The 101110-nt window shown below is 45.4% G+C and overlaps 1 protein-coding gene across 1 annotated transcript; it reads left to right on the top strand.

Moving 5' to 3' along the window:
* Positions 1 to 18444: 18444 nt before the first annotated feature.
* Positions 18445 to 85835, top strand: LOC103549464 (cilia- and flagella-associated protein 337-like). The gene is given in 22 exon segments (XM_070579456.1): positions 18445 to 18552; positions 38231 to 38300; positions 45436 to 45468; positions 46349 to 46442; positions 48590 to 48695; positions 56788 to 56939; positions 60307 to 60415; positions 64531 to 64534; positions 65329 to 65429; positions 65494 to 65587; positions 66434 to 66488; positions 67176 to 67221; positions 68944 to 69003; positions 71949 to 72114; positions 79371 to 79414; positions 79417 to 79471; positions 80917 to 80975; positions 81440 to 81581; positions 83157 to 83196; positions 83810 to 83898; positions 84908 to 85098; positions 85724 to 85835. Coding segments are annotated over 22 exon segments (1845 nt in total). The 3' UTR covers positions 85751 to 85835.
* The last annotated feature ends 15275 nt before the right edge of the window (positions 85836 to 101110 follow it).

Here is a 101110-nt window from a genome sequence, read left to right on the forward strand (position 1 = left end):
CTACTCAGTACCCACTTCTGACTGCTAGAATCCTGTCAGTCCCCAAGATCCAACTCAGATATTACTCTTCACAAAGCCTTTGCCAATCTTCTCAACCAAAATTAATTTCTTCCTCTTTTGGATTTGCATAGTACTTTATTTATACCTCTATTCTAGGCATTAGCATCCTCTGTCTTGTTTATAGACAGCTGTGTTCACTATACCATAAAGAGACCACTGTGGGCCAGACAATGTTCTGAGTACAAGAAATCCCTCAATGTACAAAATAAATAAGATTTTATGACCTCAGGGAGTGTTCATTCGAGTAGGGGGAGATTGACAACAAATAATCACTATTATAAATGTACAAATGATATAGTGTGTTAGAAGGTGATAAGTGCTATGAACGAGAAGAAAAGGTAATGCTGAGGATGTATGTGTGTGTGTGCTGGTGGGAATGGGGGAAGGGCTGTCAGGTGCAGTATTAAGTCAGGTGGTTAGGGTAGGCCTCAAGGAGAAGGTGATGTTCAAACCAAGACCCGAAGAAAGCAAGGGAGTGAGCCAAGGAGGCCAAGGGAGTACCTGGGAGAGAGCACCCAGACAGAAGAACAGCTGGAGCAAGGGCCTGAAGTGGGACATGCCCCCTTGCCACACACATTCAGGGACTCACAGCATCCTGTCCCTGGTCCTCTGCCACGTGCCTATGACACCATGACTATCAGGCCTTACAACCTCACCATCTCTCACTGGACCTAATGCAATGATCCCCTAAGAGGCAAAACTACTTCCCTCCTTTGAGTCTTCATTAAACCAAACTGGGTGACGTGTACCACTTCTCTTTCGCTGACTTCTGCAGTAATGCCTCTCTCCCTCTTTAACTGCTCCTCCCTCCTTTTTCCTCTCTCCTCTCTCACATGCTAAGAGCCCCTCAGGGGCTACCCTTGGCCTTCTCCTTGTACTACAGCCTCTCCTTAAGTCTTATCTTTCCTTTTTATGGTTTTGGCCATGATTTAAAGTCTACTTCTTGACCCCTATCCTCTAAATGCTAGATTCATCTCCATGTGGGCATCTTACAGGCCTTTCAAACTTGAAGAGTCAAAATACAGCTGCACTCCCCCCCAATTCTGCATTGTCTCCTGTGTTTTCTGTCTTAATTACAGCCTCTATTTCATCACTCAAATTGAGAACCTTGGAATTCTCTGTTCCTCTCTTCCTCACCTTCCATCTCCAATCACTGACCAATTCTCCTCTCTTTTCTCCTCTCTTCTCTGTAATCACTGTCCCAGTGTGGGTCTCCATAATTTCTTACATGTTCTAGATGATTGGCTCACTGCCTCCAGTCTCTCCTCTTTACCACTTACCCCACACACTCTGGGCAGATTTGACCGTGCTCTGCTCACAGCCTGCAAATCCCAGTAGTATCCCAGTGGCTCAAGACCTTTCCGGATGCTTTCTCTCCCAGCTTCCTCAAGGTACAAAGGTGATCAGCATTACCATTGTTTTCTGGTTTTCATCTAAACTGATGTTTAGACATTGGCTGGCTCTCTCAAGATATGGTTCATCCGTGACAGCAATCTCCACGACACCACACATGAGCCTCCTCACGTAAGTGACAGAATCCCAGCTACCCTTCAATGTCTTAGTACAATCAATCTTGTTCAGGTCAAGCATTCTTTCCTTAGCTGGGTTACAAGGTTAAGAATTACAATGATCTGTTTATTTCTGGAAAGCTGATGTCCAGAGGAGAAGAATTTAAAACCAATAACTAGGGACACCTTCAGTATGATCAATTATCTGACTAGTCTTTCTCTCTTTTGCCACCTAAAAAATGGTACTGATTGGTCCCCTGTGGACAGTTGTCATTGGTCTCAATCTCCCCTCTGACCTTTCATAACTGAGAGTCGATGATTCTCTCCATTTTGGAGGGGAAAACCAGGAGATTTGTTCTATGCTTCATCCTACTGCGTTGCAGAGGAAAAAAAGGATATGGAGACAGTAAGATCATCAGGACTTAGAATACCAAGACTTGTCAGAAATTGACTCACTTATAATGCTTCTCAATTTAGAGAAGTTCAAAGAAACCAAAATCTGGAGACAATCCTAACACTGCCAGGTACTTCCAGCTCCCTGCTGGCCTGTTCTCTCCAGTGGGTGAGTTGGCCCCGGGTCTGGGGCCCCGTCCTAAGCACTGTGTGAAAGCTGCATGTTGGTAGATGTGACACCATGCTCTCAGGAATCCCTCTGCTGCAGATCATTGGCTAAAATTCCTCTTTTTACCCCTAACTCCCAAACACGATGACAGCATTTGCTTCCTTATTGAGATTAAAATATACAGATTAGCTAGAAAAATTTCTGAAGAAGGAAGGAAATTATCAGTCCTAAATTGGGCCTCTTTGCTTCTTAAAAGGAAGCCCAAGATAGCTTCTGTGGAAAGCTCAGTCTTTCTCGACGGTTCTCGCCCATGTCTCTTGCCATTACTGCTGCACAGTGACGTGCTTCAGATGCCTCGAATTCCAGGGATCTGGTCTCTTGCCAGAGCTGCAGTGATATGAATAGTTTCTGGGCTCTGGTACGCAGGATGGACATGTTTCTGGGATTTTTGGCAGAAACACCACTGGAGTCTCTCCCTCGGAGAGTCAGTGATTTCACGGCTGGGCAGGCTCGGGGGCTCCTTTCAGGGTGGGCGGCAGCAGAGCGGAGAGCTCCACTTAAGGCGACTCTTTCCCTCTTTTCAGCAGTCTTGTTGGAAGAAAAACATGCCAACATCCAAGGGCAAAGATTTGTGGAAGCTAAACCAGGGATGCAACCACGATGTAGTCCCCCGCTTTAATGATCTCAGAATGGTGTAACAAGTGTGGATCTCAGCCTGTAACTTCAATGCGCAAGAAATACAACTTACTTTATTTTCCAGAACTCGAGTTCAGTTCTATTTTGAGCTCTTACCACCTACCATAATATCCGTCACTTTGGGGGTTCCCCCACGGTTCGGGGGCTCGTTGGTGGGAAGCCACCCCATCTCATGCCTGCCTCATATACAAGACTCTACACAGGCTGCTGGTGGCACCGTCTGCCTGGAGCTCCACCCAGCCCCTTCTCTCACAGTCGTGGGGACCCTGTGCCCCTGGCAGCCCTGGTGGGAAGCTGGGCCTGGGGACCCACTGCTAGGACCCTCAGTCCTCTCTTCCTGCCCCTCCTCTTCTGACTCTCCTCAGCCTAGTGAGGCTCTCTCTCATTTCTGGGGGAAATCCTCCTCCCTTTATGCTTTCTCCACCCGTCCTGGGACCTCCTGCTCACTACGCTGCTTCAGGCCACGGGCTCCTTGCTGTTCTCTGAAACCCCAACACACTTGCACCTCAGGGCCTTTGCATTCACCATCATCGTCTCTGGGAGCGTCCCTTCTGAAATCCTTGTTGCTCAGACCAGGGTCACCCACTCAGAGAGACCTCTCTGACCCCCCTGCATGAAAATACTGTCCACCACGCCCAAACCCCAAACCCAGAATTCCTTATTGCCTTCACCCCACTTTATTTATCTCCATAGCAATTATTATCATCATCTCCTGACATATGATACATTTATTTGGTTATTTATTTATGATCTGCCTCCCTCACATAAAGTGCCCTGATGGCAAGAACTTTATCTATTATAATCCAAGGGCCTAGAAGAGTGCTGGGCATGTGGTATATATGCAATAAATATTTGAAGAATGAAGGGATAAATGGGTTTGGGGAGAGCCTAGACTGGGACAGACATTGTGCCAGACACCAACATTAATTCAACTGCAAGACAAGGCCAGGCTTGGGTGAGGTGGGCACCCTCAGTTTGGCTGGGTGGTGACTGAGGCTCAGAAATCAAGGAGGCCATAGCAGCGGGGAGTGTCTTGTGGGAGCACTGGGGACTGAGAGGGGAGCCCTGTGGCCTCCAGGACAGGCTGTGTTATTGGCTGAGGCTGGCCACAGCATGAGGCGTGGAGGCCGAGCAGCCAAGGTGAATGAGGGCCACCCTGAAGAATCGAGTGCAGCCTGCAGGCCAGACACAGTGTGTCCAGCGGTGCTGGACTGTCCTCAGTCCACACTCACGACGATGAAGCACTGTCCTGCAAGCTGATTACAGAGAACTTTATAGAAGGTGCTCTCTAAGCAAGTTCCTTCCACAAATAAGTGCTGAGGATGCAGCAGTGAAAGAAACAGACAAAAGCTACGTTCTCAGGGAACTTCCATTCTGGCGGAAGGAGACAGGCAACATGCAAACCAACAAGTGGTGGGTTAGGGAGGAAGGCTAAGCAGAACAATTATAGCACAGAAGGGACTAGAAAGCTTGTGGGTCGGGGGACAAGGCAGAGCTCACTAGGCACCACTGGGTAGGGCTTGAAGGGAGAGCAACAACGAGCCACAAAGTTTCCAGGCAAGGCCGGAGGCTGTGCGGCAGGGCACACCTGGTGGGTGGAAGGAGTTCAGTGTGGCCAGCCTGGAGTGTACAGATGCATCAGCAACAATGGGCAGTGTAACTTCTTGTGGGCCCCACCACTGCTCTGGGCACTTGAGATATGTTAGTAAATAAAATAGGCAAGAACCCTGCCCTAGTGGGGCCTGGCTTCTAGACAATAAGCCATTAACACAATATGTGATTGTGTGGGATGTTAGAAAGTGATATGTGCTAGGAAGGAAGAATGACCAGGTGAGGGCATCAGAACCTGGAGGGGGCAGAGCGTTGGGGGGAGTCAGAGTCATTAGCACAAAGAGATGGAGTTGAAGCCAGGAGGCTGAGGGATGCACTCGCCATTGGCACATGTAGGAAGGAAGGGCCAAGTCCTGGGCCCTCAGACCTGGGGTGACCAGTGTCCAGTGCAGCTGCCAGCAAGGTGAGGACCCGGCGTTTCCACTGGCTGTAGCGGCATGGCAGTCACTGCAGTTTTGTGCAAGGTGGGGCAAAAGCATTCAGTGGGAGTAGAAAGAGAGAAATGGAGACAGCAGAATGAACCCCTCTCTCAAGTAACTTTTCCGTAAATGGAAGGAGAAATGGGGTGACAGTTGGAGGGGCAAGGGGATCAAGACAAGTCTTTTTTATTTTCCCCAATGAGAGAAATAAGAGCATGTTTGTCTGCTGATGGGAATGATCTGGAATATCGATGACGCAGGAGAGAAAGGGGAGAAACGCAAACAATAGCCTTGGGTAGACAAGAGGGGATGGGATCCAGTGCAGAGTGAGGGACTGACCTTAAGGAGGGGCCTGAGAGGGACCCAGGGGCAGGCCGAGTGGGTGGGTCCGTGTGCAGGTGAGTGTGTGCACATATGGTGGGATCTGGTGGAGGGTCTGTTGTGAGGGCTTCCGTTTTCTCAGTGATTTCGGAAGCACGATCTTCATCTGAGAAGGGGAATTGGGAGGAGGTGGAGAGTTTCAGATAAAGGAGGAAGTGTGACATGGTCTCGGAGACTGGGAACTGAGGGACGGCTGACAGGAAGCACTAAGAACTTAACTTGTGGTTTGTGGGCACGAATGTGAAGTCAGACCACTCAGCACAGTGTGTGGTTTGTCTCCAGCCACATTTTCACATGATGCACGCGTGGGGAATGTGGAACGTCAGATTGAAACAGGGGTGTGCTTTTCTCAAGAAGGAACAATGACGACAACAAAAGAGAGAGTTGAGGGTATTTTTGAGGAAGTGGTTATAATTGACCATGGAATTTTAACCATGTAAGGAAGGAAAATGAGGCATGAAAGGGTCAGGGACAGCGAAAATGTGTTAGGATCGATGGATTGAAAGTCCCAAATTTAGAGCTGGAGTATAAAGTGGAAAAACGGGAAAGTCTGGAGGTAGAATGTTTGAAATTGAGATTCTGGAGGGGTTCGAGTGATTACCAATGACAAATTCTAGGGTGTGTAGACTGGACAGATTATTTATGATTGATATCAGAATCCCAAGAATTATGAAAAGTAGTGTTGGGGAGAATGACAGTGTGCAAGGGGCTAAATTCCCATATTTTAAATCTTCTATAAAAATATGGGGTATAGCGAAAACTTTTTGGTGCAAACAGGTCTTTTTGATAACTTAGCAGAGAGTCTCAGATCTTTGTCTTCTTCAGGGATAAGTATGATTTTCTTCTTCTTTTTTGTGATTTACTCAACTGGCCAACCATTATTTGCCAATATTTCCAACATCATCTGTGAACTGATCTTTGCTGGGAAAAGGTATGTCAAGTCTTTGCAGGTGAATATGGCTGCATGACAGGCACATGTGGGGAACTTGACTCATTCTTTTTCTGTCTGAGGAAGAAATTGACAGGTAGATAATTGGCTATTCCCAGAAATAACCTTAACAAGAAATGTGTGGGATATATCTAGAAAGATAACAACCTTTCCAAAAACATAAAAGAAAACCCAAATAAATAGGAAGCAATTATGTTCCTGGATGGGAAAAGTTAAATATTGTGAAGATGTCATCTCTTCCCAAATTAAATGTTAGATTCCATGGAATTTCGATCAAAATCTCTATGAGATTGTTTTGGAGCTCAACAAGTTGACTCTAAAGTACACCTGGAAAAGGAAATATGTGAAAATGGCCAAGAAAATGTTGAAAAAGAATAATGAGGAAAGACTTGAACTGCCAGATATCAAAGCGTGCTATTAAATTATGGTAATTGAAAGCAATCAGATACTGGTACAAAGAAGACACAGACAGATTGATGACAGACCCATGTCTATATGGAAAGGGTATTTGATAAGACAAGCATTTCAAATTAGTGGGAGAACAGTCTAACCAATAACTGTTGGCTATTTATTTAGGGAAAAAATAAGTTCTTATATCACAATATAAATAAAAATAAATCCCAGATAAAGATCTAAATATTTTTAAAGTAGATCCTAGAAGAAAATAGAAGAGAACCTCTCACTAGTGATGAGAGGGTAAAAAAGCCTTGCAAAGCAGGAGTCTAAATATAGAAGTTAAGAACAGATTAATGAACAGATTTGACAACAACACTGAAGGAATATTCCTGTGCTGTAGAAGATTAAAGTGTGAGAATTTCCAGGATAGACAAAAATGTATTCATTTGTGTTTTTTGTTTATTAATAACCACATTATCTAAAAGAAGATTTGGAGACACTTACAGCAGTGAATATTGACTAGAGTAAAAGATCATACACACACACACAAATGAGAGTGAGACAAAAAATAAATATACATAGGAAGATAAAGTCAATGAACAAAATATAGTCCATAAAACCGTAAACGATTTTTAGAAATGAACAACATATTCCTCTCTGAGCTTCCTAGGAGCCAGAAAGAAGAAGGAAACAACACCCATTGGCAGCTCCATAGTGTCTATAAGAACAAGGTGTTTAAGGGACATACACATTTCTGAGACCTACACAAGAAAGAAACGTCTCTAGTAGGTCCCTTCTGTCTCTGAAAATAAAAGAGCAATAAATAAATCTGGTGCAAACTGATGAATTATTTGCCAAATTTAACATGGCCATATAATGTCCAACGAGCCCTGTAGTCGTAACGGTGACATTTCCCAGATAGTGGCAGGGACTCCACTTCTCACATCCACTCAGCCCTTTCACTGGTTTTGCCAAGAAATCCAACACACAAGCATTTTGTGATTTTTGTAGCCATTACAGAATGTTTGAGGGGGTCACTGGAAGAGGTCACACACTCAGGGTCTTGCCACTTTGCTGCTCACTCTCCCACCCCCTCCTCCTACCCTTTCTGGCCCCTTCATCCCTCCTCCCTGCCCCCTTGCCCCCCCTGCCAGCTCCACCCAGGCTCAAGTCTTCCTCAATCCGGGTAGTTGTTTCCTCCGCTCCTGGCACCAGCCAGTGGGCACCCCCACCCTCGGAGCCAACCATCGACCCAAAGCAGGCAGTGGCAGCACTTCTCCATTAAATTCCTGCCTCTCTCTAGAAAGAATATCCTCCCTCTCCATCTCAGACACTAGGATCGGGGAGCCAGTCCCCCTTCCCCCACTCCCTCCAACTCCCATGTGATGGGAGATATCCTGGCCATGTCAGGGGAGTCCTTGCCACTCCTTCCAACGTGGTTTAGAGTCGACTTCACAGAGGATCCATCAGCCGAAGCATCTCCTTATGGTTACCTCTCGGCTCCAGCACTCGCTTTAAAATAAGGTTCTTATTTTAATTATGAGCCTGCACTGTGGAAATAGATGATTAAATGAAGAGAATCTGAAATCGTTTCTGATCTCGGCGAAGTAAACAAGTGCCTATTTCCAAGACTGTTCCACAAATAGCACACGGGCATGCCACGAAGGACGCTTGTCAGATTTCCCCCCGAGCCTGTTGTTCTTGATGTCTGAAGATGTTTCCTTTTTACCTTCTTTGCCTTAGTTATGAGGATCCTGACAAGTGCCTGATTCTCTACGGTGATGATCAGGTAGGTGTGCGGGTGGAAGGACAGCAGGAGACACTGAGTCAGGGGCCAGGGACCATCTGCCATCCTTTCAAGGAGAAGCGAGGGGGAGGGGGGGTGCATCTGTGTCTCAAAGCTGAGACAAAATGAACAGGAAAACAGAAGAGGAAATACAGTGTTATGTCAAATAAATAAAATACCAAGAGAGGAAGCATGTACGGAGTGTCGCTCAGGTGCCTGGGGCTGTGCTCGGGGCTTTCCATCCAATCGTCACACCACCATCACAAGGCGAGATTATTATTGCCATTTGTGAGAATGGGGAAACTGAGGCGCAGTGCTGTCACACAATGTGCCCACGGTTACATCCTGCCGGGAGATGGCAGAGCTGGATTTGAACCCAAGCAGTTCCATCTGTCCGTGCATTTAACCATTGTACTGTACTGCCTTTCCAGTAAAACCAAAGAGACGGTCCAGGTAAACGTGTGAAGAAGCGGGGCTGGGAGCAGAGGAATCTCTCTGAAAGCACTGAAGCCACAAGCACTGGGGGAAATGGCGCATCCATACGCCTCGCCTTAGGCAGCGGAGGTTCTTGGTAAAGGGGCCAGGAGGGAGGAATCCTTTCTCTGTATTTTGTTTCACAATTAGAAATAAGGCTGAAATGCAAATTCCCGTGGGAGAGGAGACTGATGTAAACACGTCTAGAGCTGAATGGTTTGATAGCCTAGAATCCTTCTGAAGAGCGCGTTTGAACAGGGCAAAGACAGAGTGTCAGGAGGGCGCCAGATTCTTGAACCAAGGAGCAGGACAGAGGAAGAAGGCAGGCCCTGCGGCAGACCTCAGATCCATCCGGGCCCAATTCCTGAACTCGCCAGGGTGCTGCCTTTCTCTTTATTTTCCCTAAAGTCTCCTAATGCAGATTTTCTAAAAACGAGGAGCCATGAGAGAGCAGATGGGCACTTGTACAGAGACCTACAGACCAGGGGTCCCCACGTGGTGGGAGCGGGGAATGATCTGAGCACTGCCCAACTTGGCGGGGTGGGGGGGTGGAGGGGGGCACCATTCACACAGACTATGACAGGAAGGGCGCCCCTGGATTTGTGCTGCGCGGCTTCCAGGCCTGGAATTCCTCACGTGGACGCTGGCACGGGGATGGATGGAGGGAAGACGGAGGCCCGCCCTGCCCACGGTCGGTCGTGCCCCGATGGTCACCAGCCCTGAGCGACTGGTGAATGGGGCCCCCCCGGCTCTGCCTCTCTACCTGGCCGCGATCCTGGGCGCGGTCCAACCTGGGGACTGTGGCGGCGGCCGTCCAGGAGAAGCCAGGGAGACGAAGCCAGGCCCATCCGGACGACACTGCCTGTTCATTATAATGCAAGTTCATTGGTAAAAATGCAAATGATTCGTTTCACTTCGTCCTTCTGACAGACTGTGCTGGTAGCAGTAGCTGGCTGCTCCCTAAACCTGTCATCGCTGCGGCACTGCTCACTTTGTGTAAAAGGCCTGCCACACTTCAGGTGTATATATAGCAACCGTCATTAAAGGCCGCCTGGTGGAAACCCGATCGTTCACTGCCCCCTAGTGGAGGAGATGTGAATGAGCCAGTATGCTGTGCTCCTCTGATTTCAGGTTCAGAGCTGCGTTTTCTTTCAGGGAATGATTCTCCGGGTCTCCTGCTTCAATGGTTGCCGTTACTGGCTGTAGTTCTTCATTAACAGCACTGTAATAAAGCAAAATGTCAATCATGGCTGACTCTTTCTGGGGCTATACTTGAATGCTAAAAAGTCCCGACATTTTCCGTGTTTGAGCCTTTGTTTGATACTCATTTTAAAAGTCAAATTTTCTTTAGGCTGGAAAAAGGCACAAAGTGGATGTAGCATTAAGGAGCTCATGTTGCTGTCTAGCAAAGCCGTGATTGTGCCTGAGAGAGAAAGAAGTTTATTTATAAGGCAGAAGCACTGGCTCTGCCTGTCTTTTCACGGAACGAACGTCACCTAATCATCCTTTGGTGACTTTGAAGGTCTTCACAATTTGCATACTCCTTGATGACCACGCAGCCCTGGAGTCACAGAGTGGTGTAGAGGGGTGGGCCCAGTCACACTCAGCATAGGGGAAGCCACATTTGTGATAAGCTGCCAAAGGCAAGGGAACCTGGTGCATCGTCGGCATACCACAAAGGCTGCCTTGGTGAGTGACTACCCTTGGGCTTCCTTAGACTGTTGCATCTGGCTCAGGATCCTGCAGTTAAAGATCATCTGATAATATCAGTCCATGTTGCATTCATCATACCAAGAAACCTGTTTCTTGAGAAGGTTAATAATCTACTTTCTGAGCTATTTTCTCATTGCCAGGACTTGAGCAGATTTGTAACTATCTCAGAGTTCAGCGACTTCATTGCTCTGCGCTTTCAGCATATCTACTACTAGAATATTCTAGATGCTAGAATAACTCCCTTTCCACAGCCTAGACTCTTGCCATAAAGACGTCCATTGATAAAGTCTAAGGCATCCCTTGTACGGATGGGTTAGCTTCTCACCTCTGCATCTGGAATGGTGCTAGTTATGTACCATCCTTGGGAGCGTTGGAAAAATAGCCCCTGGAGTCATTTTCTGTGCATTGAGGTACAGATGAGGAACCTGGGCTCAGATGGTCCCAGCAGGAGCGGAATCTGGGTGAGACTGGTAGGGGTGGTGCTATATCCCTCTAGGTCAGCCCTGTTCATTGGCTTCGCTTATTTCGGGCTGTCTGTTAGGGTAGGCATGGTCCTGATGATGGGAAACGTCCAAGAGAGAAAAATGTTGGTGAGAGAGCTTTTGGTGCACAGGGCAGAACTCAGATTTTTCTACCTCGTGTAGATCAGAAACCATAGTAAGAGAAGTACTCCGGGGTTCTTGAGAAGCAAACTGTAGTTTTCCCCCAGAAAGGCACAGGAAGTGCTGCTGGTGATTCATCAGGTTAAACTTTTCCTCCTGAGTCAGAAAGAAACAGAAGCTGCGGTCCAGTGTGGAGGCCCAGAGGGTTCTGGGGGTGGGGTGGAGCAGCTTGTTTACCAACTGGTCAGCACGTTCCAGCCACAAAACTCATGGCTGCTGAAGAACACAGCGAAACCCTCACCCAGAGAAACTTTTGAGTACAATAATAAAATTAAATAGGCTTGGGTATAACTGACTACAGAGAAATAGGTCAGCACAGCTGCTTCCTGCAAGTCTCCGTTACAGCCCCACGACGTCCTGTGGCTGCCTATTTTATTAAAGTTGGGCAAGATGCCCATCGAGTGGCTCCATTTTGCCTGACCTAGTTTAAAGCAGTCAGTCAACACGTCTCATTGACTCAGAGGCCCCAGAACTGAGTGGTCACTGCTCTACCCTCTGGCAGCCTCAGCCAGTGTCTTTGAGATATCATCTCTAAAGAGGTACGCTAGGCGGGACTGAATTAAGTGTTAGAGGCAGGGAGGAGGGAAAGCAGAGCAGGGTTGCAGGTAAAAGCTAAGAATATTGTTTCATCTACCTTGGGAATTTTATAACCCAATCGTAAAAATCAAAACGAAACACACGTGAAGTGATTTAAAAGTGCACTTAAAGACAACTCATGGAACGCAACCAATATTCCTGCATTCTGACCTTGTACTGGTGCTTCATCCTGTTCAGATCACCTGCCTCCATGCACCTGGTAGGTGGGTAAGTGATACAGTAGGCGGGCATGCCCAGGGAGAGCCCCTCTTCCAAGCTGGCCCTTGTTCAGCTGAGAAGCCGGCTTTCCTCGCTGCCTCCAGCACTCCACGCCGCTGCGTCCTCTCCAGCTGATGTCCGGCCAAGCTGCCTCATGGGCAATACTTGAGCATGTTTTATGTGAGGCTTTCAAAGCCTCCGCCGCTGCTGCTGTTGCTGTCGCAGTGGCTATAACCTGGCCTTTCATGTCTCAGTCTAGACAGATGCATGATTGCATAAAGGACTCATCCGAGCCCTGTGTCACATTGGCCATCTGGAACGTGGCCAACCACTCATTTAGCAAATTGCTCTGTTTAAATGCAGCTGCTGGGTCTCAGCGTTTATGCTACCAAGACAGATCGCACGATTCCTCTTCCTTCATTTATCTAAGCCGTTCCTCTCCATCTGCCTAGGAATTTTAAAAGGCTGTTAATGCATGACAAGGCACTTGACCCACATGATTTCCACGCTGAGGAGGAGCATCCGTCTTGTGCTGGGTCGTCCTTTCCTCAAAAGCAAGGGCACCTTGCCTGTGCTCCCTGTCTTAATGAAAGCTGCCTTTATTAAGAATCCCATTAAGCTCCACAGTGCCCCGCGCTGTAAATATTTCTCTTTAGAAATGCGTCCAGGGGCCTGGCACAGGCAGCTGGGCAGGTAGCAAGTGCTTGCCCTGACAGTTGGGAGGTGACCTCAGATGTCACATCTTTGTGGACAGAAGGGTGTTGATTGACAGCCTCATGCCTCTCTCCATTTGGAAGGATGGATGACAGTCGTCAGCAGATAATGTCAACAAAGCCCCTGAGATGATTTGAATAAGGGTTGGAAGCAAAATGATTTCAGACTAACAATGAGCTCTCGGGTTTTTTACCTTGGTTTTTTTTTCCCCAAAGAAATGCAAGAAAAGGGACCACGGAGGCTAAGTAGTTTATTGTCAGGATGTCACTGATCACTTTGGCCTGGCACTGCTTATTATCTGTTATTTATCCTGGTGTGGCCACTGGTTTCATCAACTGTTTAACTCCACTGGGGTCGCAGTATCATTAAGTCTGGAAGCCAGAAGCCAAAGTAAGTGGGTGTTTATTAAATAAATATCATGTGCTCTGCCCTCTGGAAAAGACACAAAATAGTACAATAAATGATCTTTACCATTAAATCCTTTGGGAGGCAAAAAGAAACCAATATGGGAGTGTTAGCACAGTGCAGTTGTGGGACATGTGGGCTTTGGAGCCAGGCTTCCTGGGTTCAAATCCCAGATGCAATTTTGGGCAAATTCACCCTCTAAACCTCAGTTTTCTCATCGGCAAAATTGAGTGGATGTTTATCTCTTGGAGTTATTTTCAGGAGAGATTGAATCAATCCTTTATGTTGTAAGAACTCAACAAATCCTACTATCTGTGGTTAAAGGGTGCACAACCTTGACTATAAATACTAGAGGAATCCAGAGGAAATAAAGAACATTTTGGACTGGGGAAAGTGAGGCAATCTCTAAGGATTAGCTAGATCCTGAAGGAAATGTAAACTGGGAAGAGGATCTGATGAAGCAAATGATGTGAGCGAAAACGCAGAGATGGGGGCAGAGTCAGAGGTGGGGCAGTGGGGCGGATGGGAGAGATGAGCGCCCATTTTGTGATGCAGGTGTGAAATGTTGAATGAATGAGGGATCCCATTGATAGAGCACCTTAAAACTCAAGCTAAAGGGTTTTAACCTAATTTAATTGGAAATAGGAAACCCTTGTGATTTTTTAGCAGGAAAATGGCAGACTAAGAGCCATGGGTTAGAAAGACTTATCTGGTGCCAGGGAATGGGGCAGTTAACTGGAGAAACTCCAGCCCAGGAGATGGGATCCAAGGCCAGGCACTATTTCAGGCTTGATTGAAGAAGGGTTAAGTGGAGGTGGCCACAGGATGGATGGGATGGAATAAAGCTGGTGTTCCCATCCCCACTAGACAGACCCAATGCCAGCTATGAATACCGGGCAGGAGGGAGAAAGGAAAACACAAGGGAAACTGGCTTTATGGAGCACCCTTTCCGTGCCAGACATTAGGCTAGATGCTTTCTCAACCGTGCTCGTTTTATCTAGCTCCAAGCGTAGGTCCCTAGGACACTGAGAGAATGGCAGGCCCTGGAAGCTGATGGAGCTACTCAGAGGGGGGAGCTGTGCTCTGGCCAGATGGGCTAATAGGTGTGGTATCACGTATGTTGAGAGTGAAGTGACGTTAGAACAGTCAGCATCCTCCAAGTGCAAGGGTCCTGTGGGTACGAAGCTGCAGGTCCCAGTTTGGGATTCGAGGTAGAGTTGTAGACATGAATGCCATTGGCTTCCGGAAGACAGCTGAGCTGTAAGACTCAACGAGCAGAGAGAGAGAGTATATTGGAAGAGAAGAGTGGAGGGCTGAGACCCCAACCTTAGGAGCACAGGGAAGGAGCTGTGAGGGGAGGAGGATGCCCAGGAGGACGAGCTGATTAGGAGCTGCACATCCGGGGAACTCGAGGAAGATGAGAGACTGAGAAAATTCCATTCGATTTATTAGAAATGGAACCAGTGGTGAGAAAAATGTCAGTGGAGGAACAGGGAGACAAGCCAGATTGCAGGGAGCGTGGAGTGAGAAAATGACATGCTAAGTAGGAGGAGAGACGTGGAGAGCGAGGAACAGAATACGGTGATTTCTTGAAATAAGATGAGTTTCTAAATGGTACTATAATCACATGAAAAAGTGACAGGACCCAATGACCCTAATGTAATTTTCGTTAATAGATTATGCACTGGAAAAATCTTACATAAAACACATGACAGAATTTTTGGCATATGTCATACTGAGGTTAAAAAACCAGCCCAGTGAGATTCTATTTGTATCCAGACTGAGCTAGAAAAAGACATTACCTGATGTGAACTCCACGTACTATGAGTACCAAGACCACAGCTCCATCCAGTGAGGATCCACCTGAGCTCAGAGACCACGTGAAATTTAGCAAGTCTAGTGCTTCTGTCACTTACAACTTCTGTTACTTTGGGCACGTCATTCAACCTCTTTCTGCCTCAGTCTCCCCATCTGTAAAATGGAAATAATAAAATTGCCCTCCCATGGGGTTATTGTGAAGATTTAATGGGATAATGATGGAAAGCGGTTAGTTAGTGCAGTGCCTGGCACTTATTCAAGGAGATATTCTCTGGTCACGCTGATACCAGAAAATGCTGTTGCTCCCACTAACAGGCGAGAAGCATTTATTTCATACGAGGGACAGCAAGCTTTGCTGTTGTACACACTTGCTATGATGCCAGTGTTTTCTCTGTATCACATGCCGTTCCAAGAGAGGTCACGGTGAGAAATGTCCCAGAGTGGTCAAGGTCCTCCAAGTGCATAGTCACATGCCGGGGGCAGCTCCCCCCGTGAACTCTGTCCCAGCTTTTGGGCAGTGCAGTCTGGCTAAGCTCATGTCCCACTCAAGGTTATGGCAGGTCCCCGTGCTGACTATGAAAGCCCATCTGTTTGGAGAGAAACAGAGAAGCCTGAAAAACTATTCACTCCCTTTTAAATGGAAAAATATTGCTGCTTGTTTCTGCCGAGAGAGCACAAGCTTTTAGTGTGTGGGAAATAAGTGGAATGTGTTGGCTTTTTTCTTCTGAAGGGGGTTTATTTTTCTCTTCTTTTTTAAACTGTGTTGCAGGGATGTGTGAACATTCTGTTTTTGGCTTCTGTAGGTGAACTACTAAGGTAAATATGAAAGTTTAAATCTAATTTCAAATAACACATATTTTAAGCAAGGACATAATCTCTTTATGTAACTATTGCCATGGGGTAAAAAAATAACCCAGAAAAGGCTCTGGTGGCAGCTTAGCATTTAGATTTGCTTTTCCTTCTCCTTCCTAATTCTCTCAGATTGTATCTTCAGGTTCCCACCCCCGATGTACTTAGTCGTTTCCCTGCTCTGCTCTGATAGTCCCCTGTCATGGCTACAATGCCACAACAGACCTCCAAAGTTGGTGCATTCATTCATTCATTCATTCAAGAAGTCTTTTCTGGGGATCTATTAAATCACTCTGCTTGGTTCAGGTGGTAGAGCGATGAAATCAAACCAGCCAGAGAAAAAGTCAGGATGGACGTTTCAACTAAACGTAACGTATTAGAGGATCAGATAGCACATAATCAGCCTGCGTTAGCCAGGGAAGGCAAGCTGCTGTAACAAACATCCCCCCAAATTCAGGGGCTTCTCACCATAGGAGTGTGATTCCTGCTCATGTGACAGTTCACTGCATGCCTTTGGTGAGTGGCCTGCATGTGGTGATTTGGGGACCCAGGCTCCCCTAGGGCCTTGGGTCTTCTGCATCAGGCAGCATCTTGAGAATGAGATCTGAGCAAGGGGTTGTGCTGGAGGACCTTGTGGGCTATGCCTGGAAGTGCTGTTGGTCACTTCTGCCCATATTCCAGGAGTCAGTCACATGGCCACCCTAAATGCAGGGGAAGCTCAGAGAGGTGAACGAGCACAGAGAGGGAAGTGCTTCTAGTGAATGACCAGCCAGATTTTGCCACAAAGCCTGAAATGTTTGGTACCAAGGAAGCAACACACATGTGTCCCCGGTTGTATTTCTGCTGATGGCATGGCACCCCCCCCCCCCCCACCCCACTGCCACGAGGGAAGTCTCTCTTCTTGGCCCCTTCTTTCCCTTCCTCTTTGCCACTGCCTGGCCTGCTGAATCCATCCCCTCACAAGCTCTGGGAATGGGCCTCCTTCAGAACCTTGTGCTTGCCTTCCTTGGTGTCTTGGCTTACAAACTTCACACCTGGAATGTGTCCTTCCCTCCGTTCCGGCTTTTCAGATTCCACTTCCACCTTCAGTGCTCGGATCATCTGCTGTCTCTTCCGTACAGTCTCCCTGGTCACCACGCACGGCCCTCCCTCCGCCGGCTCATTGTCTGCACCGCACCGAGGGTCTTTCTCATCCCGCACCTTGTTCTGAGGTTTCACAGATGCCTCGTCTTTCAGTAGAATGAACCGCTTAGAGAAGACGGCACCTATCATCTAGCAGGCCCTGGAGACCTGATTGCTAGGGGAGAGACTGAGATAATGTGACTTGCCAGCTCAGAGCCGTGGTCCCTGTCGTGTGTTCCCTACAGCTTGGCTACAGCCAGATCCCTACCTGAGATCGTGCCTGAGGCCAGTACTACTGCATCGCCTCTCATCCCAGGGGGGTTGAGATTTGAATGAGGTAACTCAGGCGCATCCAGAAGGAGGCTAAGGAAGGCTGGTCACCAGGCTCATCTGACAGAGAGGGTGTCCTGGGGATGGGCTCAGGTGGCACCCCACACCTGCCAGGGGGCACACAGGACCGTCCGCTGTGTCGGCCGGACACAGCGGTGAAGGAGCCGTCACCTGTACTGCTTCTTGGAAACTGAAGTTTTCTCTGAAGTGAGTAGGAAGGGGTAAGCCAGTGATGAACATCCCTGGGTTTTGGCTTTGAAGTTAGCAAAAGAGTACCTTTTTCAAACAACGGAAATAGCAGGCTAAACTCACTCTGTGGCAGCAATTCAGAGCTGTATTTAAAATAGCATTTAACGCCCCTGCAGACAAACACAGGTGCACCGCTCAGGACCTCTGTGTAATTAAAGCCATTCACCTGCCCCCTCGCAGCTTTTGCTTTTGCTTGGGACCTCTGGGGTCGCTCCTGGAATGTTACTCATCTTAACAGGGAGCGACCACAGAAGGGTGTTGGGAGGCTCCCTGAGGACGGGTCTGGGGAGGCCCCGTGCCTACGGTGCATCTTTGGGTTCCGGGGCTGTGCAGGCGCTTGGGCAGGAGCGTGACCTCCTTCTGCTTCACTTGCCCTGTTTGTAAACCTGGGAGCAAATACAAACCGCATCCTGGAGCTAGAAGGACTTAATTGTTAATACTGACCACCAACGCTACATGTTACATGCAAGTACTGCCTTGCCCACAGTGGCCTCTTGATGGGGAGACCCGGATCCCTCTGAATGGACGTATCATTGGTTGATTTCGAGCTGGCTGGATAAAGCGAAAAGTGCAATCTGTAGAACACCTCATTTCCGCTTAGGCCAAAGCAATGATTCCCTTTGGGGCAAAGTGGGTTGAAATCCAAGTGTCTCTTGCTCTTTTCCATTGTTTTCGGAAGCTGGCCGGAAGGAAGGGTCCTGGGCATGCCCCTTCTTCAGTCTGCTTCAGTTAGTCCTGGAGATGACAAGTCTGTGCTTGTACCGCCTGAGGAAGCCATAGGAATGTCAGGAGGTGCCCTGGGAATGGGGGTGAGAACCACTGGAGAACCTTTGTCCCCCATGCACAAAGGAGGTGACGCCCACGTCAAGCCGTGCCATCAATGGCCGTTCATTGCAGCAGAGGCTTCAGCAAATCACTGTTGGTGACTGGGCTCCTTGAGGAGAGATGGCCAGGGAACTGGGCCTGTCTCAGCCACACTCTGCGCACAGCAAACCACCAAGGCGAGCTGTGCTCCTGCTGGAATGTTCAGAGGTCGCCTCACCTTCGTGTACGGTAAGTCCAAGGACACACACACTCAGAGAGAGACACACAGAGTGATCTGAAGACACCCCCAGACACCCAGCGACACCTTCACAGACACCCCACGACACCCACCCACCCCCACAAATATTCCCAAAGGCAAATGCACAGACACTCCACGTGCCCCATGGATAACCCTACATACTCCAGAGACACCCTCCCGTTCATCCCCATGGACACCCTACAGATACTCTACAGTCACACTCACACCCCCTACCCCACACATAGCCCACTGACACCACACAGACACTTTTACAGACACTCCCAAACATCCTCCACAAACACCTCAAAATATACCCCCCAAATCTTCACAGACACCCTTCAGCATGTCTTCTACAGATTTCCCTTGCAACACTTGTGCAGACACGTCTAATTTCACCTCACAACTCCCAACACAGACAGTCACAGATACCCCCTATAAAACACCCCATCATACCCTCTGACATGCACAGGAACACCACACAGTCACCTCCAAATACCACTCACACGCCTAGATGTAGAGCACACACAGTCATTACCTTAAACTGATGCCCTGTGCACAGTCACACACAGATCTTGTGCACACAGACACAGTCAGTCACACACATACATCCCTGTGTACACACAGATATGGTCAGTCACACATGCAGATCCCTGTGCACATACACACAGTCACATACACACATGCCTGTGCACACAGAGACACAGTCAGTCATACACACAAATCCTTGTGCATACACGAGGACAGACACAACTCAGACATACATACATAGGGAGGGAGACAACTCCCTCCCTACACAGGTAACACCACCCACACAGATAGACTCTTAGAAACTTGTCACTTGCAGTGGCCTCCACCAAGCCCTCACAGAAGCACCCTCAGACACATGTGAGCACAGACAGACACTCACAGGCCTAACAAACACAGAGGAAGACACACACAGACACCTTAGCTTCATTTCTTCCATTTATCGTCTCAGGCAATCTTCTAGCTCTAACCTTGAAAATCAGTAAAAGTCCTTTATTGCAAACAACTGAAAATATGGTGCAACGCTCTCTGGTCGTGGGGGGAACAAAAAAGAGATCCAATGAGATCAAATGGTGGCTTCTCACATCGCCCTGGCCGGCCCATGAGAAAGCCAGGAATGGGGAAGAGACATCTCTTGACCCCACCCTTGAAGAACCGTGAGTGCAGCTCCAAGACTGAGGTCTGGCTTCTGGAACACAGCGGGCCCACTTGTCCACCCCCACCCCCCGCCCCATGTGGGCTTGTCGGGAAGCAAAGTCTGTCTGACCTCTTTCCCACAGGAGGTCCTGGTTCTCCCCTCAGAGATGCTTTTCCTCCCACGCATGCCTGCAACTGGTTTTCCTTACTGTACAAAAATGAAAAAAAAAAAAAAGAGGTAAAGCTCCAAAAAAAATCCTCAAATTCTCTTAGAAAATATGTGCTTCCAAAGAGGGCTGGAGTATGGAGGCTGTTAGGAGGAGGAGGGGAGAGGTACAGAGATCAGAAAGAAAACCAAGAGGACGCATAAAGGGATTAGAATGCAAGAAATAGCCCAGGCCAGCTGGCGGCCATCTGGGAGCTGAGAAGAAAGGGAAGAACGAAGTTGCTGAGTTTTGAGCAAGTGGGTTCAGTTTATCATGAGAGGAGCTTACTGCTTTGAGGAACTGGAGAGAAGCCAGAGCCTTGCCAGCTATTAAAAAAAAATCTGGTGGTTTCCCTAAGGCCTGGATTGAGTGAGTTAGGTCCTAGCGTAGTGATTAGACACCTAATCTCTGGATGTCAATGTAAAAATGGACAGTGGAGGAATGGAAAGATGTTTGGTTGTGCCTTATAGGGAGGTTTTTTAAAGCCTCAAATAAGACCATAAGGAAAGCCAGTGACTCTAGGATAAGCAGTAAATTATTGCAATCAGTTATTTCTATCTTGGTAAAAAATGTAAGGTAAATTGTATGTGTTTGCACAGAGGCTGTCTATGGAAGTGAAAGAAAGAAATTGTAAAATCAATACTCACTCTGTAATATATAGAGACATTATATATCCACAGTTGTCCCACAGTGAGCTGAAGGATAGCATGTCTGAAACTAAGCTCATTATGACTTTGCCATCCACCAAAAATCAGCTTCTCGTCTCTCTTCCTCCTGAATCCATGAAGGGTACCACAGTCCCCTGGTTGTCCCCTGACCCCCAGGTCAGTGATCCTAGCCACGTAGCTCCCACATCCAAATAATCGGTCTCCTAGTCCTGACAATTCTATCTCCTTAACAACCCTGACTTGTGCCCTCCTTTCTCTCACCACAGCCACTTCCCTCATGCAACCTGTCATCATCATCATCATCATCACAGCAACACACTCCCAACTGGCCTCCCAGCCACAATATCATATTTCTGCATGTCATTCTCCATATTTTTATTTAGTGGTTTTTGCAAAAAAGCAAATCTAATCTCCTATTCATTCAACAAGCATTTAACAAGCAGCTCCTATGTGCCAGTCTGTGCCCCAGGTGTTTGGGATACATCAGTGAACAGAACAAAGATATCCACGTCCATAGAGTTAGAGTTTCATGGGAGGAGAAAGACAATAAACATAATAATTATGTGATATCTTTGAAGGTGATAATGCTGTGGAGAGAGGAAAACACAGAGCAGAGTACAAGGGATTGAGAGTGCCAAGTGTGCATGTGTGCGTGTGTATGTGTGTGTGTGTGTGTATGGTTTTAAATAGGGTGGCCAGGATAGACCTTATTGAGAGGTTGGCATTTTCTCAAAGGAGGTGAGGGAGTGAGCCATATGGATATCTGGGGAAGAACATTCCTTGCAGACAAAACAACCAGAGAAGTGCTCTAGGATGGGGTGTGCCTGGTAGGTTCAAGGAATAGCAAGCAGGCCAGTGTGGTTGGAGCAGAATAGGTGCAGGGGGAGAGTGGGAGGTGTGAGGTCAGAGAGCTAAGGGAGTCAGGTCACGTGGGGCTTTCTAGCGAGGTGGAGTCATTACAGGGTTTTAAGTAGCAGGTGACATGCTCTGACTTCTGTATTAAATAATCGCTCTGGTGATGATGATGATTCATACCTGGGGGTAGCAGAAGAGATTGTGAGAGGTGGTGATATCTCTGTCCTGCTCAAAATCCTTCAGTGACTTCCCTTAGCTTTCAGATAAAATCTAAACTCTTCAATGTGACCCACAAAACATTTCAGGATTGGGATCCTGCTTCTTTTTCCAGATTCATCTTTTCCTGAAACTTTCACACCCCAATGGCTCACATATTCTGAAGCAGGTGGGCTTCTAACAAGCATCCTCTTCTTGCATGGTCCTACACATCTGTGTAGGTGTCTTCCCCTGCCTGAACAGAAAGCCCTTTCTCTCCTCTTTGAACCACACATCCCCAAAGCAGTCCACACATACTTCAGTGATTGGGATTACAGTCCTGAGGCGGAATATTCTGTCCACAGTCTGTCTCTCTCCCTGGGCTGGGAAATCCTAGAGGACAGGAACTAGAGCTTTTATTTCTGAGTCCCTAGTGGACATTGGATGGATGGATAGATGCTGGCTCTTTCATCAGATCTTGAATTTAGGAGAATTTACTTTTAGTTTAAAATCAGTTAAGCATTACAAAATGCTTAAAAACTAACCACAAGACATTAACTCCTCCATTATTCAGGAGATGGCTCAAAGAGTATACTCAAATAACTACCTGTGAGCATATGTACACATCAATTTCCATGATGGTTGTGTTGCTGGTGTTGGGGAGGGGGAAATTTCCCTTTCTACCCTTATTGGGTGCTTATGGCTGGATGAATAATTAAATTGACACAAGACCAGATTAACTGGAGAAAAAAAGAACAATTTAATATGTACATACAGGAGATCATAAAAATGATGCTCAGGGAGTGAACAAAACAAGCAGTTTATATATCTTTTTACACAAAGAAACCATAAATTTGTGAGGATTTGATAGTATAAAGGTTTGGGGAACATAATTAGTGAGGAAGTTAAACAGAGTTTAGGCTCAAGGTAGTAAATTAGTAAGAGTAACAAGGTTTGGCCTAAATTTCCTACCTCTCTTGATAAGGATGTTTTTGTCTCCTGGTGCCAAGAGGGTATCTTTCTCATGGAAGATTTATTTCCTGCTTTCAGGGAGAACAGAGAGAGAAGGGTCAAAACTTTAAGTCGAACAAGTAACTTTAGTTCAAAATAATCAATATGCCCTTGTGGGATATTTTGGGGCAGCCTGCCCTGGGCTCCAACAGTTCCCTCCTCTGAAACTTCTCTGGAAGTTTCACATATTAAAAGTTGAGCTGGTAGATTGTTCCATTATTTCATTGAATTTTTTAGTCTTAAAAGTAGGTCAATTCAGGGGCCAGCCCCATGGCTGAATGGTTAAGTTTGCACACTCTGCTTTGGTGGCCCAGGGTTTCGCTGGTTTGGATCCTGGGAGTGGACATGGCACTGCCCATTAGGCCATGATGAGGCAGTGTCCCACATGCCACAACTAGAAGGACCCATGACTAAAATATACAACTATGTACTGGGGGCATTTGGGGGGAAAAAGCAGAAAAAAAAAAAAAGATTGGCAACAGTTGTTAGCTCAGGTGACTATCTCTCTATAAAAAAAAATAAGTCAGTTCAATTAAATAGTTGTTTCTCATTTCAGGAGGCATGTCTTGTAGGTGAATTCCAAAAGTTAGATGTATGGCACAAGCAATAAGGTATTTAATAAGAGGCATTTCTATGGAAACAAAGAAAAACAAAGGTTAATGGATGAAGCAAATTATAAACCCATTTCTGAGCTTAGGGTGCAGCCAGTCAAGATTTCTGGATGCCAAGGTTGAAGAATCTTTTGCAGTTTTAAATGTCTCTGGTGATGTCATCAGGTGTTCAGGAAAACTTTCTGAGTGGCTTACACAGCAATAGGCATAAAGATTGTCTAAACATGGGCTATTGTGGTGCTCTCTCTTAAGTTTATATCAAGTCCTTCAGCTTCAGTTTGCAGGGCTTCAGGGAAAAGGGCAGCTTTAGTTCTCAATGGTTCCAAGTCAAAATTGGGAGAAAAATTGGAAATGTTAGTTTGGATATTTGTAGCCAAATATTGGAGGATACTAGAAGAATTTAGGATCCAGTCCAGTATTTAGGTAAGTAACAAAACTTTGAGGAAAATTAACAGCACTAGAATCTAATATCCACAAGTGTGTATTCTAGTTTACTGAAACATAATCTTTCTCTCTAAAATTACCCTCAATTTTTACTAAAGATAGTCAAATTAAGACTAATTTGTTTGCAAAATAAGTCTAATTTCAATAAACTTGGCTTAGTTATTTATATAAGTACAGCAATAATAGCAATTGATCATATAGGCCTTTTAAATTTGCTCTGCTGGAACTTTTCATAATGAATCTCCAGATTGAGCTTTTAATAGCCTCTCAAGGCTAAGAGACCAAGCCAAATACTTGCCATCAGGGTCTACCTGCAATACCTATAGATTTGGGTGAATTGCTCTCTTCTTGAAGTTCCCAACACATCTTGAGATTTCCGCATCTTCCAGAAAGTGAACTTCTTTACTCACCAGGTTAGGCTGTTGGGAACCCTGTGAGTAAGGTACCAGGCTATTTTTCCAAGGGGCTTTATTGGCTTCATAGAGTCAAACGTTGTTCCTTAAAGCTATTTGATCATATCAGAGTTTACATATGTCTCTCTCAAACATAGCATTCCAGTCAGAGTCTTAGTACTATGACCAAAATTTCCAATAGTGTCCTGTTACAAGGAGAACATAAGTCTTATTAAACTTATGCAAATAAATATATTGTCATGAAAATAAGAATACTGACAGAGTTTCAGAATTCTGGAGAGATCAGGAAGGGAGAAAAAGTTATTGTTTCAATTCCACTTACAAAGGTATAATTCAGCAATTGCTCTAAGTCATAGATAGCTTAAGAGAAAAGAAAAAAAAATATTTCCTTAAATCTGGAAGAACAAAAGACTTCAAAAATAATATTTCAGACAAAATATTTCAGACAAAAAGGGTTGTAAAAATTATAATCATTCTCATAAGTTCTTTAGTCTCATGTAATTAATTCTTGTTCTGCTTGAATCTAGTTTTTTTTTTCACTAGTTCTCTTGACCTTGCCTGATGATTAAGGGTGATAGGGACAATAATAATTCCAAGAAGTTTGCAAGGTTTTCTTTAAGTTTCATATGATTTGCCCAGTGAAGTGGGTACGTTGATCACCAGAGTTTATAGAAAGTATACCCCAACTTGGAGACATATTTTTTAACAGTTTCTTTGCCACTAGTGAGAGCATCAGCTTTGTGGCAAGGGAAGACTTCAACACATCTGGAAAACATACATACAATGACAAGAACATATTGATAACGCATACTAAGTGGTAGTTGAATGAAGTCCAGCTACAGGTGCTCAAAAGACCTAGAGGCAGGAGTTATGAGGCCTCTGGAGACAAAAATAATTTTTCCTATAGTGGATAAGGAAATGCAAAAACCAGGAAGAGCCAAGCAGCCATTTTGGGTTTCCTATATCCCCAACTTAAACTTTGCTTAATTTACAGCCATTGTTTACCAATCTTAATTTCTATGATTGAGGAGCAGACTGTTGCCATGTTACAAGGACATCAGGATGGCAAAATCTTGGCTATGAGGGGTCATTTTTTTGCAGAAGGAGAATAGACTTCATCAACATGTGCCACAATCTTTATAGATTTTGTTGTTGCTGCCTTTGCATGAAAGTAAGCTAGGATGTTTTCCTGATGTTCAGATTCAGTTCTTTTAGTGTGAGCTTCAGTTTTGATGACAGAGACTCAGTTCAGTTTTATGAGTTTTCTTTTTATGAAGCATTTTGCAAAAGTATCAGAGTAACTATAAATGACAAAAGACTAAAAATGGTTCATTATAATGCAACTGACAAAGAAATTTGGTTATATCTGTGACATGCAACATTTTAAGATAATAGCTAGAATTATGACTGATAACATTATACTAAGATATAATCAGATTTTTAAGAATTTCATATAATTTCTAGAAAACCTATGCAAATATAACGTAAGGCTTAATGTTACTTTTTGTTTGACAATGGTTCCCATATAATTTACCATGTCAAATAGGCCTAATTAGTTTAATATCTCCATTTTTATAAGGAGAAAGAACACATCCTTTGAAATGTTCCAGGGGCCCTCTAAAAAACTTCAAACTTAATGAAGTTCAAAAGATTTCATTTAGAATTTCATTTTGAGAAGTTTGTTGAAAATATCAAAAAGATTTTGAAACACTGGTCAAATAGGATCAAATAGGATAGGTCACTGTGAAACAATACTTAGTTATCTATTCAACCAAAGTGATAATAAAAGATTTTAAAGGCAAATACAGAAGGTTACAGAGCTGTTAGCAAAACTTAGCTGTTACTATTGAGAAGATTCCGCTTTCTTAAGTAATCAAAGATCTAATAAAGCCTAGAAAATTATTTTGATAAAACAAAATCTTTGCTCATTCTTCATAATCTCTGATCAGGAACAGACCAATATTCCAAGAAAACTTTGTTCTTTTAAGAGATGAAAAGAAAATTAAGTTCCAGTTTTACATAAGTACAATATTGATAGTAAAGATTATTTTTAAAACTCTTAACAATGTAATTTTAGTGAACTTGACCACACAAGGTAAGATTTTCTTTCTTTTTTCTTTCTTCCCCACTTTTTATTTAATTTGTCCTTTTAACAGAGAGAAAAAACAAATATTAATTGTGTAGCAGCTTACTTTTATTTTTAAAACTTATTCACTTAATCAAGTGCATTCCAGCCTTAGCTGGCCCTAACCATGCATAAAATCTCTTTCTAAAGATTTTTTTTGGTAAACCTTCTATAACTTTCTACATCCATATCAGTTTGTCCCCTGTTCTCTTTTTCATTCATAAATAACCAGCTTTATTTTGGGACAAAATTATTTTTCTATCTCTCAACAAAAATGCATCTCCATCCCTTATACATTTTCTTACAAAAAACATGCACCTTATTTTTCTTGTGTACAGAGATATTTTCCTTATTATTTTTCATAGCTTTAATTATATATATTAATTAGAATTCTTAACCCTTAGAAACCTTAATTTCTAGTAAAAACTAAGTAGTAAGCAATTGTGAACTGTAGAACCATATTCTTTAGACTGGCAAATTTATGTACACATTTTACAATTCCTTGAAACATATGTTTCTTCATATTGTAATCTTCCAGTGTGGCACAGAACATGTTTATGAACAGACTCAAATTTGTCTTTAGTTTCTCTTCAATAGAAAGCCAAAAGTAGGTAAACTTCTGTTCAGTAATTAGCATTTTACCATTTTATCTTACCTGGAAATGATCTAAATATTCAATGAATTTCCCATCATTTAATTTAACTTAACAAGACTCTAAAGTTTGAAGTTATTGAAAAGATTTGGGGAAGCTATGTTTTTACGTATACATAGCATAAAACATAATTATTACACCTGAAATTTTTTATTTTATTTACATCCATATAATTCACTTCTTCTTAATAATCATACTTACATTATTCATAAAAATTTCATGAGACATTAAAGCAGTTAGCTGTCATCTTAAGTTATTTTTTTCTTGCTGATAAATTTTGTTAACAGAGATAGCAAGAGCTTGTTTGATTAATAATCCAGGTAGAATAAAAATTGAGTGTCTGCATTATATACAATGCTGATAACTCTGAAGAGGTGCCCATATTGATTAAGCCAACACATTTATACAAGCTTTTTTTGTCAAAGATTATTTTATATCATGTTAACTTGAAAAACATTTGGGTTAGTTTCTATGACATTGAGAAATAATTTATATAAGCATTTACTTTAAGCCAATCAAATAGAGGTCTTTTAGAAACTAAATTTGCCAGTATCATCTGGAACTAGAAAAATACCATGTCTATAATGTACATATAGAGACAGACACAAACAGAGATCTTATAACTTTTATTTTAAAATTTCAACCACGAATCTGGTACAATATAAAACTCACTAGTTTATAAATCATTGTCTGTCTAGCAGATGAAACAAGTTAAAGTTACCTGCTTAAAACCTTTTAAAAACATTATCTATGGAGAAGATTTTTAAGATTTGTATTTGCCCCAGACAGGTAATTCTTAAGGATGCTGTGAATTAGATTTTGGGCAAGAAAGACTTTCTAGCAGCTTGCGCTTTAAAAAGGGCCATTTTTCCCTTAACCTCAGGCTTTACTTACTGAGCTAGCCAGGCTCAGTCTCAGGTGATTTTTGACTGTTATCTCCTGGAGTGTTTACATTCCAAAGAAATGGCAAAATGTACAATTTCAAAGGACAGAGAAGAAAATAGAATTTTTTTTTAGGAGTTTTGGGGTAATTGCTATTTGCTTAAGTGCAGAACAATTGTACTTCCAATATCTTGATTTTTATAATATCTGCAAATGTCTGAAGGCAACTAGGAAGAGGTCTGAGTGGACTTTAATTTATGTTCTAATTTCTATTTTTCTGTGAAATATGGACTTAACCATGGATGCAAGAGACATCCCCAAAGGAAGGTGCAAAGGATGCAGCCCTCACAAGATCCAAAAACTTCGTTCCCAGAATTAGCCTAAGAAAATAAAGGTAGTAACTATGAAGTCCATGTTTTTAAATAGCCATTCCAAACATAGGGAAGCATGTGTTTCCCCCACTTTTGAGTAGAATAGCATGACTTACCAAGCAAAAATTCACCCAATATTTTTTAGATTCCCTAAGCTTCGATCTGCAGTCCACTCAGCTGCCTGCCAGTTGCATATGCATATTCTGGCTGGAAGAAACAAAAAAAAAGCAATGACCATCTCTGGGAGAAATGGGACTAACAGAAAACAATAATATTCTTTTCAAATCTTTACAAGAGTTGTTTTTTCCCATGAAACTAATTTTGCAAATACTTTTGCCTGCTAATCTAAATTTAGAAAGAAAGGAAAAAAAGATTTCCACCATATTTGTTCCCAGTGGATTTTGCAGACAGAGATCTGGGAGGCTGACATGTAAGAAATACTTTTTTGCCACCTTCTTTCAGACGTCCCAGGATCTTCATCTGCAGTAGTCCCGGGGAGGAAACAGTTTTCCAGCTGGTGAGTTCTCCTGGCTGGCTCACCAAACCTATTGGGAAGGCAGGAATGACCCCCTCTACCTTTCTTATGGCTTGACTAATAATAAAATTGACAAAAGACCAAATCAACAAGAGGGAAAAAAAAATTTAATATTTATGTACAGGAGATCATAAAATGATGCTCAGAAAGTGAACAAAGAATGCAGTTTGCATATCTTTGTACTCAAAGAAACCATAAATTTGTGAGGATTTGGTAGGACAAAGAAACTTAGGTTTGGAGTATGTAATTAGTGATGAATCTGAGTAGAGTTTATGCTTGAGGTAGTAAATTAGTAAGAGTAACAAGGTTTGCTTATACAGGCTTCTTGGCCCTGAATTCCCCAGCCCTTGTGATAAGGATGTCTCTATCTCCTGGTATAGAGAGGGTACCTTTCATGTGGGAAATTTATTTCCTGCTTTCAGAGGGAATAGAGAGAAGAGGGTCAAAACTTTAAGTCAAACAAGTAACTTTAATTCAAAATAATCAATATGCCATTGTGGGATATTTGGGAGCAGCCTGCCCTGAGCCCCAACACTAGAAAGTTGAGTATAAGAGGAATTTTGGCAAATGCTACCTTATTTTCCCATTGACCAAATGTAATTTCAGATGTGCTTTATTTTCTTGACATACTATACAATTAGCAATAGCTCCTGCCATAACTTTAAGTTACTTAATATTCATCATTCCCTACCAGTCTCTGTCAGATACATCATTCAGCTGAAAATGGTTAATTTCTGTGTGGTAAAATACTGAGGAGTATCCTTTCAGAACTTGAGGAGTCTTTTCTCACTGCATAAAGATCTCCTAGTTCATCCTTTTTTTAGTCTTCTTGTTACCACTAAAAGGGGTCTTCTACTTGCCACAAAGACAAGCCAACAGTCAAGAGGCAAGGTGGTAGGAGATAAAGGGTCTTTTTATTACAACTTGCTAGCAAGGGGGAAGATGGCAGACTAGTGTCCTAAAGAACCATCTTAAAACTACAAATTTTGAAGCACTTCTATACGGCAAACAGGCTGAAAAAGGGGGGAGGGATCTCAGAATGTTGAAGATCTGGTCTTGTAGTCCCTGAGATGCTAAATCATCCATTTCTCTTGTCACTGGTGATGAATACCAGTGCAGGACTCTTTTCCAGAGGTCATTACAACCCTGGGAAAACTTAAAGAACAAAATTATCACCTTATTGCAATAGGGAGGTCTACATATAAGCTAAGGCTATGAAAATATCAGAGCCTGCATATTTCTCACAAGAAGCAGGTGCGTACTTATCTAGACTACATGTAAACTAAAGCATTGCTAACAAGGAAAGGGGGTGTCTTGTGGGTCAGGGTCATTTATAGTTCCAACACGGTTCTTCTCTATAAGATAAGATGGCTCCCCTTATGCTAACCTATGTTAACCACTGGCTGTATTTATCTTAGCTATTTAGGCAATACTAACATTGTTGTTGTTCAGTTGGGTTTCAGGGTCTCCTTTTCTTACCTTGTGGAACATGTTGACCATGTGTGTTAGACTAGAAGGGGATTTCTCCCCCACCTCCTGTTGTTTCAGAGAGGCATAGGAAGCAGCTCCTTGACAATGACTAGAGACGGACTTCTCATCACCTGTAATCTTTTGATGACAGGACAAGAAGAAGCAAACTCTCCCCAAAAGTGTCACTTCTCCACCAAGGCCATTCCTCCCCAAAAGTATGTAGTAGGCTACATGGGAAATGAAACAAAAACAAAAGCACATTTTCTCAGGGATACGATTTGAACATTACTTGAAGCCTGGAACAAGCATAATATAGTCAGAGGTTTAAATGATAGATTCAGAGAATTCTGAGTGGGCAGGTCCTGGGTACTCATCTTGTCTAACTTATGACCAACCCAGTAGAACTTGAAACCTCTTTACCACATCCCTGAGAAGTAGACATTCCAAATTGGCTAAACTTCTCCAGGAAAAGAGAGTCCCTGTCTTACAAGGCAGCCCCTAAACATGTGGATTATTTTCAAATATCAGAAAGAAGCCCCTAATGTGACTGGAAATAAGCTTTCCGTATTTCCAGGAAACAGAGTAGGTTGAACACATGCATCTATTTTTACTCCCTCCTAAATAAAACTCATCTATACAACAGGAAAGGGAGTGTTTTTCCCTGAAGACACAACCCCACAAGGATGGGGTGAATGACAGGAAATGGCAGCAGTAAAATTTGGAAGTTGAAAAGCAGATAAACAAATGATAAGTGACTTAGGAAATCCAAAAACTCTAAATGCTTAGGTCAGCTGTAGGAAAAGCTGAGAGCCAATTCATTTTACAAAGTAGACCCCCAGCCTGCCCCCCGCCCCAGGCCCATGAATTGGCAGCACCTCCTAGATGGACAACAGCCATACTTTCCCATTCTAGGCAAGAAATAACAATAAAATGCTGCTATTATCTTTGGAGAGACAAGATGAAATCCATTAAGTAAGAAGATGCCATTACAGAGGAAAATTTGGAGAATAAAAAGAATTCTTGGAAATTAAAATTGTGATAAAAATGTTTTCACTCAATAGAATGGTTGGAAGATATTCTCCCAGAAAGTCAAACAAAAAGACAAAAAGTATGAAATAAAAGAGAAAAGATAAGAAAACCATAGGACCCATCTGGGAGGTACAATATCCAAATACTAGACATATGAAAAAGAGAAAAGAAAGGAAGGAAAATAATCAAATAAATAGTTTGAGAACTTTTCCTAAAATATTGAAAGTAAAGAGATTCCAGAAGTATCCAGAGGGAGGAAAAATCAAGTCACCGTGCATAGGATCAGAAATCATAATGGATGTGGACTTCACCACAGTAGCAGTAGAAGCTAGAAGGCAATGGAGCAATCCCTTCACACATCTGAAGGGAATTTATCTCCAATGTTGAATTCTGTACCCAGGTAAATGATTTTTGAAATTTGGGGGGTAAAGTCATTTTCAAACATATGAGGTTTCAAAAATGCTCGTCTCATATACATATCCTCTCAGGAAACCAGTGAAGGATTTTCTTTATAAAATGAGAGAGAAAACATACATACATAGAGCCTCCACACCACCTTTCAGGTGGTCCTGGGCAGGGGCAGGGGATTTGAGGTCCCAGTTGCCTTGATGGCCATGTAGGGAAGACATTTCCTCTACCCACTCTGGGTTCTTCTGGCCGGACAATGAATTAAATTCACAAGAGACAGAATAACAGGAGAAAATTAAAAAAAGCTTTATAACATGTACACATGGGAGAGGCTCAGGCAAACTGAGCAACTTGCCAACATGGCTGAAGCCACCACCTTAAATGTCATCTTCAGCTAAAGGCAAAGGAGGATGTTGGGGGAGGTTACCAGACAAGTGCAGTAAACAAGAGTAAGATTATTATGCAGATTTAAGTCCTTGCCTTCTGCATTGATTAAGAGTTTCTAGAGATGAGGTCAAGACACATTTACAGATGGAGATTTCCTTTACAAATGTAAATGTCTCTTACAAAGGGTAAGTAAATTCTACTTTTCAGAGTTTCTTTGCTGTCTGCAGTTTTTTAAAAGTAACCAGTCCAAAATAATCCTCATGCCAAAGAGACCTATTGTGGGGTGGCCAATTCCAGTCCCCTACACCAGCAAGGGTCATAACCAACCCAGAAAGCATGCTGAGTGAATGTCAGTTAGAGTGTCTTCCATGGGTTAGATAGGACCAGTATTCACAGAATATTCTCGAGAAATAACTTTTGAGTGGATTGAAACATACACTTTATTACTTGAAAAGTAGCCAAAAGTAATGAACAATTTAAATGAAAAAATATACTGCCATGCTAGCAATTAAAAAGTGCAGAGTAAGAGACCTTTATTATGATATAACTGATAAAATGAAAAAATTATTACTAGGGGAAAAATCCTATACTGGACTGCTTTGGGAAAGCCAATATACTTCTATGATTTCTGGCAGTATATATGAAAACATCCTGCCTACAGGCTTCAGTGATACATAGATCACCATTCCAAGTTACATCAACTCTAATATTTTCAAGGTCATCTCAAAGGATCCCTCTAAAACAGTCCCACAATTCTGTGATGGGTTGAACTATGAGAACATCAGTTGTAGACTGTTGTGTACAACTCATTAATTTATCCATTAAGAATGCTTCAAGCTGCAATCCTGGTTTCCTGGGTTTGAATTCTCTCTCTGTTACTTGCTAACTTTGGCAAGTCATTTAATCTTTCTGTGCCTCAGCTTTCTTATTCTTAAAAAGAGAAGAATAATATTGCCCATCTCACAAGGTTATGTTGAGGAGTGAAAAGTGCTTAGAACAGTGCTTGACACATAGTAAGAAGTTAATAAATGTTTGCTATTATTAAGTAATAGAAAAAATGACTAACAGGATAGGAGTTTATCTTTCCTTCTTTAACAAAAATGTCAGGATATAGGTGGTTGTGATACTGGCTCAACACAAGGTTGACATAAGGGAAGCCATATTGTAAAAAGAAACCGTATTGTGTCTTTGAACGACCTCTGATGAACAAACCCAGACATGCTCTGTAGATTTCATGGCCCCTCCAGCTGCTACAAGTTGATAACTTTGTTCTTTTCAGTTCCTGAGGAACATGATGACCCCTAGGCAGAGAGTCTATGCTGATAACCATCATCAATGACAACTGAAAGATCGGGGTATAGGGCTTTGTTCCATTCTCTGATGCATATCCAGTAAAACAAAAGACTATCAGGAACTGGGACCAGATGTTGCCCCCACCTAGAGATCAGCTGCCTCCTCCACCCGGAGACCAGTCCCCTATATAACTAGCCTGTAGTCTTTGTTCTGTGAGATGGTTCTTTTGGGCGCTGGCCCAGTGGCCGAGGAGTTAAGTTTACACACTCCGCTTCAGTGGCCCAGGGTTTCGCCAGTTCAGATCCTGGGTGTGTTCATGGTATTGCTCATCAGCCATGCTGAGGTGGCGTCCCACACAGCACAACCAGAAGGACCTACAACTAGAATATACAACTATGTACTGGGGGGCTTTGGGGAGAAGAAGAAGAAAAAAAAAAAGATTGGCAACAGATGTTAGCTCAGGTGCCGATCTTTAAAAAAAAAGATGATTCTTTTGGACAATGGTAGACCATCCTCCCTCTTGCTAGCAATCTGTAATAAAGAAACCCTTTCTCTCCTACCACCTTGCCTCCCGACTATTGGCATGTCTTGCGGCGGGCAGATGACCCCCCTTGGACGGTAATAGCTGCTACATCAGTTTAGCTTATCAATGGTGTCACCCAGAGGTTTCAGTCTCCATCATGTCACCTCACCATCTTTAGTATGTTGGCTTTTTGTCCTTCAGCCTATGGCCTCATGGTCTCCCAATGGCTGCGATAGCTCCAGATATTTCACATCTCAACAGTGTTTAAAATTAGAAGGAAAAACACCATCCAAGGGAGAGGAAAAATGAGAAAGAAAAATGAGAGAGAGAAAAAAGGAGACTCTCTCATACTATTTTCACATTTTATGAAAGAGCAAAATATTTTCCCAGAGCTCCTCTGCTGATTTCACTTGATCTCATTGGCCAGAACTGGGTCACATGACACCCCTGAGATCAAGGGATCTCTGCCTCGGTTTCATTGGCAGGGAGGAAGGGGGAGAATGGTGGGTAGACGACCACGGGTCCTCCGCAGTCAATCACTCCCCTGTTATACCAGCTGCTTTGTTCCTGCTTTGCCTGTGGGAAGGACAGTCTGTCTCTCAGAGAGTTCATATGGATTAATTGATAATTAAAGAGCTTTTGGAACGTGTCAGGTCACTGATGCCGCCTCTAAGTTCTTCCTGTCTGCCTTCACACGTGACACATATGAGCAAGGTCCACTTTGTGAGACTGACTTTGAAAGCCCAGTACCTTCTTCTAAAAGGCTCAAACCCCAACTGGAACACACAAGGGGACTCGTCGGAGTCTTCAGCGGGTCAGAATTGGTGGAGTCCTTGCTCTCTACCAGGGCTGGTGGGGCTCTAAAGGAAGCACCCTTGCCTTCAGGTTGTACACGTCTGCATGAGAGAACAAGATCAGCACACATCAGGCTTGTCGGTTACACGCCCAACTTTCCTGGAGTCCAGAAAAGGGAGCAATCAAATGGTCTGGCATATTCAAAGAGGTTCCGGTGGAGGATTTATCAAGGCCTCAGAGAATGGGAAGAATTTATACGAGCAAAAGAGAGAAGTGAGGAATTCCTGATCAGAGGGACTACCTGACACAAGGCTCCTGTTAGAGATGAGCAGGGTGTGGGAGGGATGTTCATTCTTATTCTTTTGAAATTTTTATGTTTTTTCTCCTTAGAACTTGGAAGAAGCTGCCCAAAGTCGAGAACATGTCAAACATCAGCGTTAATAACGCATGACCTCTCCAAATGTAAACTACATCCACTGGAAAGCGCATGGAGATTGGGTTACTCAGGTGAAAAAAAAAAGACAGAAAGAAAGAAAAAATAAATGTTTAAGTAAAAGTAAATTGGAATTTGCCAGTCTGCCCTTTCTCTCCAGGGGTTTCACCCAAGCAATCAAATAAATAACAGTTTATATTCTTTAATGAGTCACCAGTGGTCCTGAGATAATTTTACTAACCTAGCTGAAAACAAATAAAAATAAACGTCACATGAGAGCCCTAGAATGCCACAAGGAAGGATAACTATCTGGTTTCCAGAAGCTAGTGAAATTCATCAATTTTAACTTCCTGGCATGCTTGTTTTGGGGGTCTCCACCCCAGGTCTCCTTTGGACTTGAAGATAATAGGAGGGAGAGCCAACTCACATGACACCAGTGTCCTGGGACCAATAATGTGACTGTGGGGGTGAGAGTTGCTTCCCTGAGATTTCTTCTGGCTCTGAGAAGCTAAATCACTTTTCAAGTTATAGAAAAGCAAGACATGGTCCTTCATGTTAAGACAGCTCAGAAACCAAATGCAGGGTGGACTTGCTGTCCAGAGGAGCAGGAGTGATGAGAATCCTCCGCTGGGGGAGCAGAGATGTCTCTTATCGTCCCAACATCTCTTATCTCTTTCTAAACACATCAGGCTTACCCTAGGTAGAGAAGATTTTTCATAAAGAAGACTTATGCAGGAAAAGAAAAGTAGGCAATATTATTGGGTGAAAGGAAAACGACCAAATTTATTTGTTAAGTGAAAAGGAAAATTAAAGGGGAAGAAAATTGGACCAAGAAAATAGCATTTATCTAAAAAATTAAGACCAACAAAGTTTCAAACATGAAGAGAAGAAAATAACATACCAGTCCTGCAGTAGAAAGGAAATGTGAATTAAGAAAGCTAGATACAAAATGAAAACAACGATCTGACCGAACTCTCACGTGTAACATTGCTGTGGAATATGTTGTGTTTCTCAAAGGTGACTGGAGCACGGTTCTTTCTTGTTTCAACTTTTTTGAGGTACAACTTACATAGCATAAAATTCACCCATTTAAGTATACAATTAATGATTGTTGATAAATTTGCTGAGTCGTGTGATTATCACCATAATCCAGTTTAAGAACAACCCCATCACCCCGGCAAGATCCCTCTTAACCATAGACAGTTAATGCCCCTTCCCACCTCCGGCCCCAGGCAACCACGCATCTACCTTCTGTCTCTATAGATTTACCTTTTCTGGCCATTTCTTGTAAATGGAATCATACAATATGTCGCCTTTTGTGCCTGGCTTCTTCCACTTAGCAAAATGGAGCCGTGCTTTTTGTAGAGCGTGGACATTTGAATTGCCAGCCCCCAAACTCCACTCTCCTGTACAACCCACCTTCTCCAACTTGCCCTCTTCCATCCTGTCTGCCTTGAGAGGTAGAAGGAACAATACCGAGATCCAGAGCCAGCGCTGCCCAAGGGGTGACCGCTAGTGGAGGGGTCAAACAAAGCCATTGCTGGCATCGGTGGTGCAGAAATGGAGCCTACAGAGAGGAATCGGACTGTAGGAGAATTCCCCGGCGTCTGGTGTCCTTCTGTTCTCTACTCTCTCGGGGGCAGTGTTCATGACCTTCCTCCCTAAGAGGTCAGCCACACGCACAGCCTCGGGGGAGCTTACTCCAGCAGAGAAAAGGCAGGGGACAGTTCTGAGCTCTGTAGGTTGCTCTGGCCACTGAGTCCTATTGTCCTGGGCCATGACCCAACCATTGGAAACTCTCTCTTCCCTTCAAACTTACTTTTCCTCTTCCTGTGACTTTGGGTCTTTGGTTTCTGTACTCCTTGTGGGTTAGAACCAAGGATTATCTTCTCTGCATCCTCCTCTGAACCTAGTGTAGAGGAGAAAGAAATTTCCCTCTACCCTTCTAGGTTTTTCTGGCTGGTCTAAGAATTGAATTGACGTGAGACAGATCAACAGGAGCTAAAGGTTAATAACATGTATACACGGGCAAAACCCAGGAAAACTGAGTAACTTGCCCAAATAGCCAAAGCTACCACTTTAAATATCATCTTTAGCTGAAAAAAAAGAAGATGTTGAGGGTGGTGGTTTGGGACTTCAGTGGAGAGGAAGACAATTCACATGGAGATGGAAAAGCAAATGTTTGGTAAACAAATGTTTGCCATGCCGTGCAGAGACAAAGGGACATGGAGAGGACTTTGATCAAAGGGACCTTGCTAGGCTCCTCCCTGTCTGCCACATCTAGATTCTATTATGCTATAGTCATCTATGCTGATAGCTCCGTCCTGGAACAGGCTTTCTATCTTTTAGGTGGTTGGGGGAAAGGTCAAAGTTTCTTCCCAAGGCTTTCATTCTTAAAAATAATCAAGCAAAAGAGACACATTTGGGGGCAGCAAATTCTGCCCCCCTAGACTTGCATAGTGCCTGGAGGCTCTAAATGATAAGTGAATTGTCCTCTGTGACTACTGTGTTGCTCTTTCTATGCTACGATGGCTTTATCCGAGTGACATGCTCATGTTCTTAACAAGGACTTCTGCTGGGGAAGAAGGTGACCTGAGAGGAGAGGAACGCCTCAAATCCCACCAAATATGGTCCTCTCCACCCAAGACTGGCCCCGGCCCTGGGTCAGGGTCCTGCCTAAAAGCCCTGATTCCCCACTCCCAGCACATCAGTTTCAGAGTCTGGCTCCTGATTTTCAAAGACAGGGGAAGGCATCTCTCACCCTTCCCAGGATGACATTCAGCATACCTTTCAACTGAAATAAGACTTATAGTGAAGGACACACTGTTTTCCCCGTGAAAGCCCTGTGGCTATGCAGACTACATTGTGATTTTCTCAGAAATATCCAAAATAGGTAGCAGAAACTTCAGCACATTCTGTCAGACAGAATAACCAGGAATTGCTGGTTCTGGTGTTAGCCTTGAACGAGTGTGAAGGGAAGAGAACCCCCACACACTCCAAACTCCGCCGGGCCACCTACACACCTCTGCCCAAATGCAAATATGGTTTTTTGTTCAATGTGCCTATCCTCTGAGCAAATGGTTTCTTTCTCCCTCTTGAAGCATGTGTTGAAAGAATGCGTTAGATATCGTTAAATTCTCACTTGACCTGGTGTGTGATCTTCATATTAATTAGCATTTTCTCTTTTTGTGTCATTTCCAGCTGAACTACTACGATTCCATCAAAGCCGTCATTTCAAGCTCCAACCATGAGCCCAGTACTCTAGTAATAGGTACCGCTTCCACTCCTCTCACGTTGGTGATGCTCTCATTCTGTGTGTCAGAGCCTTGGATGTCTCCCACCTTTATCATTTCTGCACTGCAACAGGCATCCCACACTCTGCTAATAATGCCTGGTGCAGCTCAAAATGTGACATACTCCACTGTGTAATTTGCCTTTAGTTTTGGAAGCCTCACCCTGGGCTGCTGCAGAGGCGTAGTGAGGGGGGCGGGCAGTCCTATCGCAGGGCTTTGCACAGACTGAGAGCTCGATCAATATTTGTTGAGTTGAAATACGAACAAAATCCACTGCAAGCAATCTCAGGCTACACTGTTTGAGCACTCCTAATGTGCTACATGATAATAAATACACAGCAATATGGACATAGGACAGTGGTCTTGGTGCATTTGTAGAAGTGGGATTTGGGAATTTTTAAGAATTCAAAAGGTATATTGGGTATAACAGCTTTCAGTGATGGCGCTGGGAAGACCCAGAACCTGAGAACAATTGGATTTTCTGGAATCTGATCTTTGGCAAAGTGAATTCAGAGACAAGCCAAAGGAGAACCCAGGTCCCAATCCATCCCTCACTCTTACAGAGCCCAATGCACAGTTAGTCTGGGCATGGACTTCACCAGGCTAATCTTGGGTCTATGGAGTAAGGAGTGTGGCAGGGCGAGTCTATGCTACTCATGTGGGAGTCATTTTGTCTGGACAGGACTGAGGACATTCATCTTGGCACTGAGTAAACTTCAAGAGATTGGTTGGTCCAGATTTGAACCAGGAATCCGACTGATTACAACGGACCACTCCTTGGATAGCAGCTCTTGGTCTGAAATAGATGCAACCTCTGGCTGGCCCTGGAGCGTTCTAACTGGAACATTTACATAGTGTCAGGCACTAGACTAAGCTCCTTCTGTGTATTATTTTATTTAATCTCCATGACAGCCTTATGATTCGATCCCACTATTAGCCCCATCTTACAGATGAGTAAACTAAACTAAAGCACTAAACTAAAACTCGGGCTCCCCTCAGAACTACTGAATCAGAGTCTGCATTGAAAAAGAGCTGCGCTGACTTGTGTACATGTCAAGTCTGAGAAGCTTTAATCAAAATTTATATAGTTTAATCTTAATAAACCTTTAATCAAAATGATATAATTTTCCTATCTTTTCTATATGATTCTACTAATTTTTATGATTTTTTTCTAATAGCTTGCCCCTCAAAGACCTTCTTCCTAATTCTTCACAGTTACGTTATTGTGCTTCTTACTTATTTTATGAAGCTCTTGAGAGTATGTTGGAAAGCCCCACCCAATTATTCAACGTCACTCTTGTTGTATTTCATTTTCAAGCTGACACTGACGAGGATTCCTTACATGTGTTTGGCACTTACTAATTTATAAAGAACGCTCACATTCGTCAGTGGTTCTCAGTCTTGGCTGCCCATTGAAATCATCTGGGAGACTTGATGAAATCTGATTAGCTGGGTCTTACCATTGGAGATTGTGACTTAATCGATCTGGGATAAAGCCTGGGCACTGAGACTTTTAAAAACTCCCAAGATTAGAAGCCACTGTTCAAGGGGGTGAGGCCCAGGCATCTATATTTTTTAGACACTTTCCAGTGACTTTAATTTACAGCCAAGGCTGAGAACCACTCACATGCGTTATATTTGTTATTTGATCCTCACAGTAGCCAGGTGAGGTATGAATTGCGTCTAGTCCCATTTTATAGGTGAGGACACATAAGCTTAGAAAAGTATGCCCATCAGGTCACTTAGCTGGAAGAGGTAGAAAAGGGACTTGAGTACTATTTTGCTGACCCCAACACCAGTATTCCACCTGCTATCTCCTAGACTTGGGTTGGTTAAGCCCTATCTCTCAGGCCCTGGGACTTTCATAGAGATTCTGACCCCAGGGCAGCATAATTCTCTGACTGCAGAGAAAACAAATATTATCATTCACCCTAGGGTAGTGGGAAAATCGTAGCCAGTAAAAGCTCCCTTTGATGGTCTTTGTGATCTCTGGGGGTGCTCCCTGCATGCCTGGGCTGCAGCAGCAGCCTGAGAAATGAATCAGTGAAGAGCTTGTCCACAGACATTCATATCTCCTGCCCAACCAGGGCCACTGGACAGGGAGGAGGGGAATGCTGGGGAAGGCAGGAGTTGTGTGTTTATCACCAAGAGGATGGTCATAACTTGAGTCTCTTTCTATACCAGATCTTCTCCAGGTATTTCATTTGCTGGGATTACCTCCACCTTTTCTCTTGGCCCTCTCAACTGTCCCCCACCTTCTTTCCCTCCTCCTCCCAACTCGATCCCTAGCCCCACCCTTGGATTTTAAGGACCTGGTTTGAACTCACCAAGCAGTGCACTTGTGAGGAATACAATCTTTAACACCATTTTAAGCGACTCAGAAGTCAGCCACCCACGAAATGACGACAGCCATTTCTTTTATGATGCCTTCAGCCTAGCTATGCCTGAGCACTTCTGAGCTTTGGAAAAGCTGAAATTCTAGGGTTTTTTCCTCTTTTTTAATCCTTTAGAGTCCTGTTCCAGTTGCCATTGAACAGCATGGAAAACCAGTGATCAGTCAAGTGTGCGGTCTCAGCCTCCCAGGAAATACTTGCTTCCTTCTTGAGGAGATCTGCCCTGAGGCCCCTTCCACTTCTGATTCATAGCCTTCACGCTTACATTGTCTTTCAAGGAAAGCTTCCCTTAGAAATTTCTGATTCACTGACATTTAAATCACCAAAATGTTAGAAAGAGATGTGCAGTGGTTAAGAAGTTTCTTGGGAATTTTCATTAGACTTTCTTGGAACTAGGAAATTGTGATTTTCTCAAATGATAATGGATATGAATCCTAAGAAACTGAAATTCAGCTTTCAGAGACTGGACCAGCTCAAAATTCAGTGTCTGGGTGGAACAAAAACAATGAAGCCGCAATGAGGAGCTCTGAGTTCTAGCTCCGGCTCTGCTGCTAACGGAGCTGTGACCTCAGGCCTCAGTTTCCTCTCCAGTCCAGTAAAAAAGTTGGACAGGAGCTCTAAGGATCTATCCAACGCAAATTCACAGATCCCTCATTCTACTGTAAGTGTCCTGTCCATGCCATCGTCCTTCTCCCATTACAGACAGCAGGGCCCACTGAAATTGCTTACAGCTCTAAACCACTATTAAGTATCTATAGAGATCTAGATAATTCTATTATAGAAAGAGTCAGCCCTCCACCCCCACCTCCACACTCCCTGGTGAACATTATTGTAATTTCTCTGTGATGGGTATTTATGATGTTCCAGGCATGATGCAAAGATGAGAATATAGTCATGCGCCACATAACGACTTTTTGGTCAATGACAGACCGCATATTTGACGGTGGTCCCATAAGATTAGTACCACACAGCCTACATGTACCATCTAGGTTTGTGTAAGTACACTTTATGATGTTCACACAACAACAAAATTGCCTAATGACACATTTCCCAGAACTTATCCCAGTTGTTAAGCGACACACAACTGTATTGAGGCTCAGAGCCTTCGGGGCAAAACTCCTGGAAAGAGTTGCCTATACTCACCCTTTCCAAAGCCTCTCCCCCCAGCCTGCCTAAAACCACTCCAACCTGACCTTTGTCCCTGCCGTGCCACCGAAAACACTCTTGTAAGGGTCGTCCGTGCCCCGATGTTGCTACATCCAGTGACGGATCCTCATCCCACTTGCTCTCTCAGCACTTGAAGCAGCAGATCACTCCGGCTTCCTCCCCGTGCTTCTCTCACTCGGCTTCAGGCTACAGCCTCTCTTGGTTTTCTTTCCATCTCACGTGTTGTCCTCCCGTCTCCCTTATTTATTCCTCCACATCTCTGTGACTTAACGTTGGAGCCCGCAGAGTTCAGTCCTCGGTCTTCTCCTCATCCATACCTGCATCACTCCCTTGATGATCCCCTCCAGGACCACTGCTGCCAATTCCCAAATTTATCTCTCTAACCTGGCCCCTTCCTGAACTTCAGTCCGGTATTTCCAACTGCCTAGGATCTCTAAAGGACATCTCCACTTGAATACCACATAGTTGTCAAAATTAAGTCCAAACCTGAATCCAGTTCTCCCTCACACCATCTTCCCAATCTTAATTGGCTGTAAATCCATCTTTCCAGTTGCTCTAGCCAAAATCTAACAGTCACCCTCGACTCCTCTTTCTCACAACCCATGTCCAAGCTGTTGACCCTGCCTATTCCTGGAATCTGGCCTCTTCTCCCCAGCCCCACTGCTTCCATCTAGCGAGAATCACCATATTCTCTTCCCTGGGTCACGGCAGGAGCCTAACTCCTCCCCCTACTTCCACTCTGCCCCTATAGTCTGTTCTCCACACAGCAGCCAGAGAGATCCTGTGAATTAGAAGTCAGAGCTGTCCAAGTCCTCCCGTGGGCCCCTATCTCACTCAGAGCAAAAGTTGAAGTCCTCCAGGCCCTGTGTGTCAGCCCCATCCTTACGTCTCTGGGCTGGTCTCCCACTTCTCTCCCTCTCTGTCTCTGTTCCTGTCGTGCCAATCTCCTTGTATATATGAGGATATCTTCACTGGTTCGTCCCTCTGCCTGGAAAGTTCTCCCCACAAATGTCTACATCGCTCACTCCCTCTCCTCCTTGAAGTCTTTGCTCAAATGTCACTTCTCAACGAGGCCCTTCTGTCCACTTTGTTATGTCCTGGAGCAGCCCAGCCCCTGCTCCTGGCATTCGCAGTCCTCCTTACCTGTCCTAACTCGGTTTAAATCCGTCCATCTAAGCACCTTCTAGAGTACTATCTAGTTTGTCTGTGATGTTTGTTGCTTCTGGTCTGTCTTCCCACATCAAAAGGCCAGCCCCACAAAGGTAGGGAGTTTGTCTGTTTTGTCCACTGTTTTGTCCCAAGTGCTTAGAATACATGGCACATAACAGGTGCTCCATAAATAGTTGTTGAGTGAATTTATTTGTGAAGTCAACATTCAAACCACATCCCTCTCGCTCCCAAAGCTGTGCTCAGAAGCACTCTAGGAAGACTGGGATGCTGTAGTGACGAGCTCTTCAAGTGTTTTTCTCCTGTGCCCTTCTCCTTCCATCTCCATATCCACCCCCCACATGTCCCCATAGCATCCTATGCCCACATGACTGCTTTGTGTCGGGTATGTACGTGTCTATACACACACACACACACTCCTCCACTATGTGTTATAGCACCAGCACCCCCATCCCTAAATGGCTGCTAGAGTTATAACCCTGTCAGGAAACAAGTGAGCTGGTTCACCCCATTCCGCAACTCCCTTTTAGTTAGTTTAGTCTCCGTTTCTGGTAAGAGTCCTTTCACAGCCCCTTAAGGTTCCCCCTTTACATACTTCTGGACTTCAGAATTCAGCTTAAGGTCAGCCATCTATTCCCAAATAGGCTCACCTCAGATGAGAGGGAAAATCCATAACAGAAGAAACCAACAATTGCATAGAGGGCTCTGCAGTGTGGGAAGCACCTTCAAGTGCATTTGTTTACTTAAGGTGATAGAAGGCAGGAATCTCTGGCTTTATTTTGGTTGTTAATGAACATGGAGAGGGACATATTGGTCAAGGCCATAGAGAAACCATTTTGTGGTTTTGTGTCCATTTTGTGACAGCAGATCCATGGGCTCGACCATACTGAGGAAATTGATGGAAGGGAGGAATAAGATATAGGGAAGGGTGGGCAGGAGAGGCCGCAGGATCCACCTTGAAACAGAAAGAGTAAAAGTCGGAGTTTGGGGAGAATACACCCACACTGCTGCTGACCCCATGGGATCCTCTGAGCTCCTGACTGTGGACGTGGCCTCTGAGTCAGCCCTGATGATAGACGCCTCAGTGGACAGGCAGAATTCCCCTTCCACCAGGACCCCAGCACCTAAGACTTATCTGCTAGTTAGTGTGCTGGGGATCTGAACCTGCCTTGAATCTGTGCTAGGTTTCCATGGTGATTGCTTAAACTTTTCATCATCCTTCCTTCAGACCTTGGGGGAGAGCTGTGCTCTCTGGTTTCCATGACAACCATTTAAACATGTATCTCTGTCTGGCTCTCTTGGAAAAGAACTGCTAGAGATCATGCAAATGAACTGGCTGTGCTCCCTTCACTAGAAAAAAAAAATAAAAATAAAGTGACACACCTGCTTAGAAGTTTCAGATCTCTGCTCATAACAAGAAGGGTGAAAGTGTCAAACTGGCATCTGAGGAGAGTTTGCTTGCTGCTTTGACCCTTCAAGTGCTTGCTCAGATACGCAGGCTCACTCTGCCGTCTTAAGTGCTTATCTACACTCAGCACTTCCCCTCCCCTCCCTTCTGCCTGGCAGATGAAAGAGCTGCAAATTCAAGGCTGTTTACCTTTCTGCTGCATATTAAAGGAGGAAGAAAAGGACCTGGCCAGAGTGACTGGCTAGCCAGCTACCGGACGCAGCCCTTCCCCACTGTGGGAAGAAGCCATGGGGAGCAGAGCTGTCACCTCGACTCACTGTCAATAAACTAGCCAGGGGTGGCCCAGGCCTCGGATTACAGCCCCCAATTATGTGGAAATCACATAGCCCAGTCGTTCAGAAATGACTCCACTTTCTCTATTGGAATTCGTGGACTGGAGAGCAGTCACGTGACTCTGAGGAAGAAGAGCTCAGGAGAAGCAGGACGATGAGGGCCCCTTTCCCCCTCCCTGGACACTTGCCCATTCTCCACCGCAGCAATGCGCCCTAAACCGGAGTCCCCAGAGGCAGCAGTGGGCCAAGCAGCCACAGATTTAAAACATGTTTTGAAACTGAGTACCAGCATTTAAAATTCTGGATGTTTCCAATGAAAATAGAGATTTCCCACTTCTCTTGAAAAATCAACAGACCTGCGCCAGAATCCTACTTCACAAGGGTCTGTTGGATTGCAGAAGCCCCGCTCTCGCAAAGATGAAGCATGCATTGGCTTTGGTTGAACTTTTCTGAATAGCAAATTCTTCTGGAAAATAGTTGAACTCATAACTTGTGATAGCAGACACAGCACCCAGACAAAACCAATTATCCCTCACCTAATTGCTGACGTCACAAATGATGAAAGAGAATTCTTCTTTGGTGGTGGGGGAACGAGGAGGCTGCAGATTAAATGGTCTTCCACCTTCTTTCTCCAACACCCTTTCAGCTACCTTGGATGAGGCTGAGGTCGGAGGTCAGGGTAAGCCAGCCAGGGTGGATGTGAGATGCCCTGGTGAGTGTATTGGGGATTTTCTTCATCACCCTCTGGTGAGACTAACGTCTGAATCCTTCAGGAAGGCCCTTGACTGCGTCTGCACGATGCTACCATTTTGATTCTATTGTTCAGGAGGTTCATAAACCAATAAGTCATTTGACTGAACATAATTGTGGGACAAAATTGGTTGGTTGGTTGATAAAATTGATAGGTCGACTCAATGAGCCCCGGTTTAGGAGTCAGACAGCCCTGGGTCTGAGGCTTAGCTCCACAGTTTTCTTGATGACATGTTTCTTAACCTCTCCAGGTGTAAGTTTTCTTACCTGCAAGGTGGAGGGAAAGGTGCTTGCCTCTGAGTTTCTGTGAGACTCAGCCAAGATCGTGTGTGGAGAGGCCCTGGCACAATGCCTGGCACTGGTAGAGATTTAGTAAGTTTGTTTCCCCAGAATGAGATGGCCTCTTCATGTTTCCTCTTGCTCCCAGATGACCCTTCTTGCCTCTTTCTAGAGAGGGAAGGGAATAAAGGTCTTGCCTTTCCTACACACATCATTTTCATTCTTCAGACTCTCTATGGTTGAACACCTGGGGAGAAAGAAGAAGAAAACACTAGTCATTGCTGAAAGCGAACCGGGGACATTTACAAATCAGCAACTTGTCCGCACATTAACTGACCATATTAAGAAACTGTGTTTTGCTTTTCTATGAATATTTTTAGGGTACGGTATGGGAACAACAAATGTCAAGCAAAAGATGAAAGAGATAAGGGATGTTAGAAAAGATGTCAAGGCGAGAAAAGGCCAAGCATCCCTTGGTTTGCCCCAAAGGCGAGCCGAATGTGATCAAACAGTTTTTCGCATCTATACAGGAGTCAAGACGTTTTCATTCTGTAAGAGAAGGAACTTGCTGCTGACAGGTGGACTGGATCGAATAATTAGAGTGTGGAATCCTTATCTGCCAAGGTAAGTTTTCTTTCTCTCTCCAAGAGTGCCATTGATCTCGTAAGGTGCAAGGGAGCAGGACTGGGGATGCTAATGCCCTTTTGGAATAATTTAAGAACCCCTGTCCAAAACTGATCTTCCACACACACAGCCCAGGAAACTTCTGTTGTGGCCATTAAAGATTCGTTTTCTGACATTAATAAGCAACTCACTTAAGAAGTAAATATTTTGCAAGAACAAAGAGACTGTGTGGAGCCATGATTCACTCTCCTTTCAGAATGATTTCCTGTAATCAGATTGCTGTCCTCCCTACAATGAACCATGATCAGTTGCAGAGAGCGATTAGGGATTTCGCTGTGCAATTGATGTACTTTCGGTGCACCTCGCTCACATGGCCCTAAATTGACATTGCATCTCCACTGGAGTTGTTTAGCCTCAGCTGATAATGACTCTACCACCCCTAAGGCATAAGAATTGACGTAAGAAAACAGAGACTGTTCTGGAAAGTCTGGGATTGAGGTAGCAAGGTAGCAAACAGTTCGATCATTGAAAGTAGGTTGCCATCATACCCTCAATGTGTAAACACTGTGCACCTTAGAATAGGGCTCAAACCTTTCATGGTGAGCCCCCCAGAGCAAGTGCTGGGAAGCACTTCCTTGTAATAACAACAGCTATCATTTTATTGAGCACCTACTTTGTCTGAGGCACCGTGCATCATACACATTATCTCTAATCCTCACATCAGCTCCATTTACTGATGAAGAAACTGAAGCTCAGCAGAGTTAAATAACTTTTTGGAGTAATGGCAGAATCAGGGTTCAAATGCAGTTTGGCCTCTTCTGAAAGTCATTTCCATTGATAAGTGTTGAAGATGGAAGGAGAGTGGGAAACGGGGAGTTGTCTTCCCATGCGTTGATAGTGGGGGTTGGGGATAAGAACATGTCACCTAGGATGTGCCATGGTTCCTTGCTGAGCCCCTGATGCAGGCATCAGTGGAGGACCTGCATGACCCCTCTCAGCAGAGCAGGCAGCAGCGGGGTCAGTACTCCAGGTCTGGAAGCGCACCGGCTCTTATCTCGCCCCTGTCACTTTCTAGCAGGGAGATCCTGAGCAAGGCTGCAGCCTCAGTTTCCTTATTATAATAATGATAACAAGAGAACCCACACCTAGAGTAGAAACAGAGATTACAAATGAGATCATCCATGTATCAAGCTTAGCATGATGTCAGATGTACTGGTGTACATTGTTATATTGCGCTTCACTTTAATGTGCTTCATAGATACTGCATTTTTCACAAGACTTCCACCCCGGCAAAATGATTACGATTTGCTGAAGGCTCAGAGAATGGGTTAGCATTTTTTTTTTTTTTAGCAAAAATAGAGTGTTGTTTAGTTAATGTATGTACATTATTTATTTCATACTTAATAGACTGCGATTTAGTGTAAGCATAACTTTTATATACTCTGAGAAGCCAAAAGATTCATGTGACTTGCTTAATTGCGACATTCACTTTATTGCGGCAGTCTGGAACTGAGTCTGCAATATCTCCGAGGTGTGCCTGTAAGTAAGAAAGAGATGTGATTTTCTCCCCTCTGCTATTACCTTAGATTCCCATCTGCCTGCTGATGGAGAACAATTTCCCACAGTCACTTACTTTCCAGAGACGTGGTTATAAAAAAAAGATGTTGTGCTCCCTGCTTCAACCTCAGCCCTGCCTCCCTCCTTCCTACCTGCCCCCCTCCCACTACACTCCCTGCCCTGAGACCCTGAGGGCACTGTGAGCCCTCCAGGCTCCTTAAAATAAACTTATATTCACAGACGTTCCTCCCAGATCTGAATACTGCGTAAAGCAGCAACCTGCCATGGAATCTGTTCCAACCCCAGCCTGAGCTCTTCCTTGCCTATTCCTTTTATAGGGACATTGTCAGCAGTTGGAGAAACAAAGCCCAGGGCTTCATCGCACACTGAGTTGTGTTGCTATAAGTGGGTATTATTTGCCACAGTGCTTTGATCGCACAAGATATATACTTGTGTAATTTCAGAGGGAGACATAACCCTCCTCCAGGCTGAATAGAACTGCCAGATCCGGGCCAAGTTTAGTCTTGCATTTTTATTTAGAAATAACAGATAGACCTGCTGGGTGTTCATCTGTTCTTTTTCCATTCTAGAAAACCAACAGGTATGCTGAAAAGCCACACGGCTCCAGTGAGCTACATCCAGGTGTCTGCTGAGGATAACAAAATATTTTCCACGTCCACTGACAACGCAGTCAAGGTCTCTGCCCTTTGGTGTTCTGATGCGTTACCCAGTGTGGTTTCAGACAGAGAAGGGGTTCCTTTCATGTTTTCTTTTCCCCTCTCTGCAGCTTTGGGGGCCTCTGCATCAGCAGATACCGTATGGCATTTTCATTTGTGAGTTTGCTTTGGAAAGGAGGATATGTAAGCAATTGAAGGGTAGCCTCTGAGAAGCCTTTCAATACCTGGTGTTTTTGATTGAGATGAGTAAACCTTACAGTATTCAGGCCACTGCTCGCATTCTGTCCAAAGAGTCTCTGTGAGAGTGTGTGGTGGAGGATGGAGAAGGAGAATGGGGGACGGAATGGGGACATAGGGGAGGCAGCAGCCCCTTGCCGCTAGTGGCTATCATCTTATTTTGCAGTACACACAGGACAGGTGGGCCCTTTCTGATGTTGCCTGTAAGGCTTAGAACCTAAACCTTTCTGGCCCTGCTGGAGGTAGTCATATCACCATCTTCTTTGTGTTTGCCTTCACACCCATCTTTATAACTAAAATCCTGTCCACCTCAAACTTCGGTTACCCTGTGGTCTTCATAATGCACTATTTTTATACAAAAAAAGAAATCTCACTGATTTTCTTCACCCATCACTTCGTATGCATGTCCAATGAATATGACAAATTTTCATGATTCATCCACCTTCTTTCCTGGACTGTCACAGGCCAGAGGGTAGGAGTTTAGCACACTCTGAATCGGAGGAATGCTGAAACCTCAGGAGGAGATCAGCACCACTGTGTTGCAGAGATGCATTAACCAGCTCTGACCACTCACATCGTAAATGACCAATAGACGTTATGGTCTGAATTGTATCCCCTCAAAATTCATAACCTCCAGTACTTTAAAATATGACTGTATTTGGAGTTAGGGCCTTTAAAGAAGTAATTAAGGTTAAATGAGGTCATATTGCTGGGCCCTAATCCAATATGATTGGTGTCCTTATAAGAAGAGATCAGGACACATAGATTGAGGGGTGACCATGTGAGGACACAGCAAGAAGTGGTCATCTGCAAGCAAAGGAGAGAAGCCTAAGAAGAAACTAAACCTATCCACACCTTGATCTTGGACTTCAATCCTCTACCTCACACCATACACAAAACTTAACTCAGAACGAATCATAGACCTAAATGTAAGAAGAGCTATGACTTCAAAACTCTTAGGAGAAATCATAGAGTAAATCTTCATGACCTTGGACTAGGCAATGATTTCTTAGATAAGACATCAAAAGCACAAGAGAAAAAAGGAAAAAATAGAAAGGACTTCATCAAAATTAAAAACTTGTGCTTCAAAGGACACCATTAAGAAAGTGATTAGACAACCTACTGAATGGAAGAAAATGATTGCAAATCATATCTATAACAAGGAAGTGCATCTAGAATATAAAGAACTTTTAATGCAGAGTTCTAAAAGCACAAATAGCCCAATTTAAAAATAGGCAAAGGACTGGAACAGAAATTTCTTCAAAGAAAATATTCAAATGGCCAATAAACACATGACAAGATACTCAACATGATTAGTCATTAGGGGAATCCAAACCAAAACCACAATGAGATACCACTTCACACCCATTAGGATGGCCAAAATCAAAAGATAGACAATGACAAGCATTGGCAAGGATGTGGGGAAACTGGAACCCTCATCCATTGCTGGTGGGAGTGTAAAATGTTGCAGCCACTTTAGAAAACATTTTGGCAGTTCTTCAAATGTTAACCACAGAGTTACCATACGATCTAGCAATTCCACTCCTAAGTTTATACCCAAGAGAATTGAAAACACGTGTTCACACAAACACTTGCATATGAATATTTGCAGCAGCATTATTCATAGTAGCCAAAAAGTGGAAACAACCAAAATGTCCACGAACTGGTAAATGGATAAACAAAATGTAGTATATCCAGGCAATGAAATATGACTCAGCAACAAAAAAGAAATGAAGTACCAATAAATGTTACATCATGGATGAACCATGAAAACCTTATGTGAAGTGAAAGCCAGTGACAGAAAGCCATGTGTTGTGTAATTCCATTCATATGAAACGTCCTGAATAGGCAAATCTACAGAGTTAGAAAGTTTAGCGGTGGCCAAGGAGTGGGGTGAGGTGGGGACAGGGGGTGGCTACTAACGGACAGGGATTTCTTTTTAGTGTAATGAAAATGTTTTGAAATTAGATAGTGGTGACAGTTGCACAACTCTGTGAATACGCTGAAAACCACTGAATTGTACACTTTAAAAATTCAAATTTTGTGATATGTGAATTATATCCCAACAAAGCTGTTATTTTTTGTTTAAAGTTCGGCGGAGAGAAGTCAAAGATGACACCAAGGTTTTGGCCTGAGCCAGAAACTGAGAGAAGGAAGATGGGGGTGAAAAGAAGGGAGGTCAGGAGCGCGGTTGTGGATGTGTTGGGCAGAGTCATCCCGAGTTGAGGGGCAATGTCAGGGCTGACGATATACGCTTGGCAATCATTAGCATTTAGATGGAATTTTAAGCCCTGGAGTGAGTGGATGAGATCTGAAAGGGAGTGAGAGCAGGCAAAGGAGAGAAAATCTTCAAAGACTGAGCACAGGGGCACTATGATGTGCTGGCATCTCACCATTTGAGGGAGCCAACATGGCTCCTGTGTAGTGAGCTTAGAGTCCATCCCATGGCAATGAGGAGGGTACTTTCTATAAAAGTAGGTGCTGAGATCACAGTCAGTGATGCAGCCAGGACCCAACTCAATTCAGTCCTCTGAGAAAATTTGATTAAAATGGTAAGATTTATGGACTTCAGTTTTGATTTATTTTGAAAATCAAATTCATCCAAACGCATCCTCCAAAGCCACAAAGTTGGCGACTTCATATTTTTAATGAGCTTTTTTTTCCCAAAACTTGGCACCATCAGATAATCATAATTCTGTATGTGAGGACACGTCTTCTATCCTATTTTCTTTTCCTAGTGCCTCTCCATTTTCTTCCAATCTAAACTCATGATTACAAGATTAGCATCTTGCCTGTGATGATTCAGGCATATTGAATCACTTCCCAAAGTGTGTTTAAAATATATTGAAATCCTATCTTGGAAATATGGTATGTAATTTATTTCAGAATATATTATTCCTATCAAATAAAAACTAATCAACTAGGAACCACACAGCTAAATTTCTAGCATGCCTGATCAGATAGACTTCGTTCTTTGAATTGATTTCTCACCCCAAATATTTCACTTCTCTAAATCATGGGGACACACGAAACGTTTCAGGAGTCTGCTGGTTTCTGGCATTCTCTAAAGGAAAGTAAAGTGACAGATGTAGATTTCCGTTTTCTCTTGTTATTTTCTGTGAGTTTAATATTTCACACCACACCGAGGGCTGTTTCATGTCAACAGGAATTAGGATGCAAAGAAAATTATTTCTTGGAAGGAAGATGGCATGGTGCATTAGTTAAGGTAAGGCTTGCCACTGTAACAAATAAACCCCGTATTTTCCATAGGTTGAAACAACAGAGTTTATTTCTGTCTACTGTAACAACGCAACAGCAGTGCTCCTGGTAAGAGACACTTTTTCTCCCATCCAAGAATGAGGCTGTCTCCATCTGGGGGCCCCACGCAGCCTGAGTTCTCAGAACCCTCTTCATCCAGGTGCTATAGGCATAAGAATATCTGCCTCCTAAAAATCCAAGCCGTAAATGACACATCACTTTCACTCACATTCTGCTGCTGAGTTCACACCCTGGGTGAAAGAGAACGTGGGAAATGCCTTAGTCTGGTAGCTATGTCTCAGCGACAACTTTACGCTGTGGGCAGGGATGTGTGGATTTTGGGGGGACAGAAGGCTTTGGAGACATACAGACTTGAGCTGAGACACTGAAACTACCACGAATGAGCTGACCTTGGGTGAAGTATTCAGTCCTTCGGAACTAAGTTACTTAATTCTTTTGGACATCTGTTTACCCTTCTGCAAAAAATGGGAGAAAGACCCATCTTGCAGGTTGTTGTGCTCATTAAAGATAACGTGTGAAGTGTGCTCACCACAGAGTAGTTTTACTAGGTAAGACTCTTTTGAGCCTAAGAGACAAAAATCTAACTCAAACAGTTTAAGCTGAAAAGGGAGGATTTACTGGTAATTGAAACCAGCTCAGCAGACAGATGGCCTCATGGGCAGCTGGGTCAGAGATGGCACTGTTGTTTGTGTGCTCCTCCCCCTGCACTTCTTCTTTCTGCTCCTTGGTGCACATCGGTCTCATCCACTCCTACTGTACAAAGGCTTTCTCCTTCCGAATGGCAGGGACCATGGATGCCCACAGCCTTGAACTCACATCCCAATTCCAGTTTCACTACCAGCTCCAGCCAGAAAAGTCCAAGGGAAGGACACAGATTGACCAGGCTTGGGTCCTGTGTCCATTGCTTGTGGTCAGTGAGGCAAATCTCTTGACAGAAGACAAGAGGGTGCTGGACAGACAAGATAAGGCAGCGATGCTTAATTTGTTGTAGTTATTTATATTTGGGTGATTTAATGCCAACTTGTCGAGTCAACCTCAACATCAGTATGAAGAGCTCCTCTCTACCTTTCCCTTTCTCAGACCTCACAGGGTCCCTCTATAGCATCCCACCTGAGATCTCTCTTCCTGGATTCCAGAATCACCTCTGTCCTCCCTCTCACCAAAACTCCCTTTCTCTCAGTAACATTATGTCATGAAGTGAGAAGAAATTAACAGATAAATGGATTCCCACTGTAGTATAAGTGACAGATGATAACTGTGCCTGTTACCTATCCAGGAAAATGAACATCTTCAAACAAATCAACACTCCTGAAGGGAGGAGGTGCCTCTTGAACAAGCAGCCCTTAGGGTCACCTTTTCCATAGTATTATTTTACCTTGATCACCATTGCCACCTCCATTCTTTGCTCCCCCTTTCTATGCCACGACCTAAACCACAGATGAAAAGGCAGATTGGTGACATCAAAGCCAGAGAAAGGTAATATAAAGAAGGAAAATTACAGGCCAATATCGTTGATGAACAAGGATGCAAAAATCCTCAACAAAAAATATTGGCAAACCGAATACAGCAATACATTAAAAGGATCATACACCATGATCAAGTGGGATTTATACCAGGGACACGGAGATGGTTCAACATCAGCAAATCAATCAATGTGATACACCACATTAACAAAATGAGGAAGAAAAACCACATGATCATCTCAATAGATGCAGAAAAAGCATTTGACAAGATCCAACAGCCATTTATGATTAAAAGTCTCAATCAAAATGAGTATAGAAGGAAAGTAGCTCAACATAGTAAAAGGCCACATATGACAAACCCACAGCCAAGATCATACTCAATGGGGAAAACTGAAAGCCATCCCTCTGAGAACAGAAACAAGACAAGGGTGCCCACTCTCACCACTCCTATTCAAAATAGTACTGGAGGTTTTAGCCAGAGCAATTAAGCAAGAAAAAGAAGGAAAAGGAATCCTAAGAGGCAGTGAAGAAGTGAAACTCTCTGTGTTTGCAGATGACATGATTTTATATACAGAAAACCCTAAAGAATCCAAATCAGGGGCCAGCCCCATGGCCGAGTGATTAAGTTCATATGCTCTGCTTCAGCGGCCCAGGGTTTCTCCAGTTCGGATCCTGGGTGCAGACATGGCACTGCTCATCAGGCCATGCTGAGCCAGCATCCCACATGCCACAACTAGAAGGACCCACAACTAAAAATACACAACTACATACCAGGGGTCTTTGGGAGAAAAAGGAAAAATAAAATCTTTAAAAAAAAAAAGAATCCAAGTCAGAAAACTATTAGAAATAATCAATAATTATAGCAAAGTGGCAAGGTACAAAATCAACTTACAGAAATCATTTGTGTTTCCATACTCTAATAATGAACTAACAGAAAGACAACTCAAGAATATAATCCCATTTATAGTCGCAACAAAAAGTATAAATTGTCTTGGAATAAATTTAACCAAGGAGGTGAAGGACTTATACAATGAAAACTACATGACATTACTGAAAGAAATTGATGATGACACAAAGAGATGGGAAGATATTCCATGCCCAGGGATTGGAAGATTAAACAGAATTAAAATGTCCATACTACGTAAAGCAATCTACAGATTCAATGCAGTTCCACTCAGAATCCCAGTGACAGGGCCGACCTTGTGGCTGAGTGGTTAAGTTCGAGTGCTCTTCTTCTGTAGCTCAGTGTTCACTGGTTCCAATCCTGGGCATGGACCTATGCACTGCTTATTAAGCCATACTTTGGCGACATGCCATATAGAAGGGCTACAATGACTTGCAACTAGGATATACAACTATGAGCTGGGGCTTTGGGGAGAAAATTAAAGAAAAAGGAAGATTGGCAACAGATGTTAGCTCAGGGCCATCTTCCTCACACAGACACACACAAAAAGAGTCCCAATGACATTCTTCACAGAAATAGAACAAAGAATCCTAAAATTCATACGGAGCAACAAAAGACCCTGAACAGCTAAAGCAATCCTGAGAAACAAGAACAAAGTTGAAGGCATCACAATACCTGACTTCAAAATGTACTACAAAGCTATAGTAATCAAAACAGCATGGTACTGGTACAAAAACAGACACACAGATCAATGGAACAGAATTGAAAGCCCAGAAATAAAACCACACATCTCTGGACAGCTAATCTTTGACAAAGGAGCTAAGAACATACAATGGAGAAAAGAAAGTCTCTTCAGTAAATGGTACTGGGAAAACTGGAAGGCCACATGTAAAAGAATGAAAGTAGACCATTATCCTTCACCACACACAAAATTTAGCTCAAAGAGGATCAAACACTTGAAGGTAAGACCTGAAACCATAAAACTTCTAGAAGAAAATATAGGCAGTACACTCTTTGATATTAGTCTTAAAAGGATCTTTTCGAATACCATGTCTACTTGGACAAGAGAAACAAAAGAAAAAATAAACAAGTGGGATGTCATCAGACTAAAAAGCTTCTACAAAGCAAAGGAAACCATCAACAAAATGGAAATACAACACACCAACTGGGAGAAAATATTTGCAAATCACTTCTCAGACAAGGAGTTGATATCCAAAGTATATAAAAAACTCACACAACTCAACAAAAGAAGAAACAAACAACCTGACCAAAACATGGGCAGAAGATCTGAACAGGCATTTTTCAAAGGAAGACATACAGATGGCCAACAGGCACATTAAAAGATGCTCAGCATCACTAATCATTAGGGAAATGCAAATTAAAACTACAATGAGATATCATTTTACACCTGTCAGAATGGCTGTAATTACCAAGACCAAAAACAACAAATGTTGGAGATGATGTGGCAAAAAGGGAACTCTCATACACTGCTGGCGGGAATGCAAACTGGTGCAGCCTCTATGGAAAACAGTATGGAGACTCCTCACAAAACTAAAAATAGAAATACCATATGACCCAGCTATCCCACTACTGGGTATCCTCCCAAAAAACTTGAAATCAACAATCCAAAGTAACATATGCACCCCTATGTTCATTGCAGCACTATTCACAATAGCCAAGATATGGAAGCAACCCAAGCGCCCATTGACCAACGATTGGATAAAGGAGATGTGGTATATATATACAATGGAATACTGCTCAGCCAGAAAAAAGACAAAATCATCCCATTTGCAACAACATGGATGGACATGGAGGGTATTATGGTAAATGAAATAAGCCAGACTGAGAAAGACAAACACCATATGATTTCGCTCATATGTGGAATATGAACAAACACATGGACTAAGAAAATAGTTCGGTGGTTACCAGGGAAAGGGGGGTGGAGGGTGGGCACAGGGGGTCAAGGGGAGCACTTGTGTGGCGACAGACATGAAATAACATACAACTGAAATTTCACAATGATGTAAACTTTTATGAATCTCAAGTGAAAAAAAAAAAAAGAAGGAACCCCTTTTAACAACGGAACCCCTTTCAGTGAGATGGGAGTGGGGCAATGTTTAAACTTTAGTCAAGCCCAGCTGGACCCCCACGACAGGTGACAGCTTTGGAAGCATGGCAAAGCAGTCTGCTCGAGACCTCTGAGTCCTCTTTCCTCATTTCCTCCTCAGATCTGGGATCTGGAGACAGACAGCTCCTTATTTACCGTGTCCTCCAAAGCCAGCGGTCTTAAGGGGGAGCTGGCAGCCTGCCTCTATCTGCCCGGCCCCAGAGCACTGTGGGTGGCCTCTGACACTGCTGCGCTCCTGCACCTGAGACTGAGGTAGGAGGTGATCCACTTGGTCCCAGCAGTCAGCTCTCTGGAAGGTCCTGCAGAGCCCAGAGCAGCTGCTCCAACTTCCTACTTAGTGCTCCACCATTCAGGTCTCTGTGTGAGCTCCCCAACTGAATACCCGTGTCCCTAGCTCACGGTGTACATTTGGTGAGCTCTTGTTAACATTTCTCATTAGTTGTTCCAGCACCACCTCTCTATATTGTCCAAAGATCTGGAATCTACCTCTTGAGCCCTATTCCACCCACCAGCCCTACCCCTAGAGTAAACCGTCCAAGAGGCCCTGGGGGCTGCTCATTCAGTCCAAAGGCAGCGACCCCACATGAGTCCCACTGCCCCATGTCTGAGACCCTGTCCTAAGCAGGGCAGCCTTTCCGGGATGGCACATGTCTAGATGATGAGACAGGTCCTTATGGAGGGTCCTCCAGTGGGCTTCTCCTGCCTCTGTGTCAGGGAGCTCGAATGCCTTGAAGACCCCATCCCCTGATTCCTTTGCAAATGAGCCCACCTTGGCTGCCTCGACACACCTTTGCTACATGACCGTGCCTCCTCAGCAAGGAAAATTGGGTGCTAGACTGCCTTTCCTTTCACACCCAGAGAGGCCACTTAGATGCTCCTCCCCTCGGCGCTAAGCGTCCGCTCCAGGTGCCTGTCTCTGTCCTGCCTCTGCTGAGACTGTCCTGTCTTACTGACGAGTTTTGAGTCCTGCCTCCCAGGTACCCAGAAGGCATCTAGGACAACCCTGGAGTTTTACAGAAGAGCAAACAGAGGCCCAGAGAAGAGAAAGAATTGCCCAAGGTCACAGGGAGTTAGGAGCAGACGGTCCGCCGCCTTCTCCCTGGACTGTGCTACTCCCGCCGAAAGAGAATAACTCTCTCTGAGACTTCAAAGTGGACGGGAGATTTATGCTCAAAAAAAATCAGGCCATAGGATGCACCTTGGCTAGTCTTCCTTCTCCAGAGCCTGCAGAGAGGGCTCCTTTCAGATCATCCTGAGAGACACCTGTGGGCAGCGAGGGACCTGGCTCTGCCTCCCTGGGCCCAGGGACCTTAGGGTAAGTCATGCCCTGTCTCTGCCTTGGCAGGGGAGGAGCTCTACCCAGCCCACCTGGCAGGGCTGGGGGGGCACACCACCTATGCTTTGAGAACTGACAGGCCCTCTATGTTCTACAAGTATGACCATCCTTATAGTCTGCTCATGGTTCAAACATGGCCCACTATTAATGTTCAAACATCCCCCACCCTATTACCCGCCCTGGCTGTACTGCCACAAATATGTTCCTCCCTCCCTCTGCGGCTTTTCCCCTCATGTTCAGCAGTGTTACGAATCCCAAGTCAGCAGTCGGTGAGAATGAGGGAAAGGATGCAGGAAAGCTCGTAGAATGAATATGTAGTTTGCGGGTTTCAAATCCTATCTATATGATAATTGTGACTGGATTTCCTGAGCCAAAAATGATGGCATACAGTCTCGAAATTTTTTAATTAACATCTGCATAGGGAGAATCTTAAATACAGTGCATTGTACCCTGCGATTACATCATGCGTTAAGAATTAACTTTATGGAAATGGGATCAGATTTCACAGCATCAGAACTACATGGAGGAGTCCAGAATGTGTGGCTGCTGCCAGTGTCTGTATCCTCCCTTCCCAGTTTGCCCACTGAGGCCCAAGTGGAAAAGGCCTGTGTGGACAAGGAGAACCCTGGCAGAAGAACTGCCCAACCATCATGACAGCCAGGCCTGGAAGCCCGGGCTCTTCACTCAAGATGCCAAGGCAACCAGCCGAAAAACGGGAAGTTCAGTCAATCAAACTGCTGTTCGTTCTACATGATATCGCTTCAGAGAACAAACAGCCTGTCTGATTGATTTTATTTTATTTTTTTTGGAGCAAAGTGACTGAAATTTCACCTTTTTGCAAAACAGCCTCAATCTCTAGTGCCAGCATTGAGATGACAGATAATGTCTGCCAGTCCCTGCGCTGTCACTCCGGAGCTTTGTGATCTTGACCAAGTTACCAGGCCCTGCTCAGCCTTCTGGTGGTTTCCTCATTTGTGAAGCAGGGAGACTCAGCTCCTTCCTCCTGGGGCTGAGAAAGGGAGAGGGGGGAAAGGAGGGCCTGGTTGCAAGGCCCAGCACTTTCTCTTTGAGACTGGGCTCCATGCCCTTCCCTCCTCCTCTCCCGTGGGCCAGACTCCACCCCCACATCCTGAAGCCCAGGGACCAACATGGGAAAGTTCTGATCATCCTTATTCCAAATACTGTTCTGCTTTGAAGAGAATTCTACCCACGCCAAGAATAGCCTGGACACTAAGTCTGAGGCCCCGGATCCACCAAATCTCTATTAGCAGCTCAGCCTGGGGGCCGAGCGTCAGAGGGACCATAGAGAGAGAAGGCAGGGCAGCTGTGCAGGGGACCAACGTTCGTGCATTATGTGTCCACGGCAGCTGAGCTCCTCCAGATGTCTTACATCCTTGTTCTCACTTCTCACAAAATCTCTACAAAGAATTCCATTTTACAGATGAGGAAATTAGAGCAAAGGGGTGGGTTGCTTAGCTCCGAGGGCTGTCCGTTCTGCGTGCTGACCTCTCAGAGACGGCTCACGGGCCCGCAGGCACAGGTGAGCCCTTTGCACCTGGCTGCCCGGGAGAGGTGTGCTGCAGGGCCTCCCAGCATCTGGCCTGGCCTCATCCAGTGAGCGAGAAGTGCTGCCTTTCAGACTTGAGGATTCAGAATGGAATAACACATTTGCATTTTTTAGGGGTAAGATGCAAATTAATAGGGAAGGTCCAGTCTGTAGTCTCAGGAAGTCACACTCCTCTTGCCCTGAGGAGGAGAGGCGTGGTCTCAGGGTTCACAGTTAGCGGCCACAGCTCACTGCATGCCGGGTATAGATGCAAAGGTCTGTGCTAAGGACAGTCTATGTTTTCTCCTCCAATCCTCAAAACAGCCCTTTACAGTAGACACCATTATCCCCATTTAGCAGACAGGAATATTGGAGTTTTGAGCAGCTAAGCAACTTGTCCAAAGTTGTAGACCCACCATTTGAACTCAAGCCTATCCTCTTAACTGTTCTTTGTTGTTGTTGAGGAAGATTTGCCCTGAGCTAACGTCTGTTGGCAAGCTTCCTCTATTTTGTATGTGAGCCGCTGTCACAGCATGGCCACTGACAGACAAGTGGTGTAAGTCCATGCCCTGGAATTGAACCCGGGCCACCCAAGTGGAGCACACCAAATTTAACCACTAGGCCACCAGGGCTGGCCCTTAACCATTCTTTAATAAAGCGATTATTGCCTCATCCTGGGTGTCCATGTCAGACACTTGGTCCAGATTCTCATTCTCTCTCTGTTTTTCATGAGCAAGATCACCCCCCGAGCCCCACCTGGTGCTATCCCACAAAGAGCCCGTGGGCTGCTGCTGGTACGACCCGGCCTTCTGGCAGGTGGTCAGCTGCTCAGAAGCCTCCATAAGTGTCAACCTTGCTCTCATCAGCAATGATGTGTTTGCAAGTGTGGGCCTAGCCCCACCATCCTCACCTTGGAGCTGAGCAGAGCGTTTGGGGGATGGTCTGTCCCTGGAAGTCAAGAATGGAAGGTTCAGTTCTACTCTGGTAATCATCAAGTATTGTGTGGAAGAGTTCCTGTGAAAGCTGGTGGAAGAGCTCACAGTTTCTCCAGTGGCTTATAGTGTGAGCTACACTTATAGTGGAAGGACCAACTGGTACTATGGAACAGTATTATTTCATTGTGATTCTCTTGTACGATCGATTAAGACAACTCTAATACACTGTAACCCCAATGCGGGTTTGAGGGTACAGAGCATTCCACATCCACCTCCCCTTTTTGAGGGGCTCATGAAGACCACGCTGGCCCCATGCTGGATGAGTGGCATAGTGTCTAGCCCACAGGAGGGGACTGGGTGAATGCTCAGTGAATTAGGATAAGAGCAGAGAAAGATGCACATCCCATAATTTGTGTACTTTTGTCCTTGAGCTAATGAAAGGGCACACCCTAGGTGCACTCATGATGTTTAAATGTTCTGAAATCTCCTAATGTTAGTTCAGTCACTTTCTGCATCATTGGCCTGGGCTCTGGCATCATGAGTGAGTTTCTGGGGCCATCTGGCCGTGCCCTCTTTCCTTCTTCCTGCCAGAGCCTGGTGCAGCCCGTCTTGAGGATTCACAGCCTGGGGGCATCGCAGCCCAGTCATGTCCTCTTCCTGTTCACACTCACTTCGGCTTCCCTCCCTGCGAGACTCAGTTGTCTTCACATATGTTCCTACCTAGTTCCCACTCCAGAGATTAGTCATCACCATGGTGTTATTAAGTATTAAAAGAAATAGATTACCAGATGTGTTGGCCAAAATTTTTGTATGATGATTCAGTCCCAACTCATCTCAAAGAAGGTGGGTTCCCACATAGTTTGGGTTCTTACTTGCAAAGAAGCATTTATCTTCCGTATTTATCAGAATCACCTATGACTCCTGGCAAGCCAATCTTTTTACCTCTCACCATCCTGCACCTTCCTGCCCCTGGCTCTGTCCAACCTCTCCCCATCTCCACCCTGGAATTTCCTGCTTGCTCCTCTTCTACTCACACCTTAGCAATCCTTCAAGGCCCAACGCAAGTCCTGTCTCCTCCACCAAACTCGTCTTCACCGCCCTGGCTCACACAGGCGTCTCCCTCTTCCTGGGCACCCACCGTTGGTACCTTCCCTGTGGTTCTGGATTGTGTTCTTACTTGCTCTGCTCTGTTTCACATGCATGAGCCTCACCTCTCTGACAATTCAGCAGGCACTTGAGGACAGGGATCAGAGCATCTATGTTCCTGTCTTCTTTCCTTCTTGATCTGTCAAAACCCTTCTCATTCTTCAAGGCACAAGGCAGAAGTCAGCTCCTCTGAGAAATGTTCCTAGATCCCCTCCCACATCCAGGCAGGATGAATGGCTTCATTAGCATTTGGGCTTCTGATGCTATGCTAACGTAGTCATCTCCCTCAGCCGTGTTGCTTCTGATATGCATATCTCCCCTGGCAGTGGGTGATCCGTGGATGTTGAACTGAGATATAAATACTCTCACAGCTATCACTGTATCAGGCACAGGCTGGTGATAAACTCTTTGAAACTTTCTGATTAAATTATTGCCTTGAGTATTTGCTCACCTTGCAAATCTGTGGCTGTGTGAAATCTGTAACATCATTATGCCCACTGTCACAATCCATAGCATGTCAACCACACTGCACTCTTGATATTTGTGGAGGAGAGAAGACAGCCCAAGTTCTTCATGCAGCCTGAGTCTATGACTATCATTATACCACATTTTGTCCATTCAGTTGTATTAGTAGACTGCTAGGGACCACCAACTTTTAATGCCTCTGAAAATGCTTGAAAACTGCACAGTGAAAATTAATAAATGTTCAATTAAATGTTTACAGCATATTACATATGAACTGCAACTTACACACTTATACATAATATGAAAGTTTATAAGAATAACAATTAGTTTTTGTCAACAGAGCTTAAAACTATAAATATCCTTTAAATTATTTCAAAATTTTTACTAGCAAAATTATATTTAATTTGGAATGTGGTTGTATTTTAATATGTTGAATTGGATGGGATCTCCAAGAGGAAGAACAGCTTGGGCAGGAAGTTCTGAAGGGTACCCTGCTGTGGCATGAAATCCCCTCCCCAAAATCTAAGTAAGGTGCACGTGGAAAGTACCAACACCACCTCTACACTTTTCTTGATTCTATGAATAGAGCTCTAGTCATTTTTAAAGACATTTCCATTGCTCACTTCAACCTTTTCACTTCTGTTACCAGCAGTAGCAGGTGACTTTCTTGGGAGAATTTTATTTTAAAAAAAATATGGGTGTGTGTATTTAAGGGGAAGGCAGGTCCAGAGGGAAGATGCCTCTCTTGGGGAGGTGGGGACAGGGATCCTGGGCTGTCTGCTCAACTCATGCCCTCTATGCTCACTCTTCCATGCCAACAGCTTCTTCATCCAGTTCTGGACCTCAACCATATTACAGATCACTGCATTTGTGGAACTTCAGGATATTTGCAAATGATTGAAACCACCAAAGTAAAACCCAGTGATGCTATGAGTCTATTGCAATGTTAAGGAGAACGGATGAATGCACTTGAGCTGTAGACACCCCTGTTGTTGTAGGAGGACAAAGGGAGGGAAGTAAAGTATGCACTACTGAAAATCTGATCTCAGCAATTTGAAATCAACAACAGTGAGAGGATGCCTTCTGATTTCCAGTTTAGAGATCCAGAACTTTCCCTAATGTCAATGGAACAGCCTCTTTTAGAAAGTGGAAAATTAGAAGGAACATTCGACAGTCCTGAGAAAAAGTGCTGTCCTCAGGTGTTTCTCCTCCACACTGTCACTGCCTTTGTGTGCAGCCTCCAGAAAACCTGCCCCAGAGGAAGCCCTGGACCCCTACCTCAACCAGTCATGACAGATGCTACTCAACTCCCTTTAAAGATGATTCTCATTCAAAGGCTGCTGTAGGGGAGGAAGACAAATCCTGTACCCACTCTAGGTCCTTCTGGCTGGGCTACAAATTAAATTGACATGAGACAGAATAACAGGGGAAAATCAAACGAAGCTTTATAGCATGTATACATGGGAGAGACCCAGGAAAACTAACTCGCCAGAATGGCTGAGGCTCTCATCTTAAATACCATCCTCAGCCAAAGACAAAGGAGGATGTTGGAGGGAGTGGGACTTCAAAGGGGAGGAAGGCAGTTCACATGGAAATGCAAAAGCAAATGTCTGGTGAACAGAACTTTAATACGAATGAGCTTAGCAAAGACTCTCATAGTCTATCGCTACCCAGAGTTATCTACAGTGATGCCCTGTCCTGGCAACAGGCCTTTTATCTTAAATTTTTATTAAGCAGTTAGGGGGAAGGTCAAAGTTTCTTTCAGAGTCTTTTGTTCTTAAAAATAATCAAAGCAAGGCAAAGAGATACATTTTGGGGTGGCCAGTTCTGATCCTCCACACTGCTCAAGGGATGGGGCTAAAAGAAAGTAACCTTGAGACTGGAACTAGTTGGACTGAGTGAAATCTTAAAGCTGAGGGGTTAGAAGAGATATCCTGCCAAAACCCAGGTCATCTTTCTCATTCAGCTGTGCTTTGATGGTGAATAAATTTTGCTGTTCAAAATTCAATCCACACCTGTTTTCTCTGAGCCTGGATGGTCAGGAGATTTTTATCCTAAGATTTCTAAATCTTCTAATCTTCTCACTGAATGTTATGGGCTGAACTGTGTTTCCCCAAAATTCATGTGTTGAAGTCCTAACCCTCAGGACCTCAGAATATGGCTGCATTTGGAGATAGAGCCTTAAAAGAGGTGATTAAGTTAAAATGAGGCTGTTAGCGTGGGCCCTAATCCCATATGACTGGTGTCCTTATAACAAGAGAAGATGGGCACATGAAGAGACACTGGGGTGCATGTGCACAGAGGAAAGACCATGTGAGGACACAATGAGAAGGCAGCCATCTGCAAGCCAAGGAGAGAAGCCTCCGAAGAAACCAAACCCTGCTGGCAACTTGATCTTGGACTTTCAGCCTCCAGAAGAGTGAGAAATAAATTTCTGTCATTTAAGCCACCCAGTCTATGTTATTCTGTTGTGGCAGCCCTAGCAGACCAATACGCTCAGGCAAGCCAACTGGTATTGGAGGTGCAGATAGTTTGGGGGTAAACTTTTGCCAACACAAATAATCCATAACCAATCTATAAATCAAAATTGGGGTGAGTTTATTATGAGCCGGATCTGAGAACAATATAGCCCAGGAGAGTCCTTTCACAAAGGAAGGGAGCACTCCAAAGAAGTAGGGGTATGCAGAGTGGTTATATACTGTCAAAGAGCATGTGTCACATATGATTGGAACGTCCCTTTTACAACAGTCACGAGATTGCCTAGCTGGCACAGTGATTCACACAGCAATTGATGAACGCAGCAGGTAGCAGGTCTGTGGTCTTGAGTTGGGTGGTCACAGCAGGTCAGCAATCAATCCCTAGCCTAGGGAGAGATGCTAAAGCTTAAGGAAATGCAGATGTGGAGAAAGTTACTTCTTTCCTTACCTTAAGGGGCATTGTTCTCGTCTTCAGGACATAGCAAATACTTAAAGCAGATATACAGTGCATGCTCAACCACCACATCAGGCACTTTTGGGAAAACAAGTTCAAGCCGAATTAGTTTTACGCCAAATGGCTTCTTCATATGCCCCAATATCCTACTGCTTGCCATTTATTTAGCACTTTTTTCTTTCATGTCTATGACACTAGACTCTAAATGCAAATTCTCTTTGGTTTGATAGCCAGTATCTCTAGGTCACTGTTTTTCAACTTCCTGATACAGGTGGTGAAAAGTATGGCACTTTGGAACAGGAAGACTGTTGTCTGAATTTACTGAGGCTCATGACAATGCTGGGATCACTTGTCTGACCTTTGACTCCGGTGGAAGAAGATATGTGCCTTCCACAGTATCTTCAACCATTAGGCAGTGTGACCCCTGACATGCAATCCTGATGATAGACTCTGTTTCTTAGGCTAATAACTGGGGGCAGAGATGGCTGTCTGAAAATATGGAGCTACAACAATGAGCATTGTCTGCACTCCCTGAAACATGGCAAGTCACTTCCTACCACCCATCCCCATAAAATAATAACGTAAGATTAGGCATTTGTAGTAAGTGTGGAAGAAATCCAAAGAGATAGACTCTAAGATGCGTGTACAATCCTACATCCCTTTTCTCTGGCATTTCGTTTCACCAACGACTCTAAACTTCTATTTCGGAGGGACACACTGTATATAAATGTATGTGCTCCCAGCCATGCCTCATGCATTTGTCCTATCGTTGTCTGCTATCGACTTGATTTCTTAAAAGAGCTTAAATTTTCTAAACATTTTAAAGGTAAGTCAAATCTAGATTAACAACCTAAAAGTTAGTCGCTTTTGTGTGTTATTGCGATTTCTTTTCAAGGCTGCTTACTCCATTTATTTATTTACTGTATATGTTCTTGGTAAAATTTTCACAATTCAAGCCTGCAAAAGCTTCTGTGAGGAAGATAAGAGGCAAAAGTTCTTCAATTATCAGAGAGTATAAGTGAAGTCGAAGTAAAAAAGACAAAAATTACTCCAAGTACTGAGTTTGTGATTCCTAGTCCTGCATTTGACCTGCATGCGTTCATTCACTCACTCAGTGAGTGCCAGGCACTGTATCGGGTCCCATCAGGAGAAGGTGAGCTCTTCCCATAGCTGAGCAAGGACAAAGTCCACCTTTTAGGGCAATGAGGCGGGCAGGAAGTCAGCAGTGCTTTAGACACTTGAAAGCACCTACCTGAGGTCTGAACACTAGGAAGAAAGTACTGAAGTTTCCCTCCGTCATCAGTTGGATTAAGGCAATGCGTGTCAGTCGATTCAAGAACTAATAAAGAAAAATGTTCAGCATAAGTTGATAACCTTATCTTTCTAGATGAAAAGCAAAGTGAAGTTTGTGATTGCACCTGCTTGGAGCTGAACCAAAATCAGTGAGTTATCTTCATCTTTTTTGATACAAAATTTGCTCTGGGGGACACCAATACAGTGAATGGAATTTTCCAGAAGGAAATGTGTCAAAGAATTCCCTGACCCTGGCTGCTCCCTGATGGTAATTTAGGCAACTAGGATCTTCCAGAATATTGGAAGCAATTCTCTGCGCCTTTTGATGACTGCTTAGTGGTAGAGATAGGGAGCCCCGTATCTCTCCACCAAACACTTTCTTAGGGAATAAATCACAGACTAGAGTAGTTAAATTCAGCAGTGATAAGTCAAAGAATAAGAATCCGATAAATTCCCTCCCGAACACTAAAAAGGTAAAAAAAGTTATCAGTCAATTTCTGTTCGTGTCCTAGCCTCCACGGCTCGACCATGCTCTTAGGATCAAGTGGTCCTCAGGAAGGCAGCTGCTCACGGACTAGCGCCTGTGGACCTTGGAGATTACATGGTGTCCTGCTTCTGCTTCCTGATCCTTTAAGCACTAGCTCAAAAACTAACCCTAACTTATCAAATCACATTTTTTAATCTAGTTCTTCATAAAAAACAGAAGAGATTATTTTGCTGCTCTCTTTGTTTATCACGTGGACATGGCAAAATTAAACCACAGTATTGATCGCCTGTGAAAATTAAGCAGATGATAAGCTTAATTATCAAAATGTAATATTCTATTATTGTTCTAGGTGTATCATAGCTGTTGGATGGGACAGAAGAATAAACGTGTATTTTGTAAGTGAAATGTACAAAATTATGATATTTCTAATCATAACCTGCTTCAGACTGATATCCTTCTCCACTCTTTCTCTATTGATTCTTTTCCCTTTGAAAACAGATTTTGGAGTAATTCTTTATGCCTCTGCTCTCCGGTACACGTCAAGCCATGATATAGACAAAAGAGTTTTCTCCCTCCCTTCCTTTGTCCTTCTCATCTTTCCTTCTTCCTTTCCTTTAAAAAACCTTTTACTTGTGTCGGTTTCTTCCCTCTGGTTCTCTTCTCTGGGAAGAAGTATAACAACTCTGCACCCAATTCTTGGGTGGGGAGGGGGGGTCCCACCTCAACAAGCAGTTCCCCAACATCAGCTAGTGTCCAAGAATTCAGCTCACTTCTGACACTGCCTACCCAGAAATAGCATCAGATTCCGCAGGTTATGGGCTCAGTTCCACAAGACTGCCTCCCCCTCAACTTCAGGTGCCAGTTGCAGGTCCAGGTTGTCACCTGGCTTCTGACCAAGTGGCTCTGGATGGGAGGTTCCAACGACCACTCCTTGGGTTTGATTAATCCTCTGGAGTGGCTCTCAGAACTCAGAGAAAAGTTTTACTTACTAGATCACCAGTTTATTATAAAAGGAGATAACTCAAGAACAACCAAATGGCAGAGATGCATGGCACAAGGTATGGGGAAGGGCAGGGAGTTTCCATGCCCTCATCTCTTAGGGAACTCCAAGCGTTTTAAGAGCTCTGTGCCAGAAATGGGGACAAAGACCAAACACATATATCTTCTTATAAATCACAATACCACAAAGTGCTAGCTAAAAAAGCTGTGAGCGGCAGTGGGGGTGTCTCTGGGAGTCCAGACCAGACCGTGCCTCAGCACCCGTGGCCTCCGTGGCTGTCCACACCTGGCCTGGTTTTCTCACCCTCTGTGCAGGCCGGCAGGCTTCACTCCCCGCAGCATGCGGAGCCTTCCAGCTTTTCCCACACACTCTCACCCTCCTCGGAGGTTAGCCAGTCTGTCTACTGTCCAGCCTTTTAGTTCTTCCTTCTTCTTCCCACCTCAGCTTTGTGCGCTAGTCCCTCTCTAAATGAAAGGAGGAGATGAAATGTCATCCATAAGCATCTCTGTGCAAAGAGTCCTTTTTTTATGGCTTAAAGATGAGGAAGGAGATTAAGAGACAAAGGAAGCTGAAAATGCTGACTAAAACTAAGTTCTAAATCTCCCTGTGGCATTTTATTTCCTCTGCTTGCTAGGCTGGACGGTCATGGATTTCTGAGTGTCTTTAAACATTGTAAGTTCTTTATGCATTTGAAAGTGTGCTGTATTTCACAGCCTAAACCTTGCGTCCTCGGATGATTTGAGAGACGACTACCTGAGAAGTCTTGGCGTTGAATTTGTCCTTTGGTATTATAGGTTCCTGGGCTGATGGCTTTTGTTTAGTGCGTGCAACAGCTATGGGTCTTATTATGAAGGTGAAGTTATGCAGACCATCTGAGGAGAGCTTGTCAGTTGACATATGATTTGCTGAAATGCAATCACCCAAACGTCAGGAATGGATTGCTTTTTATTCCCACTGGCACGAGGGGAATTTGCTTTGACATTTTGAAAATCTACATCACTGGCTGGGTGAGGGGTAGGGTTATAAAATGTGCTGTCGCCTTCTCTCTGAAGTTGTGAGTGTGTTGGCAGCTTGTTTTACTACTTGTACAACGGCTCCTGTTTGGCTTTGGATACAGGGCACAGCACATGATTTTCATCACTTCTGGAAGCCACAGCCACACTGGCAGGATGACCTGGTGAGCCCTGGCCCACCGTCTGGCTCTTGACCCAAACAGTGGCACACGATGAGGATCTCCTTCACTCCAGGGCCTCACCCTGAGTCTCCTGGGCCTGCCTAGGAAGGTCACAAGCATCTCAAAAGCCTCTGCTGTGGTGGCATTCATAATTGGGGTCCAGGTAGAGCCAAGAGCACTGAGCTCCAGGCAGCCACTTCTGCTCCAGGAAGAGTGATGGACCTGTGTTCAGGTTGGGGCATGAGGCCACAGGAGCAAATCCATGCAGCTCTCCACGAGCTCAGCCAAGAGTGCTGTAGTGCAGGAATGGCAGCCCAGGATGTGGTGGGTGTGACTTTGCTTAAAGAAGCATCCACTTCCTGCTTCTGCTTGGCATGCAAAACTGTTCGCATTCACTGTGCCGTCCGTGGGTGGCCAGGGAGCCTAAGAGATGACATTCCTGTTGCCCTGTGGCTTGTTAGGGGACCATAAACACGGGACTTCTTGTGATTCTTATTAACACTCAAACTGCCCCCAATTTTCTGCAGCTTCTCAGGCTTAAATGACCTCCCTCGAAATTGTCTGGATGTCAAGCCAATAAGACAACTGTTAAGAAAGAAAGGTCACTGTGCCCCACCATCTGCCACCACCCAACCCTGCCTTATGCCCCCGTAAATATTCCAAAAGGTACAAGTCGCTAGAATACAAACCTTGTCTGTCCTCACTGTGGTATTCCCAGGACTTAGACCAGTGCCTGGTTTATAGTAGCTGCCCAATTAATATGCTTTCATTCAATCAGCATGTGTCAAATGCCCGTTGTGCGCCAAGTGTGTGTTGTTCACTGGAGATGCAGTGATGAGCAAAATGGTCTTCACACGGTCCCTGCCTTCATGGAGCTTGCAGATTAGTGATTGTTGAGTGAAAGAACAAAGATATGCAGAAAATGCCCCAGGGAAGCCATGGGCATCGCAATGGCAGAAGTCATGGAAGAGTCAGTAGAGTGTTAGTTCATTCGGATATTTGTTTGTTCAATTATCGGCTCACTCAACACATGTTTACCAAGCACTTTCATAGTGCTGTCCTTGTGGATAGGCACAGAATATACAAACGTGAATAAAATGTGATTCCTGGCCCAGAATCTCACGGACTGGCAAGGAAATAAACTAAGGAAATAATAATCATACAGTGTGACAGAAGATATAATAATGTATAAAATGCTGGAGAAACCCAAAGATGGAAACTACTAACTTTGCTCTAATGTCATATAGGATATTACAAGATTACTAGGATATTTCCAGGAGGCCAAGGTAGGGAAAGGCAATCTAGATGGGAGAAAGGGGCAAGGCATGAGCCAAGACTGGAAGTGTGAGAAGCACATTGTTTGGAAGAACTATGAAAAGTTTGAGGGGCTGGAGCATTAGGTTCAGGAGGAAAATGAGGCTGGAAAGTTAAACTAGAGTTTGAAAGCCACGCTAAGACATGTAAACTTCTTCTGTAGGCAGTGGGGGACCATGGAAGGAGGAGCCTAGACCTAAGCGCTCACAAATTGAGGAGGCAGGCAGGATTTAGCAGTGGAGAGAGAGCCACTGACTTCTCTTTCCAAAAGTCTTATGACACCACCTTCCCAGCTGCTTTCGAGCAGAAGGGGCACCTTAGATGATCACGGAGAGGTCCTCAGGGGGCACTCTGTGGGGAATACATGAGGGCAAGGGAGAAAGAATATCTTTATCGCACCAAGAGAGGCCAATTCTTTTCACATGGAAACTGCACCCCAGTGAGAAAGGTGAAAGATGATGGCCAGGGACACTTTGAACTCTGCAGCATTGGTCTCGAAAAATCCATTTTAGTTTTTTATCTTTCTTAAGTGTCCATATCCAAAAATCCTCCTTTTGAGGAGAGTGGTTGACTTCAATTTCTAACCCACAGTGGAGGGCAGTTGGGAGCCCTGCAGAAACCAAGTCAAGGAACACTACACTCTGGAATTGAGACTTGGGAAACCAAACCACCTTGTCCACTTCCATTGTCCCATTTCCATCAAAATTTCAGCCCCAAAGAGGGCTCCTTTGTAAGTCATCTCCTTGCCAGCACTGTGGCGAGGTAAGGAAGCTGCTAGGAGTAGCACTTCCCTGGGGAAGGTGACAGAACTGACCCAAGGAGACTCAGCACCTCTCTGGCTGACCTGCCAATAGACTCCTACATGGACGGATGCCCCTGACCCTCTGGGCTGGGCCCCAGGCTCCAGGCAGGTCCTTGCTGTAGGCAACCACAGAGGAGGAACCACTCCACATCCTCTGTCTTAGGGATGACAAATAGAAATGGCAAGCAATAGGATATATTGGAGTATATGAGGAAGCCATTTGGTGTAAACCTAATTCGGCCTAACTTCGTTTTTTCCAAAAGGGCCTGACTGTGGCCATTGAGCACGCCTTGTATATGCGCTTAAACATTTCCTATGGCAAGAACAAATGCCCTTAAGATAAAGGTGCAACTTCCCTCCACGTTGGCATTTCCTTAAGGATAAGCATCTTTCCTTAGCCTAGGAACTGATTGCTGCACTCACCTTTGACCACCCAGCTCACCTGTGACCACCCAGCTCGGGACAACAGACCTGCCACCCTGCTGTGTCCACTGAGACAGCAGACCTACCTGCTGTGTCCATCAATCATTGTGCCGGCGGAGCAGTCACGCAACTATTGTAAAAGGGACATTTCAATCATATGTGAAACATCCTCTTTAGGGGTATATAACCACTCTGTACACCCCACTTCTTTGGTACCCTTTATTCCTTCAGGAAGAAAGGCCCCAGGCCATGGTCCTCACATTTTAGCTCAGGATAAACTCACCCAAATTTTCATTTATGGGTTGGTTATGGATTATTTTTGTCGACAGGGACTGAAGAACGAAGTCTGGGGTGGGGGACTGGGAATTTGATTTCTTACTCTAACCCTCTCTGTCTCTCTCTTTCTCAGAGCCATGGGCACAAGGAGGACATCCTCTGTGTTGCTCAATGCCCACCTTTTCTTCTTGCCACCTCCAGCTATGATGGGGAGATTATCATTTGGAATGTCATCTCGGGCCACATATACTGCAAACTGAATACTTCCAGCCCCTCTGATGACCCAGAAGACAAAGAAGGTAGATGAGGGAGCGGGCTCCGTGGCCACTCTGCATGGGCTCCAGCAGTCATGGACTCCTCGCAAGTTGTCTAAAGGAATTTCAGCTCTGGACTGCTTCCCAGTTATAAGGGATTGGCCTGCTTTCAGGTTTTACTTGTCAGATGGAGATTTCCAAAGCTAGGAGAGAGCATAAGAGTTAAACTTGCTCAGTCCACACCCCAACATCTCTCAGCATCGTCCATCAAAGCCCATCTCCCAGGCCAGCCCCTCACCCCGAGGAGCCCTTTTCTCATCTGTTGCCCACCTGAAAGACTGTCCCCCCTGATGAGCTCCTCAGGTTTTGTTGGTACAAAGCTCCTACTGTCACTGCCCAACGTGGGTCGTCTGCTCACTGCAAGACATGCCAATAGTCAGGAGACAAGGTGGTAGGAGAGAAAGGACTCCATTACAGCTTGCTAGCAAGAGGGAAAGTGGCCAACTCATGCCCAAAGAACCATCTCCCAGAACAAAGACTACAGGCCAGTTATATACGGGGCTGCTCTCCAGGTGGGGGAGGCAGCTGGTTCCGGTTCCTGATAGTCCTTTGTTTTACTGGATATGCATCAGAGAACGGAGCAACACCCTATACCCTGATCTTTTACTTGTCCTTGATGATGGCTGTCAGCAGAGGCTCTCTGCCCGGGGGTCATCACATTCCTAAGGAACTCAAAAGAACAAAAGTTATCATCTTAAAGCAGGTGGGAGGGACCACAAAATCTACAGAGCATGTCTAGGCTAGTTAATCAGAGGTCATTTAAAGTTACAATATGGTTTCTTTTCTACAATATGGCTTCCCTTTTGTCAGCCTTGTGTTGAGCTGGTATCACTACTGCACCAGTTTTCTCCTCTGCCTTCAATCCCACTCTCCACGGGCTTCTGCATCCTCAGCGCGGCCCTGACATCATCTCCAGATGGGTCACTCATCTGTAAGCCCTCATGCTTTATGCCACCCTCACCATCAGCACCCTCTGGTGGCCCCTGAGATCCAAGCATCCTCATGTTTCCCATGGCCCCTACACAGTGGGTCTGTCCTTGCTACTTGCATATCGTATTGCAAAACTTTTCCCTACTCTCCCTAATTTTTCTACCCTGCTTCCATTTCCTCAAGGCCTTCTCATTCTACTAATGTGATTATAGATGCATTAATTCACTCATTCATTCAAAAAATGTTGATGAGTTCCTGCTATGGGCCAGGCCCAGTGCTGGGTGTCGGGGCTGGTAATCACATCCGTCTCCCTCCAAGTCCTGAACCGTTTGATAAATATGTGTGGGAGACAAACGGAGGACCCACTTATCTACCAGTCTCATTGCTGGTTGTGCTGGGTTGGAAAACTGGCTGGAACCCACAACCAAACGGGCTTCCCACCACTCCTGTCCCCACCTCCGGCATCCAGGCTCATCCTTCCCAAGCAGCAGTCTGCAGACACTCACCTGCCAACAGCCAGCAGACCCACTGCCTCACACTCTTGGAGCCCCAACAGGGGAGACTCAGGACATTGGGCATTTTTGCATAAAATTGGGGAGCTCTTGCACCTCCTGAAGCCCAGTCAGAAAACCCTTAGCGAGCCATGAGCCCCAGATTACAGTCTCCTGCTTGGGGCATTTGTTGAGCCACTAGCCGAAGAAGAGCTCTAATGACTCATTCGATCAGAAAATATCCGCGAGCTGCTCCTGTGGGCATAACTCTGTGGGAGATGTGGAGAGCAGACTAGAGATAGCCAAGGCCTGATGCTGCCCTCAAGGGGCTCACTGTCTAAATTCAGAGAGAAGACGTGCCTGCCCAACAGGTAAAATAATGAGAAAGCAGTAGAATCAGCCTCATGGGACTTGAGAGACACTCTGGAGGGCAGCGGTTAGAACCCAAAACCACTGGACACCACGAAACTAAAAAGAAATTCTTAGCGGTAGATTTATTATCCTATTCCTATCTATTTCTACCCGCCTTTACTACATACAAAAAAGATTCTTCTACAAAGCTCTTTCTGAGAGTGCCTGAGAGTTTTAAAAATCTTTGGGGAAAAGTGGTGGCATTTCCTTCTAAAGGTTTATTTTCACTGCCATTAAAATGAAAATAAAGTCACTGGCCAAGAATGCAATGCTGACCTTTCAGCCAGCACTTCTAATTTAAAACCCTGTTTGCAGCAGCATTTATTGCTTAGAGTTATGTGACTGCTGGTTTTGAGAAACTCCTCTTCTGCTCCAAAAATGCAAAGCCAGCTACAGCAAACAATAATTCACGTTTCTGCATTGCAAAATTAGCAAAAATGAGATGGAAACATGTGAAAGTTCCCTACCCTTCCAGGAAAGAGCAGGACTGGCTCTTCTTGAAGGTCAAGCCAGAAGACAGTGGTCTTCACATGAGATTTGTTAAGAGGGGACCATCTTATTTGGAAAACCATCTGGACTGTTCTTCTGAAGTCGTCCTCAGCAGAGAGGGGAGCTAAGGGGCAAAGGGAATTTTGCAAGACAGGCTGGGTGAGCTGAAAATGTATTCTTTCTGCTGACTTTTCAACATTTTAGCTTCATTCTTTCATATATTGGGGATTATTACTTCTTCCTTCACATCAAAGAGAAAAGAATTCAAGAGTGAAAGAGAGAGACCAAGAGATTTCAGCCAGGCTAAAATCCAGGAAAATCAGTGAGCTCACCGAGAGACTAACGCTGTTATTTTTCTTTTCTTTACTGCGGTAAAATACACATAGCATAAAATTTACCATCTTAATTATTTTTAAGTGTACAGTTCAGTGGTATTAAATACATTCACGTTGTGGTGCAACAGTCACTGCCATCCATCCCCATAACTCTTTTCATCTTGTAAAACGGAAACTCTACACCTATTAAACATTAACTCCCCATGTTCCCCGCCCCAAGCCCCTGGCAACCACCATTACGTTCTCTGTCTCTATGAATTTGTCTACTCTAAGTACCTCATGTAGTGGAACCATACGGTATTTGTCTTCTTGTAACTGGCGTATTTCACTTAGCATAACGTCCTCAGGATTCATGCATGTTGGAGCATGTGTCAAATCTTGTTTTTAAGGCTGAATAATACTCCATTGTACGGATAGACCAGTTTGCTTATACATTCATTGGTTGGTGGACACTCGGATTGCTTCCATGTTTTAGCTGTTGTGAATAATGCTGCTACGAACATGGGTGAACAAATGTCTCTTTGAGACCCTACTTTCAATTCTTTTGAGTATATGTCCAGAAGTGGAATTGCTGGATCATGTGACATTTCTATTTTTAAGTTTTAACTTTTTTTTTGCTGAGGAAGATTCTCCCTGAGCTAACATCCATACCAGTCTTCCTCTATTTTTTAGTATGTGGGCTGCCAGCATAGCATGGCTGCTAACAGAACAGTGTCTTTCTGAGCCTAGGAACTGAACCCAGGCCACTGAAGCCGAGTGTGCTGAAGTTAACCACTAGGCTACTGGGGTGGCCCAATTTTTTAAATTGTTTGAAGAACTGCCATACTGTTTTCCAAAGTGTCTGCACCATTTTACATTCCCACCAATAGTGTATACGGTTCCAATTGGTCCACATCCTTGCCAACGCTATTTCCTGCTTTTTTGATAGTAGCCATCCTAACAGCAGTATGGTGGTATCTTGACATAGTTTTGATTTGCATTTCCCTAATGATTAGTGATGCTGAGCATCTTTTCATATGCATTTTTATATCTTCTTTGGAGAAATGTCTATTCAAGTCATTTGCCCATTTTTGAATCAGGTTTTTTGTTGTTGTTGAGTTTTAGGAGTTCTTTATATAGTCTGGATATTAATCCCTTATCAGATATACGATTTGCAAGTATTTCCTCCCATCCTGTGGTTTGCCTTTACTCTGTGGATATGTCTTTTGATGCACAAAATTAAAATTTTCATGAAGTCAAATTTGTCTTTTTTTTCTGTTGTTGCCTGTGCCTTTGTTGTCATATCCATGAAATCATTGTCAAATCCAATGTCATGAAGTTTTCGTTCTATGCTTTCTTCTGAGTTTTATTGTTTTAGGTCTCACATTTAAGTCCATGATCCATTTTGAGTTAATTTTTGTATATGGTGTCAGGTGAGGGTCCAATTTCATTTTTTGCATGAGGATACCCAGTTTGTCCAGCACTGTTTGTTGAAAAAACTGTCATTTCCCCCATTGAATGGTCTTAACACCCTGGTTAAAAATCACTTGACCTTACAGGTGAGAGTTTATATCTTGGCTCTCTATTTCATTCCATTGGTCAATTCGTTCTGTCTTTATGCCAGTACCACACTGTTTTGATTACCGTAGCTTGGTAGTAAGTTTTTAAATCAGGAACTACGTCTTCCAGTTTTCTTCTTCTTTTTCAAGATTGTTTCGGCTATTCAGTGTCCCTTGAGATCCCATATGAATTATGGGATGCGTTTTTCGATTTCTGCAAAAACGGTCATTGGGATTTTGATAGAGATTGCATTGACTCTGTAAATTGCTCTGGAAAGTAGTGACATTTTAACAATATTGTCTGCCAGTTCATGAATATGAGATGTGTTTTCGTTTATTTACGTCTTCGATTTCCTTATGCAATGTTTTGTAGTTTTCGTTGTACAAGTCTTTCACCTCCTTAGTTAATTCCTAAGTATTTTATTCTTTTTAATGCTATTTTAGATGGAGTTTTTTTGGTAATTTCCTTTCCATATTGCTCCTTGTTTGTGTCTAGAAATGCAACTGATTTTTGTGTTGACTTTGTATCCTGTTACTTAGCTGAATTCATTTATTAGTTCTTAGAAACTAAGGTTTTTTATCTAGGAACACAGTACAATAATATTTACTTATTTATAAATAATCATATTTATTTATTATAACAATATAATATTTAATAAATGTAACAACTTAAACAGTATTTAGGTTTAATAATAATTATAATTAGTATAATCAATACAATACTTATATAAATAATATGTTTAATCTTATATGTAATTTTCCTGAGTGCTTTTAATATTTTATGTCAGGCTGACAGTGACCATGAGAGATAGGTACTATTATACCCATTTTCATAGATGAGGAAACTGAGGCTAAAGAGTTAAGTAACAAGAATATCACAGCTACTGTTTGTTGAGCATCTCTGACAGATACTGCAGGTTCAGTGGCTCCATTCAGCCTACACAGCAAGGTCATGTAGCACGATTCACATAGCGTCTCATTTAATCCTCGATAAACTCTGTGAAATAGGGAGTATTGTCTCCATATCACAGATAGAGACAACTGAGGTTTAGGGCAGTGAAATGCTCCCGGAAACCACTCACAGGTAAGTGGGGAAGCAGCACGCAAGCTCATACCCTGGACTTCAAAACCCCTCCCCCAGGATGGATGTGGCAAGGTGAAGGGAATTTATCTTTGCCAAGCCTCCTTTTTTTTCACTCCCCCCACCGCCCTACCCCTATATCAATACCCCGAGAGCCTTATAACCTGAGAGCAAGGCAGTGCTGAGGCCAAATCACTAGAGGCGCACCCCAAGCATCAGGGAGGACACCGAGGAGGAGCCGAGCAGGAGCCACACAGCCGTGTGCGTGACCATCCCTCCTGCCTCTGAGAATCTGTAGCCCTCCAAGGACAATGCCAAAGCCCAATATGGAGGGCGCAGGCTTCGGATACAAACACAACCGGGTTTGAATCTCAGCCTCTCCATGTGTTAGTCGTGCACCTTAGGCAATATGGTTCTTTCTAAACCACAGTCTCACCTGTAAAATGCCTGTGAAACCTGGAGCACACCGTCTACGCAGGGTTGTTGTGATCCTTAATCATGGTCACGTTGAGAAGTGCTTAGGCCAGTGCCTGGCACACAGAAAGTGCCCGTTAAGTGGATAATCCAGCTGTGACCATTGTCCACTTGAAGGCAGGGCCTGAGTCTGCCACGTCCACTGTGGTCTCCCGAGCACAGCACGGTGCTGAGCTCAGAGTCAGGCCAAAATAAATATTGTTGAACCAGTGATGGTCTGAGCCATGGGTGTCCCCACCCATGGTAGTGAGACGTGGGGGCAGCACCTCTTGTATTTAACTCCAGCACCAACCCCGTTATTTATACAGCCCCTTATTTACATGAGACCATTCATCTCACCTCCAGGCTGGATGATGTACCCTCAGAGCCCACAGAATCAGGGATGGTAAGATAGAGTCCTCACCCACACTCGCAGCAGCCACGCAGCAGTGTTCTCTGTGGCTCTTAGAGATTTGCATCTAAGTAGGTTTGTAGGACTTTTATTCAACAGCAAATATTTGAGTTCTCTGTACTAAGCACTGTGAGAGGGTTAGAGATAAGTGGTAAAAAAAGACAGCTGTGGCCTCTGTGTTGGTACCTAGAGTCTAGCAGAGAAATGGAAGCCTGTGGAAGGAGGAGGTGGGTTTAGAGGTTGTTTCGACTTCTCTGTGCTGTGAAGATCAGGGCTTGACGTCCGCCTCTCCCAAGAGAGCCTCTCTGCCCAGGGCCATTCCATCCTTCAAGATTCCAGATAAAACCTGCTTCCCCCAGCAGCCTTCTCGGGCCCTCCCTTCTCCACGCTCATAAATGCCCCTCCAGCACAAGCCCCCAGCAGCTGGTTCATTCCTGGCATAGTTATTTTGGGTTTGGCTGGGCTCTCTGCTTCCCTCCTTCCCACAGCACCCAGCATGATGTCTAGTCCCTGCCAGAGACGAACAGATGTCGATAACAAACTAGTGAATGAAAGAACCAACATCTTTATGGCCTTGAGCAAGCTTTTAACTTTTCTAAGTCTCTGTTTCCTCATCTGACCATGGGACTAAATCCAGTACCAAGTGATTTCACAGTTTTACATGTTGGTAAATGTAAAAGGTGACATGAGTTTGTTTAGTATTAATCCCATCCAGGAATCCCTAGGGAGTGGGAACCTCTTGGGAAGTGCCCTGGAGGCCCAGGCCTCCGAGCCCCTGGAACGCGCCCCCTGCTTGGTTTCTCAGCTCCCCCAGCCCCTCCCTCCAGCCCATGCCAACTTCCCAATCCCCATCTCCCTCCGAAAGTCCTGGGGTCCTGGGGCAGTGCTGGGCGGGGTGCCCTGGGCCACCAGGGGCCCTTAGCTGTCCCATCTGCCTCACTCCACCCGCCAGCGAGGCAGCCTGCACGCGTGGCCACCGCCCCAGCCTCAGGCCCTGCCTGGCCAGCTCCGGGACAGAGGGCGGCTGCAGGAGAGGGTGCAAGCCAGAGCTGCCAGCTGCACGCGGGGGACACGACCAAAACCTGCTCTCCCTGTCCCCAGGCCCGGAGCGAAGCGTTTCCTGCCTCTCCTTCCTGAGGACGCGTGGGCTGCCAACCTGGACTCCACGTCTGCCTCCCTCGTCGTCGCCAGCGGGCCTCGAGGTGAGAGGGGAGCCCGCAGGCGGGCCAGGTGGCCCTGGCCTGAGACTCGACCTCCGGCCTGGGTGTGGCAGGAGGGACCCTCAGCACTCGCTCTCCCCAGTGCCTCTCTGCCGTTTCCCTCGGGCCTGCCCTCTCCTTGGAGCCCAGGCTGATGACCCCCAGTGCGCCTGCCAGCCAGGACCGGGGTCACCTGAGGAGTGAGGACCCGGCTCCCACTCCCTCCAAATCCCACCCCTCCCACCCCCGGCTGCCCACTCCGAGGGCCTCTGCAGGGGAAATGGGCCACTAATGGTCCTGGAGGAGTGTGGGGCCCAGAGGATGTCACTTAGGTTACATAAGTACCAGGCACAGCCTGTAAGGAGGACACTGCCACAGCAGGCACGGGCAGCCTGACAGAGGAGCCGGAAGAGGAAGGACAAAGAATCATACAACGGAGATAGCCCTGGAACCCCTCATTTTAGAGATGAGGAACTCAGCCCCGCCCCTCCCACCCCTCCCCCCAAGAGGTGGAGGAAAGCCTTCTGAGTCCAGATCTGCTGCTAGCCAGTCAGGTGACATCACACAAATGATAGGGCCCTCAGGCTTCAGGAAAATGTAGTGAGTGGGCACAAGTCCTGCTCCAAAGCACTGGGATTTTAATTAAAATGTCCAGTTAAAAGCAGCCCCCTGTGTTATTCTGGTTGCAAGGGGAGGCTCATGTTGTGTGTGTTGGCCCCGGGGTATCTGGTCATGTTCCCCTCTCTAGCAAGGGACGCTGACTCCCCCCGCTGCTCGTTCACGGGCCGCCCCAAAGCTTCAGGCCTTCGGGGCGCCAGGTGCCCTAGGAGGCCCCTCTCCACCTCCACCTGGGGCGGCTACGGCTTCCGCTTTACTGGTGTGAGCATAGAGCCTGGTCTCCCCAGAGAGGAGAGGAAGCTTTGCAATCTAGCGGTTTAGGGAGCTCCCTAGGGGAAGCGACATGCATGGGGTCCCCACTTCACAAGGCTTGCTACATGGACACCCACATACAAAACAGTCAAGAATCGTGACCCATAGGCCTAGAGGAACCCCCAGAGCATCCCTCCATTAGGCAAGTCCCATAGAGGATTTAAAGTAAGTGCTTACACACACAGACATCAGTGATTGCCATAGCACAAACTTCCGTACCTATCCTCCACAGCCAAGGCCAGAGCCCTCCTCTGTCAGGAAGGCTGCCCTGATTAGTGGAGAAGGGAAAGGCTGTCGAGCCATTTAATCCAAACCCACCAAGAAACCCCTTTCCCCAATATACAGCAATAATTCTAACTGATCAAAATAAGCCAAGGGAAAGAGGAAAAGTGCCCTCGTGTTGTGAGGCTTCTTGCTGTCAGCAGGGGCTCAGAGCCTCAGCCCTGCGGGGCTCAGCAACTCAGCTGTGGGCAAAGCGCAAACGCCAAGGTGCCCTGCTACCGCATCCCTCCTTGCAGGCTCTGTCACCTTCTGGAGGCTGTCTGGGGGGGCCTGTCCCATTGCAAACTTCACTCCTGTAAGTTGGGCAGTCGTTCAGCAGAAACTTCCCTGCTTCGGGTTTGGTTATTTTTGACACCAGCCTGACTGTGTAATGCAGAAGCTCTGTCAGGCTCGAAATCCTTAGCTTTATTCAACTACATGGCATTTCCTTCTCGCTGGAAGAGTGATACAGCCAGAGTGCCTAGTTCGTGGATATGGGATACAACATTTCACTTGCCGTCGTCTGACAGGTAAGCTTTATCTGTGATGGGCCCTGTGTGTCTGTGATGGGCCCTGTGTGTCTTGATGGGCCCTGTGTGAGTGTGTCTGCGTTGGGCCCTGTGGGTGTGTCTGTGATGGGCCCTGTGGGTGTGTCTGTGATGGGCCCTGTGGGTGTGTCTGTGATGGGCCCTGTGAGTGTGTCTGTGATGGCCCTGTGGGTGTGTCTGTGATGGACCCTGTGAATGTGTCTGTGATGGGCACTGTGGGTGTGTCTTTCAGTCTAGAGACAAAGCTTGGGTCAGCAGCATGGTGGTAACAGCAGGAGATGCTCTCGCCTGTGTGGCTGACCAGGAAAGCTTTGTGCGGGTCTATAACATCAAGGAGTACAGCCTGTGGGGACCAGAGTTGCGGCCTCCCAAGAGTAGGCAATGAATTCCTCATGTTAAATAGTGTGACAAGCACAGCTTCAGTCTTAGGTTAGCACTCTAGTTGGTAAAATTAAATTGTGCCAGTGAAGAGGGGCCTCTTAAAACTCTTTAAGAATGGATTTAGAGAAAAATATTTTCATGAAAGTATTCATTGTTGGCAAGGATGCTAGAAAATGAGCACTCATACACTTTTTGATGGAGGGTAAATTGGTGTTTACTCTCTGCAGGGCAGGTTGACAATATGTGTCTAAAGCTTCAAATCAGCAATTCTACTTCTAAGGATTTGATTAAAAGAAAGAATAAGAAATATGCACAAACATTTAGTTATAAGGTTCTGAATCAACATATTGTTTTTAAGAAGGAGAGAAAAATAAATATAGGCAACCTAGATGTCCAACAAAAGGGGGATTGATTAAATACATGATGGTATAATGCATTGAAATATCTTTAGTTGTTAAATGATGCTGTAATATGAAAATGTGCTTACAGGAAAAATATCCATGATAAATTATTAAATGAAAAAAATCAGATTGCAAAACAATATTACAGGATGAATCTATCTTTGTTAAAGCAAAGAAGCATATGGAAATTAAAAATATGGATAGATATGCACCAAGGTCTTAACAAATGTTATCTCTTTGTAGATGAGGTTTTGTTTTCTTTGTTTCTGTTCTGTTTTCCTCTTTTTACAAATCTGTCTTTTCTAGTATTTCTGGATACATGTTGCTTTGGTAATAACAAAATATATGTTTAAAATTTTAAAACTCTTTCATACAATTGTAAAAGTGTTCATGTTTAGAAAAAAATCAAACAGCACAAAAGAATGAAAAATAAAAAGTACTAGCTGTTCTCCAATCTCCTCTGTCACCTGACCTGCCATTTCTGCGTGCTCCTAACACTGCTAATGCATTCGAACTTCCTTCCAGAAAGTTTCTATACATATATATACAGGGGCACATACACAAGACATAATTTTCAGAACTTTTTTTTCTTTTATCTCTTAGACAACTTTTTTTCTTTGCATCTCTTAGACAACTTTCCAAATAAGCATATTTAGTTTTATTTAGCATATCTAAATGGCTATATAATATTCTATTAAACACATTTCTGTAAAGCCAATGTAGAGGTAAATATTCACAAACTTCCCTTTAGTCACCTTTTCTTGTTCTACCACAGGAGAAGTTTAAACGCTAAAGTAAGAGAAATCGGAATTTGGAAGTAAGAGTGATCTGCCTTGCATTGGTCTTCACTCCAGGTACCAGGTACCAGCCTATTTTAAAAATCACTTTTGAGTACTTGCATGTTCCTGCAGGCTGCCAAACCATAAGTGCCTTGCATGGGTCCCATTTTCTGTGTCTTTGGACCTGGCACAGGGTCTCACACACAGTAGGTACTCAATGAACACTTATCAAACTAATGTAGCAAGACCAATGAGTCCAGTACCTCTCTCCCTGTTGGACCCGCATCCAGATCTGACCCGTCCTGCAGGAACCATTATACGGACGGCATCTAGCATCATGGTGGTGAACTCTCCCTCCATACTCAGATATGTTTTCCCTTTGAATTAGATGTGACTTTCTGGAGGGCCCATGTCAGCATGGTGACATCGTGAGTACCATCCATTTTAGAGTTCAAGAATCTGTAAAAGAGTTAAAATAATTTCGCAGCTGTGATCAAGTTGATCCTCCCAGAAGCCCTCTGAATTAGTCAAAAGAGGAAAGCAGTGTTACATTCTGCTGTTGGTGAAAACAAGATGTACATATTCCCTACACGGAATAAAGGAAGAGATTGGAAGTCTTCATTTTTCTTGTAAATGGATGATTGTTTTCCTTGAATTGATCTGGTGTTTTAGTGTAAGTTTAGAAGCTTAGTAAGTTTAAGATTTGTTTCACTGGAGTTGAAAGGAATCGGTGCTAGAGGTGGGACCTGAGCTCCGGCCAGATGGTTCTTTCCAATCTCTTGGTCTTCTCCCCAGACCCATCATCCACAAGATGGTTTCCATCATATCTTGTTTGATATCTTGGGGCTGGAGTTAGGGAATTTGTGGGAGGGGGTGTGATGTGGCAGGAGGCAGGGAGAGAATGGTACCCAGAATAATTCAGGAGATTAACCTGGCTTCTATATCCCAACTTTAGTTAATGGAGTATTGACATGTTGAGCTAGTGTCCCTTTCATGCTGTAACAGCCCTGGAGCATCTCTCCTCCCCTTTTCTCTCATTAGTTTGGAGCTGATAGAAGAAGAAAAGTTTCTGCTGTCATCCTCCCTCGACCTCACTGTGCGCCTGTGGAGCATGGACGGGGAGTACACAGGTATGGAATGTCCACCTGGCCACCACCTCAGTCCCAGTGCAGGGCCTCAGATGGAGCCTCCACTGAGTCATGAATTCTCTGAGGTAAAGTGTACTGATCAGCGCAGGCTGCCATAACAAAAGACCACAGACTGGGAGCTTAGGCAGCAGAACTTTATTTCTCTCATGGGAGCAGTTCTGGAGATGGAAGTCTGAGATCAGGGCGCCAGCATGGTCTGGTTCTGGTGAGTGCCCTGTTCCTGGATTTCAGACTGCCACCTTCTCGCTGTGTCCTCACATGACCGAGAAAGAGAGAGCTCTCTGGTGTCTCTTCTTATAAGGACTCAAATCCTATCGGATCAGGCCCTACCCTTTTGACCTCATTTAACCTTTAACTACTTCCTTCTAGGCCCTATCTCCAAATACAGTCACATGGGGAGTTAGGGGTTCAGCATATGAATTTGAGGGGGACACAATTCAGTCCATACTATAAAGTCAACTTACGTTCACAAAAATTAACAAAATCAAAGACGTTTAAACTTAGAGAACTCAGCTAGATACGGCAGCGAGTTTGGTAAGGAAAAGTGTTATCATAAGGTCATGTCTGGGCAGGAACAATTCAGGATGGGGAGCTGAGTGTGGAGAAAGGCCCCGCCTGAGTGGGCCGTCCTGACAGTAACCCGACTTCCGGCTCAGAGAGCCTCTGCACCTGTTTCAGCAGGTTAACTTGCCTCCCTGGCTGATATTTTTTGAGGCAGGTGCTAGAACTATTTTGAATTTATCCTGCAAGCTCTTAGTATCTTATTGAGTAGCTTATTCCCCCGTGTGATATATTTTGTGGGAGGCATTCTAGGCTTGAGTCTCCTGGGCAAGTGGCCCTGTAATTGTTTCTTATGGAAATACAGAAGCAGAAGTGAATTTGATTAAGTTAACCAGGATTAAGGAGACCCAGCAAAGCTTCACTCTGATCAGAAGACAAGCTACCTTCCATCCTATGCTTATTATTTGTTAATTTATCTCTACTCTTCCAGGGACCTTTGGGCAGAGTAGCCCCTGGGATGTTTTCACTCCTGCCTCCTGGAGCCACCCTAGAGTCCCCTATGAAATTTTGACAGATGCCCAGAGCATGCCTGCTCACCCAGTGCTGGAAGGGGATGTTCCTGCAACGCACCTGGGAAAGGAGGAGCAGGAGAATGCGGTGAAGGGAAAGGCCAGGGCTAAGGTTGGTTCTGGCACATCCTATTCATCTGTGTTTTCTTTGTAGCTTCCACACAGATCAAGCAGGGAATACAAACCGCTGTCTGAGGGAGTCCAGGCATGGCCAGAATAAAAGTGTGTCCCAAGATCATGTTACAGACCAGGGCCAGGAGGGTGTGGTCCATCTCGGGGAGAGTTGGAGCTGATCTCCCAGCATCACTTGGCTTTTTTCTCCTTTTGACCAACAAAAGGCTGTCATCCATGGCCTTGGGACGCAAGGAGACTCAGCACCGTGCTCAACCCAACTGTCACATCTGAGAGAGACAGACACCGAAAATTCAGCCCACGGCACACTTTCACCATTATGAAATATATTTAAAAGCTGGGCTTCCTAACGAGTGAAGGGAAGAAATGATCAGCTTATGATCTATGAAAGCCAAAATTGGAGCAGGAGATTTTGAGAGGGCCCTGGAAGATGCAGCCTTGATTTAGGGCTCGGGGAAATATATGGATTTCCAAGAAATGCTCACCCTTTAATAAATTGAAAAGCAGGTCATTTCATGAGCTATTGCTCACTGGTTATGTTACAACTCAAAGCAGGACACCTGCTCTCCCAGCAAAATAATGTGTCTTCGGTTTTTCCTTGGCAGCCTCCTGGAATACTGATCACACAGTAGAATCGACACAGACTTCATCTGCTTTAGAGCCCCAAACATGTTCGAAACAGGAAATAAAGGGAGCGGGAAGGCGTAGATCAAGAAAGCCTTCTGTCTTGTCGGAGGCGGCTCGCCTTCCGCCGTCTTGTGTCACAAGCCTTCTCAAGGTTAGGAGGAGATGCTGTGGCGGCTCGGGAGACTCCGCGTATGCTACGCGGCACTCTCGGCCTATTTAGAAATGCAACAATTTCAGTGTGCGTTTGATACAGAGAAAATAAGTGAGTTCATTAATTTGATAGACCCAGAATGTGGAAAATAAAAGCCAGGGAGAGGGAGGAAGACAGGAAGGAAAAAGAGCAGATGGGGACAACTGCAGACACGCACACGAGCTGGGTGTTGGATGCTCCGCTCCTCACCAGACCCAGAGAAATCAGACTGCCAGTTCAGGTGCAGGGAGGAAGGAGCTGAGCGAGCGAGGTGGGAGGAAGAGGGGAGAAAGGAGGAGAAGGGGAAAGGGCCGGGGGAGAGGAGGAGGATTCTCAGTTGGACAAGATCAAAACATGTAACTTGTATGGTGTTTGCTCTCCAAGGTTGAGAGAGAGTGAGGCACAGACCTGGTGAGTGACCTTGATCTTGTGTAAGGAAACCGTTAGGTGCTTCTGTGTTTATTATTCTGTCCAGTTTGACTGCAAGTACCTCAGGAAAGAGTCTGTAAATTCTTTTCAAGAAAAATGCAGGGGTGAAAAAAGAACCTAAGCCCTTCTATAGTGTACCTGGGCCAGTCGGTGGGAATCCAGACTGTGAAATGACAGAATGAAGGGCTCGCAGCACTGCTTATGAGTTAGGGTTAGCTGAGTTCTGCTCTCAAGTTCACCTGCATGAATCGTGTGCCCTCCAGCCATCGCTTCCACGGATTTATAAAACGAGGGGTGGGATCAGCTGATCTTAAAGTTTCATACCAACCCTAAAAATGCTATGTTTCTCTGAACGTCTGTTTTGCAAAACTGGTCATATTGACTGCATTCTGGATGTCAGTAGCAATTCTACCAGAATGCCAGCATATCAAATACAACCACGACTAAAATAAGTTGACCGGATGCAGAAAATCACTCACCTGGAGAATGTCACATGTGGGTGTGTAGTTGGAAAATCGGCTGAAAGCTCAGGGGAAAATGCTCTTGTTATCTAACAGATTCAGACAGCCTGGATCTCATCCTAGCATGGGAAATCCATGTAACTGACAAGTTATCCTCGTTCCCTCGCACCAGTGTGATCATGGGTTCCCATTCCCATTTCTGCTCCTTTTTATTCCAGCATGAAAAGATGTCTAACCCTCGCTCTCCAGAAGACTCCATCCTTGAAGGTGAAACGAAAGAAGACATAAATCGATGGTACGCGTTTTGCAATCGCAGGTCAGCCAGAAAGAAACGCTCGGGTCAAAGCAAGGGCCGTCCTGAAATAAGGCAGCCTTTCCTGGCTGAGGCATCCCAGGCTGCCCTGTCATAGGCATGAGTCACTTGTCCCTAAGGCCCCCAGCCTGTGAGTATAACGAGGTCACAGCTCAAATATCACCAGTTAAATGTCCTATCCGCATGACTCAGGACACTCTGAGGAGCCCCAGTTTTGTCTGGTCATCTCGTGTGGTCACGGGTCACCCTCTCAGGTTCTTCACTTCAAGTTCTATGGTTGATGTTGCTGTCTGCAAGGCCACTTGAGGCAGGACCACCTCATCCTTCCTCCCGCAGGAGCCCTGTGCAGCCACTCTGACCTCCTGAGGGCGTTGGGTGGGGGCTTCCCAAGCCTGTGAAAGCCTGGGGTACCGCAGAGGCCCTGCGTGCCCTCCAGGTCTCTCTGCAACGGGACGTGCCTGGGTTCTGCAGAGAAGTAGACAAATGAGTGAACTCCTCTCTCTCTACTTCTGTAAGGTGTTTTGCTCCCCAGACCCCCCACTAGCCTTCTTGGGTCCCAATCACTAAGAGACCTAAACAAACAGTCCCTTCAGTGTCACCTGCTGCTCCTCTCATCATGGGATTTAGATCTAGGCCACGGGGCGACACGGGTATGATACCCAGCTCCTTGGTGCAGTGGCTCATAGTCATCAAGAACCCAGGCCCCTTCTAAGAACTTCTTCCCCACTATCTTAGCTCTGGCTTCTGTCCTCGCCATCACCTTATGGTTCAGATGGCTGCTGGGGCCACTCGCCTTCCACCCACACTCTAGGCAGTGCGAAATAAACAGCAGTGCGGAGAGCGGGATTTCAGGGCTAAACGGGTGAGTCTTCCAGCCAGATCAGCTTCCTTTATGGACTTTTCCAGGAGGTCCTGCACACTCCTACTTACATCTTTTTGGCCAGAACTTAGTCACATGGCCACATCTAGCCACAAGAGAAACTGAGAGCTCTCTGACTAAGGAGGAAGGCGAGAAAGGGTTTTTGGTAGACAACTAGCAATCTCTGTTCCAGCAGGTCACACAGTAAAATGCTTCAGATGCTGTCAGAATTGGAGGCTATCATACATAGAAACTCTACCCATCATCCATATCTTGCCAGAAAATGGCCCAGAGCCATGAATCTGAAATTTGGTCATGGCACATAGTTGGCTTGTTAGAAAATGATGTGGACTTGAGTTATAGTCCTAGGCCTGTCTTTGTAAACAGTGTGACCTCAGACAAGTCATTTAAACTTCCTGTTTGTACACCTTGAGATCTCCCAGGTGGATCTGGAATCTAATGAGATGGTGAATGTGACAGTGGAGACTGGAAAGGAAGGGGGCTTCTCTGTCCACAGAGGAGGTTTGGTTTGGCGTGGGGTTTGGCATCTTCAGCACCATCATCATCATTAGCGGCAGCAGCAGAAGCAGCACCGTTCTTTAAACCCCTTCACAGGCCCTGCTTTGGGATTAGTTGCTGGGCTCCTCGGAGAATTAGTCACCTCGGGCTGCTATAACACAGTACCACAGCCTGGGTGGCTTAAGCACCAGACATTTATTCCTCACAGTTCTGGAGGCTGGAAGTTCTGGCCAATCCAGTTCCATATGAGGGCCTTCTTCTTGACTTGCAGGCAGCCACTTTCTCATGGTGTCCTCACATGGTAGAGAGAGAGAGAGTAATCTCCCTCTTTTCCTCTTCTTAAAAGCCACTAATCCTGTCATAAGGGCCCCACCCTCATGACCTCATCAACTGTAATTACCTCCCCAAGGCCCCATCTCCAAAAGTTGTCACATTGGGGGTTAGGGCTTCCAAATATGAATTTTGGGCGACACAATTCAGTCTGTATCACTGAAATTGCTGTGGGGTGTGAGGTGGGAAAAGGTTTTCAAACAACATAAATAGACAGCTCATGCACACAGAGGGTTGCCATGGTAAGATGCTGTATGCTCTTGCTTCAGTCCACTCCAAGCAGAGGCAGCACGGAGAGTCAGCTCCAAACTCAGAGCTGGTTCAGATTCTCTACCAATCTTTGTTGAATGGCCAAGTGGGTGGGACGGAAAGTGAGAGATGTGATCAGTGAAAGAAAGCAAGCAGAGAGGGGCTGCTTGGAGTGTTGCCACCTGGAGATGAAACAGCAGAAACCCTCTCATGCAGTAGGATCGACACCAGTGGTGGTTGGATTAATTTTTGAAAAATTTTTAAGTCAGGGAACCATTAAAAAATGATATGTGCATCCTGTAAACATTTTATTTCAATTTGCAACAGTAAGAAGTACATTCATCCCCTAATCTTTTGATGTAGGGCCAGGGCTTTTTCTTCAAGTAAGAGACGAGTTCAGCACAGTCTTTCATACAGTAAACGCATTATATATGATTTTCAGTTTCCAATTTTTTAAAATAGAACAAGAACTTAAAGATATTTGCAAAGCAATATGAGCACAGTAGCCTCCTAGATTTTTATAATTTTCCCCAAGCTTTAACCATTGTCTCATCCATCTTCAATTCAGTATCACCCTCACCCTCATCTAGTCATTTCAAACTATTCATTTGAGTTTTCACAAAGTTTTTTACACTAGTTTTATCAATTTTCATTTTGCTTAAATAAATTTGTCTTCACAATAAAATGTACAACTGGCATACCCAGGTTTGGGAACAAATACAGCTGATTCTTATGAAGCACACAGCTCAGCCCTCAACTATTGGGGGTAGAAGTGCCATCCACCAGACGTGAACGAGCCGAGGGCTGCGGGCATTTGGCAGCTGTTTACGGAGAGTCAGTTAATCTATCAGTTCAGTTAAGAGAGTGTCTACTGCATGTGATCCTTCGAGCAAGAAGGATTCCCTAGAAATCAAATCAATGCTTTCCCTGAACAGCTTGGCTGTGTCACTGAGGATGGGGAGAGAGAACACGGGAAAGAAGAAGGCAATGACCCTGTTGTTAGTCTACCCATGTTAGTTTTACAAGATACCTCACCTACGTTATCTTAGTGGGGCCCAACCTTCTCAAAGCACACACCTTATTCAATGTCAAAAAGTGTCGAGGATTGGGGCCGGCTCCATGGCCAAGTGGTTAAGTTCGCATGCTCCGCTTCAGCGGCCCAGAGTTTCGCCGGTTCGGATCCTGGGAGTAGACATGGCACTACTCATCAAGCCATGCTGAGGCAGCGTCCCACATAACACAACTAGAAGGACCTACAACTAGAATATACAACTATGTACTGGGGGTGCTCTGAGGAGAAAAAGAAGGAAAAGAAAAAAAAGATAGCTCAGGTGCCAATCTCAAAAAAATAAAAAAATGTTGAGGATCTTCCACCCAGGGCCATCTCTGACACGGGGGTAGGAAATTACCAAATTGCTTTGTTTTGTTCTTACGACCTCTCTGGAGATGTACTACTTGTTGTCTCCACTTACAGATGAGGAAACTGAGGCTTAGGGAAGACATGTGATTTGCCCAAAGTCAAACCAGTCTTCCGTGGTGAGGCAGGAACATGATCCCGTTGCTCTGTCCAGTACCCCACAGAGAAAAGACCAAGGGCTTTCACTGGAGCGTTTCACAGAAAAGGTATTTATATGAGCACAGAAAGGAAGGGTGTAGCTTTAATATGGTCCAAACACTGAGGAGAAGCTATTGGTAATGGGTAGATTATTGTGGAATCAAGTACCCTTCCCAAAACACAGGCCTCGATGATGGTGCTAGCGTTAACCGGCTGAGACACACAATGGCCAGGGTTCGCTTAATCGAAAGGGGTAGAAAGGTGGCCAGGAGTAGGAGCTTCCCAGCATGTGCAGGGTGAAGTGAGGCCAGGAGAGGCAGACTGGGAAGTCATTTCCAGAAAAACCATACCGGGAGACAAATGGATGGGAATTCGCATGGAGCAAAGAGGGTATAGACTACCTTTGGGCTCTCACAGAGAGGGAGGAGGTGCTAATGGAGCAGAGATGGAGCACAGGCCATAGAATCCAGTGAACAGATGGAGAATAGTGCTGTAGAGACAAGCCAAGCTCCAGCAGAGGTGGGTAAGTATATGTTGTGCTCCTGACAGATCAAGGACGTTCAGATTTGGTCTCAAGGTTTTTGCTGGCAGTTGTCCATGGATACTTCCGGGAAAGTTTGTTCAACATTCACTCTACACTATTTGCTGAGCACAACTCTGTGCCATGCATGGTGCTGAGATGCAACACTGGGGATACAACTAAGAATGGAGAGGAGTCTGTGCCCTGAAGGGGCTTACACGCCGGTGGGAGGAACAGGGCTCTCCAGGCTCCGACCCTTCAGTGCTCCGCTCTCCCCTGGCAGGAGTGGTGCAAAGCATTGTGGGGGCACTAGCTTGGGAGGTCACTGGGGAGCTTCCTAGAGGAAAGGAATTCATACTGAGGCCTAAAGGATGAATGGGACATAGCTGTTGGAGAGGAGACCTCAGGGGAAGAAAGAGCTACCGCAACACAGATGAACTTTGAGAACATTAAGCTAAGTCACAAAAAGACAAATACTATATGATCATTTCCACTTACATGAGGTACTTAGAGTAGTCACAATTCATAGAGACAGAAAGTAGAATGGTGGTTGCCAGGGGCTGGGGACAGGGGAAATGGAGAGTTGGTGTTGAATGAGTACAGAGGTTCAGTTCTTCAAGATGAACAGAGTTCTGGAGATGGATGCTGGTAATGGCGGCACGACAGGAATCAATGGACTTAATGCCACAGAATTGGACACTTAAAAATGGCAAATTTTATGTCCTGTGTATCTTACCACAATTAGAAATTAAAGAGAGGGAGAGAGAGAAGAGTATGAGGCCAGGCCCCTGGGCAAGAGGGCAACGGGAGCTCTGGGAACTGTGAGAGGTTCAGTGTGGCTGGCACAGTGTGGAGGCTGCGACAGTGGCAAGGACGGGATGGAGAGAAGGAGCTTGAGGGTGGAAGTAGATGCTTTCTGAGCTGTTTAGAAATGAACAGGAGGGAGGAAAGAGTTGGGCTAGAGGGTCAAGCAGAAGGGATCGACATATATGTTTTTGCTAATGGAAAACGTGCTAGGATGAGAGGTACCACTAGGCTCAATTTAGGGGCTTGCATTTAAGCAGGAGGCAGCAGTGAGCCACCAGGCCCCCGCGAATCTGCTCACTCTCCTGGTTGTTTTCCTCTAGGCTGCGGCTGGAACAGAACAAGCCTTCCTAGAGAGCGCCGGAGCTGGGGGGACCCAGCATTTACCAGAGCCTCCGGTACCATGAGGTCGCCTGCGTGTCAGCTCTCAAGGAGAAGCCTGATTTGTCTATTATTGGCTCATATTTGTTCAATTTAAATTTTCTTACACAGGAAAAAGAAGGAAATGAGGCTGCCCAGAAGGAGCACTGATCACATAGCAGTCTCCTTGTTTGAGACCGGAAGAGACTAGGCTGCTGTTTTCTTTTCTTGGCCAATTCTCCTTCCCCAGTTAATCAAGAGGTTTGGCTGAGATTAAGCTCTGCCCAACAGGGGCAAGGATGAACCAAACAAGGAATGATTTCGGCCAATGTGGGCTTCCTCCCAACGCAATTAGAGCTTGAATTTAAGCAAACAAATCGGATTCAAGGTTTTTCTTCCTCGAAAGCCGTTATTCCATTGAGTGAAGGGAGCACAGAGCTGATGGGCTCCAGCCAAGCCTCCCGAAGCAGTTCCACCACAGTCCCCAAATATCGCTGACAGCGACTGCCCACGGAAGGGCTGAGGACAGCAGGAGGGAGAAGGGAGGCTGTTGGTAAAAAATAGCTAGCAGTTTTGAAAGTTTGCTTTGCGCCAGGTAAACCTTGGTTAAGAGCTTAGATGTATAACCTCATTTATTCCTAATAACACCCCCGTGGATAGATGCTGTTATTATCCCATTTCATCCACAAGGAGACTGAGGCTCCAAGAAGTTAAATGACTTACCGATGGTTAACAGTTAAGTAAATGGCACCAGAGCCCATCCTCCTAACTACCCACAATACTGATGCTTGAGAAGAGGTGAACAAGCTCTGGGCATAGAATCAGAAGGCCAGTTGCCTCTCCTTTCCAAGCGTGGTCCTGGAGCAGCCGTTTTAAAGCTATAAACCACCTCAGGTCCCAACAGTAGGAGGAGAACAATAACCACACAGCTGACAGTTACAGAGCACTTACTCTGCTAACCTCTTCAGGGACATCGTTTAATCCTTGCGGTAACCTAGTGACAGTGTACCCCGCTTTACAGATGAGAAAACTGATTCTCAGAGAGATTAAGGATTTTGCCCAAAGTCACATAGTCAAAAAATTCAAAATTCAAACCTTAGTTTGGCAGACACTGGACTGTAAATCTCTACCTCTAATTCAAAGCCATCATTTTGCAGATGACAACATTGAGGTGCAGAGACCCCACCACGGCAAAGCCAGGAAGTCTCTTGACCCTCCTCCCCGAGTCCAGCACTTCCAGTTCCCGCTCACCTGCTCTTTGGTCAGCCAATGACCAGTACCCTTCTCAGAGCGGCAAGAGGGGTGCCTTCCTGGACATGCCCCTCCCCATAGGGCAAGGGGTCTGCAGGACCAAGGAGAAGTGGCCACCCAAAGGCTGCAACCCCTTCTAGACCACACTGCGGGTCCTGGGATCTGGAACTTCCATACCCAGATAGCCCCAAGTCCACGTCCAAAGCCTGTGCAGCATCCTTCCGAATCCATCCATCCACGGAGGGACCACACAGTCGCAGCCCAGTGAGGTGCCTAAGGGGAGGGTCTTTGCTGGGATGCAGACATGCTGGCTGGGGTGCCCATGCATATGCGCACTAAGGCCCCTCGTAGTGCGGGAAGGTGGAGGGAGAAGGGCAAGCTGGGAGCCAGAAGCTGGCTCTCCCTGCATTTCCACACTCGCCACAGAACTATTAGGACTCCAAGAATTCGACATCCAAGCTGCCCTCCAGGGCCTTATGGAGTGACCAAGCTAGGACATTAGAACACTCACCATCTGTTAAATATTGTATTTAACAGTTTCTTTTCTTTTTTTTTTTAAAGATTGGCACCTGAGCTAACATCTGTTGCCAATCTTGTTTTTTTTCTTCTTCTTCTTCTCCCCAGAGCCCCCCAGTACATAGCTGTACATTCTAGTTGTAGGTCCTTCTGGCTGTGCTATGTGGGATGCCGCCTCAGCATGGCCTGATGAGCGGTGCTAGGTCCACGCCCAGGATCCAAACCAGCAAAACCCTGGGCCGCTGAAGCAGAGCTTGCAAACTTAACCATTTGGCCACAGGGCTGGCCCCTTAACAGTTTCTTAAGTTGATATTTAATTTTTAAAAACCAGTCCTCCATTCGGTCTCGTGTCCTGGACCCCCCAAATATTAGGGCTGAGTCTGCCCCTGACTTCCCTTTCGCTTCTCAGACTCCTCTAATCCCACTCCCCAAGGCCCCATGGGCTCATTTCCCTCTTGACAGACCGCCCCTGCCAAGAATGCTGGGGCCTCACTGAGCACTTTCTAGGAGCCCCACCCCTACCCTCACCGTGACTGACATTCCACACAGCAGGATTTCCAGCAGCTCTTGGGGAGATGCTGCTCTGCTTTCCAGTTAAGTTGCCTGATTGTCCCCCGAGATATTTCTGACCCAGCCAGCGGGGGATCCAGCCTTCGGCACCTCCAGCTGGTGCTGGTGGAGAACCCTCACTTCAGCAAGGACTCTTGATTCCCCATGAGGAGAGCTAAGTCAACAAGATTAGGCAAAATGAGAAATTCATTGGCTCATGGACCTGTGGGAAAAACTATGACCAGGAAATTAAAAATACCATCAGGACTGTCCTTCCATCTCTTGCCCCTGTGGTGCTGTCTGTCCTCTCTCTGAAGACCAGTTCTCTCCTCATTGCAGGAAACATGGCCACCACTTTCTCTAGGTTTAATTTGCAGCTTTAGCTCCACAAGCCAGCCTGACTCCACAAGTCCGAGGTCAGTCTGACTTCAGGTTCTCTTGGGTTTCAAGTCCCAAGTCCCCAGCAAGGGCACTTGCTGATGGATCTTGGGTCAGCACTTACCTCAGCTCAACCAACTGAGGGCTGGGGGCTGGTTCCTCTAAAAATGGCTGGTCTCGTAGAGCCACAGGGATGCAAAGGACCTGCTGTCACCAGGAGAAGAGAAGGATGCAGGGTAAACAGATGATCTTCTGCGTGTCTCCGAAAGGCTGGACTACTGATTTCCACTGCTTCAGATTATCAGACTATGCCTGTCTGTCTGCTTGGCTGCCTGCCTTCCTTGCTGACTTCTCTCCTTCTTTCCTTCCTTCCCTCCTTCCTTCTTGACCTGGTTTGAATCCTGAGGTTTCTCATTCCAACTGACTCCAGGCTCCAGAGGCACAGAGAGGCCCTGGTCCAAGCTCTGCCACCAGCTTGCTGATGGGCCAGAGCATCTTATTACTTTATCCCTGAGCCTTAAAGTCCTCAGCTGTTAAAAAAGGAGGGAGGAGCAGTTTGACCCCCAAACAGGTTTGCCCCTCTGTTTCAGAATCTTTAAGCCTCCTAAGCAATCAGCCTAACTCATCCAAGACCTCTTCTCCCACTCTGCTTTTTATAAACCTCTAAACAGTGGGTTTCTTTCTATTTTAATGTAGCATTCATTTTTAATCCTTGATTTTTGGACCATCACACTTAGAGTTTAATCCCCGTGATCCTGGCCTGCCTACCTGGTACTATTTTAAGTTGAGAGCTCTGTGTTAACGCTGTTTTGCTGAGGGCAGTGTTCCCTCCATTACCTAATCACTTGAGGAAATAATGCCATTATACGAAGTCAGTGGTGCCCAGAACAAAACCTGTCTTATAAATCGTGCCAAGCAGGGTTCCAGTACCTCCAGTACTGGTCTGGCCTTGTTGGCAACAGTGTAACATCTGACTTTTTCTGCCCTGGCTCCTCTTTCTGCCCCCTTCCACTCCTTCCTTCCTCTGCAGCCAGAATCCTGCTTTCCCACCTGCCCCCGTGTCCATCAAAACAGGAGCAGGGACAAGGCCGACCATTGCCCTCAGGTCCCTGTGTTAAATGGGGGCTCGTGGGGTTGGGGGAGGGGTGTTCCCTGAAGAAAAAAGTTTGAGACACACCAGATTAAAGACAGCTACATGGGTTCGTTTACCCCAGTACTTCTCCGAGCCCTTAATATTGTCAAGTGCCCGGTAAATCCCCAGGAGAAGAACAGTTTCTCAAACTCTCTTGTCCAGGGAACCCCCTTTTCAAGATGCATCTTGTGAGATGAGTGTTCCAAGGTATATACTTTGGGAAATGCTGTTTGCTTGAACTGCAACCATCTTATGAAGGTATGCTCCATTCAGCCTCTTATATGTAAACTTTTTGTATCTAATTGTCAACTTCTTTTACTTTAAAATTTTTAAAGAGCTTCCGCATCTCTTCTTTCAACTCTCCCTCCCAACAATCCTGTGAGACAAATACTATTTCTCAAAATTTACAGCTGAGGAAACTGGAGCTCAGGAGGGTCTCCTAGTCCCAGTCTCAGCCCTGGGAAGCCCGGAAGCTGGCTAGGTACATCTGATGACTCCTGATCAACATACAAGGAAACTGAGGCACAGAGAGTGTCTTAGTCAGGTCAGGCTGCTATAACAACATACCAGAGATTGGGTGGCTTCAACAACAGACATTTATTTCTCACAATTCTGGAGCATAGAAGTCTGAGATCAAGATGCTGGCAAATTCGGTTCTTGGTGAGGGCTCTCTTTCTGGCTTGCAGACAGCAGCCTGCTTGCTGTGTCCTCACATGGCAGAGAGAGGAAGCTCTGGTGTCTTCTTCTCTTCTTTTAAGGGCACTAATCCCACCATGGGGACTTTACCCTCATCTCCATCCAAATCTGATCTCCTCCCAAATCCCCTACTCCAAATACCACTGTATTGGGGTTAAGGCTTCAACATATGGATTTGGGTGGTATACCAATGTTCAGTCTACAACAGGGAGGTAACTTGTTCGAGTTCATAAGCAAGAAGGTGGCAGAGCCAAGTCTGAGCCCAATGTCACTGGATTCCTGTGTCTATCCTCTTTGTACATAAAGGACAGCATGAGGTATCATCAGACATCAGGCTGGGAGAATATGGGTGGGAAGTTGGCACGAAGGATGGGACTGGATGGGATTTGGGATGCCGATGGCTGGCATTTGAGCAGGGGCCCAGGAGAGTCTGAATCTTCCCTGCCAATAACCTCCTCTCCCATTGAGATCCCAGAGGGAGCCACGCAACAAGGAACAAGGGAAAATGGAACCAAGGTGCCATTTTATTGTTAGCTGAGATTGTTGTCAGTCCCTCAGATAGAGTGCTCCTGCAAGCTGAGCGGGGGATTTATTATAGACTCAGAGCCGGAGCAGGGCCTTCCCTCCTCCTACCCAAATCTTACCACCAGGCTTTGGTGAGCTGAAGACACTGGTGTGAGTAATCCCACCGTGAATAATGGAGTCTAATCAGGATCTTGGTCTCTAATCAGTGCTATTAGAGGAAGGGGTCTGTCTTCTCTCTTCCTGTCTAGGACAACCCAAACTAGCACTGCTTGGCTAAGCCTCAGAGCACAATTTGTTTGCCTTTTTAGGATGCTTTGGTAGAAGGTAGGGGCCCATCAAGGAGGGCCCGTGGTCTTTTCTCCACTCCAAGTTCTCAGGAGAGGTTGGCTACAGCTCCTGGAAGCTTGATCAGGCCCCTCTGAGATTCAGGATGGGGGTAGGATCATTCTTCTAGACCCTGGAGGCCGCTCTCGCCAACCTGAATCCTGACTGCTCTGAGCCCCTCCCTGGGCTCATCCCTCCATCCCTCGTACCACGCCCTACCCCTGCTGATCAGGGTAAACCTGGGCCCACCCTCCCCTTGCCCTCAGTCTCAAGATCCCAAAGAGAATATTTCGCAGTTTACATGCTAGTCTGAAATAATTTGACTGGTTTGACACATCACACCTTCCCGTCCCTCCCATTCTGAAAAGCACCTTCCAGCCTCCTCCTTCGCTTCTACCTCTTGTCATGGCCACTCTCACGAAGAAAGATGTCATTTGTGTGCACCTTTATTATCATCAGAGGTATTACTAAAGGCTTAAGAATTTTAATTACTGGTTTAATTTTCCTAGATAACAACAAAGCAAGTACATTTCATCTGGGAGACTTCTCTCTGGTGAGGCAGAGACAGGAAAACATTTCCAAAAAGATGTAGGCAATATTCTTCTCATCCCTGTGGAGCACTATAGTGGACTGAGTAATGGCCACCCAAAGATGGCAAGTTCTAATCCCCAGAACTTTCGAATGTGACCTTATTGGGTCAACAACAGGAGAGGCACAAAAGGAACTTCCCGTGAGGAGTTAACAGGACATTGTCAGGACGTTTGGCTAGGATTCCTGGGGAGAGGAAGGCCTGGGCAAGGGGAGATCGACAGGTGAGGGGCGATGGGAGGTGGGGCTGGGTGGTATGTGTGGTGCAATGCGTGTTTGTGTGTGTGTGTGTGTGTGTGTTGTACGTAGTGGGAGATGAGCTGTGTGTGATTGTGTGTGCACATGTATGTACAGCTGAGGGTGGGAAGTTGGGGGGATGGTGGGCAGGGCTACTGGGGCCAGGGAAACAGGGTATGGGACACAGAGTGTCCCTTGGGGTCACTCCTTTCCCACTGGAAGCCACAGCTCTGCTCCAACATCTCTATGGCCTCTGAGGAGGGGCTATTCACTGTCTTAGGGACCCTCTTCGACAAGCCCAGGGCTTCCCCAACCAACTGCAGAACAGCCTCAGACTGAGTTACTGCTCTCCTTGGTTGACAAAACTGGCTATAAGACCCCAACCTCTCCTCTTCAAAGAAAGCGAGGATTTATTAGCTCGTGTAGGAAATGACGCACAATGTTAGGAGCATGATCTGTGCGAGCTTCAGTCCAGAGTTGGTCCCAGTGGCCAGTGGCAGCCCTCAGCCCCGTGCAGGCCCACGTGTGCCACCATAAAACAAACCAAAATCAGGATTGGCCACATGTGGACTTCTTTTCCAAAGCTATTATTCTAAACAGGTCTTTATGTCATGCAACTTTACAGTTTCTGTGAGGAATGGGGTTTGACACCCACTGTTGGCTAAAACCCTGGATAGCATGTGAAGGGGGAGGAAGTCAATTCTTGGCTGCAGTTGATTCAAGGAGGCTCCCAAGTAGGAAACAGGGTGGGGCAATGGGACCAGAACTGGCAACACCAGATGGACAGAAGCGAGGCCCCAGGACACTCGCTGGTTCTTTCTGGTTTTGATGCTGGTGGCGGAAACACGTACCTCTAATTCCCAGGGCCTGTTTACCCAATGGGACAAAAGACAAGCGTATGAAGACCAAGATCAGGGAACAAGGAGAAAACCCTCTTCCTGTGACCCACAGAACACCCAGCTCTGGGCCTCTACCTCCAGGCTCTTGTGGGATGCATACAGGCCCTCTGTGCACAACCCACTTTTTTGTCTACACCCAGAGCTCGGGGCACTGTCTCCACTCTGGTTGGCAGGCTGTGTTTCAGCTCGGATTGCTCTCCTGACTTCCACACCCAGCAGCCCAGCGCTCGCTGGCTCTCTGCAGACACTTCAAACTCAACGTATGCCAAGGAAAACTCGGCTCTCCCTTGCTTCCCTCTCTCTCCTCTTGTGGGCTCTCCTTCGAGGGATGGCACCACTTTTCACTCCAAGACCAAAGTCAGAGAGACCTGGGAGTCAGCCTGGACTCTCCCACACCCCTCTCCCTCGCCTGCCGTTCATCTGGAGCCCACACCACGCAGGGCAGAGAGGAGCTGAAGTGACAGATGAGAACTTTGAGACTCAGGGGTGGCGAGTCTTCTGGGGCAAACTATGAGGGCCAGAGAGCCGTGCTCAGAGAAAGGGGTTTGTGAATTGCTCAGGTTATTTGTGATGACTTCCAGTGACGGGAAAGGAATAAGAACTCCCCGCTTCCCTTCACGGGATCTGGGAGGTTCTCGGCGTCTCAGTCCATCCTCATTTTGTGCAACTTTGGGGACTACCTGTGACCCATGGACTCCTAAGGCCGTGGACCAAGCATTGAAGAATCACTTCCTGTCCAGTTTCCTCCATGCTGAGTCGGGTACTGCCTATGCTCTGGGATGCTGGGGAGAACCAGGTAAAAGCGTTACACGCAGGCACACATCTCTAGCTGGGTGTGCCAAGCATCCTTCGATGCGTCTGGGAGCAGCTGCCCCTGTTCTGAGAAGTGCCCCTCCCTCCACTCCACCCGTGGCTTGAGTAGGAATAGCCACATTCTTACAGAGGTCACTCCTGGGCATAGTGCAGTCCCTAGGAGGGCACTCCTCACGAGTTTTTCCCTGACTCCTTGACATAGGGAGGTGTATGTCAGGACTGTCTGCTGAGAGACTTCCTGCCCTGTCCAGGAAGCAAGTTTGCTGGGGGACAGCAGACATCAGCAAGGACAGTGGAGAGATGTGTTATGCTCGCCCCACCAGTCCCAGTGTTCTGGAAACCCAGCCACCCAAAATTATCCACAGGCTGGTTATCCAATGCTTTTTTAATCACACGCAATCACTCTTCCTATAAAATTCCCTCTTTGAACCAGAGGACTTTAAGTTGGGTTTCTTACATTTGACAACTGAGAGGCCTGATTCGCACAGTGAAGGCAGTGACGCCTTCTGAGGCCCCAGGGCTGAACCCTGCGCAGAGGGATCTGGACAGGGAAGCACTTGTGGTGAGCGTGGCCGGAACATGTCAGCCGTGTGTGGGAAATATGTCGACTGGTTGCATGCAGGACACACTCTTATGTTCCGTTAAAACAGTGATTGTAAAGTAGAAGTCAGCTAGTCCAGGTTTTCTGTTTGTGGCTGTTAAGCAGTGGGACTGTTTCCTCCTGGACGTGCATTATCTACTAATGAAGGAGCATTTATGACCCTAACCCAAGATCACCCCAACAGCGTTTCTAAAGATGTAGTTTAACAAATACACGCCACAGAATTTATATAAACCTTTTGGTTGATGGGCCACATTTAATGCTGCT

The sequence above is a fragment of the Equus przewalskii genome, chromosome 16 (assembly GCF_037783145.1).
Source record: "Equus przewalskii isolate Varuska chromosome 16, EquPr2, whole genome shotgun sequence".
NCBI lineage: Eukaryota > Metazoa > Chordata > Mammalia > Perissodactyla > Equidae > Equus > Equus przewalskii.